At 43.4% G+C, this 109,942-nt stretch overlaps 6 protein-coding genes across 19 annotated transcripts; 5 read left to right on the forward strand and 1 right to left on the reverse strand.

Annotated features, from left to right (window-relative positions):
• The first annotated feature begins 2,937 nt into the window (after positions 1-2,937).
• Positions 2,938-52,805, forward strand: kaznb (kazrin, periplakin interacting protein b). 4 transcript variants are annotated; one of them, XM_037251684.1, is made up of 11 exons: positions 2,938-3,083; positions 3,162-3,248; positions 12,399-12,562; positions 23,009-23,222; positions 40,201-40,308; positions 48,112-48,306; positions 49,209-49,345; positions 49,532-49,702; positions 49,982-50,177; positions 50,570-50,703; positions 51,449-52,805. In XM_037251684.1, exons 2-11 carry the CDS (start codon positions 3,167-3,169, stop codon positions 51,617-51,619), a joined length of 1,572 nt encoding a protein of 523 aa, XP_037107579.1. In that variant the 5' UTR covers positions 2,938-3,083; positions 3,162-3,166; the 3' UTR covers positions 51,620-52,805. The 4 variants fall into 4 exon arrangements, with proteins under 4 accessions (XP_037107579.1, XP_037107582.1, XP_037107581.1 ...); XM_037251687.1 differs by lacking the exon at positions 50,570-50,703 and having other exon boundaries at positions 2,939-3,083; XM_037251686.1 differs by lacking the exons at positions 2,938-3,083; positions 3,162-3,248; positions 12,399-12,562; positions 23,009-23,222 and adding an exon at positions 34,750-34,846.
• Positions 52,806-54,639: 1,834 nt separating this feature from the next.
• tmem51b (transmembrane protein 51b) lies at positions 54,640-57,517 on the forward strand. The gene is made up of 3 exons (XM_037253016.1): positions 54,640-54,874; positions 55,857-56,283; positions 56,393-57,517. The coding sequence occupies exons 2-3, from the start codon at positions 55,871-55,873 to the stop codon at positions 56,823-56,825; spliced, it is 846 nt and encodes a 281-aa protein (XP_037108911.1). The 5' UTR covers positions 54,640-54,874; positions 55,857-55,870; the 3' UTR covers positions 56,826-57,517.
• Positions 57,518-59,638: 2,121 nt separating this feature from the next.
• Positions 59,639-89,674, forward strand: skib (v-ski avian sarcoma viral oncogene homolog b). Its single transcript, XM_037253014.1, has 7 exons — positions 59,639-61,015; positions 87,817-87,924; positions 88,137-88,228; positions 88,375-88,559; positions 88,748-89,028; positions 89,095-89,325; positions 89,455-89,674. Exons 1-7 carry the CDS (start codon positions 60,074-60,076, stop codon positions 89,620-89,622), a joined length of 2,007 nt encoding a protein of 668 aa, XP_037108909.1. The 5' UTR covers positions 59,639-60,073; the 3' UTR covers positions 89,623-89,674.
• Positions 89,675-91,505: 1,831 nt separating this feature from the next.
• Positions 91,506-97,323, forward strand: plch2b (phospholipase C, eta 2b). Its single transcript, XM_037253017.1, has 20 exons — positions 91,506-91,962; positions 92,426-92,572; positions 92,633-92,876; positions 93,022-93,151; positions 93,217-93,387; positions 93,445-93,538; positions 93,597-93,800; positions 93,886-94,006; positions 94,074-94,245; positions 94,305-94,415; positions 94,473-94,556; positions 94,631-94,731; positions 94,840-94,928; positions 95,004-95,189; positions 95,258-95,365; positions 95,435-95,559; positions 95,623-95,707; positions 95,800-95,946; positions 96,009-96,082; positions 96,148-97,323. Exons 1-20 carry the CDS (start codon positions 91,677-91,679, stop codon positions 97,129-97,131), a joined length of 3,663 nt encoding a protein of 1,220 aa, XP_037108912.1. The 5' UTR covers positions 91,506-91,676; the 3' UTR covers positions 97,132-97,323.
• Positions 97,324-97,332: 9 nt separating this feature from the next.
• On the reverse strand, positions 97,333-100,733 carry si:dkey-183j2.10 (glutamate receptor U1). The gene is made up of 10 exons (XM_037253015.1): positions 100,629-100,733; positions 100,469-100,553; positions 99,474-99,505; positions 99,216-99,395; positions 98,925-99,148; positions 98,708-98,805; positions 98,348-98,565; positions 98,035-98,254; positions 97,682-97,926; positions 97,333-97,591 (listed from the first exon to the last, which is right to left on the reverse strand). Exons 2-10 carry the CDS (start codon positions 100,527-100,529, stop codon positions 97,478-97,480), a joined length of 1,392 nt encoding a protein of 463 aa, XP_037108910.1. The 5' UTR covers positions 100,530-100,553; positions 100,629-100,733; the 3' UTR covers positions 97,333-97,477.
• A 536-nt stretch (positions 100,734-101,269) lies between these two features.
• brpf3a (bromodomain and PHD finger containing, 3a) lies at positions 101,270-108,723 on the forward strand. Of its 11 annotated transcripts, none has more exons than XM_037253013.1 (14): positions 101,563-101,636; positions 101,788-101,819; positions 102,748-102,790; positions 102,915-104,240; positions 104,359-104,515; positions 104,601-104,936; positions 105,004-105,316; positions 105,398-105,667; positions 105,882-106,388; positions 106,539-106,593; positions 106,675-106,763; positions 106,930-107,027; positions 107,116-107,270; positions 107,437-108,723. In XM_037253013.1, coding segments are annotated over exons 3-14 (3,495 nt in total). In that variant the 5' UTR covers positions 101,563-101,636; positions 101,788-101,819; positions 102,748-102,788; the 3' UTR covers positions 107,624-108,723. The 11 variants fall into 11 exon arrangements, with proteins under 11 accessions (XP_037108906.1, XP_037108897.1, XP_037108901.1 ...); XM_037253012.1 differs by having other exon boundaries at positions 101,564-101,636; positions 102,744-102,790; XM_037253011.1 differs by lacking the exon at positions 101,788-101,819 and having other exon boundaries at positions 101,270-101,636.
• Positions 108,724-109,942: the final 1,219 nt, after the last annotated feature.

Consider the following 109,942-nt stretch of genomic DNA (forward strand, 5'->3'; position numbering starts at 1 on the left):
GTGAGCCTCAAGCCGACTTAACATGCAATGATATTGATCCTTGTATTAAAAAAAAAAAGCATTTAACATCCCTCGCACGTCCCTGCAGCACTTTAGAATCAACTGCCAAAATGTGTAAAAGATCGGTTTCCTGAATTCAACAATGGAATGTATTCATCGGTTATACTTACTTTTTTTTCCCTGTAACTTATGTTCAGAATGCATGATTGAAACATTTTTGAACAAATAAGTGTAACAACAGTATCTTGTTCCCACATTCTTTGTGCATTTTTTTTTAAATGTAACTTGTTTGAAAGCCATGCCAACCGTAATGTAACAAAATGGATGCCGATGTCCTTCCTGACACGTTTTTATGAATACTTCTCCGTGAGTCGAGCACAGACTATGCAGATGCTGCTCGAAACATTTGTAGCATGTATTAAATTGAACACTATGCTAATTTATATTTCCACAATGAATCAAAATAAGTGTTTTGCCCTGCAGCGTTAATGGAAAAATGGTGTTAAAGGATGAACAAACATCTGGAATGACCAAGTAAAACATTGCTATAATTGACCCAACAAAAGTGATGTTTCTTAACAGTGGCTATGTCCTTGAATTACTTTTGTTACATTCGTACTGAAAACTGCTGTCAAATGAGATGTTACTTTGATTTTGATTTTTTTTTTTACTCAAAAATGCCTGCCTTTCCAAAGATGAAATACTCAGTCTTAATTGATACTAGACAACACAATGTACAGTTGTGCAGTTCTGTAATAAACCGACTGTTGTCAAATTGAATGTTGTCTTTGCAAAGGCAGATTTTTGCTTTTTACTAATATCATGATGTTTTTGGAAGTTGCTGGTGTAAACATTTTTCTTTTTAACTCCACACCACAGGTAAGAGCCAAAAATATTTGACCTTCAAACTGCAATATTTACATTTTTCATACTTAAGTCTTAATGATCGTCCTAAAACTACTACAGTCCACCTGACGGACATTGGAGACGAAAAAGACGCCAGCAGAGCTACACTGTCACCTACTGGCAATAGATATATCTGGCTTTTTCTGCGCTCGTAACAATTCTGGTACAAGAAGTTCCATGTCCTGTTTTGCGGTTATGACGCTATTTGAGTCCGCCATCAAGGCCCGTTGTGTACCTGGGTGCAAACTTGCACTTGACGTCAACCATGACTTCACTTCATTAGAACGTAGTCGTCCATGGTGTTGCTGTACAGGGCGTGCTGGATCGACGAGCTACTTGGTTGACAGAATCAAATTAAAATGCACGATAAACTTTACAGGTAAAACATTTGAATGCGCCTCTCGAACTGTTGGTTAGTCACTCATGTTCCATAACTTTTACCACTCGCTGTTCTCTAACAAGGCACCAAACATCAAATTTCACGATGCAAGAAAATTCCGAAGGGCAACAATTATGATCAAACCACCTTGTGTGAGTTTGGCTCATCGCTGGCATAGATAGATGATTATTGATATTTTCAGACCAGTTAAGTGAGTTTGGCCACGATGATGCTCTCAAACACTAAATGTGGCAGACACAGTCGTCGTCACAGTATGATGGTGCACTTTTATGTTGCATCAGGTGTGTGAGCCTGTCAGATGGTGAAATACTTCTCCTTGCGGCATGCTGCTATGCTCTCACACTATTCATAAAAATGCAATTCCGTTCAGCTTTGACTCCACGATATTGCAATTGGAATTTGGATAAGGTTGAGTATCAGGGTCCCCCCTCCACTGCAACTGCAAAGGGGAATGTGGTGATTTTGTCTGAGGTCGCCATGCCAACCGCATCCCATTTTCACGGTGCCTCTGAGCCCTGAGAGTATTTTATATTTATGTAATTTGACGCCAGCCAGCATGTGCTCTTTGATCTCCTGTGGCTGCACACTGCGTGGGATTTGTTTTGACTCCTTACCCAATTTTCTGCACATACTAAAAGTAATTCATTAATTTCTTCTCAAACCTGTTCTCCATTTCCTCATCTTCCCAGCCCTCAACACAGGGCGGAGATTAACCTCTCGAGGTGCTTGGCGGACTGAGCCTTGAGATGGATGGAGAGGATTTGCATGAAGTGGAATTCAAGGGAGAGAAAGTGAGATGAAGGTGTCTCGATGAAGTGGAGGCATAGGGTGGAAACGATGTACAGTAGATCAAAAGAATTGGCCAGATTTTTTTTTTCCCCCACAGCATCTCTGCATGAAATATAAAACAGACTCCACTAGGAGGAAATTAACATTCCCAGCTGCGAGGTCGTCCTTAAAAATGACATCAAACGCAACATTGCAAGAAATTCAAATGGAATAACCGCTCTCTACAAAATGCATTTTTAAACATGTCCGTTGTGTTGTTTAGAATTATTACGACCCTTCAGCTGAATGCAACCACCTCCTTTTCAGATCGGTGACCCCTTCCGTGGACTTCAGGGAAAATGCAAGTTAAATAAACCCTTACAGATTTCAATTGAATATATAACTAACCACATGAATAATTGAGCTTACAAAAAGCCTCTCGACACATATTGTGTTTGGGTATTTTGGTGACTTGGGAAAGAAAACAGACAGATGTGACAGAAATGGCACGTTAGCTGCAGGAAGGCTGCCTGTGTCTTGCTCTTTTGCGTGGAAAAGCGAAACCTTTTATTTGATTTTCAGAGGTTGAGTACATTTTGATTATAAGTGATGTCTGGACAAATTATCTGACCCTCTGTGACTCCAAGACATGAGAGGAGGGGGCGTGGCCATACGTCTTATTAAAAGTGGGCGTTTCTGAAGGCATTAGTTATTCCATTATTTCTCTAAAATGAATGGATAAAATAGAACATGATGATTTTTTCCATTTGATGAAAATGTATAAATTGAGCTTGTTAGTGAAAAAAAAAACTTTTGGGTCCCTTTTAAGCACGCTGCCTGCAGCCTCAGGACGCACTTTTCCACTGACACCACCTTCCTCCCCCCCCCCCCCCCCTTCCATTCCCATCTTCCGCACAGCGAGCAAATCTCGCTGACATCGCTGCGAGCTAGCAGGGCTGCGTCTGCTCCCTCAACGGCATCGATTAGGAAGCGGACGTTGTTTTTGAAGGTAATCCCTCTTTCCTTCCATTTTCCTGCTCTACTCTTTTCGTGACACGCCTCTTCTCATCTCGTGTGCCCACCGCAGCCGCCATGGAGGACACGCTCACCTGCTGCAGCCAGGACGCCACCTTCTCTCAGGTGTTCGGGCGCCAGGGACAGCTGATGCAAGCCAGTGAGTTGAAGCTCCTTTTCTGTGCAGGCTTTGACGCGGCCAGCCGCGCAATGGCCAAAAAAACGTTAGACTTCCTAACGCTCATAATGTTCGATCATATTTTCTTCATAAATATTGCACGACTTTATAAATGGTTCCCCATCGGTGCTAGAGTGCTGTTTAATTGTGTGTTTGTGATGGTACAAACGCTGCATGTTTTCTTCTTATTGAATGTCAAAATGGCACACTTGTTACGTCCTTTTAGCAGCATTCTTCAGGACGTAAACGAGCCACTGCTCACTTTGGTTGAACAATTAATCCAATTCAAATCAACACCATGATGTAGTCTTTTATATGCAATATTCAAATGACAAAACGTGATTTCAATTCACCTTCAGTTTTGCCCGAATCTGTATCTCACCGAGGTCATCGTCAGGGTTCCTAAAAGGTTGCAAACTGTTTTTATTGAAATTTTGAACAAAATTGGTTTGCGACAAGCACTGTATTAAAACTGTTGGCGAATGTCTTTTTGACTGTTTGCGACACTCTAACAAACCCTGAAAAATTAACATTCAGGCTTAACCCAGAAGACATGTGCAATTAAATAATGTGGTTAATATTTCTTTTCTTTATATTGCTCACCGTGCCACATTTACTGGAAGGGAATGCGAATGAGAGCACAGTTTTTTTTCTAGCAATAATGACAACTTAGTGTAAATATTGACAGAAACAACAAGGTTAAGTTAAGCTGTAAGTTATGTATTTGCGCTTCATCTTGTATGTTTGCATATTGGCAAATAGAGGAGCAGTTGCTGTTAGAAATTGTAGCAGGTGTGTGAACATTGCACTACGGAGAAAAATGAAGTTGGTCGTAACTTTTATTGTGATTGTTTGGAGCAGGAGGATTGCCTTGAGGTGTGAGATCACATTTTGGTTCATTTTATTAAACCACAAAAAACATAGTGTGATGGTCAAGGAAGAAGCAGGTTGCTAGAAAGAGAGGTTGGCTTCACATAAGATGCTAAGATGAAATAGCATATTTTTTTCCCCCCGCAAGTAGTATATTTGATTGACAGTCTGCACTGAGCACGATGTAGTTTCAACGCATTCATCCACCACTGTGACATCACAGTCTCCATTTATTTAAAAGATTCATTGCTGCTTGCAAAAAATCTAATTGGCTTTTTAATTTCCCACTTGATAGAGGGGAAGGGAATTAAGAGCCCTTCCGATTTGTTCGCTAGCAAAAGTCAATTTTCCATGTTATGCATCACTCGGATCCTCTCGCCCTGTTTGCTCCCCACATCAGCAGTTTGATGAGGAGTCCACGTCCCACGGGCGCGTCATATTCATAATGCAGATATATGTGGCGGTACACCGGGAAATGCTGCAGAGGCTGAATTATTGACAAGTGGAGGTTGTCAAGGATTTTTTGGTAGCAACCTTGAAAGGCTTCACTTGAGAGACGTGATTGCAATGTCACGGCCAAAAAGCATGGTGTGGGCGACCCAGAGGAGGAATTGCCTCTTGAGTGAAATTCTCAGCTGTTGCATCCGTTACATATGAAGACTTTCTGACGCATCTGTTAATGCTAAAAGAGGCGTCCGCGTGGAGGTTCAAAGCTAGCGCATCGGCACTATTTTTAGATTTTATATGCTGTACACTCCCTGGACACTTCATTAGGCACACCTACGGAATGACGCATTACTTTTAAAATTCCAGGAATATAATCATTGTAACCATAATGCATTTCAACATTGTGATGGACCAGATATATATTTGAACACTGAGGATTCTAAATTGATGGGTCTGAATGTGAAAGTGTCTATTTGGATTCTGCAGTTGATGGAAAGGTGTAAGCCGCATCTTGTCCAAAATCCGCTGGGATAGGGACATGTAAAAAAATGGATGGCTGGAAATAAAAACACTCTTTAAGTCCATGTCGCAGTAAAGAAGTCCAGCTGGTGGTGGTCCTGTCCAAATATCTTAATGGTGAAAGCTTGTGTCCACAAGCTGCTCAGCTTTATTTACTGCCCAATCCAATCAACCTCACCGAGTTTGTGTCATTTGTTCTCCTGGTGTACGAACGTGTTGACTTATGAGGTGTTTAAAGACTCCCATTTGCATAAGCTCCTCGACTTCCTTGCTTGCGGCAAGACACACATGCATCTTCATTAGCTCCCCGCCGCCAACTCCATCAGCGCGGTCAATAAAGCAGCACGAGTTGGCTGACAGCGCTAGTGCAGTGTTTGTGCTCGCTGACACTACACACTTTTGCTGTAATTCGTCTGATTAAGTTATTTCGTCTAATATTTAGTAGCTAACTAATAGGTCGCTAACTCCTCGGTTTTATAAATAACTAAGCTGCGTTTTTTTTTCTCATCCAACTATTTGTCTACCAAACTGACTAAACGGATTAGGGTTGGTGTAATATTGCTAACTAGTGAGGTAACCAACCACCCAACAATGATTCATTGAGTCATTCATTGTCATCGCCATCCGCTCACTTCATATTTAAAGCGCCTAATGTTTAGAAACGGTTTTAAATTGAAACTGTGTAGGTGAGCGTCAGCGCGCACATTTGAAGTATTTCCATATTAGCTGGATATACTCATACGTTGGCCTCCATGTTCCCTCAGATTTAACGCCCTCACATCTCCAGCACTTAAAAGCAATCAAATGTCCTCATGGCAGCGACCTCAGCACACGCTGCTTTTAAGCTTTTGAGAGGGTGCAGCTTTCGCAGAATCACTCAACATGTTCGACATGAATCTAGTCCTGGACAACGACCCAGAAGACATTGAACAACTATTAATAAAATATCTGGAGGGAATTTATACATCAGGGCGGCTGTTTCCGTATTTGCTGTCACAGCTGCGTTTTCTGCATCATTGAGTCGTGTGCCGAAATGTCTGCTGACTTCACATATTGGCCTCCTAGTGCCCACTTTCCTCGTTTACTCCCTCTTCCCCGTATCTGCTGACATATAGCCAACCAGCGCCGTCTCACCACAATTAATTCAACAATAAATATGAAATATATTGCAGTATTATGAGATACCTTGTGGTTTTTAGCAATAATAATGTCACATTATAATATTTGTATAGACTCGGTTTAGACTCTAAAGGGGTGTCAAACTCATTTTTTTCGCGGACCGCATTGTAGTCATAGCTTCTTTCGGAAGGCCATTACGACTGTCAATCCAAATAAATGTATGAGCACCTCATATTATATACAGTAAAAGTTACAAAACAAACTGACAAATAACTCGTCTTCACATCAGACGAGTAAAAACTGGCCAAATATTTAAAAGAAACAAAGACATTAAAAGTGAAGACAATTTGCAATTCTCGTAATGACACACGAATTTGATGCACAATTCGTCTTCGCGGGCCACATAAAATGATGTGGCGGGCCGTATCTGGCCCCCGGGCCTTGAGTTTCACACCTATGGTTTAGAGACATTATGACAGTATTTTTGTAACTAAATTACTGACATTTCTCTCTAAATGATCATCGCACATCCCAATTGTTGTGTGATGCGAGCGAGCGCGTTCCTGCGGAGAAGTCTATCGGCTCCCTCCCCGCCGTCCGTATAAATATGCATCAGTCTCCCCTGTGGTGATGAAACGTCGCTCATTCACTTGGGTGCTGCTTTTTAACATGCGAGGCGCACCCGCTTGCATGTTGAACGCTTCAATGTTCTCATCACAAAGTTTGCATCTTTGACACTAAGTATGTCGTGTGTATAGATAGGGTTTGAAACGTGTACGTGTCACTGTGCATGTGTGTGTGTGTATCTGTGTGCATATTTGTGTGGGCGTGAAGTTTTCAGACAAGAAGTTGACGTAATTGAAGTGGCTGGATGAGCAGCGCGTTGAATCCGACTAAGCCGCACTTGAAAGTAGAGCGCTCGTTGCGGACCTGACGAAAAGATTTCATCATAACCATGGCAATTGTGTGTACTTCTCACCTTGTGTGCTGTTTGACCTTGCGTTGTGTTTCTGGACTTGGTGTGGTGTCTGTCACATCACCTCAGGGGTCAGAGGGGTGGAGGATATGGGCTCCAAATAAAATTTCAAAGAGAAAATATTTCCAATTTTAATCGTTATTTCCCTCATTGAAATGCAAACAGTAGAGATTTTTCAAAACAAAGTTTGTTGTCTTCTGGGATTTGCTTTATTCCTCCTGATGCAGAAAAAAAGATCTGAAGCAGTTTTCCCTTCCTCCGTGCAATTCATCGAAATCCAGCAGTACCTTGACATTTCAGAAAACTCATCAATTTCCCCATTGAAATGTTTTGAATTGTTTTTCATCCGTTCCAGCCTTTCAAAAAACAACAAACACTACTTTAATGTGTTTTTTTATAAGAACTCTAGCACTCTCGAGTGTTTACGCAGTTTTGCTCCGTCTGTGTGCATCTTGTCCACAAGGGGCAGCATAGTACATACATAAACACACAAATAAGACAATTACAACAGCTCAGCCAGCTATTGGTGTCTCATATATGTCTGTGAGCGCTGCTGTATTGTTTGTCTACATTTGCTGCTGCACCGTTTATGTTCAAATATTTACTGCAACCTCAATACTGTTTTTTTTTTACTCTACTTATTCAGATGTTTAGAACTTTAACATTAAGCTGGCAAACTATTCAATGCTTCTCTTAGAAAGTGTTTTGTAAAAATATTTGTGGATTAGAAGTCCATACTTTAGGTCTAAAATGTTCTTCGTCACTTTTTTCAATAATTGCAGGAAATAATTGTTGGAAAAGTTTCTAAACAAAGCAAGCAAATTTCTAAATTGCCATCACTAGGCTTTTGTACGGTAGCTCTTTTGTGTTGGAGCCATGTTGTTAGTGGAAGCGGTGCATGTCATTGGAGACGCGCTTTGAACTACAGACGCAGCTTCAAGCTCCTTGTAAGTCTCAACAGGAAATGTGCAATCAAAAATAGATGGAGGTCATGCGACAACGCTGACAGAAACGATGAGGGGCTCGTAGCATTTGATGTGAGCGGCACAAAAGTTTTGTCGAGCAAAAGCGTCTTTGAACTCACTGCACACTAGCGTACGTGTTAATAAGCGATGGCGCAACCTCTACTCTGAACTCGGGCTGGATTGTCTACTGATAAAACAGTTGTGCGCAGAAAAGAAGGGTGCTTTTTTGTAAAATGGACTTGAATTGCAATCTTTGAAGTAAGTCTTTACTGAGCTAAGTGTTCAGAATGTTGCTTTATTTTGATGTAGGAATGTTGCTAATTGTGTGAAAAACATCCGATTTGCATAACTCCCCCCCCACTGAGTTTCTGCTCCCATGAGTTGGCAGCAAGGCTGAGGAAAAATTCACAGAAGCATTTTCAAGCCACGTACAGATTATGCAGGAACATTATAGTTAAAAGCTCAGTGCCGAAACCGTATTTGTGTTTACGGTCGAAATTAGGAAGCCGGCACCTCAGGCCAGACCAAGTTCCAAGTTCGGCCTATTTACAAGCCTCAGGCTACCAATCGAATATCCATCCACCCATTCATTTCTCTCCTGCTTTATCCGATTTAGGGTCTTGGTTAGCTCAGCTGACTTCAGGCGAAAGGCAAAGGCCTAGACTGATCAGATGTCAATCACGAGGCCTGCAGAAAGACGACCATTTTCTCTCACTGTCACTAAGTTGGAACTAAAGCCAAGCTGCCTGCAGCCTACTCAGGCTAATAAACCGTCAGTTTGAGGCTGTAATAAAACCATTCTTGGCAAAATCAGAGAAAAAAAAATGACGTCATGTGAAAGTGTCTGTAAAAGACCAGATGGGGGCAGCGTTGCCCCTCTTGCCAAACCAGAGCTGCTTGGGACTTATTCCCCCAAAGACTCAATCCTACTTATTTTTTTGTGGCTGATCACACCTAAAATGCTGCACAAGAAAAGTTATCATCTACTGCAGAGAAGATTTCACACGTGGGAATACACTCTCTGTGAATGTTTATATCTGCAAGCAATTAGCTGCTGTTTCAGTGAAACAGCAAAACCTTGCAGAAATGATTTGGCTTCATTATCACAGTGCAAGGGAGCTGTGTCTTATTTAAAATTCACATTTGTTATTCATCCATATGGAGATTCTAGTCAAGTTATCCACTCCAGGACCCCCACCCTGATGCAGTTTCTGACTTGGCTTGCACGTATTACATTTAATGAGCAGCACACAACTGACCACAAGTTTTGAGTGTCAAAGTATGCACATAAATAATGAGACATGGGGCAGTTACAGTAACTGAAAATGGAAGAAAATGTACACACAATTTTTCTTTTGTTGTTTTTCTATACATTGCTGCTTGTGAACATCAGCAGAAATTTCTAGCAACATCGATTACGGTGATGAATCAGATCCCAGTAGAGATATTTGAAAGTTTTCAAAATAAACTGCTCGTAGGAGACACACCCCTGTTTTTGAATCTACACACTGAATTGGACAGAATTTTTGGCAACTATCCGTTCAAGAAAGAAAAACCTACAATGATTACCGGAATAACTTGAAACTGACAAAAGTGACATATCCAATTACTCAAGAGGATTAGTTCAATTGGACCCACATGCTGCTGTCGCAAAAAGCCAACATTGCCCAGCCCAAAATTGATGCATTCAACCTCCCCACATTAAAAGTTCCCAAAAGTCCGTCTTTTAGCGGTGTGACGGTTCAAGGTGGCGTTATGCTCTGGATGCGCTCCAATGCGGACTTTTTTGGCCTCGCTGAAATTGCGCGGGGTATTTATTTTGGCACCGTCAGCTTGGAAATGAAGCCCAGTGCTCTGGTGCGCGATTGCCTCATATTGTTCATTCTCACTCTTGTGGACCTTTTGGCTCCAAAATTGAGCTCTTGGAGCCTCGTCAAATTGCCTTGGCAGAGGCTGTTTGACACACAACTGATGGTGCCTCAAGCATACTGAGACAAAACCAGACTTTTTGAATGCAGACAACCTAATAGTGGCTATTCAGATCTTGCACTTCTCTGATTATACTTTTTTTCATCCATACATTCCGTTGCCTCTTCCTGAAAACGATATGGGTTCACATGCCTCATTAAGGCTCATTGTTTATGTAGCTTTGCTCCCGTGGGCGTCTACAAAGAATGTAATGGGCTGCCCAGATTTCACATCAAATGGCACGCCTGGCCAAACGTACTGGATCTGTACCTTTTTGTTCCTGGAATTGTTTTTTTTTTGTGGTACATTTTGAGTAGTTTTTACCTCAATTGACAGAAAAGAATAGGTCTTAATTAGGAGCCCTGTGGCATCCCTTAGGATTTAGATATTTGTCCTTATAGTGACTTACAGTAAACTAGTTATAGCTGGTTATATTATATACATTACAGTTATGTTATAGCCCAAGTACTGTTCAGTTATTGATTTGATTGATATTTTTTGTTCTGTTTATATTCAAGTGTAGTTTTTGTCCCTCTAGCTATCAGTCCATGTAGTAAGTGATTCCCCTCTTCTCTGTGGACCTAAATCCTAACTATATTATTTCATTTCATTCACTTAGAAGTGTGACAGTTTTGATTGTAAGATGATAAGTTGAATCACAAGTGGAAGAGAAGAGGGAGTGTCCACTTTCGCAACTTGACAGCATGTCGTTTTTTCCGTGGGGTCGGGAATTATTTTTCAGTCCTATCCGCGACCCGTCCTCGCGTCAACGGGGTCAGATGTGCGCACCTTGTAATCGTTGAAGGCGAGATTGGAATTCAGTTGTCAGTCTCTTGTCATAAACATTTTATCCGCATTTATCCTTGGCTGATTTGATGCCCGCTAGCTGCAGGGCCGCCGCGCCCTCGTAAAAAGTCTTTGCTGGAATACAAGAGAAGGCTGGAGAGGAGTGATCATAAATCTGCTGAAAAGTTAACCTTGACTGCTGTGTTCTGCGAGTCTATAGCCGCTAATATATTGTGTACCCTTTTAATCTTGTTTTTTATTTCACAACCTGACAAAATAGCGATTTGAAAGTATCGCTAAGAAACTGTTTTCTTTCATTTGTAAGCCATAAGAGGTCCTTGTTTTTCACCATACTCATTTGTCCCTCATGGCAGGAATTGAAACGACTTCAATAATATGTATGAGTATTTGTTTTCCAGTTTAAATTAATGATTGTTTTTAACCTACTCCAGCCTGAAATATATACATTTCAAATATTAGTTTAGAGTTGGGACAGAACGTACATTTTTAAGAGAAAGTGCTTAAAACTTATTGAAATATTCGAATTAATAAAAAAAATTACAAAAAATCACAATTGTGTACCATTGGTCAGTTGTCAGATGTAAATAAGATATTTATTTATTTATTTGTTTATTTATTTATTTGTGCGGTGTTTACTTGTTTATGGATCATACTGCAAGATGCTTCTTATGACTCTCATACAACTTAATTAGAAACCTAAATATTTTAAATAACTGATGAATGATCAAAAGCGCTCACGAGTCTGCTTGTAGCTTATGCCTTAATTATTCTGTTCATTGCCATGCAATGCACGCCTCCCTGCAGTGAAAACATTGTTCCAATCATGTTTCACACGTTTTAGGATTACAACATGACTTCTTTCATGTGCAGACACCACTTGTGTATTTGCTGCCGATTCATCCGGCAAATCCTTCACTGCCTCTTTGTTTCTTTTTAATACTGTGAAACTTGACTTTTTGCATCACTAAAACACACACTGGTTCATTTTAATGAAGTAATTGATTGAAGAGGAGATAAGTTATGTTGAAGTGCAGCGCGTTGACTTTGTGCACGCGTCTCTGCAGTGGAATGTGACTTTGCATTGTAAAGACAATTCTTCCACAAAGTCTGACAGCAGGAAAAGGCCAACTTTGCACTAAGCCAGAGAGACAAAGCGGTCCGAACGGTGCCGAAACGACCGTTAACTGCAACAAGACTTAATGGCATTATCACGGCGGCGGACCCCGGGAAGAATCATATCACATAATTGAGCAAATGTGGGTTTCTGTGTCTCTCTAATAATGGATTCATCCTAATGGGTCCCTTGTTGTCCAAAAGGAGAGTTTCATTCACTGAGGAAGGATCACAACGACTTCGGGGGGTGGATTCTAATTAGCGGGCAAATAAAGCAAAAGCTGGCCGTGCGGAGAAGGAGATAAGACGTTTGTGCGGGAAATGACTCGTGTGTTTTCTCACACGCAGCCGTCCAGTCTCTCAACAACCTCAACGACCAGATCGCTCAGTTCATGGTGAGCCGGCCGTGGAGCCTGAGTCGGGAAGAGAGCGTCTTCCTGACAGGGGAGCAGGAGGGCGACCCCGTCACCAAGTCCATGACCCTCATGAGACACCTGCTCATGGATGCACAGGTGAATATTTGTATTATTTATTTCATTTCTCATATTTTTATTTAGATTTGATTAGTTTCAGTGTGTTCATTTCAATCAGTCCATTTTCTGAAAACAAAAGCCAAACTTGACCAAGACAAACGTTAAGACAAAACATGAACGTAAACAAAATTTCAATTATCTTAAGGAGCAACACTAAATTAATATAATAATAAATGCACTTTTGTTTTAAACAGGAATTTAGGCAGTGAACCACATATTTTCTATTATTTTCTAATATGTCAAATTGAAGCCTTCGACACAGACACGTCTGTTTTGTAGTTATCTTGTTGTTTTAAAAAAAAAAAAAACGTTTCACTGTGGCAGTTAAACTGGGTATTTCATTTATTAAACAATTGTATTAAAAATAGTTATATTGAATAAATAAATAAAATAAAAGAACATATCAATATGACCCTTTCTCCTCTGGAATGATAAGTCATGCTTATCGTTTGCTCCCATCTTTCTTCTTTTTTCCATCGCATTCCCGTGTACTCTCTGATGAATGTTAGCGGCGCGTCATTCTCCTACGCATTTATCCTCGGAGTCGTTGACTCTCACCTACGAGCTGAGGTCAAATGCTGTTAGCCGCCACTTTGTTACGCTGCTATTGAGGACTCGGCGGCTGATGGATGACGAGGAACTTTGGTGGCTGATGGAGTGTTGAATTGTGTGTGCGTGCGTGCGTGCGTGTCTGTGTGTGTGTGTGTGTGTGTGTGTCTCTGTGCGTGTGTGTTTTGTGTGTGTGCACGTGTGTGTGTGTTTAGGTTTCAACTCTTCCAGTGAAAGTGGACATGTTAGATGGCTCTGTCAGAAAGATTTAAATAGTCTGCACACGACAAAAGATGTTGTTGACGGGGAGGCTGGCTGTTGCTATGACAGCAGCCAACAAAGCTTGTTTAAATTCACTTCCAAAAGAAAAAAAGTCTCACACTGATACTAGCTCCACAAAGTGAAAGTCATTCTGCGTAACTCTCACACCGGAAAGTGAACATTATGTTGAATAGCGAGCGTGGCAGGCCCCACTATGTTTGCCACTATTTGAGTGGCACTAGAAAATGATTGGTTTTATTTCCATGGGTTGCATGAGGTGAGTGAGGCAAGGCATGTGAAGTGAATTCAGGATTTCGAAATACACATTTGAAGATCGTTCCTGAAAAGACGTCCTAAAATGTCGGCAGAAGTGAAAGAGGGAGGTCTGCGCCGCTGTGAGTGTTTTTTCTTTAAACATAGATCACAAATGTATGACTTCCACAATGCCACTCACACAAGCACAAGCTAAATTTTACAAAGTGATGTCTGAAGCTGCGATGACTGAGGCTTAACCTTAACATTGTAGTCATTTCAATTAAGAACCTGATAGAGCCAGTTTAATGCATTATTGATCATGAAACAATTAAAGTTGGAGTATGAGTCTGAGCCAAAAGAAAAACAAAATAGATTGGGGAGACTAATGATCCCGGGAGCTTTGAGCCGTCTGCAGGCTATTTTTTATTCTCTTCACTTCTGAAATGACAAAATTAGGAAGGGGATCAAGAGAGAGTGGGAGAAGTGGAAAGAAAACGTGCTGGATTTATTAACGAAAATTTTCCCCCGCTGCTGTTGAATCAAACCCATATTACTTTTTCCAGTCAATCGAACGTTGAACGTGGCTTTTAATTGGAATGCGTCCTGTGATGCCAAACTCTGACACTATCAACATCATCTGGGCGTGTCGACTTTCCACGGTGTAGCCACGGAAACCACTTTGCGTGTCACAAGATGGATCGGGATGATCTCTTGGTCTTCTTTTAGATAGAACAAGAGGATGAGTATTGACGTTTGTATACTCCGAAAATAGTGTTGTGTTGAGTCTGACACATTGCGGCTCTCTTTTGTGTACTGAGTCAAGGCAGAAAAAACATACGCCTCCTGTTGAGCTTTCACATTTGATGCATACTTCAGGGACTCGTGCAGAGAGCACGCCGCGCCAAGCGGTCCACTTTTTATTGTGCTGGCCGCCGCCTCCACACGACAGAATTCTAAATAATTCACAAGATGGCTCATCCGCTGTGTTGGCGACGGCCGTGAGAGGCGACATTAAATGAGACACAGTGGCGCGGCTTATCAGCCCCGCGTGAAAACCTTCTCGGCTTCTCGTTTGGTTCTCTAAGAGGCAATGTTCAGACGAGCGCGCGATCAAAGATGGGGATTGTTGTTATCGGAGGCTGAGCCCCTTCAGTTCCCCGCTGACCACTGATTTGAATGTCTCCACAGCTTGCGAGGGAGTGCAGCAAATAGAAAGGACTTTTATCTGAAAGCAATCACTGCCGGGAAAGCATCGAGCTGCCCCACTCGCCAGCTTCAGTTTGACCTTGTGCAGCCCCGTCTGCGAGCTTGAGCAGACCGTGGACTCGTGCTAAAGAATGTGGCCTTTGGTTTGATTTCTCCCTGATTGGCAAAGACTGAGAGACCCTTTAGCAAGTCAAGATCTTCTTCTCTAAAGTCGTTCATTGTTATTCCACTTGTAACCTCAACAACTTGATGTTTTCGTAAACCCAGGATGGTTATTGATATTTGGATCGATGGTTGTTTTTCTCCATACAGTCCAGTTCTCCAAAAATGAGAAGAAAAAAATAGACGGTTCAAATCATAACTTATTTTTCTTTATTCAAGACGCTCTAGTCAGAGATTTGATTTCTTTCTAGGTTGTCCTTAATTTTTTTTAATGATTCAGTGAAGCGCCTTTGCTACATCACGAATTGCGCCTTCACTTCATTAGTTAAGAACTTTAGGGTTGTTAAATCTTTTTAGATTAGATTATCTTTACTCTGGTCTTTTTTTTTTCTTCCAGCCAAACCACCTTGGTTTCCATCAATGGCTACAATGTGCATGCTAACATCTTATAAATTGATTGTCTTTTTGGATAGTCCGCTGGAGTTGCCATTTTAGAGCGCCTTGTTGTCTGCTGTGAGTGTGCGCATGATATGTCTGCGATTATTCTCCCGATATGTTCCTAGATTCCTCGCCAATCTCCTTCGAGGTGATTACAATAACTCTGCCCCTATTAACCGCGTTTGTCGGTGGCGGCCGGATGCTCGCCTCGTTAGCGACGTCTTCCCAGGAATTATGCTACGGCCCTGTGCGTAATCGTGCATCGACTAGCCCTGAAGGATTGCCCCAACAAAAACTATGCTCTGTCATGAATCTCGTGGAGATGGTTAGAGGGCAGAAGCAGCAGATGGTGGGATTTTTTTTTTTTATTAAATTAACTCCTTTTGCATGTCCTTTTGCAAAATTTGTATGGAGATTCAGGCAGGTGTTGTGAATTGTGAGTCAAACGGCAAGTTTTGTAAAGATGACTGAAAGTAGGAATGGGGAAGTTTTGTAAAGATCACTGGAAGGAGAAATGGGAAGAGTCGACCATCCGTCCACATAGTCTGTCGTGGTAGTTTTGACAAATGTGCAAAAATTTGACGGCATTCACTGATTAGCAATGATTAGTATATAAATAATAAAGCTATATTTTAATATAATATTTTATAAAATCATAATTTGACAAGTCAGAATAGTTTAACAATGGTAAATTGTCTGTAAAAAAATACATAAATAAATAATCCAGTCAACATGTATCGTTGACAGAATCACTTTCAGATGAGAAATGTCATTATGTTCCTTTCTCCAGCTTCTACTATTACGAGACTAAAGTCTGATTGTTACAAGCAAATATTTTGCAATGTCACCATGTGCACAAAGAAAAATTGTTCTTGTTTTGATTACACTGTGTCCTCTTTGAGCAGGGTTGCAATTCAAAGCTTTTTTCAGTCTTCCCATTTTCCTACCTTGCTCCCTCGTTACCTCTTGTATAACAACACACCCAATTTGTCAGACAACATGACCGCATCAAACATACGCTATGTAAGGGATCATTTTTGCAAGGTTACTGGAGAGGGTGCTGAATTATTCATGGTGACTGCCAAAATGTCTTATGCTAATTAGTTTGCCCACATGCAAACTGTGTTAAAAAAAAAACTGTATATTATTTTGTTTCGCATGGTGCTTATTATAAACGCTGCCTCCTAATCCCTCGCAACTCCCCGGGCCAGACGCGGTTGGGACTAATTTGGCATGCAGATGAATTCAATCCCCAGTCTTTATTATTTAACACTTTTAAGTCGTTTACAATACAAATAAATTGGAGCCATTAGATTCAAAACACACACACAATAGAAAATCTGCTCATCGGCGCAGCAGGCATTTGCATAACGGTTCCGCTATGTGCGAATATTTAAAGAGGCGCTGCCCTCCAACTTGAGGCTGAAACTTCCAGTACAACTTCAATTACATTGGTGCACCGAGCAGCCATATTGCTCTAATTAAAATAATCAAAGTCCTGCTGTCAGGTTGGCACTTCTTCAGCGCTGTTGTGGCTCGGGCTTAATTGCTTTTGCATTTTAATGCACTGGTTATCTGACTCTGGGTGTGTGTGTGTGTGTGTGTGCGTGCGTGTGTGTGTGTGTGTGTGTGTGCATGCGCGTGTGTGTGTTGTGGATATGAAGCAAAAAGTGCAGCTTTTTTTCCTCTTTTTTTTTTTTTGCTGAGTGTGGTCATCGGTGCTGCTTTTATTGCACACTTGAATGTCTTTTAATTTGGTCCTCCCGATAAGTCGACAATTTTGGACACGCTCAAAGGTTGCGCTTGTGTCGTTCGTTACGCAACCAAGTACATTTTCCTTTCACAATTTATACCGCCATCACTCTGAGGTTCTCCACCTCAAACTTGCTAGTTACCTGGTGGGAGAGCTGACATTTTGTTTTCATATTGTCGAAGCCAAAAGCCAAACGGGCCGAAATCAGAGCGGATTCATTTGCATTTATGATGGTAAATGCGCCTGCTGCTGCTGGCAAACGTGTTTGTGTTTGTGCCAAGCGACGTCCACTTCACGCTTTATAAACACCTTTTAATAGGTGTGGAAGGAACAGGATGCCAAAAATGCTTTGGTTCAAAGCTTGGCTGGACAAAAAAAATGGCCGCCCACTCAACGAAACACATAACCTGATAAGGGGACGCAACTTTTGTGAACATGGCTGTTTGGGCAAGTAATAAGTGTGCTGTGATTCTTAATCCTTGGGGTGTTTTAACCAAAGAAAATCACACTCATTGAATAAGAAAGCTGGGAATGACATACCGTAATTTTCGGACTATAAGTCGCACCGGAGTATAAGTCGCACCAGCCATAAAATGCCCAAAAAAGTGAAAAAAAACATATATATGTATACAAGTCGCTCCTGAGTATAAGTCGCCCCCCCACCCAAACTATGAAAAAAACCGCGACTTATAGTCCGAAAATTACGGTAATATGTCTCTTTTAATGTTCATTTGTCAGCAAAGACCAATCAATGGTCCCGATGAGTGTACTGAGGATGTTACAGAGAAGCCTCAGAGGAGCCGCTGACTGTGGTTTGATCATCGATACAATTCACTTAAATTGATCATCTAAAAAAAAATAATTGCAGAAAGAGGCTGCCTCTGCTAACATTCCAAAGTTAATCCATTTTTTTTGTGTTCTCCAGAAAAGACTGCAGTCATTTCTGGTATGTGTTTACTTGTGTTTTAAGTTCCTAGCAACTTGTGAGAGGTAATTGGGCAGACCCTTGGCTCGCCAGAAGAAGACATTAGGATGCCGTCCAGTGTCCTCTGTGCTAATTAAACAGTTTGGCCAATCTTCAAGGTCACTCAATTTGCGTAATGAATGCAACGTTGTAGTCTGACATTTCAGTAAATGTGCCTCCCTGGATTTATGTCGGCGACTTGGTCGAGGAGTTTAATATAATTTCCATTTTTCATGTGCTAATCAAGAACAACTGGCTACCCTTGGGGCTTATTAACTCCATTTTGCATATCGCTAACAAAAACTTAAATATTAGCCTGATTTTGATCAACATTCATCAATAATTAAAATTTTATTAATAATGGATTCATCGGGTGCGGAAAATATAGCTTAAAAAGCATTTTTGCATTTGAAAATAAAGTTTGGGTGACCCGTTGTGGTTCGAGGGTATGGGCAAGGAGTTTAAGGTAAGAACTATCGATTTGGAGCTACCCTCAATGGAAAGTGAGAAAATGATTACGCTCACCAAAAAAAAAAAAAAAGAAGCAGATTGCAAGTAGGAATGATGCCCCATTATTACCTCTGGCAAGGATTGGCAAGTTCAGCACTCTGACTTGCTGATGTGCACGTTTAAAACTGCAACTCTTGTATTGACTGATGTGCTTTTTTTGTGATTCGCTTAGTGCTTATAAATAACACAAACTGACAAAATTCTGGAAAAAAAAGCTCAGTCTAGAAAAGAATAATAAAAGAAAAAAATACTGAATGATTATTTATGAATAAAAGATTTTCGAATATTTGCTTTATATATGCTTAAAAGAAATATAGAACGTCATAAGAAACAAACTTGCAATATCAGAAGGAAAAATACATCCTTGATTGGAGAATACATTCAGCTTTTATAGATGAAAAAAAGAGAATAAATGAGCATTTTCTTTTATATAAAACTCATTTTGTTGGGGCAATAAAGATAGTCACAAAAAAAGTCATATATTATTTGTTGGATATTATAATATCAAACTGTTCTACGGCTCAGCCAGCAGGGGCCACAAGTGAGAACGGTGTGAAATGAGGCAGGAAAAATGAGCCCATCTCCTCCAGGAGGTCCTTAGTGCAGTCTAGCCCCCCTTGCCAGCCCCCCGCCCCCTCCTTGTCTCGAGCTTGTCTTCCATTCCGTCCCCCAGGCCTGCAGTCAGACCTTTATCTTGCGCCTCATCGTGTTTCATCGCAAAGCACCTCGGACTGTTATCTCCAAGCGTAGCGGCAGCCGTCTAAGTGTTTGTTGTGACCGGGCGATTTGAGATGGGCCAGGCCGGGCATCACAACACATGCCAGCTTTGGAAAGGGAAATTGGGTGCGAGTCGCTGCTGCGTGTTTGACAGCTGATGATTGCGTCTGTGACTTATCTCGCAGCCGCCACAGGGATTGTCTGCTACACTTTAAAATGGGAAGACTTTCGCATTTCATTTACACTTTGGAACATCGTCTTAATCCACCGACTGGTTTAAAGAACCACAACCACATAAGCCTTCTCAACAGTTTTGATAATACTGTAGGCTTAGATGCAGTGGATATAAAAAGTCTACACACCCCTGTTCTGATGCCGCGTTCTTGTGATACAAAAATTGAGACCAACAAGTCATTTAAAACGTCTTCCAAAATCTAGTAAAAAATATACACATCTAAAAGAATGTGGTTGCAGAAATGTACACACCCTCCTATAACAGGGGTTTGGCTATGTTTGGAATGAACCAATGACATTCCTAGAAATGAGAGTCACTGATAAATGAACTAAAGATGTTCGAGTATGATTTTTCTGATTTCTGAAGTGTAAATCCTTCCTTTTTGGAAGGCCTCAATGACATCTCTGCTCAGTTGAGCGTGATATCACTTTTTGCTATTGGTTTAAAAATGGAAAGAGTCCCATTGCTTTGGAGGATTAGTCAATATTCAATTAAGCCAAACGGACGTCCATAGTGACTGTTTATCAATAGCTCTTGTGAACACCCCCCTACACACACACTTAATTAAACTTAAGCCGTTAACAAAGTGCCAACACGTGCAGAGAAAGTGAAAGTGAGTGGCACTGTCAGAGTAAACAATGGCTGATGCACCGTAATGACGCATCCTTAAAAGTGCCTGTCCGCTTATTGATGTGTATCTGGGACACGTCGCGACCTTTCACCCGCTCCGATCGTTCATTTCCGAACATTGCGTAAGGGTTGGGGGGGTTCTCACTGAACTTGTTTGCTCTGAAATAACAATATCAGGGTTTGAAGCGGGACAGCGGGGGCCGTCGTTGTGTCCTGCATCACTCATAGGCCACTAACCAGGAACAGTCTAGACTTTGATAATGATTTGTTGACATGGGATGAGATCAGACATGCAAACGCTGCAGTAGATCTGATACAAATGTGCTTTGTTTTCCTTTTGGTGCTTTGGCGAAATAAACTCAAAATAAAATTAGAGTGCCATTGTAATGAACATAACAACATGAAGTTCATCTTAAGTCAGTTTATAATGATCCAAATTTCTATACAGTATCTTTACATGATCTGAATGTTATCAATAAATGCCGGCCAACAAATCTTTACAAAATTTTAATGCAAGTAAATTTTTCAATTTTTTTTTTTTTTAGCTAATTCCGAATCTGCTCTTGTTTTGTCTCGCACATCAGGTTTTGATCATTATCAACAATATAAATAACAATAATATTTATACTAAAGACTACTCTACGAGCTCAATGTGAGCTGACATTGCCGATTTCCCTTGAGGACAGGCATGATAGAAAATAAGATGGAAAATCAATAATGTGATATTTTAAATATCGTACTCAATACAAAGTAAACACTTATTTATTTTCTTTTTCATTCAAATTATCTTCAATTGAGAGAGCTGAACTGACACGCATAATTCATTTTACTTTGAATTTACATTTTTGACTCAACAACATTAATCAGCAGCTTATTTTTCAAGTCACGCCACACTTGATCGGCCACTTGTTGAGGGGCAGAATCAGTCAAACTCAACTACTATTAGACCCTCAAGCCCCTTTAAAAACAACAACAACAAAAAACTGAGTCATGCTCACCTGGCTGCAGAACAATTTGATACTTGGCTCAGTAGCATATCTAAAATTGATTTTGTTATAAAAGATGCCAACGGGAGAGCAGAAGATTGCCACACAGAAATCTTTCGTGAAGTTATGCAATGAATTACAAATAGATTTTGGCAATTTATAAAAGCCCAAATAAGACTTTAGATTAATATCCTAGTCAAGTGCTAGACATCCCATTTCCCATCCCATTTAACACACCGTCAAATCTCATCACTTCATGTTTTCTTTCCGAAAGATCTTCTAACATCCAGAAGACTTTGATTCATTGACATCCTTGATAACCGTTGACACATAAAGTAGGTGATGAAACCTTGGGGAGACTCAGCTACCTGAGTGATGCTTTCTTCCTTCTTAGGAAGGAACATAAATGCTGGAATCCTGGCCGATTTTTGTTACGACAACATTTACACATTTCGAGACAGTCTGCTATTAAGCTCCAAATTGACATAATTATCATGATGTGCGTTTAGCCCGCCTCAGCGATGCATCCCGGCCTGGGCATTGTCGTGCATTGTAAATGAAGTGTCAGATTACTGCGTCTCAGCAAAACGTCTTTCCATCCATCCATCCATCCATCAGTGTGTTTGTTTGCTTGTTTGATGGAACTTTACGTCCACGCACAAGACCGATGCTGACACTTTCTCTTTGCTGGCTGTAATGTAATCTGTCTGACTGGTCTCCATTGCGCTTCAATGGGCCTCATTCAGTCTATCTCACTCACAGTTGAAAAGTTTCCCCCTTGGGTGCCTTCAGCTCCCTCCCATCTCCTCCCTTTCCTCTCCCACCGACATGGGGAGGGAGGGCTTTTTCCCAGAACAAAAGAGATGAATATATAATGGGATGAACTGGACGTGGGTGGATGTGGGTGGGGGCGTGAGAGACCCAAAGACAGCGGGGTGGTGGTGTGCTCCTCAAAGGGGGCTCTGAAAAGAGTAGGACCGAGCGAGGAGAAACTTTTTTTTCCTCTTTTCTTTTCCTTTCCATAGAGAACTGGCTAACTGGTAACAGACGCCACACGGCTGTGGGAGACGCAGCGCGCTCGAGTTCCACACAGTGAATGCATCATAGCCCACTGAAAAAAAAAAAGGCTTTCTTAAAATAATGACAAGAGGAATGTAGCAGTTCAGCAAAATTAGCGGTCAATAAATTCTGGAGAATCTGACTTGGCGAGCTTTCTTAAAACAAATGATGTATTTATACTAGCAATACTTAGATAGAATTTTGCAATGTTATTTTAAGATAAATTATTTCACAGAAAAACTGACTGGTGAAAAGAAATATTTTGGCAAAGAACAAGCATATTTTGTCTTGATTGGAGATAACCTTGGTTAATTTTAGTTTTTGCAGCGGACCCATCATCCCGCCTCTCTCTCTCTCTCTCTCTCTCTCTCTCTCTCTCTCTCTCTCTCGCTACCTCCCTCCCCCCGGTCCTGCAGCACATGGTACAGTCCGCTCAAAGGCTGCATGTCATCTCACTCCCTCCTTCTCTGAGAGCAGCTGCTCACAGCACGGTCTCCTTCTTCTCCGTCTCCTTCTTTTCTTTGCCCTCACGTGCCAATGATGCAGTAGCGCGTCGACGTCATCCCCCGACGCGCAGCGACTTTTCTTTCTATTAAGTTACATCGGCAGAGAGGTGGAGGCACAGGTGGAGGAGTTGCCACCGGTATCCTCTTATCAACTTTAACAACATGCCGCTCCTCTGTGTGGATCCGCTCCTCAGGGAAAAATCCTCAAAATGATGGAGGACAACAAGCAGCTGGCCCGCCGCATCGACGGGGCCATCCGCTCGGCCGGCCAAGAAGTCAGCAACCTGCGCTCGGAGCTGACGGCCACCAACTGCAGGCTGGCCGGCCTGGGAGCCGGCGGCACGGCCGCTTTGGAGAACCATCACCACCGGCAGCACAAGCACCACGCCGACAGTCTCCGCTACCGGGGTGAGTGTGAGCTCCTCCTCCAGCTTGTGTCACACTCAGAACATGTGTCCGTCTTTAGAGAGACGTGGGAAACATTTGGGGAATGCTGCTAGTATCATTCCACTGCATGCAAGGCTAAAGGGGAGCACATTTCTTTGGGAGGGGGATGACTTGGACCACAGCCGATTTTAGGGGTTGGCTTTTGCAGGCCACTGCTGGGCTTGCATCCCTTTGGAATCTCAAGCAGCTTTGAGAAGTTGAGCCAAAGTTGTACATTTTGTCTACGGAATAGTTTTCATTGCGTCACTCTATATTTTTGTCATACAGCCATTCTTATTCAGAAGCAGTTCAGATTAATGCCAAAATGAGACGTGAGCGTCAGGATGAAGCAGATCAAGGCTCTCTATTGGTCATGCTAGCGAGACAAATTTCATCCAAGGAATGAGTGAGGGCAACAGGTTAATAAGCTGCTGCAGCAACAAAGTGAAGAGTGTAGTGCCGCATTCAGGTGATGACTAATTTCACCTGAATCTGACCAATGAGTGACAAGCAGTGGATTCAACATAATGTCTGCTCGCTCCCTTTGCCAATGGAAAAGCACCGAAATTGAATCGACTGTGCTGAGCCAGGAATGCTACTTCTCCACGACAAGCACCGATTGAACTCATCTTGGTTTGGAGGCACTTCAAACCAATGTTAAAAGTACAAAAACCACAGCGCAGTGAACGCATCGCTCAAATGACTGATATTGAGGGCCGCTGCGGCAAAAAACAGATTAATTTATACTTATATATAACATATACAATTCATAACACTCCATTTAGGCAATGATGAGTTTTCAGCAGTAGTTCAGATATTGCCCTGACATGCTTGAAATGAGAGGTGTCTACATTAATCGATTAACCAATTATGAAATGAGTCGACAATTACTTCAATAATCGAGTAATCGTTTAGAGCTGTTGTTGAATGATAATGTATGTTTAATGTTTAAGTAATGATTTTCTGGCTTCTGTAGTGCCGAATGTTTTTCAAAATGAGATATTTGGAAACATCTGCTTTAACTTTGGAAATCGAAAACCAAACCGCTAACGGAATCAGTTTCAAAAAGATTGCTTAGTACATCATCAATCCCTTTCGTATGGAATAGCTTGATTGTTATTTAGTTAAGTTTGTTATTTTTAATACTAAAAGGGTTTTTTATTGCTGCGTTTCCAATTTCCACGGTATGATATCGGCTCTAAAATAGCATCAATACTTCAAAAGTCACGCTGCACTAAATTCATCGATTGAAACAAGACATGCTTTAGACACGCTGGCAGCATATATCCTGATTATCATTTCGACATTGATTACACGTTTTGTCAAGACATAGTGTCGCGATATTCAATCCATCTCCCCGCCTGTCGCCATCCGTGTAAAAGTCCCGTTGAGGCTTGCGCGTGTCATGTGAGACAATAAAGCGGCTTGCCATTGCTGACTCATCTCGTCGCGTTCTGAGGTGTTGCCCCCGAGTTCAGCGCCGATTACACGTATAAACGATGACTTCATTTGCACAGCAGGTAAACACAACTTTGTCATGTTTGTGTGCGTAGGAATAATCACAAAGGATAAAAACAGAAACAAGTCACTCCATGTTTGATCCCAGACGAGCCTCTCGGTGGTGTCCGCCCCACTGTTGGCGTTCCTCCGCTCTCTCGCTGTTGTGAGAGTCTGACATTCCCACATTCCTGAATGTCAGGGCGGTGATGTCACACTTCCTGTTCCCAGGCGCGAGAGCCAGTGGTCAGGTGACGGAGCCAAACAAATCCTCTTGTACTCTTCTGATGATCATAGTGAGCAAGGGCGTAGTAGGCTACACATTTTAGTAACCTTAATGCCACGTTCATAAAAAAATAATTTTGTTTTATTACAGTACTGACGGATGCACAATTTTGTTGTTTAACTTATATGAGGTTCTAAAATGAGAATTTATGTTTATCAAGGTTTAGCTAACAGATCAGCTTAGATACTTTAGGGCATGGGTGTCAAACTCGAGGCTCAGGGGCCAGATACGGCCTGCCATATCATTTTCATTGGTATGAGTCCACCGGTTTAGGGAGATCATACGCGTCTTTGTGATTCCAAAGCACATTTGTTAGTCCATTTGTTATCTCTCATCAAACAATCCCTTGATTGCATGAGCCGATTGCCTGAAAGTGTGTTCTGAACACCTTTGCCAAAAATGACAGGCTTTTGAGCCACGTTTCGACTTGCCGCAACATCCCCGACAGATGCCCAGAAGAGGCTCTGACCCGCCATTGCCTTCAGCCTCCTCACTAAACTCATCACGAGGGATGGCGGATTAAATTGCTTCCCCCAATTTTCACCCTTCATCTGGATTAACTATAGTGCCACTTTTTACACGTTTTTATTCCTCTCCTCCTCCTCTGACTGACTCTTCCTCTATAAGCAGCAGCTTCAGTGAGTTCTCACAAGATTTCATCTAATTTCTATTTCTTTTTTTAATGCTACCACCATAGAAGGGGAATTGAGATGTTGACCACAATACAGGAAATGTATAGATCACAATATAGCGGTAGCAAAAAGGGTGACAAGAATAAAAGGAAACAATTGGAATGTATTGTTCCAACTAAAAAGCAAAATTGTTTTCTTGGAATGTTTTATTTCTACTGCAGGCGGCATAGGTGTCAGATGTCAGTACAAGCGCTGAAAAAATGCTCTTGCCTGACAGCTATGAATGTCCATAATTGTGACACTTCCATGAATTCCTCTAGGGAGACGTCTACACACAAACAAATCAGGTTTCAAGGGATTGGTTTGGACCTTGGGGATTCCACTGTTCAATGCACAGTCACAACAAACACTCACATAGCTCATAGGACTAATTATTAAACTGCACGGTAACCGCTTGTAACTTTCCCCCCGGGCGTAAAACGTATAGGTATATCTCCCGAGCTGTAGTGAAATGTCAAGGGTATAAAAGCAGAACCTTTGAGTCGAGCAGCTCTGTGACAAGCTAATTTATAAGGTGGATTTTATAGGTGAGCGTATTCAGTAATGAATTCACCTCTCATCTTCTCCATTGGCTCCTCACTGTGAATCCATCATAGCCATGTCAAGGCCTTGTTTAATATTCCTAAATGACTCAGATGTGCTTCACTGGCGAGTGGAGCGCATAGCTGCCATACCTAATGAGTATCCGAAGTGCGTGTGAAAGCATGTGAGGTAACCCGATGGGATATTGCTAGATAAGTGCTCTGCTGTTTGGATGCTGAGGCAGTGACTCGTATGAGTCATGGCAAAGATTGATCTGTTTGTGACCGACACGGAGCGTGTGGATGAGAGATCATACAGAGATGCTTTTATCGGAACAATACGGACAAACCATTTGACTGCTAAGTGATTTAATATGCTATTTGTAGGTCAAAAAAGTGTATGGATTGTCCTCTGCGGGCTACCGTAGGACACGGTGGTGTGTCAGGAAGACTGAGGTCATAGGTCAAGGAAAAATTGAAAATGGTTATATCTAAAAAAAAAAAAAAAAAAAACTGACATTTTAAAAGAGATCCAAGTTACACGTTAAAGTTAAAATTAATTATTTGGAGAATGGTAGGTGCTATTCCCAAACGTCCACGCAATTGTGCTGATTGGCATTACTGCTAGATAGCTAAACTGCGCATTGGGAGGGAAGTTGTGATTACGAGGTAGGTGTGTCGGCGTTGTTTAGTACCTTGCTAGTTTGCCACTTCAACTTAATAGCCGCTGTATGGCCAGAGCTACTGAGGGAGCTAAGCGGATGATGAAGCGTGAGCATTTAAAAGGCGGTGCAGTAAAAGAGTGTTGATGAAACACCCTCTAAAGTTGGGATAGTCTCTGCAGTCAACACGCCAAAGTGCCTCTAATGCAAAGTCGTTGCGGTGACCAATCTTCTCTGAGTTTTGCAGGAGGCCCAACATCATTGTACACAAGCTGGAAAGCGGACGATTGCATTGCAGACCCGCTCCATCGCTGCTCCCCCAGCTTCATTGTCACTCTTTCTATTTTTTTGGATGGGAGCACCTGCGCAAATGCAAAGAAGGCATGCGATGCTTGAAACTCCCCTACGGGCGCGCCGCCTACTGATACTTTAGCGTCCACGCCCTCAGTCGTTGTGTTCCCTGTGTGGCCTCTGCTATCCATGCCCCTCGTTTGGTCAACACCGCGTGAGAGTAACTGTGCCCAAACAATAGCCATGAGTGAGGCGGCCCCTCACTTTCCCCCAACTCTTCCTCGCTCTTCCTCTTCCTTGCCACATTTCTTCCATTCATAGGAGAGGCCGGTTGATCACAACTGGCTTATTGACACTCAGGTGGTTCCCAAGCAAACTTATTACTCTCAATCACTGTCTTTCTAATGTTTTGCATTATTTGATTATCAAGTGTTTAGTTTTCCTGCAATTGAAAAACGTGTTTCAAAGTACTTACGGGAACACCGGTCATTTCACTACTGATTAATGGCTAATGAATAACTGATGAGCGGCTATTCGTTGTTGCTGTAATGGAACACAAGGCCTGTGCTGACCTGGCAGACTGTCTGTCAGAGGGATTCTGTGTGTGTGTCCGTGCGCGCATGCACTAGCGTTTGATTTCTTCATTTTGCCCATCCGGGTGTTGGGGGGATGAAGGACAGCTGAGCACGGCAAATGCACTTTCATGTGCTCACAGGAAGCGTTTGGCCATTGTTTGCATGGCTGGAAAGTCTGCGGTGCAGAAGGGATTTGAATGTTTCAGCATAGGTTCTGCTACATAGTAGGTAGGTAAATAACTAAGTAGGTAGGACGGTAGGTAGGTAGGTAGGTTACTTAGTATGTACGTATGTAAGGAGGCAGTTAGGTAGTAGTTTAGTTGGTGTGTTAATAATTTATTGGTTGGTAGAGAAGTAGTAGCAATCCCACGGGATTCCAGAAAAAATGCCAGCCTCGGGTTGGTAACTCGACAGGTAGTTCACTAATTAGGTAGGTCGGCCAGTGTGGAAAGGATTGGGAAAAAGGCTTGCGAGTCCAGATTGCCGAGAACGCCTGCTCTAGACAGTAGACGCTCCCTCGAGAGGCAAACAGGGAATGGAGCGGCGCTGTTTCTCTGTGGACTTGTTCCTCTTGCTAACTAGTTTGTGTGCCCTAAAGTTTGTTCAACCACAGAGGGAGTGGAGGAAATGAGGCAAGTGTGAATGTCATCTTGTTTTGATCACCACCGCGTGTCTGTCTGTTATAAGCGAGGAATTCATTCATGCTTTGTTTGTGGGGATTCGCTTCCTTTCCTTGTTGTTCATCAGCCGGCGGAACGTTCTAGATAGCTATCTGCTACGCTTCAGATGCTGTCAACACGAATATGACAAATACGTGCTGAAAACATGGCATTGGATGGGCTGGATTTTTTGGGGGGACTACGATTCAGCCAAACTGTTGTTGCCTTAATTTGAAAGCCTGACACTTGCTTGAATCCATACCTTGCGTCATTTGAAAGGGAAGCTTTGAACCCTAATTTCTTTTGGGTGGGTGTTTTAGTGTGGCCCCCTATTGGCGATTTTCACCTGGAACCATCCAAATCCCCTTTGAGTCCAAACTTGAAACGGCGCTAAAGGCAACATCCATTTCAAACGCTTCATTGCTTTAAGAATGATGAGAACCTCAGCCGCCACCGTTACAGCAGGTAGTGTTTTCGCCCGGGCCACTCGTTTCAATCCTCCCCAGAGCGCAAAATGGAGTCGGCGTGGAGGGAAATGACTTTTGAAGAAGCGCAGAGCTCCGACAGCCAAAGCATGACGGTCCCGCACGGTCGAGAAGAAGCAGAACACTTGTGACGCTTCCGTGATGGATGTTACGTTCAGTGTTTCCACAGTCTCACGTGCGTCTCAGATTAAGAAATTCAACAAAAATTTGTTGACCAGTGGTGTAATGTAAGACAATTTGTTGTGGCTTAGATTTTATGTACCGTATTTTTTGGACCATAAGGTGCACTTGAAATCATTTAATAATAGCGTGAAATCTATCAAATAAACACATGGTGTGTTTTCAATAAACAATTTAAAATGCAATGCGTCATAAAGATAATGTGCCTTATAATGTGTATGTAGAGTCGTGTATTAAAAGTTTATTGATATTGTGCCTAATAATACAGTGTGGCTAATGGTCCAAAAGTAAAAATTCTCCCAAAAAAATCTATAAAAAAAATATATTGATTTGAAGTAATATTGTTGTGTAAAATTTAAAATTCCACGGCCCTATTTGTCATTCATCTGCTGTTTCGGAAAAAAAAAAAATCATTCAGTTAACCACCAGTTAGTCAGTGCTTTAGTTTTCGCTAAATATTTACTTAGCCTAACTCAAATAACAATTTAGAGGACTACTTCTTTGCTTTACTGGAGTCATATTATTCTAAAGTAACTGGAGGCACAAATTTTTGATGCCTCTCCTCACATATGGTGTCCATGTTTATATTTCATGGAACTGCACCAATTGCGAATCCCGCCCATCCGCCTCCCACGTGAATATTAGTCTTTATTTTTTAGGCTTTTCCCATGTTAGTGTCCTGTAAATAGTGTCCATGTGGTCACGCGCTTGCCTTCATTTGCACCTCCCAATGTTTGTGCTTGTGCATCCTCACGTCCCCATGCATGAAATGTTGCCATTTGGAATGATTGTTTTTGCTGTGCAGCCTGTCTGCATTAGCGCTAAAAGCCTGCCTACCTCTTTTCGCTTCCACCGGGAGAGGGTTTTACACAAATATTTATCAGGTCGCCAATTAGAGTGGCTGTGCTGTGCTTGGACAACACACTCACACGTAGTGTGAGCATTGTGTATATGCATTCCTGGAGACTTATGTCACGTTTGGGTTACATTTGTCCTGGAAGCAGATGTTCCGCACGAGTTGCGTGCACGTGTTGCTTAATGTGGTACAAGCTACAGCGGTGCCTTGAGATATGAGCTGACTTTGTTGCGTGACCACGCTTGTTACTCAAATCCTTCAATATTTGTTTTGTCAATATTATTTTTTTTCATGAATTTGTTTTTCTTGCGGAAATGCAACATTTTTTCCTGTTGTATGACTTAAGAATGATGATTTTTTGCCTTTAGAAATTAAGATATGTATTTGAGTCTCAACTTGACTTTTTTTCTCGCAGTACTTTATATTACAACTTTAAGCTTCATTTATTCTCGTAATATGTCAGCTTTATTTTGGTAACGTAGTGAGTCTTTTTCCTCATTCGACTTTCCTCATAATATTTCAACTTTATATTTCAATTTTATGCTTGTAAGATTAGAAATTGGAGTGAGTTTTTTTAAGACTCAGTATTGCAACTGTTCTACCGCAAAGTAATTTTTCTTTTGCTCTTTATGCTCCTTCATTTTCTTTTTTTTATGTCTTTAAATTTAGTCGAAGCTGTTTCTGGGTCTTGCTTTAAAGTTCACAAAGGCTTTCTTTTCAACATTAGCCGTGGAATCTTCCATCCTGGCTGCTGAACAATGACTTCCATTCAAACATGGCCACCAAAAACTTCCAAGCTGAAGTACAGCCCTTTTCTTTCTGGGGTTTCACATTCGGGGGGCTTTCCCCTCCGCCTGCGAGATGGGCGACTTGCTCCTTTCTGTTGGAGAATGTGCTCCCAAACCGCTAATGAATCCTCCGAGCCATCCCACCATCATGCTCTCTTTCTTCCAACAACACTCTAAGCCTTTAGTGCTGCAGTGGCCTGCCTGGTGCTTGCAGAGATTGCGATGATACTTTTTCTTCTTTTTTTTTTCTTTTTTTTATGGCCGCTGTGCGTCAGCAGCTTACGATGACTCTATTACCTCGCCGTTATGGAGACTGTGTGTTTGCGTGCGTGCCATGCAACTGCACGACATCCATTGCGAGGTCCTGCAGGAGCTCCAGTGGCTGTTTTGGCGTATGTGAGAAGATGAGAATGTCCATTAATAGACTCGGCATGCTGCTGAATTGATTCTGGGGTCAGTCCATAAAGCACGGTGCCTCGGTGCTATCCTAACAGTAGCATCATTAAGGTGTTATTAGAGCGCCGGAAAAGAGGAGGAAGGGGCGGTGGGAATAATTTACACTTGCCTTTCCAGCATGTGCGAGATCTCAACTCTCGCTGCTGCTTTTAGACCTAATGAGAGCCTTGGTAGCACACTTAGCGGTGTTTTGACTTTATTTGCACCATGCATGTCATCTGTAGTTTATAAGCCAACTGTCATGGTGGACACTGAACAGTATGAAGATAGCACGTGAAACCCCCTTGTTATATTCACAGTTGACTGTTAATATTTGTAGAAGCTGAAAAAACTCATTTACTGTATTTGTTTATTCCGTGCTCTTTCTGAAAAAGCCTTACGAGGCCACAAAATGTACACCCTTAAAATTGCTGAGTGAAAAATTCGACCGACCCAGGGTCAATTTCACCCAATTTGTTGGGTTGTTTTCTACAAAAATTGGTTTTGCGCCAAACAACCCAGAAAATGGATGATGAAATCCATCAAATGAAAGTTAAGCTCTACTGGTGTATGCAGCAATGAAGTTCTTTCGGAGTCACCCAAGCTGAAAAACACTGAAGTGGTGGAAATGGAACCAATAATATTAAAGAAAAAATTGTTTTGTAGCTAGACAGAGTTCATGACTAGCCATTAGCCAAGCGACGGGTCTGACCTCCATCCTTAATGAGGATATGTGCTATTGAAAATGGATGGATCCAACTGCTCTTTGTTAAATACAAAGTGCCTGACCTTTTCCAAGCAGCTCCTATCTGTTACGGATTCTCATTGCGCCTAATTGGCTCTAAGCAAGGAGTTTGTCTGTTTGTTCCAGTAGGCCCCATTTTCCTTACTGGAGTCACGGGGGCCGCTCCATCTGGACTCAATTAACGCTCCCTCGAGTCACTGTGTGACTGGCTTCAGTCAAACCCTAATTCCTGTCAATCCAAGCATCTTCCCCTAATTAGCCCACATTTTGACCTTTTAACACGAGCCCTGCGAGGGATTAGCCCGCATTGTGAACACTTTATGAATAAATAAAAAGGTGTGCAAGCACCTGCCGATGCAACTTGTTCTCTTCTACCGATGCCCGCGTGGAGGCGTCTTTTGAGTTTGCAACTAGAATAATCTGTCATTCAAAGCCTCAAATGCCATCCCCTCAATACTGCTAAGGAATTCTGATGATCATGCAAAAAAATATATACATGCATCAATTTTCTATAGGGCTTGAAGATGGGCGCATCAGTCAATGTCCAGTCACATTTGTTTATGTAATGTGGAAAAAAATATCAGATTTAATGGAAAAACAAAATAGCCATAGACAAAGAATTATTCAGACTCACATTCACAGCTTTGGAGTGTTTACTGATTAATCATTCGATTAACTGTTGACCGATTAATCGGCCAGCCGATTTAATCGGGCAATATTACAACATCATATAAGGATGACATTTCTCCATAACATATTTTTTTAATTAATTGTCCAAATAATTGGTTATTGGAATTTTGCCAAATCAAAGAATCGGCACTAGCTTTAAGAACTCCATATCGGTCATGATCTATAATTTGCAGTCTTTATTGGACCTAACATGCATATACCCGGACAAAATATGAAAGCTTCATGTCGCAAACATGCTAACCACGCCGCTACGGTGCTACCTTAGATCAAAAACGATCTAAATTAACGCTCGTCTTTTACAAGTGATGACATGGGAATTGGGGGCGATCCAGTGTAGCTTTCTTCATCTCATGCAGAAAAACAGTTTGGACATTTTGAAAGCCGCTCCGTGCATGCTTATTGTAGGTGACATAAGCTTGAGCGCTTTTTGTTATTCCGTGCGGCTACAGAGCAAAATAAAAGAAGAAAGAAAATATGGAGGCTTTTCTAAGGGTTGTGATGTTGCTTCTTCTCCTGTAATGCATTCTGTCTCTTTTGTGTTAAACTGCAGCATACATCCACAATGATTTTGAATGCTTAATGCAGCTGTTGAAGAGAGAATATATTTTGGGCCAAATGGAAGCGACGGCCAGACAGATGATGTGGAATAGGTCAATAGCTGAAAGGCTAAAAAAAACACATAAAACAACCTGGTGATTTTTAGCGGCCCAATGCGCCGCGATCCAGCCGTAATGAGGATGCTGTGATGCATCTCCAAGGATTCATTGAGATGAGCAGTTGCCTGCAGGCTGCACGTAAGGTCCGGGTGGCGAGGTCTGGCAGTCACATCATTAGGCACACCTGCTCAGTCTAATGGATTTTTAATGAATTCTGCCTTTGCAAAGTTGATCACGCTCACTTTCAAATTGGAGTGTTTGTCATTTGCATTACATCATACCAAGAACCGTTTCTAATATTGTTTGCCTTTAAGCATGATTTACAATTTTTTTTTTTTGCAGCACCTCAAAAATAATTCAAATACTGCCGTAATGACCAATATTAAAATAAAGTAGTGTTGTATAGCCTTGATCAAAAACAAAATTCAACATTGCACTAAATAATGATGTCATTAAATGTATTAAACACAGTTAAATCAAAATGTAATTGAAAAGCAAACTGTACCTAAAATAGAACAAAAAGTTCAAATAAAAGTTAAATACAACTGAACTGCACATAGTTATTCCACATCTTGAGAAACACCCGGTCCACAGAATTTCTGTTCAAAGTCAGCTTTTCAGCATTCGCATGCAATTTATAATTAAACTTGTTGCGCTTCTCTAGAGCAGGAGTCACCAACCTTTCTTAAACCGAGAGCTACTTCCTGGGTACTGATTTAGGCAAGGGCTACCAGTTTGACACACACTTCTGAAATAGCCAATTTGCTCAATTTAGCTTTCACTTTGTGTTATTATTGTCATTTCCAGATCACATGTAAGTGTGATTTTAACAAGAATAGCAAAAAATACAGTCAAACCTCGGTTTTCGACGACAATCCGTTCCAGAAGGCGGTTCGAGAAGCGAATCGGTCGAATTCCGAAACTATTTTTCCCATTACAAATAATAGAAAACATTTTAGTCTGTTCCAAGACAAAAAAAAACCAACGCCTTTTTTAAAAGCATTTTTTCATTTGCGCATTTTTGTCCGATCGCGCAACTGCAGCGCACCGCCAAACGCGCAACCGTAGCGCGTTGCCCACCGCGCAACCGTGACGTTCGGAAACCGAGGTTTGACTGTAAAATAAATAGATGCAGCTCACTGACGAGTGCCGCTATTTGAGCTAATTTTAGAACAGTCCTGCGGGCGACTTGGTGCCCGCGGGCACCGTGTTGGTGACCCCTGCTCTAGAGCAATCCAGAACTGTGAGCAACTTGAAACGTGTACATCGTCTACCCTGTGCGTGAGCAACCAGCAGAGGGAGCCTGAGGGTCCGAGCAGAGGCTAAAAGCTTTAGCGGGCTTTGTGAGAAAAGTAGAGAGTGGGGATGAAAGTGATGCCGAGGGCTTGCTCCGGTGCTAAGCTGTGGCACATCTGGGCACAAGTAAGCTTAAGCTCCGCCCTCCGCACCCCTCATGAGAGGGTTACGAGTGAACATCAGTCAGTGCACATGACAGGAAGGGCTGACATGGAATTTGTCTCACGGGGCCAGAAGATGCCGCGGCCGAGTTGTATACCATGGAACCTGTGTGCTTCGGAGAAGCGTAGAGGTAAAGAAATGTGTGCATCTGGGTGCGGGTGTGATTGATTGATTGATTGATTGATTGATTGATTGATTGATTGATTGATTGATTGACATTCATTCATTACTCCTGCATGGAGAAATTTTAGTATACAGCAGCCAACGGGATTAGGAAAAATAAACCCGTTACAAAAATGTTTAACATAATGCAAACATGACAACTATCCCTCCATTTGCAAAGTAACTGTAATCCGATTACTCTACTGAGAGATGTAACGCGTCAATCGTTACCTTATAACGTTATTCGGCATCACTGCATGTGCGTACGTGCGTGTGCTGTGTGGAGTGTGCTGACCTCTGTTTTCACGAGGTTGTCTGTTTTCCGTGGCCTTGCGTTCAGATATTCATGCACGATCACGTACGCTGCTGCAAATTAACCTTGTGATCTCCTCCTATATGTGGACCTCAGACGTTTGTGTCTGAGTGTTCGTGTGTGTGTGTGGTGTAGATGAGACATCATTTGTGACTGAGATAGCACTCTTGCATTCTAAAAGGAGATGTGGTTGTGATGTTTTCTTATATCATTAAAGCTCGTGCTGCTTCATTGTACACTGAAAAATGTATATGACGGTATATTGAATAGAGAGCAGGGACTTTAATACAAAAGTGAGTCTGGTTTCATAATCCTGATATTGCTGTCGCCGGCATCTTTGTTTTTTTTTTCATAAACAATGATGTCGACTACGTGGTCGTTTCAAGTGATATTTCCCCTGACAAAACCAACAAAAAAAACTCCAACAAAAACAGTCAGAAAGTTTGACGATTGAAATATTGAAATTTCTCTGACTGTTTTTAATCAATTTGTTTTGCTGCACTACTTTGTACAGCCAATTTATTTTTCACGGTTTTGTTTTCAAAGAGTGGACTTGTAAGTGTACAAAGTGTAAGCAAAATGATGTCAAAAGCTTAGACTGACTTTTTTTTATCACGGGAGAAATCAATATTTGAAAGCAACAAAAGGAGATGTCAATTAAAATGTTGTTAGTCATCTTCCTTCCTTGGTCACTGGGTTAGTTTTGCATCCACATAAATGGGAAGCAGTCTGTATGTCAAATTAATCTCTTGCATTCAACTCTTTGACTTTTCAATAAGAAAAATATATTCTGTCTTGCAGAGGTGCTCATTCAGAATGTTTATGAAGGCGAAATGCACCGAGCTCATTTATAAAAGCTGCCGAGCGTCCCCAGCTGCCTCAGACGTGCTTCTGGAAGTTACGTTGCCTCTGGGTTGAAACCAGAAGTTCAAAAATGTAATTATTGTTTAAAAATGTCATCGCTAACAGCCAGGAAATATGCAAGTCATACTGATAAGGGAATGGACTTTTGGACAGGTTGTCATGATAGACATGCATACCAAATGTCTTTTTTGCTGGCTTCATGGGCTGAATTTCCCCTTTTTATTGGGTGCCGCCAAATTTTATGAACTTGGTAGAGCTTTCATAAGGGAGATTTATTCAGTCTAAAAATAATAGTGCAGATGCAATTTCAAGAGCTTTGCTCCACCTGCCTAATACAAGTACTAGAGCGTGATATTCTGGCATACAGAAGCTGACCTTGAGGTATGGTCACAATCAGGATTCACAGGCAGATCGATTGTAAAGGCCGGTCACACCGACATGGAATTTCTCAGCGAGGTGACGAAGCAATTTCTGTTGTTATTACAAAAAAAAGTCCAAAAATCCATCTTTGCCGTCCTCTCCACCTGTACTTTATTTTCTTTGCTGGTTGCTGGTCTCTTCTGCCGATGGCGGATCGAAATGATGTTGATCGGAAGGAGGCGGCGGCGGGGGCGTTTGGTGGTGGGGCCATTGGAGACGGCGTGACAGTGCCAGGGTGGAGAGCATCTATCAGCAGCAGGAGTTAGAGCAGTGGGGATTGAAGGGGAATCTTAATAGTCACCAAGAAAAGAAGAGCAAATCCCAAAGAGAGGGGACACGCTAGATGAGCTGAGGGATTTGGGGGTTTTAATCCAAGGAGAAGTGCTGATTGATGGAGGATGAGGCTGAGGAAGGAAGAAGGCTGGGGAGGGAATGCACCGACATCCACTCGCTACTTCTTCAGCTAATGAGATGACATCAATCACTCAGTGGAGCACTAAAGTCAGTGGGCTGTTGTGCGTGTGATGGGGGGGGTTTGGAGATTTTTGGAGGGTGTCCATCTCCTGTTTGTAGTCCCAGTGTGATGTGGCTGCTGTGACAACTAACTGGCATTGTTACTATGAATGCAGGCTGAAGATGAATAATGGCGGCTGTTATCAGCACACTGTGATCAGCGCTGGAAATGATGAGCAAAGTTTTGGATCGTGCCGTCGCTACAAATGAGTTTTGTTTTGTGAAGCATCATTACACATTTATTTCCGTATTTTGAATAGGCTTGGAGAAAACGTGGATAATGCGTTTTTGTGGGCGAGCACAGTGCTGCCGTGGTTAGCGTGGCTGCTTCACAGTCGAGAGGTTCTGGGTTCCAGTCTTGACTTCCTTGCACATTCAAAAAAAATCATGCAGGGTAGGCTCATTGAAGGCTCTGAATTTTTGACCATCCATCCATCCATCCATCCATCCATCCATCCATCCATCCATCCATCCATCCATCCATCCATCCATCCATTACAAGGCAGATGTGCGACCTACTTTGAGCCCCGAAATAATAGCGATAATGTTTTCCCACAGCTGAACATTTTGAAACTGATATTTTTTTTCCATCAAATAAACAGCAACACGGAAAATACACCAAGGCTTTAACAACAGCTGCAGTATTTGTAAAATGCATGAAGATGAGTAGCGGCAGCAGCAACCTGGCGTGTTTATGGAGTGTATAAAATGCTGCTCGCTAATTTACAATTCCTCACATAGGCTCGGAAGACATTACGGCCCATGCTATATTGCAAAGTGCTTCTCCGCTACACTCGAAGTCATTGGTCCTGAAGAGGAGTAAGTGATGATCTCCACCCCATGCTGAGACATTGCAGAGTAAAACGCTGAGTCAGCGGGACAGTATGACCTTCAAGATTTAACACTTATTGTCGCGCTGGCTGCGAACGCAAGTCATCACGTAGCCGACAAGGTCATCGCCGCCGGTTTATTTGTGGTAACACATTTTCTCAAGTGACATCCAAGCGACAATCTGTACTATGGACACTTCATCTTAAAGAAGAATAGAGTACTTAGATGCAATTCTTCCAATTTATTTTTTTAGGGGGCGCATACTTTTGCAGCGCCAGCACAGTGTATTCTAGTGGTTGGCTAAGGCGGGAGGGTTGTGATTCAAATTTCAGCTCGGGCCTAGAATTACGTTTTTTTTTTCCAACAAACGCCTTCCCAAAAAAAAAATCCAGAAACACCAAATTTGTTTTGTGGCATAGAAAGGCTTAACTCATTCTTCATTTTCTTTCAGTGGGTCACTTAGTACAATTTATTATTTCACCAAAAGTAGGCCAAAGTTGCCTATCCCGTTCAATATAAAGTAGTTTTAACAGAATTACAGGCTCTTTGATTTGAGCCATCAAGGAACATGTTGCCTCATATCTTTATGTTAAAAAACATTGACCATTCACTTTGAATAGTGTGCAGGTTCCACCGTCCTTTCTATCTGTCGTCTCATCTCGAGTTGCTAAAAAGGTAGTTTTAGTTCTATTATTGATAGAATGGTGTACGGCTAGCAGAGCATAAAAGGTGGCAGAGGAAGAATAGTCCAATGGAAGTGTAAAATGCAGCTTGTTGAGGAGTTTTATTTGTTGGAGCCCTTCAATCTTTTGCTCAGCTAGTTATTCCCTCTAACGTTTTGCACACGCTTGATCTCGCCGGGATACGGAACAATGCAGGACAAGGTCAACTTTGGCACAATCAATTGCAAGGCTGAATGATTTAGCCCATGGTCTTTTTCTTTTTAATATATTTAAGTTTTTATTTTTTTAATTTATCTATTTATTTTGACCAATGGCAGCTTTTGGCACAAAAAGGTGCAGGAGATTTTTCTGCTCGAGTCATTTCAGAGACAGCTTTCCTTGCTTAATCCTCCTCCCCCCCCTCCACACACACACACACACACTTTTTTTTTTTTTTTTTTTTAAAGCCAACCTCATCTAGCTGTGGTCCAGTAAGGCTCATATGGGTTCCTGCCAGGACGTCCAGTACCAGCTGTGACCCGCAGTATTAAGCAGATGAGCTGTAATGCGTGTGTGGATGTGTGTGCACACACTCATACTTTTGCTCGTGTTTGGCCTGACATTAAAAACTGTTGGGCAAACACAATCTGCACTTGCTCTTTTGACATCATTTTAATGTTTATGGAAATAAAGCAATGGTAGTAAAATAACACTAAAATACTTGAGTGTGTTTTTCTACCCCTCAATAATTAAAAACAGTTACCAGGTCTCCTAATATGTTGATGTTCCTGCATAAAAAAAAAAGGTCAAGAACCACAAAAAATACTATTTGTGCCTCAGTCTCAAGCAAGCAGAGCAGTTTTGTGACACAAACAACTTGCGTCAAAGGGAAGAAACTTCCCAAGGACTTGAAGTCAATGAGGCATGCAAGTGCACGCTACACTAATGAACAAGTAAAAGGACTTTCAGCATCTTCCTCCTACATCGTGGAGGGTTTCAAATTGTTACTTCCGAGCGGGTCGCATCATCTCCCTCATCTTCTTCCCTCGGGTGTCTCTCCGGAGGGGCTTTTTGTCTCCACGGGGGAGTCAATGGTGGGAGGGGGGGGGTCTCACGTGGCCCTTGAGCAGCCCTGCAGAATCTGATTGATCGCAAGGACATGTTGATACGCTCGTATAGATAAAAAGTTGTTCAGCTGAGAGCTAGTATAAATGTCTGTGCTGTTTTGATTTAGGTGTCTTGTTTGTCTGCTGGAAAGAGAAATATGACGTGCGGCTTCACTTTCCGTGTGTCCCCTGGGGGACATAAGAAAGTCACTTGGTCTGGGTGTTATAAAAGTCTTCTGCAAGTTTGAGGTTATTTCACGGCTGTGGAGAAAATGTTGTTTGACCATTTTACAGATGCTTTTTGGTTGATTCTGTCTCTTTGTTGTTCATAAAGGAGATTTACTGTCTGAGTGGGCGGGATGTTTTTATGTTGCCCAAACCTTATAAAAAACATTTGGTGTGAAAAAATGAAGGATTTTTTTTCATTTTATTTTGGATCATTTATTTAATACTTTTTAATAAATTCATTCTACATTCTGAAATTGAAAAATTGGTTCCACATACAAAACCATGTTTTTATTTGGGTTCTGCTTTTCTCTGATCGTTGGGATTTTCCTTTAAAATTTGACGTCAATTTCCAGCTCATTGCCGCATTGATTTTCCTCCTTTGCAGATCCAGCCGTGCATCACAGGCAGAAGACGATGGTGACTGACATGTGCTACCCGGCAGAGATTTCCAGCCTGATGGACTTCGGCTCTCCCGACTGCTCGCTGGGCAAAGGTACACGCTCGCCTCCGGTATAGAACGAGTGAGCCAGAGAGGCGTTGCCTTGGTGACCATGTGTGCGGGGATTTATCAGGGTAGTTAAAAGAGACAGGAGGGAGGTTAAATCAGGGAGCAAAGGTGTGTGCTGACCACCTTGACACAACACTGCAGGCTTTGGATGTTGTGAGAAAAATCTTTGCAGTTTGAAAAAAGGTAATTGCGCTGGAGTTGCATCATTGAAGCTGCTTATTCTTTTCATATTCATAATGATTTTTTTTTTTGCACCAAAGGCTGTGTGATAATTACATTGACAAGCCTGTTATTACACTATGTATGCTCTCCAAGGAGAAAGCATCTTGAAGAGCTATTGAGCACGTATCCATAAAGCTTTTGTGTTAATTTCTTTTTACACCTCGTGATTCTGCTATTAGGCTCCGTCGTTCTGGATACAACAGTACAGCTGCGCTAACATATGTTTTATAATACTAAAGTATATACCATATTTAGCTGTAACTTTATACATACATATTTGGATATATTTTCCTCTGCAATTCTAGTGAGAATAAGCAGCTCAGAAAATAGATGGATGGGTATTGTGATTGAAATCTAGTTTTAGAAAATTACAAGAATGTTGTCGTTTGTTAGGATGAGGCGTGTATATAATTTTGAATTGTAAATAAAAAATTGTAATATAATAATTTATTTTGTAATCGATCTATTGTGGCCATAGGAAGCCTACATGATCTAGTTGAGTGCTTTACTAAGTTGATGGACCAGCCAGGACACTTTTCGTGTGGTGTTAGCACTAGCCTTAGTGCTAATGGCACTGTTCGGACCTGATCGCCATGTTGTTGTGGGGGGTTTTCTTTTCAACAAACAAACAATATGGAATCATGTGACTCAAACAGAGCAGCTTCAAGTTAATTTAAATGCTACACTGCCTGGCATTACGGCGATTAGCATCCTCTGTCGTTGCCATGGCAACCCTGCATTACCTTACGTCATGGTGAAGCATCCTTTGATCCATTTATCCATTTTCCACACCGTTTACTGCCCTTCATTTGCTTTTGAAGTTTTTTTCAAGTCTCTCCAGTTCCATTTCTCAGCTGCAGGGGACGCTTGAGAGCTGAAAGAAATCAGATTCCCCCCCCCCCACACATCAAAAGTCAGGCCTGTGTTCTGCGTGATTATAGCAAATATTTCAGTTTGTCTCTTCTGTGGCTCTCTCGCTATAATCTCTGTTAAAAATGCAGACTGGCAGTTAAAGGACGAGGTCTTCTTTGACGACTTCTGCAGGCTTTTAAAAGCGAGCGGTAGCCAATGAACGTCACGCCAGTGCAAGGTGTTAAGTCCAAGTGAAGAAAAGGCAGCGAGAAAATGGAAATGTTGCAGCTGAAGAAGTGTCCAAATGAAAGCAATGAGTGCAGATGAGATCGAGTGCTGGAAGGGGATGTTCACTTCTTCTCATTTTGACAAGTGTAGCTATTAAGACAAAAAGAAATTCTGTCTGCTTTTAATGGATTTGGATGGAGTTATTGCAGCAATTTTTACTGTGTATTAAAAAGCCCTAAGGGGACTTATTATTGAAAATGGACTTTTTATAGGCCTGTAATAGTTGGATCTCTGCACTGCATGCCCACCCATTAGACAAAAAATTTGTTGGTGGCATGTTGATTCACCACACAATATGTAGTGCTGCCTCAAGTGAAAATAAATCCCCAAAAAGGTTGTCAGATTTAAAATGTGATGCCATAGTCCACATTTTAATTGTAATTGATGGCCCGGTACCACTGCCTGGGGACTGGTGGACAAGTTGTTCAACCCCTAGAACAATAAAATAAGTTGTTCTGACAGGAAATTGCTGCCTCTGTGATCGAAATGTGACACGCATGTTTTCTTAGTGTGAAAGGTTCCTTTGTTCCATCCGTTCCATGCCGTTTTAGCTGTCGGCCATCAGATGGCATTAGTGTGCCTCTGACTCACCTGGCTTGTTGTCACCTGAGTCTTCAGGCGCAGTTTCAGCTACCCCGCCTCCTCCTTCTTCTTCTTGCAGGAGGGGGGAGGACAATTTTCTGGGTGTGTCCCTCCAAACACACGTAGAACGAGAAAGACGCTCTCAAGGGAGCACTTCCTGTTCTGGGGCGGGGCCTGAGCGGTCGAGCACTCTCACACAGGTGGCATATGTTGTGTATGTTGAGCGTGTTGTCAGTGTGCGTTTGCTGTTTGCTCCCACTTGCTATGAGAGCTCACAACGACGGGCCTGACAGTGGAGCCGAGCCGAACCAAGGCCGACAAGGCCATGAGGTCTGACAGGGAGGAGGGCAAGGCCGGTGAGTGACCCACAAGCACACGTCCGGGATTTTTAGTGCGTATGCGTGCATTTGTGTGTGTGTGTGTGTGTGCGCCGAGACTGGAGTAGCTTCAAGTTCACAGTGTCATTGTGAGAATACTGCAGTCTCAGTAGTGGTCAGTAGTGAGGTGGAACTTTTGCACTACTTTGGTTTTCCAGAAAATGATCATGTATGGATGATGTCACTGTGACGATGTCATTGAAACATGTATGACCTTAAGAATAACATGTTCGTAATAATTATAAAATAACAACTAGCATAAAATATACCCACACCTCACCCTGTTCCTCGAGGGCCGGTGTGCTGCATGTTTTATGTCTCCCTGCAACAACATCCCCTGATTCAAATGATCAGATTATCAGCAAGGTCTGCAGAAGCTGGATAGCGATCCCGGCTTTTCATCATCACGAGAAGGCGAATATCATAGATTGGTTTGGGCCAGGAGACATCTGCACCACCTTGTTGTCATCATGCGCCGACCTAGATAGTACCTATGGACGACGTGCTTATCTGTTAATCTGTCGCAGTAGAATGTAAGCATAGTACGCACGAACGTGGCGGTATGTGGATATGTTGATATGAGCAGGCATAAGCACGCTCGCATAGTTTATGTTGGATCACGTGGGATTTAAACTTTAATAGACAACGTAACAGATATATAATAGTATATACGTATGTGTATACAGTAAGCCCTCGCTACATCACGGTTTGTTTATATTAAATTATTGTTATTTTTAAAAATTGTGTTTATTTGTTAGAGTGTACATTTTGTACAAAAAGTCGATATTCCATTTGTGTGTTTCTGCGGCCTTGTTGTTGTAGTCACAACCTCAAATTCCAGATGAATATCAGTAGGACAGATTGTACAGAAAGAAAAGCAAAGAAGAAAAAAAGAAAAGAAGCAGATTGTATCATTACACTCAGTGTACCTGTGAAAGTGATGCCGGTGGCGGCTCCAAATATACATGACCACATCATTGTTTAATTTGCACTTTTTTTAAAATATTTGTATTATATTTAGTCTCTGTGATATGACTGAAGGACTAGTTTTCTGCATAGTAATGAAATGGCATGAACTGCCATGTTGAAATCCTCTCATTCAAATCACATAGCAATAACCTTGATGTCCCTCCCTGACTTGCTGATCACTGTGCTCATTATCCTGTTTGGACCACTCTCTAGTTAATATTTAAAGCCATGTATTGTATACTATGCGGCTTTTATCAGTCTCCGCCGCGCTTATCTCTGTCATAGTTTTATTAATTCTCTGAACGCATAATAATCCTCCACTGCCAGTATTAAAAAGAGACTTCACTTCAAACACATGAAAAACACGTTGTGAACACGTCATTTGATACATGTCAAATTTTCATGTCGTAAATGAATTGTATTTTTTTTTCTATCTCTACTGTGTTGTTTAGCTAGTCAGTTAGTTAGTTGGATTATCGGCATTGTAGTCGGTTGGTTTACTGTTGGATTACAGGCATACTAGTTGGTTGATTGTCTAGCTAGACAATTGGATTACAGAATTACTGTACACGGTCTTTCCAGTATTTTGAACACGAGTGTTTTTGTATCATCCCCTCATGCGTCACCGTGTAGCATTTTGTAAAGCAGCCTGAAATCTGTGCATCATCTCCACGTCTGGCACGGTGACAGGGAACAGCGCTTTCCAGATGAAGCCTGATCAATGCCATGAGCGCAGCGGTTTAGACCTAACGATTAGCCAATCAGCTCAGAGAAGCGCGACGGATTCCTCTGCCAAACTTTGCCGAGTACATTTGCGCAACAGCTTCAGATATGACCGTTGGAAAGAAACCATATGTCCTTACATGTAAACACTTTGTGGCAATCATTGGCCACATTTTCGAATATGTTCAAACGTACTCGAAGGGCCGTGCCGAGCAAACTTTTCTGAGTTATTCCAGTTCACGCAGGCTCCAATCATCCAAGACTCATCTTTTACCTGGGTGATTCATTTAATCAAGAGTCTATGAGTCTGATCTTGACACTGTAATTAGATGGAGGGCAAAGCTCACTGGACCAGTCATCCTTTTATAATGGAGCACAGAAATAGCCAGCTGCACACACCAGTGCACTCATAAGGTAATGCTGGGGACACCGTGCACACTTAGTGATTCTTAGCAGCCACCAGTTTTTGAATTTCAGACAAAAATGGGCAAGTGCAGCTTAACTGCTCTTATAGTGTGTTATGTACTCATGATGGTCAACACAACGTATAATGCACACAAATTATCGCCACAGATGACTTTGAAGGTACCAAGATTGACCTAGAATAATCTGTGTGAGACAGTTGGCTAGAAAATAGCCTATAGGCTAGCTGTCATCTTATTTGGTACTTACATTTCATATTTACAGCGGCAAATAACAAATAATGCTCCTCATTGGCAAAATCGCAAAGTAAAAGCTTCAGGTGGCTTTCTAATCGACAATCGTCTTGTTTCACGTCTCAATCGGAGACCCCGAGGCTCGGCCTAACTTATTCTACTATTGACATATGTTTTTGTCGTTATAAATATTAAACAGGTTCAACATACACCATTGTCCAGGCCGATAAATCACACCGCAGCATAATTGTGCTGCTTTTAGAAACATCCAATAATTGGCCTTTGCGGACTTGGTAAAAATGATTCTGCCCATTTATTACTATACTCATAGTTTAAAGTGGGATAGTTTTCCGAGCAGATCCAAGAGAAACAAAATCACTCTTAGCACAGCCCACAGCAAATGCTAATCACTCAGAATGATTTATGATCAGTAAGGGTGAAAAGGGTTAAATTCATTCCAATTATGGATATCTGTTCATCCCACTTTATGTAACACTTTCTCAGAGGAGGGAAAAAGAGGAGTCTGTTGCTGTGCTCCATCCTTGTGACGAGTCCTCTTATCAACGCAATTTCAAGACTTTTCCCCGTTTGTTTGACGAAACGTCTGCTCTTATCAGCTAATTGCTGCTTTAGTGCTTTTCAGCAGTCTACACCCGAGCAGAACATTTGGCTTATTATTGCTTGTTGCGGTTTGGAGTCGACTCTGCGTCCATATGTTGGCGGATTATGATTAGTTATTTTTAACCGTGCTATAATTTATAAGAAAAGTGTGTAATGGATTGATGTTCGCGCGGGAAGTCTAGCTGTGAAAAAAAAATCTCCCTCAGGTTGTCTTTCCGGATCTGACAAAAGAAGACTAATCCCAGCAATTATAACTGCTTTAACTATTAATTCTCTGCAATATTGTAATTCGTTGTTCCCCTGATGCCTTGCGTACTTGTATAGACGGCTCCGTTTTTATTTTTCTTTGCAAAGGAACGAAAACTGTTATCGCTCTCGTTGCTTTGAAAGCTTGTGCGTTTAATTCAGGCAGGCTGAAGCCATTAAACCGTCAAAGCGTAGGGAAAAAATATATATATATTTTTTTTTATTTTTTTATTTTTTTATTTATTTCCCCTACGCTTTTTTTTTTTTTTTTAAAGTCCCAATGATCGTCACACACACATCTGGGTGTGGTGAAATTTGTCCTCTGCATTTAACCCATCCCCGTGTGATTTTAATCCATCCCCTGGGGGAGAGGGGAGCAGTGAGCAGCAGCGGTGCCGCGCTCGGGAATCAGTTGGTGATCTAACCCCCCAATTCCAACCCTTAATGCTGAGTGCCAAGCAGGGAGGCAATGGGTCCCATTTTTATAGTCTTTGGTATGACCCGGCCGTATGACGTATATATAAATAAAACATCTTTTCCAAGCACAATCATATGATGCAAGCCTATTATAACATTTATTTTAGTGATGACACTGAAGTAGGAAAATGTGCATTTTAACACATCAGCATCAATTTGATTAAGTGCTTCAATACTTCACCGGGAATAAAAATAATACCCCCTAGCTTTTCTTGAAGCCAATCACTTTGCCACTTGCTCTCCTTTAAGAGTGTGTGTATCTGTGTGTGTGTTTGTGTGATCTTATCACAAGGCAAAGCAGCGAAGAGCTGCTCCCGGCCAGTTTGATGGACACTTTAATAAGAAGCAAGGCTGAGAGGTTAATTGAACGGGCGGGCTAACGAGTAAAGGGAGGCAGAGCGACCTGGTGTTCTGCGGTAGGAGGATCTTCACGGCCTGACGGAGGATCAGAGGCTTTGCTCTGTTTCAATTGCTCTTGAACAAAGAGGCTGCAGTGAATGAAATGACTCTTTTCAAATCTCACTCAGTACAACTTGTGACATGTTGACGTCATGCGCTGTCCACTGAGCCTCATTGTAAAATCTGCCTCTCATGGATAATGTTTTTATTCACACCAGTACTGGAAGTCGAATTGATATTGTGCGGCCTCTTCTGGGGTCTGGGCCTTGGCCACCGGGGGCAGTATAGTAAAGACATAAAGTAGTTGTTCGCCGCAGCGAATAAAGCAAGATTCTGTATATATCTCTCGTTAGTTGGTTTGCTCTCATGGCCCAACTGTATGTGTAATATTTGTGATTTTTTTCAAATTTCTATTGTAATCTACTATCATATGGGAGCAGATATAAGTTATTGCAAGATGCCCAGTGTGATTATTGTATTTTATATTCCATTGTTTGTGTGTAATTATTTCATTTTATTCCTTTTCATTTTATCCACTCAACTTTAAACACTGTAAAGTTGCACAAGGGTATTAAAAGCAGCCTCTGGGCTCCCCTCAGCAAGTAAAGGCTATCCTGTAGGTAAACAAATCAGGAAGTGGATTTAGCCTTCGGGGCTACATGGGACTCCTGCATCTGCGGAGGACCTCTGTGGTCATACTGCAGGCCCCTCTAACTTGGACAAACACTGACTTCCTGCTTGCAGTTTTTTTTTTGTGGTCGAGTGTTCCCAAACCAACTGAGAGCTTTTACAAGTCTTTTTGAGCATCTGCAGCTGCACTTGGAAAAGAGCCCACTGTATATCCTGCCATCATTCCAACTTTGTCCTCTGGCAGTCTAAATGGTTCCAGGGGAACTTTGGATTTCAGGAGCAAACCAGCACAATACTGTAGTTTATTGGAATACTCTTGTCACATATAAAGTACAAATAGTTGTCAGTCTTTTTGTTTTTCTATGGCTTGTCAAACGTGCCCACCAGGTCCTGTGTCCTGTCATTCCTGTTTGTTTGACTGTTTTCCCTGAGGCCTGGCATGGTGTTATATTACTAAGGAAAGCATTCAGCACTCTGGGATGAGCCTATCTGTCTGTCTGTCCTCATGTATCTTTCCCTCCATCCGTCCTATAAAACTCTTGAAGAGCTCATTATCCAAAAAGCATGCGACATCATGTGACAACCGGCACACGAGATTCTGCATTATGTGTAACACCCCATTTTCTTTGGCCAGTCAATAAAATCATAAAAGACTTACCAGACATACTCATGCGCAGAATCAGTTGATTCTGGACCACTTCAACTCCAAAGTTGACTCAGTCCTTTTCCGTCTTGTTTGCCCCCAGTGTTGTTGCACGAGGAGGTGGCCCAGCTTCAGGAGGAGGTACACCTACTACGGCAAATGAAGGACATGCTGGGCAAAGACCTGCAGGAGGAGTCCCAGGGAGGAGGAACCGCAGGCCTGCTCTCCACAGCCGAGCTCCACGTCCAGCTGGGTGACAAGGAGCAGGAGCTGGACCACGCCAAGGAGGCCTTACAAGGTCAGATACCCTATTTCCAGTTGAGCTTGTTTTTTGTGTTGTGCAGGGTGATCCTGATCATGAGTAACTTGCAAAAGAAAGATCGCATTATGATCAGGACACATACTGACTCAGCATCTGCTGGATATTTTTAGTTGTATTCATTTCTGTTGTGCAAGTTGATGTTGAGCACTAACATTGGTAAATAATTCAGTAAAAATTAATAAAGCGGTCCAATCCCATTTATGATATGGCATGAACATTGCCCACTGTTGTAGTTATTTTAATAAGAGGATAGCGAGGAGATTGTTATTATTTATTTATGACTTTTTTTGGTCGTTGTTTGACATAGTGTCCTTGCTTGGAAATATGAATGCGGTGTTAATGCAAACTGTTGTATGATGCACCAATTATCCTGCATTGTTTTCTAAGATGATGCATTATGTGACACGGCAGCTGCTACCCGTTTTTAGCTGAGTTTCAATTTAATGAAGCAACCGCGTTTATCTCATTCTTGATGATGATCTGTCAGATGTGTTGTGTAACAATCACTGAGCAGGTTTGGAATCCCGAGTGTGTGAAATATGAATGGGACGCGAGCGTTGACAGCTCGGAATGCTGGGCGGGTGCAAGTCTGCGACACGTGCGTTGAAGGTTGTTTCCTCGTAAGACAAGTGCAAGGGGATACAGTTCATGTCCAAATCCTTGTTTACTGAATCTTCTCAGATGTTCACATCTGATACCAACGTAGCAGCTTGTTTACAGTGCCCTCTAGTGGCTTTCAGCTAAATTTTCTGGGGGTGATTTGTGAGCAGTATCAAAAAATCATCATAATAATGCTCACATTTGATTTCAGAGCGTTTAATTTAAAGATAAATGTGTTATCGTGCATGTAGAATGACTCATTGAATGTTGCATTACAGCCATGAAAGCCGACCGTAAACGTCTAAAAGGGGAGAAAAGCGATTTGGTGAGTCAGATGCAGCAGCTGTACACGACACTGGAGAGCCGAGAAGACCAGCTCCGAGAATTCATACGCAACTACGACCAGCATCGAAAGGTTTGCTCGACTCGAAAATTCTGCAGAATGGAATGAAACAAACAATATTTACAATATTCTGTTGATAAGGTGCATTTTTTTTCCCTGCAGTTTTCAAGTAATATTCATTTAGCTGCCTGGCTGAGTAGGAGCAGCATCACGCCATTGACGCATCAAAGTGACCATTGGCTGCGTTTGTTGTTGCAGGAGAGTGAGGATGCAGTGAGAGTGCTCGCCAAGGAGAAGGATGTGCTGGAGAGGGAGAAGTGGGACCTGAGGCGACAGACCAAAGAGGCCACGGAGCAGGCTAACCTCCTGCGCTCTCAGTTGGACATGAAGGAGAATAGGATCAAGGAACTGGAGGCCGAGCTCACTATGGTGAGTGAACTCTGCCAAATGTCATTTTACTTGCTGCTCTTGTTTTTATAGAGATCCGATACAAGAGTTGTATCAAAAAAACGGTCTTTGAAAAAATGAAACCCAATTAAAATGAGCTAATTTTAATAGACTAACGTCAAAACAAAATAAAAACTAATGACAATGAAAAATCCCATAAAATAATAAAGTCCAAACAAAATAAAAACTAATGAAGAATCCAGTAAAATAATATAATATAAAATAATAATAATAGTAAAATTCTTTTCCACCTTTGACCAGGCCAAGCAGTCTCTAGCCACGCTGACAAAAGACGTTCCCAAGCGCCACTCGTTAGCCTCCACCACCAACGCCGGCTCCACCGAGCCCGTGGTAAACGGCAGTCAGGAGTGGGTGATGCAGGCTGACCTGCCGCTGACCGCCGCCATCCGGCAGAGCCAGCAGACCCTCTACCACGGACACAACGCCGACAGACAAGGTAGCATCTCCCTCCCTCCCTCACTCGACAGACGCTTCATTAGGTATCACTCATGTTCGAGTTCAGACGTGGGAAAAGTGGTCACACAGATACTTGTGTTAAAAAAAGGGTCAAAGTTCACAGACCACACTACCAAAATAACACTTTTCCCTATGAAAAAAATGCTACATCTAGTTTGACAAAGTAACGAGTAGAAAGTATTTCTATGTCTTTACGTCCCACCACTGTCAAAGATGCTTGTGTACCTAATGAAATGGCTTTTGGAGTGTGACTCGGTGTTACTAATAACGGGTGTCCTTGAGGTTTCTCAGACTAACAGTGGGATTATTTCAATTCTGGGACGACGTATGTGTGTGCGCTTGTGTGTGTTTGTGGCATCCAACCACCGCTAGCTGTGGTCAGGATCAGTCCCTGCCACTCGCGCCAGCCGTCTGTCATCTCTGACGCCTCGGCCGCCGAAGGGGACCGCTCGTCCACGCCCAGCGACATCAACTCCCCCCGTCACCGGACGCACTCCCTCTGCAATGTAAGAGCTGCCCGTAACTTGTGTGTGCGTCCATGTGCGTGTGTGTGATGTGGGTGCTAGCCTGCTTTCTTGGTAGTGGTGGTGGTGGTCTTGTTTCATTCCAATTAAACCAGTTCGGAGTCAGAATGTCCAAGAAAGGCTAATTGATCATTCACATGTCACAGCACATCACAGCATAAAGTTTCAACAAGCCTCAAATTACGGGTGTAAGGTATTTATTAAGAGGAGGTCTTTATCATTACAAATATATATTTTTTCAATATTATTTTGGGAGGGCCAAGGGGATCTAGGTAGTATGTCCTTGCTTAGAAGAACAATTTGGTGAGTTAATTGTTTTGATCAATGCAATTCGATGTCCTTCAGTTAGTATTTGTGGAGTTTCAATTGTAATGTTATTTTTAAACGTTTGTTTTCATTTTTCCTCAAAGTGAGCAGTGAATTTCTCTCAATTTGTCATTGTAGAAAATAAAGGCCTCACCCTCAATAAACACTACATTGGGTAAACTGACACCCTTGGAAAAGTACGATTAATAAAATAACATTTATTGCAGTAGATTTTATTACTAATATTTTCTTTACTTTTAATTGTAAATTTAAATTCCTCCCTTCACTTCAACACATTAGAAATAAAATAAAATACCATACATAGGATCTCTCTTATTTTTCCATCCTTGTTTCTTCACTCTAAGGTAATGCATATATAGTATTCTTCTACTAACTGAGGCACTCTCTGTGTGCGCTTTAGTCCATGGAGGACCTGGAGGAGCAGAAGCGTAAGAAGAAAAAGGAGAAGATGACGTTGGGCTCCTTGTCACGCGTCTTCGCCCGAGGGAAACAGCGCAAGTCCCTGGACCCGGGGCTTTTTGATGGTACAGCCACACCTGACTATTATATAGAGGAGGATGCTGACTGGTGATATTGCGTGTGTGCGCTTGCCTGTGTGTCGGTGTGTGTGCGTGTGTATGAGATGAGCGTATTTAGGGGGGAGGTATCCAATTTTAAAAACAAAAAATGCCTAAAAGAGACTGCTATCCCACCAAATGTATAGTATATTGTATGCTTAAAATTGTATGTATGTAAAAAATATATATATTTATAGATGTACATGTATGCATATGTATATATGTGTACTTGCATATAAATATATACATGGGGCTATTATCACGTGTATTTGTAGAAATGATGTATTATCTCGTCTTGATGTTCTATTTTTTGTTTGTTTGTTCTTTTTTTCAACTGGAGACTTGAAGGACTGCTGTTTGTGTAAATAGAGCAAATCTGTGTTTTTACCGATTTTTCAATTTTTATTTGATCACGCTTGACAAAGCAGCTTTATATCCAACAAAGGCCATTTGGGAGGATGGACGGAAACAGGCATATGCTTCACTTGGATGCCCCAAAATTGTTATTTATGCACTTGTGTGTTGTCATATCATATCACAAAGGGGCAGATGGAATTGATAAATTACTGACCATAACTCTCATCCTTGGAAAAATGCTGTATTTCCTCAAATATCATAAGAAACAGTTATAGTTCATGATACTGGTAAATGATCATATTGTTCTGGTATAATAACAGTTAATAAAAATATACGATGTTAGTGTAGGCTTTTCATAAAGATCAATATTTATTTATAGTGGTAGGAAAATATCAAAAAATACATTTTAATAAATACTATTTAATTTGTTTAAATAAAGACCTCTGCTCAGATAAACAGTGATTAATAATTGTATCTGACCACCACAAGCAAAATGAACATCAATATTTTTTCATAACTGTTATTATATTACTACATGCAACTCATATTTGAAATGCTAAAATATATTTAGTATTTTTCCCCTCCATTTTCATTCATTCATTGCTATACATCATTCATAACAGTTTGTTTTGCTCATGTTACTTTGCTATCCAGTTTGTAAAACTCTCCTAATATGTCTCTGTTTAATACTTTGTAATTTAGGCAACGTGGAATAAAAGATGAAATCTATGGAAGTATTTTATTTAAAAAAAATAAAAGAAGTATTTATCTGCTGCAGATAAAGAGGAAGTTTTGGACATGAAATCTTATTTTCTAAAATAAAACCACAACATGTTCCATGGAGTAAGTGTTTTTTTTCCAATGTATTGTTTAACTCGCCATTTTAAACCACTCTCACGGTAGATATGGTGGATATAAAAAAATCGACACGCCCCTGTTCCATTGGTAGGTATTTAGGATATTAGGTACAAGTATAATTAAAACAATAAAAAAAAAAAGCCTTACTATACTACTGTATCGTCATAGAGTCTATGTAAATGTAGCCCCATCTAGTGGTCGTGGTCAAGACAACAATTAAAAACAGGAGGTGAGATCCTGTCATTTACATGAACATGAACATGAGGTACGCTTGAGCCAAAAAAGCTATTTAGTATTCATGTCTTTTTTAATTCTCATATTTTTCCTTTATAGGGAAGTCGTTGAAAGACTTCAGAATGAAGAAATTTATTAAGAGAATAATAATAAGTCACTATGGGACCTTCAGAAAATTTTCTATGATATCCCTTATATATTTGTTATTATAATATGATACTACATTTATTACTCCTGATTACTGCCATATTAAGTTAATAAGTACATTTCCCCGCTGTGGGAGAAAACAACACCAGCTATAATACAACACCGACACTCCTTTAAAAACTACGTGCAATAACTATTTACTATTTATTATTTACTTTCTGTACAAACCTCATTCATGTTAATACATATACCCACATTGAACATACTATAAATAAGATTTTTTTAACCTTCATTCTTCTAATAGCTATACTCTAAATAAGATCTTTCACTTTTATTCTCAGACTTCCTTTTATACTTTTTTAAATTGTGTATGTTTGCACTAGGAGCTATCTGAATTTCGTTGTACAACTAAGTTGTAAAATGACATTAAAGGGCATTCTATTCTATGAATAAAGTTCTATCATCATTATATTTACAAATTAAGCAAAAATAATACTTCACTTGTATGCTGTTTTGTGTTAAAACACACTTCAGGTGGGTAAAAGCCAGAAAACAGGTTCGTCCGCCACTTTGTGGGCGTTTCCACGCATGTTTTTGAGGGAAGGCAAGTTCAAACATGCAAAAAGACACCAAACACTTGAAGGAATTTGCTTTTAATGTTCACGTAGCTTTTTTTTTCCAGCATGAAGATCGTTTTGCTTTCATTTCAAGGTATTCTCGAGGGCTCCCCCAACAGGCCCAAGGTGTGAATTACAAAATCTTTACAATAATATGTACTTTGTACTCCCACTAGTTGAAGTGTTCTGTTCTGATTCATATTCTGTTTGTGGAATATGAATAAAGCAGGTAAATCCACCATTTCTATACATCTCTTTTGACTTGTACTGCCATGTGATGTGATGCAACTACTGCAAGTGCATAAAACATTGTCAAGAAAGTTATTTGACATAACTTTCTCTTTAAGGTCATTGACATACCCAGTGCAAACGGTTCTAATTATAGTATTAGCACTAATAAAACCTAATAATAATAGCACCTGAGTAACTGAGGAAATGTTTTTGTCTTATTTTTGTGCATATTTTGATTGTATTTTATTTAAACTGGTTAACGCTTTTTTCCTAAATGCTTTAAATCAAAGATGCAAGTAAACCTTTGTAGATTTATTTTGTGCTGATTCTGGATTTGACCTAATTTGTCTTGAGGAAATCAAGTTTTCATAATAGTTTTAATAATATTAATAGTCTTAATTTTCATAATAGTCTTAATAATATTATCACCTTTCAACTTGGACGTGAGCTATATACCATAGTAGCCCACACCATGTTTAAATGTTTTCAGGAAAAGAAATGCGTATATTTTAGTACGTTATTTTCTTTTTGTTTTTTTATTCATTTTGAAGTTTGGGCGGCGCTAGGACCAAGCAGGTCATTGCACTTACTGAGCCGCGCTCCACCAGCCACCCAGGTAGGCAGGAAAAGGAAGGAGGTATCCCTCAAGCGAAAGCGGTGGTAGTTTGGACCAAAGTTCTACTCAACTCATAAAAAGTCCAGGAATACCACACTTTCGTGGCTTTTGAATAGTTCATCTGTAGTCTAGCCGTCTTTATTTTTTTAACTTGCATTTTTGTTCGTTTTCATGTGTGCGTGAGCTAGACGAACACACCTGTGACTCAGGTAAGCCACCCATTAAGGAAGTCTTCGGCTTTGCTCAATTTACCCAGGCCCAAGAAACGTGAAATCACACGCGTTAATTTTGTGTCACCATGATTTTTTTTTATATAGAAAGCAAAAGGGGCTTAAAAGTTTCAACTATTAAAAGAAGGTTCTACCTTCTAAGTGTGCCGTGCGTGAAAGCTGGGCTGAAGGACACTCAAGTTGTGCTTTGCTCACTATTGGGCAGGAAGCTGCGGCACCAATAGCAAGAACTGCAGCCCACTATGTGGCAGAGGTTAATGATTGACACTACTTTTATTGTAATACGTAATGAGCAAAAAAAGGATCACGTATCTCGTGTTATTGCGATATTGACAAGAAGTCATTCAGGGGTTTCCTCATGGCCGTGGCACAGTTCTATGAGAGCCAATGCAAAAAATACTTCCAGAAATATTCTTAAAATGCAATCATCTGACTTTATTTTGCTAGCAAAAATAAAATGTTAGTCAAAATTAAAAAAGTATTACACAAAATATGTTACCAATATGTATCACATAAAAATATGTTTACAATATGTATGTTAAGGGGTTAATATTACAGAAATGCAAAAAAACAGTACAAAAGCGAAGTACAAGAATTTAGAGTGGAACAAATATAGATGCATATATACTGAAATATTGGCAAAAAATTAAATATGATAACCTGACCCATTAGAAAAATTAAAGCATATTAGTTGAAGAAATATGAAAAATACACAGACACTAAAAGAACATAGACAAATATTTAAAAACACTTTTGTAATTTTACACAAGTAACTATTACAGAAATATTAGAAAATGCTGCACTATTTCCCATAGACAGCAGGAGGCGACATTATGGTCTGTTATCTGAAGGCTAATGGAATTATACTCATAACACTTGACCTCAAAATGGATGTATTCCCTGAGTTCAGTTGGTCTGAAGCACCTAACCTGTGTCGTCGTAACCTTGGTGTGTGTTGCAGCGCATCCTGCAGGGATGTGTTCCAGTCGGGGTCTTTGCAACCGCGGCGAGCAACCCGCCAACCGGTCTTCCCGCTCCGAGAGCACCGGTTCAGGAGCTCACTATGCTCTGTGCGCCCTGGGAGTGGGCCTGATTGCGCTGGGGGTGGTCATGATCGTGTGGACGGTGATCCCCATGGACGACGAGGCGTCGGGTGGCTCTACCAACTCGTCCAGCAACTTCACAGTAGAGACTAATGATGAAGACGGCAAAGAAGGGGAGCTCTCCAAGTCGTCCTCGGTCGCCATGGTGCTGGTGGGCGTCGGCCTGGCCTTGCTGCTCCTGTCCATTTGCCTCGGCGTTCGGAGCAAGCGTAGAGCGAATGACAGCGGTGAGCAAGCGGAGGCGCCGGCAGCATCAGCCTTCATGGACCATGTGACCGGCGAAGAGTGAGTATGGTGCTCCAACTTTAACAAAGTGTTTGGAAATTAGAGAAAGCTTTTTTTTTTTTTCATGGAAAGTAGTGGTTTGCGATAATATTTTGTTATTGATCCTCAGAGTTCCAGATCCATCCGCATTCAACGTGCCGACCTACGAGGAGGTAGTCGGCAGCAGCGACTACCCGGTGCGTCAGAGCAACCTCCGCCAGAGCAACACCCACCTGCCGTCCTACGAGGACATTATCGCAGCCGTGGAGAACGAGGGCAGGGACGAGACCACCGAGGACTCCCCTCTCAATGACCCCGTGACACCCCCGCAGCCGGCGGAGGCCGCCGAGCCACAGGCCGACAGGCAGCCCAGCCTCCCGACGCGCAGCACCAGCCGGGCCAGTCGCCTGTTGCGCCCCCTACGGGTGAGGCGGATCAAGTCGGATAAACTCCACCTGAAGGACTTCCGAATCCAAATCCGCACTCCCACGCACAACCCGGTGACCATCGAGCCCATCACGCCGCCACCGCAGTACGATAATAAGCCGCCAGAATTGGGTTGAACGCCGCCATCCGGATTGATGACACTCCTGAGACAATCAAAAGACCATCTTCCCCGATGAGGAACTGTGTTCTGTTACAACCCATCTCTGGGCCTGTGCAAATGACACCAATACTGCTTTAATTTAAGTCCAATGTGTATTATTTACTTTGAGGGCCTAAGTGTGAAGTTTCAAGGGCAAAGGGGGGTTCAAGTTGACGGGCATCACTTGAATGAACTTTTCAGATTGTGGTCTCAACGAAGAAGATGGACTGAGATTGAGGAGTCTTTTGTGAATGTGCTTTTAAACTCGTCTTAAAGTGGCTCAAGTTGAACATTTTCAAGTGAAATATTGTCTTAAGGGTGTTTCACAACACTGGAACATCAAATAGTAGATGTGGGTGCTGTAATAAGGTAAGTTTTGCAGTCTATATAGCATTTTTGTAATATTAAAGTAAATCTTTTGGTTTCATTGTGATTTTAGTCTATTTTAAGCAGCTATTTCAATACAACGTTATTGTTGACTCGTCTTTTTTTTTTTACTGCACTGGAATCGTCGCTTCTGTTAGGTTGACCTATATTTATTCTTTATTCTCTGGCTTGCTGTCTAATTAGTTGCAATCCAGGTTGAAAAAAAAAAGAGGCTGCAAGTGTTTTTATGTTCAGAATATACCACTCTCTTATTGGTCTCATAATAAAATATACAGTATCTGTCAGAGATGGGGACTCGAGTCACTGTGACTTGGACTCGAGTCGACTCGAGTCGCTGTTTTGATGACTTGTGACTTGACTTGACAAAAATAAAAAAACTTGAGACTCGACTTGACTTGACTTGAGACACGATGACTTGAATGACTTCCGTGTTATTTGGTTTATGTTTTCAGTTTGAATATAAAATTAATAATACATTTAAAAAAGTAATATCGATAACACGGTAGGAGCGCGGGCTGAGAATGGCGTTGTCATGATTGGATCGCTACCCTGTCAATCAATCAGTCGTACCCTCTCTACCTACCTAACGTGTTTATTGGAGAATCACGCCCCTTTATATCATCCATCCATCCATTTTCTGTACCGCTTAGTCCCCACGGGGGCCGCGGGCGTGCTGGAGTCTATCCCAGCCGTCATCGGGCAGTAGGCGGGGGACACCCTGAACCGGTTGCCAGCCAATCGCAGGGCACACAGAGACACACAACCATACGCACTCGCACTCACACCTAGGGACAATTTGGAGTGCTCAATCGGCCTACCAAGCATGTTTTTGGGATGTGGGAGGAAACCGGAGTGCCCGGAGAAACCCCACGCGGGCCCGGGGAGAACATGCAAACTCCACACAGGGAGGGCCGGAGGTGGAATAGAACCCGCACCCTCCCAACTGTGAGGCGGACGTGCTACCCAGTGCCCCACCGAGCGCAGGCCCCTTTATATCAGACATGCACAAACATGTCAGCGGGTGTGGTACCTTCGGCTATCGTAATTACCTTTATGACGGCAAAAGACGGACAGCAGAATGCAAGATATGCAACAGAAACATTTCAGAAAGCCAGACGACTTTGTCCGTTTGAAGTTTATAGAGCTCTGGTGTCTCCAGATGTTACAGATGAAACATAAAATGTTTCTAATGCTCTTTAATGTGTTTCTTCTTTCAGATTTTTTTCAGATTATTTTTTCATATTTGCAACTCAAATGTGTCAGACACTGTCGGCAGACGTTCATTTGTTTAGATTGAGCTGTCAATCATTGTGTGAGGTAATTTCTTTTTTGTTTGATTCCATGGTGTATTTTACTGAATATCAGTAATAACAGTGCAAATCCAAATTGTTGTCATATTTTTTAAACAGGTTAGACACATTGGACAATGATGGTTACTTAAAGTTACTTATATCTTGTCTTTTCACGTTACTAAGATCAGATTCTGCGGGTAAAATTGCAATAATGTGACTTGACTTGACCTATTATAGACTTGACTTGGACTTGACCTATTTAAGGACTTGACTTGACTTGCCCAAGAAAAAAATGACTTTGGACTTACTTGAGACTTGAAGGTTAAGACTTGAGACTCACTTGAGACTTGCACATGTGTGACTTGGTCCCATCTCTGGTATCTGTACTGTAGTTGCATCGCACTATTCCTCAAAAACTACTTGCACTGTCGTCTACGTGCATTATGGCTCAGAGAGCATTTGTTGATTTATAGCGCCCTCCAGTGGTTACATGAAGTAAACGTCCAGGCTGTACAGGAGCAAGAATAAATACAATAATTTCAATTATGTGCATTTATTTAAAGAACCGTTTTAGTACGAGAATAGGGTTGTATCTTTTCAAGATAAACAAATAACATAACTGGTAATCTGTTTAAAGGTGCTTTATTTTAGTACGATAGAGTTTTGGAGGTGAAAAAAACTCACTCTGTCTTACTAAAAGAAAGTATCTTTAAATAATTTGCCAAATTGAAGACAGTATGAACATCACCAAAGATAACGGTCATCCTTTTTCAATATTTTCTTCCAAAGTATACATAAAAAATATTTTAAAATGAAAGGAAATAAAACAAGTTGTAATTTTTTTCAATGGGATTTTTTTTTTTTACATTTAGATATTAGTGGCGCGAATCTGTGCTATCAACATTTTGAATCATTTTTTTTTCCGCCCTTATGCAACATATTTCCCTTCTACGCTCCACCCCGCGCCTCACTTCGGAAGGATTCTTTTTTTTTTCTTTCCTTTTCTTTTCTTTTTTTTGTGCAGCTGCCATGTAGCAGTGGGAGGCACAGCTGTCTGCGGGAAGAGCCAAAGCCCGGGGAGTCAGTCACATTCCTGGCTGGGATTCAATGACTGAAGCAGACACAAACAAACAGAGTGAGAGAGAGAGGGAGGGAGGAGAGAGAGAGAGGTAGACGCGAGAGAGGGAGGAGAGAGAGTTAGAGACATTTGAAGCGCACATAGAAGTGCGTAAAACGGCTGTGGAGCGCGTAAGGAACAACACTCGTGATTGTATGCTGAGTTTTCTTTTGCGGATTTTTCCGCCTGTGGAGGTTTTTTATTAGAGGGAGAGAGAGAGAGAGAGAGAGAGAGAGGACACGCTTGTGTGGATCTTTTTTTCCTGAATGGGCCGCACCGGGAAGGGAAGCTGCTCCTTGTCCGGGGGAAGCTGTCTGACTGGCGGCGTGGAAATGCTCAGCTCAGACGCAGAGTGAACGAGACGCCTCGAAATAAGTAAAGCGATTCTTTCCCCGAGTTTTTTCTTCTTGTTTTTCGTCTAAATAAAAGATGGAGGTGAACAGCTTCCAGCCTCACCCTGGACTTCAGCAAACTCTGAAGCAGTTCCATCTGAGCTCCATGCGCTCCCTCAGCGGACCAGCGGCGTTCTCCGCCCGCTGGCCCCACCAGGAGTGCCTGTTCAAGGACGCTAAAGCCGAGATGATGCTCAGTCTGCCGGCCCACACTCCACCGGTAATGTCCGGACCGCTCTTCATCCCGTCGGACCGCTCCACGGAGCGGTGCGAGACGCTCCTGGAGCGCGAACCCATCTCTTGCTTCGTGGTGGGCGGCGAGAAGCGCCTGTGCCTGCCGCAGATTCTCAACAGCGTGCTGCGGGACTTTTCCCTGCAGCAGATCAACTCGGTGTGCGACGATTTGCACATTTACTGCTCGCGTTGCACGGCCGACCAGCTGGAGATCCTCAAGGTGGTGGGCATCCTGCCCTTCTCGGCGCCCTCCTGCGGCCTCATCACGCAGACGGACGCCGAGCGCTTGTGCAACGCGCTCATCTATGGAGGCTCGTACCCGCCGCGCCGCGGGGAAGGAGGCAAGGAGCGAGGCGGTGGCGGAGGTGTCAACGGCGTCGGGGGCGGCAACGGCGTCCACTTGGAGCTGGAGTGCACCGAGGGCAGCTTCCGGGTTTACCATGAGTGCTTTGGCCGGTGCAAGGGCTTGTTTGTGCCGGAGCTCTACTCTGGCCCCGGAGCCGCCTGCGTGCAGTGCCTGGATTGCAGGCTGATGTTTCCGCCGCGAAAGTTCGTGGTGCACAGCCACAAGCGACTGGAGAACCGGACCGTGCACTGGGGCTTCGACTCGGCCAACTGGAGGGCCTACGTGCTCCTGGACCCGGACTACAGCGGCAAAGAGGAGAAGGCAAGCCTGGAGCGTCTGCTCAGAGACTTGAAGGGGAAATATGACGTGAGCGGCAAGTTGGCCAGGAAGTCGTGCAGAGTAAGTGGATGATTGATTTGCTTTTGAGGAATGGCTGGTGAACTTGTCAACTTGTGCACATCATATGACTCCTGCATTGCTTGGTAACATGTCATCGATACTGCTGTGGTTTACAAACTTTTAAAAAGTCTATATCTAATATCAGCCACTGACAACTTCGCTTAAAATGCTCTTAATGATTCAATCAAAATCCACAGATTTTTATTCTGAGGTCATTGATAGTAGTGGTGCAATCACCGAGTCCTGTGAGTGATTGACAGCCAGTTCAGGTGGAGTTTCCATGTTCCCGTAGTGCGTGCGTGGTCTTCTTGCATTCCAAAAGACACGTACGGTACAACTAACATGCAAAATTTAAAGACCCCAGATTATTTTCTATATGGCCCTGTAATTGCTTTGCAACCAATTCTGGGTGATTGATTGCTTATGATTCAGTTGTATCTCACTTCTCTTACCACAAAGTCAACTTGGGTAGGCTCCAGTTCACAATTGCAACTCTAATCAGGGCAAGCGCTATAGAAAATGGATGGATGGAAGGAAGGTGGGCTTTTTATAACAGTTCCTCTGAGGTTTTATTTTTAGAATTATAGGTGCTGGCGGGACATCCCTGCTCTCATGCAGGTATTTTATTGTGTGAATGTGACAAGTATGTTCTTCCTTTTACGAACTTTTCATTATTCCACATCATTCTATGTCTATGTCAATATCCTTCCATAACTTTCCATTATTCCATTTTGACGCTCAATTCCTCCAGAAATTGCATTTTATAGTTTACTTTGAAATCGTGACTGTTCCTATTAACAAAAGACTCAAAATATAAGAGACATTTTAATTCGTACACACCTGGAGGTCACGCGTATAGTTTCCTACGATTGTGCACGTTTGGGTTTAGAAATGTACCAAATGTACCAAACGCCCCCTCTACATTAAGATAAATGGAGATCTGATTTTTTATTTTTTTTTTAGGTAGGATGAGGAGGAGGGGGTAGATGAAGGCTATTTTAAGGTGGTGATGGGGTTAAGAGTTTAATGAGGTTTGGGATATGGATATATGTGTGTGTATGTGTGCACGTGGGTGGGTGTGGGTGTCACTGTGATGGCGTCCTGCGTGGGTCATTCTGGACAAAAGAGCATAGAAGATGGGAGGGGGGGTTGAGGGGGTGGTGCTGGCTGACTGGCTGCATGGCTCGGTCACACAGCAGCTGCTGTGTGGGACACTCACAAATGAGTGGACAGCTCTGTGGGCATTGCCATACTCTGAGTGCCAGCCTGGAGATGTGTCATCAGAGGGCAATCTAAGTCATGAAAAGTGAGCAAAGTTGCTAAACAGAGAAGAAACAATGGAACATGAGTGATCTTAGATGTTGCATAACAAGTCTCGCCTCAGGCAGGGCATGACCCCACAACCTTGAGATTAAGACGCTTGTATTCTCCCAACCGAGCTACTCAGGTAGGTGTTAAAGCACGTGTAATTTTCCATGGGCATTGCAAGGCAAAACGTCTGGCAAGCAACTGTAGTTGGGCACCAGATCTCCAGAAAGTAAAAAAACCTTATCGCAGTTTAGCTTTATCTTCCTTGTGCTTCACGGTAGGACGGTGAGGTTTGTTTACCCCCTGTTTGAATTTGCATGAAAACGAGTCAGGCTTGATTTGAGTCAATGAGTTAGCTGCTGCTTGCTATTGAGCACCAAATTCAAAATGTGTTAATTCAGCACAAAGCAATAATATATTTATGACATTCTCAACTGTAGTTTTTGGGGGGGTAGAACGGATTAATGGCACTCCCATTTATTTCAATGGCTAAAGATGATTTGTGCTTTGCGAATGAATTCATCTTGTATTTGACAAGAAAAAGTGTCCCCAACCAGATGCTGATTTATCACCTGTATTGTTTGTCATCTAAAAAAAACTGAATGCTTTGCAGGCAACCTTTGACAGTGTGTGTGTTTTACACATGATGGAGGGATGGATAGGGGAGGGGGGGAGGGGGTGTTAGGGCAGTGCATTTTGGCCGCGGTTTACTGTCAGTTGTGTCCCACTTAGCAGACAGGCCACGCTCCTCGGGGAGCCGCACACCAGCACTGCTGCCATACATCAACCTGACAGGCCAAGCTGCTCAAAGGCCAGACGGCGGCTCGCACACCAAGCTTAAGCCGGCCAAACACAAAAAGAGTCCACGTTATCGGCCGGCCTCAGACACCCTTGCACGTCATGCGGCTTTATTTATAAGAGGCACAACTCGCCTGTCTGCACTTAAGATTGGGGATTCCGGGAAGTGCCTTCATTCATTCATTCATTCATTCATTCATTCATTCATTCATTCATTCATTCATTCATTCATTCATTCATTCATTCATTCATACTTTTACTACTTGACAGGAAGCAGCAGTGGGAGACCTAATTAATTTAAAAATTAAGGCCTGATGATGTTTTTTCTGCCTAAATGGCAAGTTGTAAAAATTTACTATGACTCTTCCATGAAGTATTACAAACAAGATGGATTTTATGACTTGGCAGCAAATGGTAGTGTGTGGCAATAATTATAGCCCGAATAGTTTGTTGTCTAAATGGCTTACTTTAGAAATCGGAGCAACCCACAATAGAGTGCAGTTTGATTGGACCATTCTGAGCTACATATAACAAGCTTGCGTGTAAATAGTACAGTTACATTAATGCCTGACCAACTTGAGTTTGCGGCCTAAATGGACTGTTGTATAAATCCATGGGTCAGAAACCACAAGAGAAATAAATAAATAATTAAACCACTTTGCTATGTTGTCGCTTCATCTTAACGCAATGGATTTTTGATACTTGGTAAGAACCAGATGAATTCAGGCACCGGTTAATTTTTGCTGCCAAATGTTCTACCACAGAAATTGGACGAGAAAGTCAACATTATGTCATCTCTACATCTTGAAGGGATGAAAATGAATTGGCAACTAGGCACCACTCATTCAGGCCCAACTTGTTTGCTGCTTAAACGGTCTGCTGTAGATTCCACATAGTAAGTCCTCCAATTAAACTGAGTGTAATTATGATCGAAGGGGAGGGAGGGGTTCATCATTGTGTTCGTTGCCGAATGCTCCGGCGAGAGCGGCGGCTGCAGGCCGGGCAGGCCTTGAGATGTGTTGTCAAAGGGCCATGACCTTTTGACCTTTCCCAAAGACACCGACACAGTCAACCACTCCACCCCACCCCCACTTTAACCGACCAATCAGATCTCATCCACTGGCCAGATGGTTGTGTGATAAAGGATGCAAAAGAGATCCAGTGAACCGACGAGAGGACTTTATGATTTTTAATTGGCAAACTTTGACATAAGTTTAAGAAAAAAATAAAAGGTCGCTCCAATGGGTCAACACTGTATGTAATTCTTCTGAATGCTAACTTGTTCTCATTTGCATTAAAAGCTCTAAAAACTGGAAATTGGATTTGGATGCTTCCTGGAGCAGTTTTGTGACCAAAATCATTAACGTTTCCACGGATGGGCATAAGTTAGTCCCTTTTTTTTTTAATGACACAACTATTAAAGTCATTCAACTGAGGCCAATTTATGCCATTTTTCATCCCATTGTTCCTCTCACTGTGAGAAATTAACCTCAAACATGGCATGAACCAATCAAGTGAGCGTCAAGGGCTTGTGCTTCTACTTAGCCGGCATGATTAAAGTATTAAATTTGTGAAAAAATAGCATCTACTACTACTTCTACAAATTCCATGTTTGCCGAGGTTTAACTAACAAAATACAATCCAGTGGAACCAGTTGATGAATTACATATAGTGTTTCCAACCCAAAATAATTAAAAAAGATAATGCAACTAATGTACTATTTCTTGAAGGGTTAGTTTTTTTCAATAACCACATAAAACCGCATTTTTTTATTTTTATTTTTTTAAAGAAAATATATAAAATTCCTAAAAATGAAAACTAAGAAAAAAAATTGAAATTAAATAGTTAAAAAACGATTACTGATTTGCCAGTGCCGATGCTCTCTGTAAACATCAGCGTGCTAAATAAAGAAATGAATAAAAATGAAAACCAAGAATCAACTTGGAACAAACTATTATAAACTTACAGTTGTGCCTTATGTCTTTGCTAGAGTGGGTTTGTTATGTTTTGGCCCTCCAGCGCGCTAGCATATAAACAAGAGTACATAATGACAGGATCATCCGTTGGCAGGCAGATTAAAATGAGCTCCCAGGGCCGGCTCATTTCCATTCCCATCTGTCTGCTGACCTCTAGGAAGCCGCAACATGACATCCTTGACGGGCCCGCCTGCCCGCCATACCCCGAGTGGGCTTATTCTTGTATGTTCCTTAGACTTTGGCTTCCATTGTGGCCTTCGGTCTTTTCTCTCGTCTTCATCTGACCCTCCCCTCCCTCTCGCCCACTCTTCCTCTTGTCCTTTGAGCACCCCCCGCCCCCAAGGGAAACCATCACCTTGTCGCCGCGGTGCATGCGGGCCAGCGCTTGGCCGCTGCGTGGACGGCGTGTCAGGAGCTCCCAGGGGTTGTGGCCTCCATTCTCCCAGGGGTGACCCCATGTTAAAAGAGTGTCAGCTGGGGTTCTGTCATGGCTGATGCGGGCTAAAGATCTGCCGCCTCCTTTGTTTGAGGGCCGGCCTTTCACAGGCTGTGAAGTGCGGCCCCTTTTCTCTTTTTGTTACAAGGGTCTTGTCTCTTTTGGGTGCAGCACGGAGGGCTTCGTAACCTCCAGCCTCTTCCCGGGTGGGAAATCCGAGCGTGCAGGTTTGACCAGCGTCACTGCCGTCTTCCTCTTGGTTGTTATTGGAGCTAAGAATGGGGTCTGCATGTCTGATGACCAGATGATGACTACCATAGCCATATGCAAGGATACTGATTCGGACCAGCACAAATTGCAATACATCAGAAAAATCTGAAATCTCTTGTAAGACGACATAAAAAACATCCAAGTCTCTTGTAAGACAACATAAAACATTTCCAAGTGACTTGCTGTGCGTGTGTAGTAAGGGAATCAAGTGATTAGCGCTGATCAGTGTCGCCTGCTCCGTCAGCCACAGAACAGATGCCTGTATTGGGTTAGTCATCATCAATTTCTCCCCGATCACCGCCCGATTTCCAGCCCTGTGATTAAGAATCAATCCCATCTGCTGCAGAGACAGGAAATCTTGGTCCGCATCTGCTGCTGGTTGAGACACTAAGCCACTGCAGTCGAGGGGTGCGGTGAGGCGGCTAGGAGTTGGAACTCCCATAATCCCGCCCGCCTAACTCTTGGAATGCAGGAATGCTGAAGCGTTACACATCCAGACCTGTGCCATCTCTCAGTAACAAGAGACGGTATTCAGATGGGCTTCACATCATCATCAAGCTTGTGGGGGCCTATAAGGATCCCCTATGGAACACGCTAATTAGAGCGTGCATCGGATGTAGCACGGCAGCTCAGCACGTACAGTGCGAAAGAGATGTTCCAGAGATACTTTGAGATACTTTGCCCCGCCTACATTTTAGCCCAAACTCAATTGGAAGACCGAAAAATTGCAAGATGTATAGAAACTGCATGTAATATTTTTGTAGAGGATAAAGAAGTGCTGTCTGTCTAACTGTGTTGCTCCATTCCCTGTTAGGAGCCAACCAATATAGTTTGTTATTGAGGTTGATGCCAATTTTGATAATTGAATTGAATTCCGATAATCGAATCATCGGACAATTATCGGTAAACCTATTTTAAAAAATGAATATTTTTTTATAGTCTCTCTATATTGTGTATTTTCTCCAAGTTGTGGTCTAGAGCGTATCCCCCTGCAGGGATGAAATTAGCCATATCCTGAGTATAACGCTGGAGGTTAAAACCCCCAACAAGAGTAGCTGTGTGCATATGCGTTACATTCAAACGCTGCACCCTCCTCAAGCTCCACCGGTGTTGGACCACATCGGAGCAGAAGCGGGCCCTGCTGGTGCCATATGACAAATCGGCATGCCGCTTCTGCCTCCAATCCGCCCACCGACCACCTCCAAAGCTGCGCTAGCGAGGAGGATTAGCTCACGCGGCTAAAAGCAAACAGACTGCTCTGTGTTGAGACAGCTTTTGGTCCAAATCTTGTTTGTGCCTCCTGTTTTGATGGCTCCCATCACCAGCGGGGTCGCGCTGCACTTCACAACCGGTGCCAAGCACTGTGTGTGTGCTTTGTGTCTGTGGCTTTTGTGGCTTTGCATTGCACAGCTCCCATGTTATTTAAGATATGCATAATTAGTTTGGGGATTACCACGTCCTTCAGTGACTATTAAGACCCCCCCCCCCCCAGTTAAGGGGATGTGCATCAAGTAACGTAATAATAAAACTAAAGCCACTTTTCCACCAGTTGGTCCGGATCAGTTTGCTTTACTGCGGTACCGATTGGAACACTATGAAACCAGACTTCCACTGTCTTGTAGTTTCTCTGTGCTTAAGTAATATGTATTTTAAATTTAATAGTCGGGACTCCAATATTGAGAACACGGGAGTGGTTATGTGTATGTCTAAATTTCTGTACAGAAAAGGTTCATGAGCAAGAAATTGGCACAAAAAAAAATTTCACAATTTGACCGATTGGGCTTTGGAATAGAAATGATTATGCACACAAATTCTGCCTAGCAACAATAAGCCACAACTCTTAACTTGGATGCATTGACTACATTTCAGAACAGAATTCATGATCATAACTTTTAAAACTCAAATTGTATTTTTTTAGATTGTGCTCATTAAATCTACCAGACAATTTAATGCAAAATTCAGAAATGCAGTGCCTCAATGCCAAATCAACACACATAAAATAAAATAGTTATTATGGATGCCCCCCAATGTGAAATACATTGAGGTTATCTACTTCGGTGCATTTCTAGTGCATTAGCACAATCACACAAAATAAATTGTGTAAATCTTGGTAGAAGCTGTGCTTAAAGCAGCACAGTGTCTGGAGAAATAGTTTGATGCGCAAACTGCCTGTGCGTGTCTATGTGGGTTTGTACGTGTGGGCAGGTGAGCGTTGTCGGACTGAAGTCACGGTGGTTTGCAGTCGGCTGGTAGTGATTGGAGGGCGGCTGTGGTTGCTAAGCAGAGCTGTGCTAAATAAGAACTTGCTGGCTCTTGCCGGCTCTGAGGAAAGCGCAGCGAAGCGCACGGTGCCACATATGTACTGTACCGTACTGTACGTTAGTATGCACACATAGACCGACCTCACACTGCACGGACCTCTCGCAGTTGAGAGACCTCAGAGCTCTCCTCCTTCTGCTGCTCCTCCACGCCGTCTCACGCACTCTTTTCCCTGCGGCACGGCTCTGCGTAAAGCTGGCCTTTCCGTCAGCGAGACCGTTCACCTCCTCCGTTTGACACGGGGGTCGACCCTGGAGGACATACACTCAAACGCCCGCCCGCCCGTATAGCCGACCTGCATGGGCTCGCCTCCAATTGCGCCTCGCCGCCGCCGCACTCCCCCTCACACTGCTTTCTACTACTCACACTGGCCTACATACAGAGGATGGACGGATGGAAAGCTGGAAAACATTTACAAGGAACCATACACTTAATTAATCCTGCCACTTTATATGTGGTTAATTGCATGTTGTAATGTTCTAACATCAAATAACGTTTCTTCAATTCATCCCTCTATTATGTCAACATTAGAGCAGAAATGCGGTAGGCTGTATGTAAATTGTAGCGAGTTAGTCAGATCATTAGCAACCTCGCTAATTGATGCTAAAATGTTGAGACTTTTTTTATTGTCAACAAAAGAGGAATATGATTCAAAATTTACACGACTAGTTACTTTGCAATCTTCTGAATTGCATTGATCATACTATATTTATTATTATGATACATTTTCCCAATTGAAACAGAATTTCTTTTCAAACAGTCGCCGTCATCTACTAAATTAGCCCAACTATATTTTAAGTAGGCACAGAAGATAAGTGCTTACATGTCGGCCTCTCAATTCTGAGGCTCTAATCATGGTTGCGGCCTTCTTGTGTGGACTTTGTATGTTCTCGGCCGCGTTTGCGTGGGTTTCCTCTGGGGCCCTGGCTTCCTCCCACATTCCAAAAACATGCATGTTATGTTCACTGAAGAATCATCCATCCATCTATTTTCAACAGCGCTTATCCTGTTCGGGGTCACGGTGGGTGCTGGAGCCTATCCCGGCCAAAGGCAGACTACACCCTGAACTGGTCGCCGTCCAATCACAGAGCACGAACATCCACATTTTCAGCTGTGGCGTTTTCTGCGAGATGGAGCCATGCGGCATTGTCAGCAGGTTGCCCGTATCAAATGCATTCAGCACGCTCTGCTGGAGTGACGCTTTGGGTATAAAACTGTCACTCCGGGGATCTGCCATGCTCTTTATCACAGCATCATGGGGTTACCTGGCTTTTTTTCCAGCCTGACTTGCGCTAAATGGACTTTGCGGCTACTCGTGACAAGTGGCAATTTGCACAACGGTAATAAATACAAAGTACAGCAACTCGAAAATAACTACCAATTGTGTCGTGGAGTTTTGCTGTAAAAAGTAGATGGGGAAAATGGCAGCAGCTTGGTAGTTATAGGATGAGTATGTCACTTCGTAATGATAGCCACCTTGCGTAATTGAAGTAAGCAGAAGTATTGCGCTAGCAATAATCCACAGTCAGCAAAATTGGAGTGATCCAACTTTGCATAATGGAAAGTGAAGGCACAATTATGACGGAGCCATGTTGTCACAGTTCCTCACTCTCATCATCATGATTCCAGAGGTGACAAAAGGGCATTGTTGGCTGCATCATCCTCACAAAGATACCCCCGCCCGTCCCCCCGCGCTCTCCATCTCCCTTCCAGCTGCCGCACTGTACGCGCCGCTGCGACATAATGAGTGGCTCCAAAAAGATTAGCCGCCCCATCGTCAACACCGCTCCCTAATTTCTCCGCCTTTTGTTGCCGTAACCGAAAATCGGGATCAGCGGGTGGAAGTTGCTTTTGTGGCCACAGCAGGTGTGGGGACTCCCCCTCCTAGCTCCCCCCGACCCTCCATGAGGTGCTGCTGAGATATTCCAGCAACCTTCTGGAGCTCAACTTGAACCCTCAGTCACCGCTGGAGAAATTCTTCAGGCGAATGGTTTTCTCCCCCTCTGCAAACACATCTGGTGAACAGCACAAGCACCCCTGTCATCTTTTACAGCGTTGAGGTCATTTCCACCCTATCAGTAAAATGGAAACACATGGTGTGCAGGCTTGGCTCTTAATGGGGTGGGGCTGGCATGAAGCAGCTCTGACACACGGCTTCTTACAGGCTGCCAAAAAAGCCATACGGGCTCTGTCACGTCAAAAGGCAAGACGCGGAACCGACGCTCCGCATACGTTTTGTCTGCCGCCTTCGACTAGGCCGTCGGAGACTTGGCCGAGCTGCGGCGTTTTGGCTTCCGCGAGGACTCTTGGGAGAAAGGGTGTGTCGGTAGTTTTAATTAGGATTCTCCTTCCGCAATAAATCGTGTACATTTCCACTAGTCTGCGCCACGGTTCCTCTCACATCACCAACTTGGCGCCATTATTGTCTTCTGTTGTCGCTATGTTATTGTAAAAGCACATTGGTGACCAAGGAGGCACGGTGGACTAGTGGATAGAAGGTGTGCCTCACAGTTTGCTTATTTGGGGTTTGAATCTTTGGCCGTGCATGGCTTCCTTCCACAGGTATGCTGAAATTATCCATAGGTGTGAAATTGACCATAACGTTTAGAGTCTGGCACAATTTGACTTTCGCCAAAGATGCTTCTAATCAATGAGATTGTTTACCTGTGGCGCAAATGTGGCTAAAGGTTTTCACTTTCTGGACCCGGATTTCCATTTTCAGACTCCAGCTCACACTCCTAATGAGGACAAGCCATAAAAATTGAATGGATGGTGGTTTTCATTCTTTTTCGTTCCCCCTCACAAAAAAGCCCAAAGAAAAAAAGCTTGCGTTAAGATCAAGTCTTGCCAGATATCTCGACAATTTATGTCCATTTTCATACTGAACGTCACATTTGGCTTAGTCGGCGTAGTCAAAGATTTCCAGTAGTTTGCGTCACTCATCAGAACTCATTCTGGCTGATTTCTTGACTACATTATTAGCATCGGCTTCTTCATTGTTTTTCTATGCAGGAGCTCTGCGAGCCATTAGAATGCAACGTCGAACTTTTCCGGTCTTGCACATGTACATTCCAGCCACTCTGTGGTTTCCATTTGGCGGGAGATAGAAAGAAGGAAGGAGAAGGAGGGAGGTGGGGGTCAGAGTGCATGAGGCATCCTCGGGGCGAAAGGACCCGACTGCGGCGCGGCCCGCTGCAGATATGGAAGGGCGCACGCTCCTGCGAGGCGCGCCTCCGTCCTCATTACCTCTGCGGCAGCTTCGCTCATACGCCTTTGTTCTCGCTCGTCTTGGCTTGAAACTGGAGAGTATGGAGGGAAGTGCTGAGGCTGCACTTTTGCTCGGCTGCCCACAACTACTTGTGTGCCGTGCGGGAGGAAACGTAGCGCAGACAAGCACCCCCTCAGGCCCCCCTCCCTCTCCCTCTTGTCTACATAGTTCCATAAAATCAGTGCTATGGTTTAATTTGTTGTTCTGACGCCGTTTGTAATCTAGAAAACCGTCGAGTTCTTGTAGTGCACTTCAATTATTCGATAAATGCATCAGAAAATCGCTGGGTGGGTCTCACTAGTTAAAAACGATTTGATCTCGATACGAGAGATGCGGTACGGGTGATTGAAAGTTTTCCAAATATATTCACATTCAGAAAGTGAAGCAAGTCTGCTTCTTTTATTTGTTTTTTAAACAACAAGGCGAAGATGTGTCCTTTTAACCCCGTTCCCACCCAACTCCGCGTGGACCTTGGCCTTGGTCCGAACCCGCCGGCAAAAGGCCGCGACTCCTACACAAGTGACAAGCGAGTGAAAATATTTGAGGCCGGTTTGCTCAGAGTGAAGAAGTTGAAGAGAGAGGAGACGATTTGTTCGCTTTGCTCTCCGCGCTCTTGAGAGTGTTTGCGTAAGGTGAAGTAGGAAAACGCAGGAGCCGAGAGCCAGACGGCGGCGGCGCGGTCCGAACTTGGACGGGAATGCAGACGGCGCTTGTTTGTTTGGGGAGAAATTGTAGACTCTGCCAAAGTCCCGCGCTCACGCCCAAGTCAGGCAAATAAAACCTATTCACACAGAAGGAGGAGGGAAGTGTGTGGGGGGGGGGGTGTACCTGGGTGGAGGCGCGCTACATCTGGACAGCGCCGCCTGGTCGCAGAGATGCGCCTTCGATTGTTTGTATGTTGTTTCCAGCCTTTTCATAAATAACTCCACTAAGGTCAACTCGTTTTACTAGACTAGAGAGAGGCAAGTCCAGAGGCAAGAAGGCCTCCCCGCCATCTGGCAGCCATAAAAATGGGGGAGCGAGAGTTTTTTTTTTTTTTTTTACAGGCGGTTTATGGGATGGCAGGGTGAGGAGAGCCAGAGTGGATGGTGGACTCTGGTTGCCCCCGAGCTGCAAAGCTTCCTCTGCAATCTGAATGACAGGTCAGAAGTTCATTGCCTCTACGCCTACAGCACCCCTCCTGCCGGCATCTGCCTTGTAAGGTGAAGGAAGGGACGGCGAGGTCAAAGTTCCAGGGCAAGGGAGAAGCCTTGGAATAAGAATGGCTATGACGCTCTCTAGAGAAAACCTACATCCAAGTGCATTCGTTTTTCTAAACCATTGTATCCTGTTCAAGGTCGTTGCAGTCGCTCCGACAACTCCGCTTTCCCAGCTTTGTCAACCCATTTTCTACCGATTATCCTCAAAGACTTGAGCGTGTGCTTACGTATGTTTGTGAATTATTTTCCAAGGACTGCACTGTGTTTTCTAGGAGTTGCTATAGAAGAATAATGGTGTTCCAAATAATTTCAATGGGGCTTTTTACATTTATTTATTTATTTATTTATTTTGCGGTTGAACACGGGAAACAAAACACAAATTTCACACACATTTGTTAGGGATGTGCATAGACCAATGAAGAACACATTTTGGCGAGGCTACACATTTTAGTTTTGTGCCACCATGACTCACTATGACATCAATTAAACGTCGTTACGATATTTGTTTCCCGGGACAAGATTTTGCTAAAAAGCCTTGATGACGCCGTATCATACCATGAAAAGCAATCAAAAAAACTGGTCCGATCCGGGACTTTCCAATGTAACAATGCCCCTTGGCCTCAGCTGAATTTTTTTGAATCTTTTTTTTTTTTTCCTTGTATAAAACCAAAGCTTGTGAACATTTCTGGAAATATGTGGAAGATTCAACTTTTCTGCTTCTCGTGTAATGCTGCTCTGACGACGAGCGGTGCAGATGGTGCTGAATTATGTGACTGCGTAAACAGTGACGATGATTCAATGGCTTGGTGTTACTTGGCTATGCGTCACGCTCTTCAAAGCAACCCGGCACACCACAGGCTCGCGAACACTCATTTGTTTTGTTTTTTTTGTACCACAAGCCCTCATATCCAGCCTGATTAGTCAGGTGGCTTCATGTTTGCACCAAAGTGGCATTAGAAGAAAGCCATAAAAATGCCAGACTTTGAAGGACCCATCTTCATCTCCACTGCTGAGAGTCTTACTCATCTCCTGCTGGAATATTTCTCATCCGGGTTTGAAGAGGCTGATGGAGTGGGTCGGTGCTTGTGAAACTGGATGTGAGTGGGTTTCTAGGTTTTCCATAATGAAGTCCGCTTTGCTGACTCTGGCAGGGATACCTCCCGGAGAGATTTCATCTTTTGTTCTGCTGCAGCTGAGACATGTTAACCCCGTTTGCGACGACGTGGATTCGTGAAGGTTCTGGAGCCGTGTCAATCATTCTAACCTTGTTACTGTACGGCAAACATATGGTCGCTGCCGTGCACCTCCCAAACTGTTATTTTTCCAGCAAAGAGACTCATTTGAAAACATTATCCTTGGCCCCAAAATTGCTCTGCTGTGTGCGTCACACAAATTAAAGCCACAGCAAGAAATATAGAGCAGATTCCGATTGCAGACAATGGCAGAAATGCAATTTGTTTGTCTTTTGATCATTATTTTTGACTCAGGAAGTCATGTAAATTGGATCAGTTCATGCTAGAGTCACACGGTCTCCATCAAAAACATTAACTGTACAGTTAAGGTGAGGAGCCGTTTCGACTGGCCAGGAATCAAGTCGGTTGTGTTCACGCCCACAACAACACAAACGCCCATTTGTCAACCTTATTACCAGAAGACTTCAGTTTTTAAAATGAGTAAATATTCTTTAAGTGTGCCAAACTGCAGTTTTCTGGGCCATTTCCATTCGTCACACTTTAACAAACGAGTGGCGTCCTGACTGGTCCACCTTATTGCCAGCCAGTGGACCATCAACGTGACTTCGAAGACTTTGGTGAAATTACCAAATGTTCTTGAAGTATGCCAATGTGACATTTCCACCCACAAACTTATCTTGGGGGTTTCATTTGATTGTCACCAAATTTGATTTGTGGCAAAACAGAATTGTACAATTGTAAAACGTGTTGAGATGATTAATCCAACTCTAATTTATTTTGATGGTTCACAGACAGAATAATTATTTCAGCTAGTATTGATGCGGCCGTGACTAAAATGGCGACCACTCCCTTCACTTTTACAAGGTCTCCTTTCAAATTCCACTCTCGATTTTTTAGAACACCCACGTTGACGTTAAAAGGGCGACCTCAGGTATTGATTTATGAGTCAAAGGAGAGAACGGGGACATCGCTTCGGGCTTTAAAGCATTAATGAGTAATAAAAAGATGGTGTTTGTGGTATGAATGAGTCACATAAGCGTTGTCCTTTGGCCGCCGGCGCTAGTTTGGGCTTTGCGAGACCCTCCGCAGCTCATGTGTGGGGAGAAGAAAAAATGCTGACAGCAGAAAAATGAGAGCGTGTTTGGCAGGCACGCCCTTGTAGGTTTCTGTGTCATTCAACTCGGTTCAATTTTTAATGTTTCCTCAGCGTGCCACGGGGCTCCATGTGCTCATCAAATTCATAGAGGGGTGCAAAAGTAGGTCCGGTAATTACGCAAGACGTACATTATAAAATGAACATACAGCCAACGCTTTCTGTAGGCTTAAAAAGCAGGATCAAAAAGGCAAAGAAGCAGGACTGCTAACATGGAACCTGCAATACGGGATCTACTATGGGCCACAAATCGCAAAAATCTGTGTTTGATTTACACCAATTATAAATGCATTGAAAAAAGTATTATTTTTTCTAAACCCCCAAATTAAGCACAGATTTACAGCCAATAAACAATTTCCAAGAAAAACTGAATTGGCTGCCTAAAAATAGGTGACTGCACGGGTGCCAAAGAGTAAATTGAGTTCCAAGCTTGATCTCAAAACAAATTGAATTTTCAAGTCACAATTTTCAATCCTTTTCACTCACACGGGACTTTTTTTGCCAGCTCTTTACACATAGGGAGCAAGCGTTTGGCTTCATGGGTTGCTGCGAATTAACCCAGCAGGAGTTGCCGCCGGCCTATAACGGACGTCTCAATGTCGCGTGCACAATGTGACCTACAGCCAGGCAGCATGTGCACATATGTGCTACATTCTTATGCTGGGGATTTACGGGAATTAAAGCAGACCTCCTCCGTGGCAAAGACCACCGCTCGCACTTGACATTGTTACGTCTTTGAAACGAAAAGCATCAAAAGGTGCCAGCGTCCACTGAGATGCCTGTTTATTCGCTTACATTTGGAGAAAATGAGGTGAAGTTTGAAAAAGGAAAAAAAAAAAAAGGGGCCCTTCCTCTGAGAGGGCCTCGCCGGTGCTCCGCGGTTCCTTCCACTGCATTGAATCAGAGCATAAAAATGTGGGCCTGTGTCTCTTTAAAAGCCTGTCTGCAGAATGCATCAGTCTTGTGGAGCAGACACAGGCCAGGGCGGGGGAGGAAGGGGGAGATTACGGGGTTGGGAGGAGCGTTGGGGCTGAGCGGTGGGAGGGAGGCGGGCAGGAGGGAACAGCCGCAGTCTGGGCTTCGAGCCTCCTGGCTAGACTGCTGAAAGTTATTATTGAGTTCCTGTGTAGGGCCTCCCCTCCCTGTGGCATACTCCTCTGCTACGAGGAAGAAAGTGAGGGAAAAGCCTCGGCCGGTTGTGCTATGCGGCCATCTTGCAGGGGGCGGCAAATGTTGCCAAGCATTCGGTGTGCCCCCGCGCTCACAGCTGCTGGGCCCGGCCGGCAGCTGAAACGTGGACACGAGCACGTTGTTGTCTTGAGTTTCACTTGAGTGCCCCCTTGTTTTCTTTTTTAGCACCATAACTAGTCAGGACAAGAAGGCTGTCAGCGAGCCAATGAGGAGGCAGCAAGCTAAATCCTCTGCTCTTATGCTAAGTGATTAGTATGATTCAAGGGCAGGTGGTGATGGTGGGAGCGCATTGAAGTTCTGCGTGCGTGCATGCGTGTGTGGCATGAATTTGAAAAGCCCATTTGTGTTAAAAGCACGAATATTGGTTGGTTTAAAAAGTGCCAAAGATTAGCAAGGGAGAAAATGAATTTTTTGTAACATTACTGTGCAGCCAAGCCCAGCCTATTCACGCGTCGCGCTGTTTATATTTTTTTCGAGAATTCAAGCTGCAGGCGTTTTTTTTTTGCCACTCCCAGTTGAAGCTTACCGTAAAATAGAAAGCAAACCTCAACTTTGCCGTACATAATCCTACTATGTTAATAGTAGCACAAATGCCATAAACATGCTAAAACAAGCACTGATTTTGCAGTAGCTATGAACTTCTGAGCAAATGGTATTCATACACCACATGCAGACTGGGTATATACGGAAATAATCACAAGCATATATTCTTTATCCTCTTTGACACTGTTTTTTATTAAATCATCATTTTTGTTTTTTATTCCTAAAAAGCATATCTTGTATTATTAAAACTTTTGTTTTTAAGATGTTACACCAGTAGTAAGAAATGATTACAAAAAACTGGGATGTCCCAATAATAATAATAATAAAATAAAAGTTAAATAGTGGTTGACTTACTCGCACTTTTCATTTGTTTGGTAAAAAAAAGTACATGTTGTAGCCCTGTGTTTTATACTGCCCCCTGGCGGCCGATGCATTAAAACGTCACTAAAATACCGGATCCCCATTTGCGACGGTCCGACCGAGCATGTGGCATTTCAGTTATGAACGTCACGCTGCGTAAAACCTTGTGGTCACAAGGCAGAACATGGTATACACATTTGCTGCAGCACTTTGTTTTTCATTTGATTGCTTCAAATTTACGACCAAGAAGTGTTTTTCATGCCAATATTTGCTGTTTTCATGACATTTCGAGACATCAACCAGTGCGCAATGAAATAGTTTGCACAGCGGCGTAAGTACAGTATACGTGGTCATGCTCAATTACCCCTCTACGTACTGTTTTTGTACGATGCTGTTTGATATTTACGGTCTAGAGATGTTTCATACAAATATGAACTATAGCTCAGAAAACCTTCAAATTTAATATAGTTGATATTGGATTCCGTGAGAAGTGTATAAATCTGTTTTTCTGCTGCCTGTGACTGATAGTTTCCAATAATTTCCTGGCATGTGGAAAGACACTCTCCACACAGTGTGCACGCCTTTGTAGTGCATATTAGTGGATCTTTTATTAATAATTCACTTGGTGGCCAAAGTTAGTTTTCATCAAGTGAAAGGCAATGGAATAAAAACACGGCCAAGATGAACAGTAACACACAACATGACTGGATTATTTGTACTTTGTTGCTGTCCACCACTGGGAGTTTTCGATATTGTGGCTTTAAATGCATTTATGCGAGGGTCAGGCCTCAAGGACGAGCGATGCGGGATTGAGAGACCTTCCCCGTCCGTCATGGCGTTGATACTAATCCCCGCTCTGCTTTCACCTTTTGCTGGCCTGCGTCATGACAGCTCAGCCCGGCGAGACCGCAAGTGGCAGACTTTTACATAACTGTCCGGTCTATTTATTCAAAACCTGCTGTCGTTTTGAACGCGCCCATCTCTTCGACCGGGCTCGCATGCCGCCTGTCCAACTGCTGTCAGGGTGAACCCACGCAGCACCTGAGCAACGAGTCTTTCCAATGCCCTTTGTCGGTGATTCACAAAAAGTGTGCTCCATGAAAGAATCACCGATTTGATTTGACATGGAAGTTCAACTTGATCACAAGCAGCAATTTGGCAGAATTTTGATGTAAAAACTAAACAAAAACAAAGTGAATTACACTTTGCGTATCCAAAACGACAACCTAGCTAACTCCTCATTGTCTCTCTAGTTTTTGATGAACCCTTAGGCCCACTACGCGTCACATTGGTCATGGTATTATTTTCAAATCCAACTTTTTTATGTAAGCGCTACTTTTTTGCATAATGTCGGAGATCCACTGCTTTATATCGCAGACCGCACATACTGTACGTGCCCCCAAATCCATCAACATTCCCAAGCGGTGGCGTCACCGTCGCCACCTTTTTTTCCGAGACGTCCTTTCGGACGTACGTTACGGGGCTGAGTGAGAAAACCCTGGCGCTGAAATGGGTATTTTGTGGAGCTCTGTTTGTTGAGTCAGAGCTGAGTTGGGCTCTGCTGTTATGCGGTTGCCATGGAGAGAAAAACACTGGCGCTGGAGCAATAAAAGCATCCAGGAAAGGAAAAGACATTTGCAAGCTCAAGGAAAGGACAGCCGAGTTGACCCAATTTGCCAGCTTTTTACTTATGTTTATTTATTTAATACATGTAGCACTTTTTCATCGCAATGGAAGATGCGAGGCTCTGGGCCCTCTCACCTCATTACTTGTGTAAGCAGATATGTTTTTCTACAGCTGGAGGAAAGAAGCAAAAGCAGTGTTTAAGGCTGGAATGTGTGATCTTAGGAACGGATGTTGTGTGTGTTTAATCCCCCCATTTTGCCGTCGCAGACAAATCCTCGGACAAGTGGAAACAAGCCAAATCCTATTTGATCTTCGGCAAATGTTGCTGTACGCCAGTCTCGTGTTTTAAAACACATCTCACATGACTTTTGGCAGGAGATCCACCCGGGATTGGTCACCAGTCAATTGTAGGCTACGGAACCATTTAAGTCACAGTTACCACATCCAACCATGAAAATATTTAATATATACATTTTGAGCAAGTTGATATTTTGTGAAAAAAAAATGTGTTCTTGCACCAGATGTTGGTTTGTTGTTGTTCAGCAGTTTTGTGCCGCCCTTGATTGGTTATTTTTATGCAAGAGAGCCTTTGGCATTGGAAAAAAATAGCGCTTATGGTTAGTATGCGGTTATTTTGTTGTTTGCTTCGAAGTCTTTGTTGCTGAACAGTGGATCTTTTTTACGCTGAGAAAGGTGTTGTGAAAAATGGAAAACTGTGAAAATTGTAAATGGCATTTTGCAAAAATCATCGGAGATGAGTCCAAAACATCTCACGTCTCACCATCCAAGTCCAAGACGTGTACATTATTTCTTCATAAACCTTATTCATTTTCTTTTACAAGTAAATTAATACATGAGAACCAAAAAAATAATTATTCAACCTAAGAGGGGCGCGATGTTCGGCAAAATCATTATCAGTTGCAGACATGCCATATTTTTTTTTAACATATTTGAAAGTATATGATAGAAAATAAGACTCATATTGAAGACATAAAATGATCCTGAGTGATAAAGTAATGTGATTGCTTTTTTGTCTAAATATGATTGACTGGCGGCCAGTAAACATTGTGTCACATCTCCTGGATCTTCTCCAGAGTCAAAGAAAAGAAGTGTAATGGTGCGTCGTTAAATAAAAGTACACACATAAATAAATAATTCCTCATCATAAAGCTAATATCTCGGGCCCTAAAATGAAGTGAAGGTCAAAGCCAGTTGAACAAAAGCCCTTGTCTTTGATGGTCACAAGGGGCGTTTTGATGACCAGCTGACCAAGAAGGCCGCATTCAGCAGAAAAGACGTCCATAAATTTCAACAGGATTTATGACTCGGGTTGAACCAATTAGCTCTGAAGCCGTTCTCATGACAGTCACTGCGGCGATGAAACGACCTCAGATGGGACCCTGAGCGAGAGGTGACCCTAAGCTCACCTCTGAAAGATTTTACGCACCCCCGGGCATGACCCCTCCTCCCAGGCCAATCCTGTCCGCTTGCATCTCCTGACCTTTGGTATTCATTCATTCCATTTTCATCTTTCCAAATCAACCTGCCACCTGCCCTCCCTTTCCACTGGTTTTGAGGAGCGTGTTGGTGATTCACTAGGGGGGATGAGACTTGGCGGTTTCAATGCGGTCATCCGACTCAGTTTACCAGAAGCAACGTCGCAAAACCGCAGCTCAGCTGACTTCTGATCTGCTTTTTGTGTTTTGATATTTTTAAATATAAAAAATCCGGTCGGTCCTCGATGTCCGTTTGGCTCGCCAAAATGTCTGCGTGTTGGTACAATCAAACCACTTGTTTGCATTTATATAACTGGCCACAGACGAGACATTTTGGAAGCAGCTTTAGGGAAAATAAAACAACCGTTTAGTTATGTTACAAAACAAAGGGCACAGCAAATTGTTGTTGGCTTATGTCTGTACATACATACATATATTTTGTGGTGCTATAAAAATCGATATTAAAATGCAACTATGAAGTTTAGACTGTCACTGCATGGTGCCTTTATTTTAATGTTATGTGTAAAATAGCCATCTATCATTTTTGTTGCGATGTTTGTCCCCATTAAATAATTCAAACAAACACAAAAAAATCCCAGATTTATTTTCAAAGCATGGTAATATAATTCCAGACAAACTTTTATTTTCCAAGCTGTTTCACGGAGCTAAATTACCATCAGGACTCTCATTAAGGGGATTCGTTTTGCCCCCAGTGGTGAACGATGGTACGCACTTGTGTCCGTCAAAGTCCCAGACTGAGAAATCTCAATCCTCCCAGGGATAAACTGGACATGTCGAGGTGTGAACCAGTACCTGCTAGTGCCACTGATACCGTGTGTGTGTGTGTGTGTGTGTTCCGAGCTGTTTCTGTTTGGGTTACTGAGAGGTTATCCAGTGACATTTTAATCGTCTTTGGGCCTCCTTTGCTACGGCTTTAGAATTGCTCTGTGGGATTAAAAACTCAGCCAGTCAGACGGCGATGTGGAGCAGACTGTGTTTTGTTTTTGTTAGTGGGGGCTTGCACGCACCAACCAATGTTTTGTAGTCTACAAAACAGACATATGAGAGGAGGACCATTGTGGTTTTGAGGGAAGAGGGTGAGAAACCACTATGTTGTTCCGGTCTTCTTTTATTGTGTCGTAAAACACATACGTTAGTCATTCTTGACTCAGACGGAATGAATCATTTCTATTTAGTATCTAATTGAAAACGAAGGGATCTATAATCATGTCTTGATTTGGAGTGTTTTGAATTATGAGTGTGGTCAGGGAATGGGTTGAACTCATATCTAAAGGCGCAATTAACATGGGGTCCTCTATATCAAGAATTATTGAGCTGTTATTTCTATATTATGATCGTAGGCAAAATATGAAACTGGCACAGCGTCCAAATTATAATAACGAGCCACAGAGCTGTTTAAACTGCATAAATGATCAGTTATGGCTGGACTGCGGCGAACGCGAGCCGTGCACCGCCATCCCCAGCACCAGATGAGGGTCAGCGTAATGCCAAGGGATTAAGCTCGCATAGCCAAGATAGCGTTGGCATTGGTGCGCTGCTGAGATCAAGTTCTGTGGAGGCACGCACATGCATACGCGTACATGAATGCATCGCAGTCTGCATGCGCCTGTGTCGAATGTCAAGTTCGCAAATGAAATAATGACGGGGAACGTAGCATCTGCTTGACTGAATCTACGTGTCTTCAAAAAATAATCAATAAGATACGCCGAATGCAGAATAAGTAATAATGCAATAAAGTTGTGATGTAAGTGTAGGTCAACTCTTTCTCACTAACCTTCAGCCCCTGCGGCCTCTTCCTTAACATGGCAGCTGCTCGTGCATTGCAAGTGTGCTAAATGTGAAAAGAAGCAGAAAAGCAAGTGTGGGAGCGTGTGTGTATGTGCGCACAATGGGGGTGTTTTAGTAAAGGCTCATAAATAAATCTCTTAGTTATCGCCCCTCATAATTCAATTGAATCACAGTATGGGTTCACCTCAAAGACTATGTGCTTAAAATAATCATGAAAATAATGGGAAAAAAATGAAAATAGGAATTAAATTAGTTATATCCAGAATAAATAAAGGGATTTCAATGACATTAATATTCAATTGAATGAAATTTCACTATGCAGTACCATTTTGTTTCGACCAGATGATGCAAGCTGTGTGATTGACAGGTGATTGGAAATGTTTTCTAAAATTTTAAAATCAACTTTAAAAATAAATGTACTAACATTGCATTCAAATCAATTTGACTTCTACGATAAAGTCCCTTTTAGGCGATTTGATGGGATTGGCAGGTCTCTGCTGGGGTTTACTGTCAATCTGGATAAGTGCCACGAGCATATTCATCAGCATAATATGGATACTGTCAACATAGTCACAGGAAGCTCTAAAGAAGTCAAGCTGCTGACATGGAAGCCTCTTTAAAACAGTCCAAAAAATCTGACAGTATTCATCAAAAACAAGATGTACAGGAAAAATCAGAACTTGCTGCGCTAATTAAAATAAGATTATTTCATTCAAAGAAATAAGAAATCATCAGCAACATCGAACTGATTTCCACCAGGTGTGCATCTCAAACGACGATTCGAGTGCAATACGATCCTGGAACGATCATTTTCAAACCCCTTTGGTGAATTTGCATCATTTTAAAGGGCACAGTGGTTGGAAATCCCTTGCATTTGACAGTCCTGGCGTGCCTAATGTAGTGTCCTCTATAAGTAGTGCTTCGCTCTTTGCCAAATTAGCCACTCCCTAAATACTCGCCGCACGTTCTCTCCTCCAAAAATAACTTTGGCTAAGATGCCGGCGCTAATAATGTTATACCGGACGTCTTTGTTGAGGCTCTGCCGCCTCGATTGAAACGACTTATTGTGGGGGTCACGCTTGTGAGTGACACACGACACCCTTGTCAACAGACAGGTGGGCACGTCCTGTTGTTATGGTTGCCGTGTTTGCACCTGAATTACAATTTGTCACTTTTGATTTTCGTTTTCCCAGCCAAATGGGACGGCGAGCATTTCTACAAATAAGAGAATTATTGATTTCCATCCATCCATCCATTTTCTGAACCGCTTAGTCCCCACGGGGGTCGCGGGAGTGCTGGAGCCTATCCCAGCCGTCAACGGGCAGTAGGCGGGGGACACCCTGAACCGGTTGCCAGCCGATCCATTATTGATTTCATTATGATAATATAAAAATAAATACAGAGCGCTTCATTGAGTACTGATGAGTGTCACTACAAGAACCCTTTCTATTATTATGCTCACATTTTTTGACTCTTGTCAAAGAGGGAACGGCTTGTCATGGGCTGTTCTTAAATGTTTAGTCCACAGGGGGTCTGAATCCAAATGCGTGTCAAATATATCAATATTTTATCATGGCCGCCCACTTCTGTTCAAATTGTCAGTAAATATTATTCATGTGAAAGATGTGTTTTTCTCTGTTTATTTCTGCACTTAAATTTAAAATAAAAAATGTAAGACATTGCAGGATTAAGACGCTTCTCTCGTCCAAATTTATCTGGGATGCATGTAAAGGTTACTAAAGTGGTTCTAAGAAGCAGAGTGGACTAAACCAATTTGTCTTTCCCAGAAGAGTCATTTGAACTATTAGAGCTGATGTCCAATGGCTGTCACAAAAACCTGAGTGCAGTCGTGGTCCAAGTCCAAAAATGCAATTTTTTCTTTTTTGTTAGCAATCAGATTGGTATATTTGAATGGACGATACACACAGTGAAATATTTCATGATTTTTTTTATCGCTACCAAGTCTTGCGTCCACATACAGACAAGAGGACTGCTTGCATGTGGGAGCGTTGCTTCCCGGCCCAGCACAGCATCTCATCTAGTCTCAAGCCCAAAGACAATTAGGACAATCCAATAAGCGTGGCTGTAATGCCGACCTCATGTCAAGTCCCCGAGGCAGATCTGTCACGGCTGGGTGCAGCTACATAAACACCACGGCCCTAAAAGTAGAAGCGCTGGCTGGTGAATAAGCTTAAGAGAGGAGAAATTGGAGCATGACGTTAGGGTCGGAGTTGGGATGGAGTTTCATAGTTATGGTGGTTGGACACCCCAGACCAGCTGTTGCAAGGTGACCACAGAGGGCTTTATATAAAGCAATTGATAGAGAGCACACATCCGGCAAACCGCGGGGGGGGATCCGATGACGGCAGCCAGACGTTTCCTGAGTGAGCGCTGCCAGTTGGTGTGCCCTTGAGGGAGACAGCGCCCCACTAAGCACGCGTGGAGCTGGGGATTACACCAGGGGGGAAGGAAGCCGTCATCTGAAACTGTTGTGTCTTGTCCGTTGTTAAAGCAGAAGCAAACGACACGGTCGCCCCAGGAAGTTCAGCTGCGGGAGACTATTTCCGTTTCGCCAGATGAGATGTTGGTCTCCTCGAATAGCTTCGTTTTTTTTTTTCAAGCGCCGCAACAGATGCTGGATGTTTCCATTCAAGCCTCCCCTCGTTGGTGTCTACACGCCAAAGTCGGAAGGTCAAAGGCATTTCCTCGAAAGGATACATTTTGAGAGGTTTTCTCGTTTGCTTTCAGTTTGAGAATTGCGATTGTTTACACTGGGTCAAACATAATCCAGTTTGGGGTCAATAAGGGGCGCTGAGATGACCTTCGTATTGATTTCCACAATTTGCCGTGTGTTGTCTCTCTGTGCGGCAATCGTCACACTATCAACAAGCAACATTACTCCTCAACGATGGCGGTGAAGCAACACGTTTGCAATGCGAAGAAGCCTAACCCTGAAATTGCAGAGCGCCTCTAATTAAAAAATAAAGCATGTCTGCTCTCGCCCGGGCGGCTATTAGAGCCTGTTTAGCCTGCGGATTTGCTTTGAAAGGCAGCTTCATTACAGCACCTCAAAGCCATATCATACAATGGCTGGTTGAAAAGGCCAATGCTTGAATGGAGTCTTAAAGAAGTGAAGGGGTGGGGGGATGGACTTGGCCTTCAAGTAAACATTCCTGCAGCTCACTGTTTCCTCTGTGTTCCCGCTCCCTTGGCCCACCTCCCTCCCACTCCCGATTCCCACAGGGGACTCGCTCGGCCACAGGAAGTCCGAGGAAAGAGCAGCGGTGTGAAATGTGTGTATGCTACATTCTGGCTCATGAGGGTGATGAAAAATGAAAGGAGTCTAGCATTTGCTGAGGGCGCCATTGTTATTTTTATGTATTTATTTGAGGTCAACGTGCTTCGTTCTACTTCATGACGGGAATGTACCATTTTTAATTCGAGGCTTTTATTGTGACATTGATAGCCATCTTTTTGTTTGTTTGTTTGCATGCTACTTCCTGTTTCTCAGATGGGGGGGGGGCAGTTTTTGACCACTGACACATGAAGTGCAAGACATGTTATGACTCTCCCAGGCCGTGCTATGTCTATGAAGCCTGTGAAGTCAGCATCGCATTTAGCCATGCGGGTCCCTTGTGGTGTCTGGGGAGTGTCTGCTTTCAGACACTATTATGTCTAGCGAACCTTCCTGCAGATGTAAAAAAAAAAAAAACTGAGTAGAAATAACCCGTGACACTCGCAACATTTTTTTTCCCTGCAGGTGAGAGAACCATTGCTGAGGACGTGCAGTCTAGGTTCAATGAATGACCTTGCAAAAGAGAAGCCAAACTGTGTGTGTGTGTGTGTGTGTGTGTGTGTGTGTGTGTGTGTGTGTGTGTGTGTGTGTGTGTGTGTGTGTGTGTGTGTGTGTGTGTGTGTGTGTGTGTGTGTGTGTGTGTGTGTGTGTGTGTGTGTGTGTGTGTGTGTGTATCCTGTATGTGCAAAGTGGTGACTGGTTAGACAGGTAGCGGAGACGTGCGTATGAGTCAGGCAGACAGAAGGGGAGTGTCCAGACAAACATTTCTTGTGCAACAATTCAAGTGGAGCATGAATAGGCAGACTAACAATGCAAAGTGTGTTAAAAATGTAGGCTGGTTTTGATTCACAGTTTTGAGGTTCCTGGTTTGAATCTCACATCGAAACTGGTTGTCGACCAGTCATCGGATGCACGGTTGGATTTTAGTCGACCTCTCGGAGCTGGAAAAAGATGTCGAGATCACTTGAACTTTTTCATCCAGACACACAAAAGTGGAACTGATGGAAATAAAACTGTCTTCTCCATACAAACAAGTACAAGTGAATCTATAGTCCCGTCCAGGTTTGGGGTACAATTACTAAAACAAGATCTTGCACATTGACTGTTGGGACTTGCCTGCCTTATGGCAAATCCTTGTGAGGAATAGCATCTGAAGGTGTGGACTCTTTTGAAGGCTAAGGCAAGGTTAGTGTTAAAGTAGTGCTTTGGAGTTGCAAGATGCCTTCAGGAAATGAAGGTCAGTCAAGGTAATATACTTTGAAAAGAGTGGAAGATGTGCGTGTTAGGTTTGGACAGCAGCCAGCGTGACTTTCACCACTCCCAGTTGAGGCGGCAAACCACCAAATTCTTAAACGTGGAGTCGCGAGCCAATTAAACTAATTGCCTTTAAACGCTTGCGCAACGCGGCCCATAAAGCAAACGCAGCGTTACGGGGCGGCTGCCGAATGAGATGTTGGACGGCGGGAATGACCTGTGCGACGGCACATGTTGAGATACGGAGAACTTCCTCGAACCGCAGGTCTTTACTTGTCACACGAGAGGATGTGTTTACCTAGGCGGGGTGTGGAGGCCCGCACAGGCCTGCTGCTGGCTTACTCACTCCCATGACATTCCGCCTCCAGCTCGCGTCAAGCACTCCCATCGCCTCAACCAGCAACCCCATATTTTTCTTTCTTTTTTTGCGCCAGTTTTGGACCAGTTTGAAGTCATGCAATAATTAAATTAATTTATTAATTATTATTATAAAATATTAAATTATATTATTAAATTAGAAATATATAAATTAAATTATTAAATTAGAAAATATCACTTATTAAATGATATTATTAAATTGAATTATAAATATATCAATTATTAAATTATTCATTAAATAATTTCGAAATGTCTTCCTCTACGAATGCAAACTTCTCTTGCATATCACTAAAATACAAAACAGGAGGAAAAATTAAGGAGGATCTCATTCTCTGTGTGTGGCCTAAATGATTCTCAGACCTGCGCCAGTCTGCAAAGCGGTGGTTCGGAAATCCTCAACGGGGAGCATTTCTGCTCCTGCTCGTTTTCTTGTAACTGTGTGCCAATGCAAATGAGCGACAAACCTCATTTAGCAATAAGCGAGACGCTCAGCTCGCCATGAATAGAGTCTCACAGCTTTTACACACCAAGCTTGGTGAGATTCGCTTGGTCGGCGTGAGTGTCGACATGCATATGTGCGCGTGGGAGTGTGTGTAGGAGTGTGTGTGCGTGCGTATGCCTGTGTGTGTCTGGTACCGTGCGCTTAAGAGTGGGAGGTGTTAAGTCAGGTCTGGCACTGCATACCTGAACTCGCGATGATACACGTGGCCTCATGCTTTTCATTTACGAGTCATTTGAGGTTGAGTGTTAAGCACACCTGCCTCGTACTTCTGAGGTTTGAGCTTGGAAACTTGCCTCCGGCCTTTCTGCGCGGAGTTTGCATGTACAAAATGTTTCCCTTAAAAAAAACAGCCAGGTTGACTGGTGACCGGTCCAGATTGAATGTTCTTGATATGGCATTTAAAAGTATTTCTTCTCTCGCCCCGCAGTCGCCGAGTCCCGTCACATCCAAGCGGCCCAAACTGGAAAAATTGCCATCAGCTGACGGTGAACGTAAAGCCGAGTGGCTGCAGTCATTGTCCAAGTCCAGACACAAGGTTGGTAAACATGCTGTGAAACATGCATTTAGCATTAGCATTGAATGCAAACTGATGACGCACAAGCTCCTTTTGAAGTGTTGACATGATTGTCAGTGGTCAGTTCATGGTCATTATAAAGGACTGTTCAATTAAGTGTGTCAGTCACGGCTATTTGAATGCTTGGATGGTGATTCTTCATTGTGACTCATGCTTGCCGTTTTGGGTTCCAGGACCACAAACAAGTCCAGCTCAAGCAGAGACCTTCGGCGTTTCGGCCTTGGTCTCCAAAAGGGTCGGATCGGGAGAAAGCAGGAGCTCAGAGGTGAGTCGGTGGGATTTTCTTATTTAAATCAGGGGTGTAAATTTTCTATCCCCAATAAATATTACAACACTGTTCAGAATCTGAAGGCTCGGTGGGTCGTATTAAAGACCGCGGCGGCTCATACAGCTCTTTACTTGCCCTTGCAGGTCCACTTTAAAGAATCAGGAGCCTTTGGCACAAACTCCTTCAACCCCTCTGGTGCATCCCGGGGACTGCCGTGGTCTTGGAAGAGCGAGCCCAAACATCCAAGAAGTGCAGAATGGCCAAGCAGCGCCACAACCCAACGACATGGACACGGACGGAGAGATTGATGTGGATGACTGTGACAGTCGTGAGTACTTTCTATCATCTGAAATATAACAAAAGACAGACCAAAGTCAGTCTGGTAAAATTATTGGAAGACTTGAAAGGAGCCACACAGGAAATGGTTGATATGATCACTGTGCAGTGGCGCCATCTAGTGTTTAATAGTAGAATTTACCCTCCAAGTAGCTTAAGTGTAATTGTTTTTCTGTGCAGGTCCACTGCCGGCATCCTCCCTAGCTTCACCCCCCTCAGCCTGCAGCAACGCCCCTCAAAGTCAGACCCCCCAGACTCGAGGGACCACTCCGCCTCATGAAGCGCCAACCTGGCTGTGTGGGCCCGTCTCCCCCGAGGTGGACGCTCTGAGACAGACGCTTTATGCTGGCGTGGACACAAAAGAGGCTCGAGAGAAATTCCTGCAGGAGGTGGTCAAGATGAGGCTAAAGCAAGAAGAAAAGCTGGCGGCCGCCGTACAGGCTAAACGCAACCTTCAGCAGGTATTTCAAATGATGACAATGGCTGCAGTGGAAATTATGATACCAAAATGGCAAACGTTGTCACAGGAGTTGGAGTTTGTGAAGGTGGCCAAGAAAGGCCGCCTCCGCGAGGCCGTGGAAGCCAAGAGGAACCTGCGGAAGGAGATTGAGCGCCTCCGTGTGGACTGGGAGAGGAAGACCAGGGAGGCGGAGGAGGCGTGCGGCCGGCTCAAGAGGGAACTTGAACACGAGCGGCAGCAACGAGGCTGCGACAAAGGATGCGAGGCAGAGCGACTCCGTGTCAAGTACTCCGCACAGGTGACATGCTCAAAGACGGCAAAAGCGGCCAATCAAAGCGTAGACGTCCGCCGAGGCAGCTCAACACAATGTATTGTAAAGCAGGTGATGAGTTGTTTTTTTCTCCGCTCTCTTTGACCTTGTCGCCAGATCGACACGCTGCACTCTCAGCTCCAGCAAGCCGAGGCGGACCGCGAGCAGCTGCGACAGGAGCTGCAGCAGGAACGGGAGGCGCGGCAGAGCCTGGAGAACGCCGTCCGAGACCTGCAGTCCCAGTTGGCAGCGCAGAAAACAACGCCACACGGCACTCTGTCCTAAAGTGGAGCCAAAAAAAAAAAGACATTCAGAAAAAAATGAGAGTGAATACTTTTACGGTGTATGTCGAATCATAGGATGGTGAGTTTTTAGTAAATGAAAACTGGATGAGGAAGCATGATGTTCACGACTCATCGGTGACTATTTTTGCTATAAGCTAATTGGAGAGAGGCCACATCTCACTTACTTGAATATGAAGGGAATGGTCACACCATCAGCAATGGTGCCACAAAAGTATTGGTACACTCCAAGGTGCAGACCACTGGACCCAAGAGACACCTGTTTACCACTATTCACTTTTATATATGCACACTTAACTGTGTAAAGGATTTACTGTTAAAGATATATTGCTTGTTTATTCCATAGTCGAGAAAAGCATACCACATACCATTTAAAACTGAAGTATTGGACGCTTTAATATCTTCATGTACATTTTTATTTTTCAAAATATGCTCACCCTTCAGCAATTAACGTTCTCCTGAAAGGCACGCAAAAACTGAGAAATATCATTATTTTTGTTGCTTTTGTTGGAATGCGGTACCTCTGTTTTTTTTGTATGTAGTACTGAAATGACCTTTATATGGCTCATTTGAAAGCATTTGTTTTTAGGGCTCTTAAAATAACAAATGGCGTTTATATGGACAGCATTTCTACATATATAAAATGCAAAAGGAGCATATATATTTTTTTACTTTAGGGGGAAAAAAGGAATTGCACTTTTTAGACAACTTTGCATGTTATGAAATGATCCAGACAAGTTCAACGAAAACACTCATTCCCTCAGTACGCTCTGATGTAAATACAACAATATTGTAAATAAGATTTTGTTGCCTGCTCCTGAATTTTCTTCTGTTTTGCTCTTACTTGAAACCAAAAAAAGAGACTATATTTGGATTTTCAAAGCAGCCTAGTATGACACAAACAGGGCATTTAACAGACTTTTGGATGGAAACCCATGACAATAATTTCCCTTTGATTGTTTATTTGAGACAAATAGAGTATATAAAAGATATATATTGATGCCACTGACCAAAAAAACTGAAAACACAATTGAAATGTCTGTATACCTACCGCTCAGTTTTCGAGTGGAAAGCAGGCCTTCTTTTGGTGTTCTCGTCTAGTTTAGACAAAAAACGTGTAAATCTGACCAACTTCAGCATCATCATGTTACCCTGGCTCAGTATTTGTTGGCTACAGTGTCATATAGCACTCGCAGTTTTCTGACTCTTGCAGTTTTCTTACTCTAGCTCATGCTCTTGTAGTTTTGGTTTGGATGTAGGCTTTCACTTGTTTTCTTCTTTTTTTCCGTTTTGGAAAATGTGTATAATACCAATTAAAAATCTAAGTCAAAGTGCGCGAAAAAGAGTTTTCTTTTATATGTTTGAATTCTAAAAAAAAATAGAATAGAATAGAATAGAATACGTTCTAATTGTTTTAAACACTCACAGGCACATATTCTATATCCACTAAGAAAAAAACTGAAATTGATGCAGTTTAAAGAAAAGATGCGATGTCTCTATAAATATTTGTCTGCCTGTTTTACACTGCCCCCAGGTGGCCAAGGAGTATACATACATCAGAAGGAGCAGCATAGAAATGTGTCAAAAGCTGTTTCATTCTTTACATTTTTTTAATTGCATCATTAAAATACATATTTTTTTTACAGCTTTTATAAAGAGTAGTATTAAAGATTAGCCAAACTCAGACAGAAAAAGTTACACTAAATTCCTGTATGCAATTTTAACATTATGTACAAGTTCAACCATGTCTTCATAATTGACAGGACACAATGGAGTGATTATTTATTTGCTCCTCCTTTCTAATGGTCGTGTGAAAATCCCTCCATGAAAGCAAGACCGGAGCCTCACTTCGGGATTAGTGCTTGAGAGAGATTTACAGGCGGCGGGTCGGTCACATGCAGCACTCCTCGTCCCTACGAGCAACAATGCACGGGCAACCTGAGGTTGCCTTTTACCTCGGAGGATGACAAAGAACCCATGTGATGAGGACATGCATGTAGGACGTCAACTTTGCAGAGAAGAGTGGCGGCGGATCTCATGGGACAGAAAAGTTGGACACAAATATCCACTTCAGGGATGAACGCCTCTCCGGGGATGGCACCTCCGTCACCTGGGATGAGTAGCAGCCCGTCACCAAGAATTAGCACCTTCCAGTCTGGGGGTTCTCCCAAGCTACCCCCCAACCCTCCGAATTCACCAGTCATGTCCATCATGAGCTCCCCCAGACTGTGGCAGAAGACCTCGATCTCCAGACTGGCTGAGGAGTTTTTCTGGATTGGTGGGAGTGTGGTTGCTCAACCCAAATGGAGACTGGGACAATTTGGTAAGACTCACTTTTTTAAAAACTTTTGTGCAGATTTGGTTGAAATAATTAGAATGACTTGCTATAGAAAAGAAGCATTTGTGATTTTAGCACAGATCGGACATTTGCAGTAGAATAGACGAGGCCTTTGAGTCAATAATGGGCATATGGACTGGAGACAATCCTTTGGGATTAGCTGCAGGATGCGTCACATGTAGTTTTCAGATTACAAACAAGTAGGGTCACCTGATCTTGGCGTGCGCACACACACTGTTGACACGGCATTTGTGCAGACAATTATGGAGGCAGGTGCAAATATGGCCAAAAGTCTACACACCCCTGTCCAAAGAGAGACCAATAGTTTACTGAAGATCAGATAACTAGTTTTTAAAATCGGAATCCAGGAAAATTTATTTGTGCACGTTGATGCATTATTATTTTAATGGATGTAGGTTTTTTTTCTTGTGCGGGGGCTCCTCTATAGTGGAAAGGTGCATGTGCACGATGCAAACCGGGACACAGATGACCAAAATGAAAGGAAAGAAGAAAGGACATGTGCGCTTCTACTACTTGGATGAGCACCGCTCATGCATCCGCTGGCGTCCCTCCAGGAAACAAAACAAAGCCAAAAGTAAGATTTCATGATTTTTCATCGGTTTAGCAATTAGAAATATTTCTCATCTTGTTTCAGTTACAATCGACTCCATCCACGAAATCCGCGAGGGGAAAAAGTCAGAGGTTTTCCGCAGGTACGCCGACAACCGCTTTGATCCAAATTGCTGCTTCAGTATTTATTACGGCGAGCGCGTCAAGTCCCTGGACTTGGTTAGCTCCAATGGCGAGGAGGCCCGTACCTGGATTACCGGACTCAAATACCTCATGGCCGGTATCAGAGACGAAGACAGCTTTGCACGGAGGCAGCGCACCCGTGATCAATATCCTTTGAGTAGGCAAAAATCAAAAATAGAAGACACAATTCAAGTAAACATTTTTAAAAAAAATTACAATATCAAAGTATTTTGTCACTTCCCTCTACTCAATAACTTCTTGCTAGTCAGCTTCCTTAACTTCAGTTCTCACGTGGCTTCAGCAGACTTTCTCGGAAGCGGACAAAAACGGAGACGGCACTCTGAGCATCGGAGAAGTCCACCAGCTGCTTCACAGGCTCAACGTGAATCTACCCAAGCAGAAAGTCCGTGAGATGTTTCAGGTAATGGGAACCATCACACCTTATGATGACATCGTCACAACTTAGAGCTCCATCTCATTTTGCAGGAGGCGGACACAGACGAGAACCAAGGCTCTTTGGGATTCGAGGAGTTCTGCTCCTTCTACAAGATGATCTCCACACGGCGAGATCTCTACCTCATTATGATTTCTTACAGCAACCAAAAAGAAGTCATGGACTTGCACGACCTTGCCCGCTTCCTGGAGAACGAGCAGAAGGTACGATGATGTTTGGAAAAGTTTGCACGCATCATCAAACCGATGTTTGGTCGACAGATGCGAGGTTTTGCCAGGGAGCACCTGACGGAAATTGTGACCAAGTTTGAGCCATGCCCTAACAACCTCCAACGCCTGGTTCTTGGAATTGACGGTACGAGCATGACAACCGTTGGAGAAAAGCATCCGATGAATTCTTCTCCCCCGTCCAGGTTTCACCAACTACATGCGAAGTCCCGGCGGCGACATCTTCAATCCGGAGCACAACCAAGTGAATCAGGACATGACGCAGCCGTTGTGCAACTACTTCATCGCCACGTCGCACAACACCTACCTAACTGGAGACCAGCTGCTCTCTCAATCCAGCGTGGAGATGTACGCTTATGTTCTTCAGGCCGGCTGTCGTTGCGTGGAAGGTGTGCTTATTTACGAGACTTGAATCTTTACTTATCAAAGTACAAACAGGGTGTGAGTACTTTTGCCACCTCTGTTCTTCTTCAGTGGACTGCTGGGACGGACCTGATGGCGAGCCCATTATTCACCACGGCTACACTTTGACATCCAAAATCCTTTTCAAAGATGTCATCGAAACCATCAACAAATACGCCTTCACCAAATCACAGTATGTGCTCATTCGTTTAAATTAGCCAGTCCAGGGAACAAATATTTCTCTTCCTCCCTGATGGCAGGTACCCGGTGATTTTGTCCATCGAGAACCACTGCACTGTGCCTCAGCAGAAAAAAATGGCAGAATATCTGAAAGAGGTGCTTCAGGAGAAGCTGGACCTGTCCAATGTCAACACGCATGAATGCAAAAAGTTGCCCTCTCCTGAAATCCTCAAGGGAAAAATATTAGTCAAGGTGAGTAACTAATTCACAACAATCTATTTACTTAGCTACTTAGCTTTGTGGTGTTTCAGGGAAAGAAGCTGCCAGCAAACCTGGACCCGAATTCAGAAGAAGGAGATGTGTCGGATGAAGACACCGGAGATGAAGAAGAAGAGGAGGACGATGTGGAGGAAGATTCCCAGGTAAATTCATCTGTGACATTTTGATTGCGTCCGGTTTTTACCATCCACCTCTTTTAGGAGGAAAACAGCGGCCTAGCTGATCAACAGCCCAAGAAGAAGAAGCGCTTCGGCAGATCCATCATGAGGAGCTTTAAACGCAAGGTCTTCTTCTTGGCTCTAAGGGCTTGGCCGTGTTTGGAAAAAATAATTTAGTGTAATAATTAATATTGTTACAGAGGAAAAAGAGAATGCGAATGAGGAGTAAGGTCAGATCTGATGGCGAGTCAGACTACAGCAGCACCAGCAGGGACAGGACACAAATTGTTTATCACCCTAAGTAAGGATCTTACAATTGAGAGTTCAAATTATTCATGGACAAGTACTTCAAGTTAATTATCCGTAATATGTAAGCATCACTGGTTTATTTTTGTATCATTGTCTTCAGGAAGAGGAAGACAATGAGGCTGTCCCGTGCTCTATCCGACCTTGTCAAGTACACGAAATCAGTCCGAGTGCACGACATAGAAACGCAAGGTAACGTTTGTTTGACTTGACGATCTGGGAATAGGAAAGGATATTTGTAATGTTTTTGTTTGGTTTGTCTGGCAGCCTTTACAAACAGTTGGCAAGTGTCCTCGCTCAACGAAACGGTCATGAACCAGATCGTGCTCCTGAAACCAGGTCATCTGGTGCGCTTCAACCAGCGTCAACTACTGAGGGTCTACCCTTCCAACTATCGGGTGGATTCCAGTAACTTCAACCCGCAACCCTACTGGAACGCAGGATGTCACATGGGTAAAATTAGATCATAAATAAATGTGATGATACATAGATGGTTTCTTATTGGATACGTTGTTTTCCAGTTGCTATGAACTATCAAACAGAGGGTCGCATGCTTGAACTGAACCAAGCCAAGTTCTCAAGCAACGCAAACTGCGGGTACATTCTGAAGCCGAAAATCATGCGGAAAGGTATGCAAACGTTCGTAACAAGTTGGTGAGGTTTTCTTTTCGATCAGACTGGTTTTTTTTCCCCCTCAGGTGCCTTTAATCCCAATGTGGAGGATCCACTACCTGGACAGAAGAAGATTCAGTTAATACTGAAGATTATTAGCGGACAGCAGCTTCCCAAACCCAAAGACTCCATGTTTGGGGACAGAGGAGAGGTCAGTATCAAATAGTCCATAGCATACTTCTTTTCAGCCTTGATTTGTCTATGCCATTTCCAGATCATTGATCCTTTTGTGGAGGTTGAGATCATCGGACTACCCGTTGACTGTTCAAAGCAGCAGACCAGGGTGGTTAATGATAACGGTATACTTAGACCTGATCTTTGACCTGATCACAATGGGTATTCATGTAGTATTGGCAAATTTCAAAAGTATGAATGATGGATTGTCCGTTAGGTTTCAACCCGATGTGGGAGGAGACTCTTGTCTTCCACGTTCTAATGCCCCAGATTGCTTTGGTGCGCTTCCAAGTCTGGGATCATGATCCAATTGGAAGAGATTTCATTGGCCAGAGGACAATAGCCTTCACCAGCATAATGCCAGGTAAGACTGGCTGTAAGTGCTGACTCGCAGTGAATAGTAAACAACCCTCTCTCAACTTGTAGGGTATCGACATGTGTACTTGGAAGGGATGGCGGAGTCTTCCATCTTTGTTCACGTTGCTATCATTGATGGCAAGGTAGGTTCTTTGGGAATATTTAACGCATATTTAACTTTAAAGTGATGCAATATTTTGTGTCATAGGTAAGGCCAGCAAATGCTGTGCAAGTAGCCAGAAAGCAAATCCAAAAAGCCGCCCAGAAGCACATGAAGGGACCCAATAAGCAGGCATCCGTCGACTCGTCCGTGCAGTCCTCGGAAGACTGGCCCCCTCCGTACCTCCGTAAGGATGTCGACTCCTTTTCCCAAGACAGCAGGAATGGAGAAATGTCCCCGCTGGTGCAAGGGCCCGCTACCAGGGCCGCCATGCACAAAGGGATCATGAGTGAACCAGTCAGACGTGCCCACCGTGTCAAAATTCATGATCCAAGAAGAGGGATCTTCAGCAAGATGTCCTCCACGGAGTCAAACCCGGTGCCCGCGTTGATGCCTCAATACAGCTTTGACCTGGACAGCCCAGATAACAGTGAGCATCAGTCTTTGTCTGAAGTTGCTGAGCTACAGACACTTCCCACAATTGGACCAGAGGAGTCTGAGCTTCCTGTGGTGGTCCAAGCAGAAGCACAGACTAACCCGAAACCATCGGAGGAACCGCCATCAATAACGCAAGATCCGTTGAATTCTGAAGCCAAACTTGCATCTCTAATCCCCCCGCCGTCCCCAGCTCGAGTCAGAAGGACTTTGGAGGCCCCGGCCACCCCCAGACCCTCCATCCCAATACGAACAAAAGTCCGCTCATGCAGCTGCCCCCGAAAACCCAACACCTCCCCCGTCACACCCATGGTGAACCGCAAACCCGCTTCCCAATGGCAGACTTGGCGAGTCCAGAGCACCTGCAAGGACATGGGCCGACAGGTGAGGACCGTACCAAACGGTCTGTGCTTGTCTGACAGCTCATCCAGCAGCGGGGGCAGCTCGGACAGCCTGGACTTCACTGTTGCCCCCGCTGCGGTGGGTTCGGAGGAGTGCGTCGGCACCCTGCAGAGAGAGATGAAGGCGCTTTTTGACGAAAAGATGAGAGCGATCCGATGTAAATCACCGCTTATGTTTGATAGTCACGATTTGTGAAAATCGTTAGGACTAGAAGAGCTTTGTCACAACAGGTTGTTGATGTGTGCCTTGAAGGGGGTGTGGCCTAGTGAGTGATGTCATCGAATGCTCACAACACATTTTCATTTTTGTACCAATAACATCCTTTTTCTAAGCGTGTAAGAAAGAAAAAACAACAAAAATATGAGACAGAATTTATTTTACTTCAAATTCATTCTATTTAGTTTTTACTTTTATGCAAAGTGTTATTTCAGCTCACAATTAGTTGTTAATTATTTGTGTATTTGGATGAATTATTACTGAGCTATTATTGTTAGAGGTTTTTATAAGTTATAGGCCATTTGTCAGTAGGTGACGAATGATTCTATGCTTTTTCTGTTTCTTTATCAGCGAGCTCTTCAGCTCGCTTTGTCGCACTGTTGCTTTTGTTCCTGAAACGCAAGCCGAGCTCTTCAGTCAGCACCCGGCAGAAGGATTTCTGTGGACACAATGAAAACTTAATGAATTTTTTTTTTTCGTATCTATGACTATCCTTGCATCGTTCCATTTTTCCGAGACGTGACCGTACCTTCTGCTCCACTGCACTGCTGCGACTCCTGGAGGCGAGCTCCAGGATGGCCAGCAGCATTCCAAGCGTGAGGCCCAACGCAAGGACCACAAACATTCCCTTGAGACTATGCGGTTGCACAGCTGCCGCCTTAGCCTTGTCCACCATGCAGCTGCTGGCCCACCATTTGCTCTGCAGATAAGCCAGCTCGCCCGCCTCGCTCAGCTGCAGGATGGCTACACTCAGATTCTTTATGATCGGAGATTCTTGGAGAAGAAAAAGTTAGTCAGATGACAAAAATGATCCTGTCATGTAAATTCAGAAACGTGTTATTAAGTCCAAATAAATGTAGCACGTTGAATACGAGGGCTCACCCAGCCTGGCGGCGATGCTGTATCCTCTCATGCCGACCACCTCGTGAGCTCTGACCAGGTCGCAGTGGCGTGCCACCGCCAAGTCCAGAGACACCGACTCCCCGATGAAGGCAAAGTTGCCTTCCTTTGCACGCCGGATGCCTTCATCCATGGACGATACAAGACTTTGACTTCTCTCCATGTGCTCGTAGATCCTGCGATACACCGGGTTGTCGGAATTCTGGCCGACAAAGGAAAAGTCCAGACAGAGATGAAATGAAGGCCACTATTAAGTGAGAAACCGGAAGAGAAACAAACAGTCCATCACGCGCACCTTGAAGAAGGCCAGCGTGGACGAGGCGCTCAAACATCCGTATTCAATCACATCTTGATTAGCCAAGTCCTCGAAGCCTTTCACGCTCAGCTGAGTGGACTCTGAGCTTTTGGATGAGCTGAGGTTGGAGAAATAACAAGCCAGAATGACCACAGCAAAGAGCCACCAGCTGCAGCAGACCACACGTCCTGACAGCGCGTTGGGATGCGGGCCAGCACCTAGCAACACACCACAACATCATTGAAAAATAAGAATAAATCGACGGAAGGATAGGCAGTCTTTGGAGGCTACCACATTAAGGTTATTGGCTCACAAGAAAGCAATGTAGTGGGTCGCATGATGTCATCCTGTGCTCGTTACCTTGTAGCGTTAGCGCCCCGGCGGCGTACCACAGACTGTGTGCAAGGTTGAACATGCTCCGCTCACTCTCAGGTTGACTCCACTCACTCGGGCTGACCCTGCAGGGAAGAAAAAAAAAATAGATAACTGTCTGCCTGTGTGAGCGAGTGTTTTGCCCAGTCTAGCTGACTGGTCATGGACATTGTGATATTATGCAAATTATGCTTGTACTACCAACCTGGCCACAATAGAGATGCAGGCAGCAGTTCCCAGGTAGGCGATGATAATACCAGCCCAAGTCTCGGCTGAAAAGGGAGTGAGGAAGTCAAAGAAGCCCGTCCCCTCAGAGATGTCCTTCCTCAGCAGGATGCTTATTCCTGTCTGCATGAAGGGTTTGGTCATGCCTACCGCCTTCTCCCGAGCCGCGGTGAGGGTCAGCGGTGCGATTGCCAAATCGGCCTCCTGCGGAAAGCCTTACAATCAAGCTCATCCGTGTCACATGATAACACCCTTTAGGTCATTTTCTTACCCCTCGCACCACTTCGCCAACCATCCCGTTCCATTGTCCGTTGTCATCCTGTCTGCCATACGAGGCGTCCTTCACCAGGTGCACTTTGTACCTGAAGTCCAGCTTTTTGGCTACTTCAGACAACAGGTCCATGCAGAAGCCTTCCAGTTGGGAGCCTTTGGACATTGTGTAAGGCTCTTGCTAAAGTTTGTTTAAAGGTTAGCACGTCAACACCTAAGTCGTAAAGAACGTTATGAATGGAAGAAATAAGAGCGTTACCAGGATTGTTGTAATTCTCAGATCAGATTGCCCTGGGGAAGACAATAGAAATTACAAAATGGATGGATTTTTTTTTTTTTTAAAGATCACCCATGACAGTAATGAAAACAAGTATTCCAGAAAATAGATGTAGCTAAATCAAAGCTTCCTTTGTGCATTTGAGGTGAACACACAAATGTCTCCTTCCTGCGTCATGGTGAGCTGACAACTCTGGCTCCTTGATAAGGCCGCACTTTTCAGTCCTCAGCGGCGTGTCCATTCAAAGCATGTCAGTGTCATGGCACAAGGACATGAGAGGCCAGTCAAAAGAGTATCAAAAGCGCCAGTCCGGGCCAAAGCCCTCGCGGATTGTCCTTTTCAAAAAGTTGACACTTATACAGGCACTTCCAACCCCATGTCACTGAGACACACAAGCCCTTTGTTTATGGAAACCCCCACCCACCCTCACGCTTTCTAAATTGATGATTTATGACTATTTTTGCATGAAAAGTCAACAGCTTTTCTTCTTTCTCAGCAGTCCAACAGGATGCAGAGTTGACGAATATTTAACACTTTGGGGAGTTTGATGATGGGCCAGAGGAAGTTGCCACATGCTGTGTGTCGCATATGCTTGAAACCCCCCCGAACATATTTCAGATATTTTCCCATCTGGTTAAAATCTATGCACAGTGCACTATTAATAATATTTCTTTTTTCAAACAGAATATAAAAATAATTACCCATTTTCTACACTGTACCATCTTCATTTGGAGTACACGCTAGACAAGTCACGAGCTAATCACAACGCAACATTCCCATTCACACTCAAATATAGACAATTCAGAGCCTTAAAACTAGCATGCATGTTTTGTGTGAGGCAGATATGCTCAAACTTAGTCCACTGAGATAAATAAATGTATTATTGTATAATATTAACATTTCTGGGATTTTGAACTAAATTCAGACTTAGCCAAATTAATGCATGCTATGTAGTGCTATCTATGCATATTCCTTACCTGCAGTGCTTGTCCCAATGTTGAAGAGGAACCAAACAGATGATAAAAAAACAAACAGCATCCTGAAGATTTGATGTTGCTATCCCTATAATTAGTAAAAAGTACAGTCACCATCACATACACCCAATTTTCAATAATACATAAGCAAAGTATAGCCTACTTTTAATTTTAACACGGCACCTGACCGCTGGTCTGGGACGTCGACAAACTGAATTGAGCCACAGAGTGATGTGAGGATTGCCAAATTGGTGATCATCAGCAGTGACGCTTGGTTGGTGGGAGGAGTTTGTGAAAGAGATTTGCAGTGGTGAGAGAAATATTAATGGGGACCGACTATGTGAACGATGACTATGAAATCAAACATCCAGGTAAATAGTTACAATAGTTGGGCCTTGTTCTGAAAATGTGTCTGCAAGACAGCTGTTTATTGTACGTGTGCCACTGTTACAAAATATGTTTTTGGGACCATATACTGTAGTATTAGTATTCAGGGTGTAAAATTCTAAATGTTTTAGAAGGGGAGATAGACTTTAGACGCAAAATGGTAATATTCAAGAAGGGGAGAGAGACTTTAGACGCTAAATGGTAATATTCACTTTGGAATTAGTGGCAATAGTGTTCACTGCAATGTAGTGTAAACACGTTGAGGACACGGCCAAAAGGCGCGAGAGAGACGCGCTGTTGTTATTCTCATCGCTTTTCCACGTTACTTATTCCCCGATCGAGTGCGGTGAACTCGATTTGCCAAATGGACCAATCACAAGATGGTGCGCGTTGTCCGCGAAGCAAAGCGGCGGCCCCTGATTGGTTGGCTACGTTGAAGGGTCGTACTTTTCGAGCCATCCTAACTGAAAATGTAGCCATATCCTAGGTACATTAATTTGATATCTTTGCGGTTACGCGACCGTATGGCCGTGGACCGGCACCGCTGGGGAGGTTTAAGTCACAGCCATGTGAGCGTCCGGGTTTGGGTGCTTCATCGTAACCAGAGCGGTTGAAACGAAGATGACGCCGCGTCGCTCCCGAAATGACCGGCTAGCTAGGGTAACAGCTAGCATGTCCGCCGCGGTGGTTCAAGCCTGAGCTGACATTTAGCGAGGTCCTTTTTTTTCCCTTCTCCACCCTCCCTCCTGTTTGACATTCGCACCGCTGAGAGCCACTTTTCACGGTAAGTAAGGCAGACATATTCGATGTTTGGTGTCTTGCTCGGAAAATAGCCATTTTGTTCTACGAGTCTGTGTGTATGTATGTTTGGTGCTTTGCCCGACAGAGAAACGCTACCGTAGACATATTTTCCTCTTTTTTTTTTTTATTTGCAGCAAACGATCGCAACGCACTAACGTTCCAAACGGTTAATATACCCATGTCATGTCGTCTAATTTATGCATACATCCTAATGCCGCGTGTCAGCTCGGTATGCAATTATTAATATTATTATTATTGCTGCTGTTGCCATAATGTAACTGTGTCGCTTGTTGCTGTTCAGAGCTCAAAATGGCTGACGGACGTCGAGCTACTCGGGTTGGTATTTAGCGCTCCTCAACCGAACTATACACAGCAAGAAGGTTGGGGAAAAAAACATTGTACGGAAATTTGATTGGACGTTAAGGAACGTGACAGCTTTACTGGCTCCCGATTGGACCAATAGGGACAGGGACGGGGCGTCTCCTTACAGGCAGAGACGTCATACCGACCAAAATATTAGGAGCCCCTGGACAGCTCCAACAAGCGCCAAATACTTCAAGTTACTGCAACAAATCAGCCTTTGAAAAAACATTAATACTCCTTTCACCATACCAAAATAGTATTTTCGGACTAGTATAGTTCCCTTATTTTGCGACACAAGAATCAAACTAGAAGAAACAGTAATCATTTTAACATATCGTTAAAAAGCTCCTTTGCATTACATTTGACCAGATGTAGACACCTGGATGAGGATATTCTGTATTTGGCCATCAATTAAGCAATTTGTTTGTTCTTTTAAAGTATTGTGCATTTTTCCATGTTTTCAACAAATTACCAAAACAATCACAAACTACAGTACACTTTAAACACCCTACCTCATGTCTTGTGGAAATGAGCCTGTTTTGAGAGGGCCTCAAGTAAGTGAGCATGTACAAAGACGCAATCTCTAACTGCCCCTACCTGGACAACTTCACAGAGCGATCAAGTATGCGCTATTTTTCACAAGCCAGCCCTTTTAGCTGCTGCTAATTTGTAAATCCAACAAACCTAATGTCTCTAAAAAAAAATGTTTCCTTTGCTTGTGTTTAAGGTAGCCGGTGTAAGCCCCTCCCATGCAGAAGGCGAGGAGGTGGGAATGTAAGACCGCTGTAATCGCACTCAACATGGGCCGCGCCCGAGGCAGAGGGCGAGGCAGGGGTAGAGGCTCAGCGGGCCAGTTGCGCTCGCCCTCACCCTACAAATTGCAGCTCTCTCCTTCTAGGGAGACGCTGACGTACGCCCAGGCGCAGAAGATCGTGGAGGTGGACCTGGAGGGCAGGCTCCACCGCATCAACATCAGCGATCCCCTGCCGGTGATCACGGAGGATGAGATGATGGCCCAGGACATTGTGGAGTGCAACAGCAACAAGGAGAACAGTGTGCAGACGCAGAGGAGGAAGCCCTCCAACAACAAAGGAAGGAAGAATTGCAAAAATGTGTCACAGCAGAACAAGCGACTTGGCTCCCAGCAGCAAACGGCATCCACCAATTCCCTCCAGTTGCAGAGTCCGCTCCCAGAGCCCACCTTCCGTACATTTAGCTCCGTTAGCCCCCTGGAAGCCTCTCCTTTGCCCACCGCCTACTACCGCTTCATTGAGAAGTCCGGTGAGGAGCTGGACAGAGTCGCAGAGTACGACATGGACGAGGAAGACCTGGCCTGGCTGGAGATGGTGAATCAGAAACGAGTATGCGACGGCCACGCGTCCGTGTCCGCTGACACTTTCGAGCTTCTGATTGACCGTCTGGAAAGAGAGTCCATCTTAGAATCTCGCAGCCTGGCACTGTCGCAGTGCGCCGTGGACGAGGACGCGTTCTGCTGCGTGTGCCTGGACGACGAGTGCCTGAACAGCAACGTCATCCTCTTCTGCGACATCTGCAACCTGGCCGTGCACCAGGAGTGCTACGGCGTGCCGTATGTACCCGAGGGCCAGTGGCTGTGCCGCTGCTGCCTGCAGTCGCCTTCCCGCCCTGTAGATTGCGTGTTGTGTCCCAATCAAGGAGGTGCCTTCAAGCAGACCAGCGACGGACGCTGGGCCCACGTGGTGTGTGCCATCTGGATCCCGGAAGTGTGCTTTGCCAACACGGTCTTCCTGGAGCCTGTGGAAGGCGTGACGAACATCCCTACCGCCCGCTGGAAGCTCACCTGTTACCTGTGCAAGCAGAAGGGCTGCGGCGCGTCCATCCAGTGCCACAAAGCCAACTGCTACCGCGCCTTTCATGTCACCTGCGCCCAGAAAGCCGGACTCTACATGAAGATAGACCCTGTACGGGAGACGGGCGTCAACGGGACCACTTTCTCGGTGAAGAAGACCGCCTACTGCGAGCACCACTCCCCGGAGGGGTCTCGACGGGACGGGTCTGGAGACGAGTCGGTGGAAGGGAGACTGGTTGGAGGAAGGGGAAACAGGGCGCAGCGCTCTTACACTCAGAGCTCCCCAACGCCACCAGCAAAGAAGGCGTCCAAGGGCCTGAAGAAGAAGAGCACGAAAGGGCCCACGCGTCGTTCCAATGTGCCTGTGCTGCTTGTGCCTCAAATTCCCTCTCACAGGTGAGCCCATCATCATGCATCAACCCACCAAATTAAATGAACATTTGAACTAGCTATGCTTACCTTATGGTATTTGGCGTGATGAGTCCTTGTGGCAATTCATTTGTCTCCTCTACAGGCTGAACAAGATCTGCACAGGAGTAGAAGTCCAGCGGAAGAATCAGTTCATGCAAAGGCTTCACAGTTTCTGGCTACTGAAGCGGCAGTCGCGAAATGGGATGCCTCTAATACGGCGACTTCACTCCCACATGCAGGCCCACCGGACTACCGAACAGGTGAGGAACGGTGGAAAAATATGAAATAATAGCCCCCCCCCCCCACCCCACCTTGACATTTAGGTCGACGTGTGTTCACCGTGAGTGTGTTCAGAAGGAGCCGGATGAGAAACTGTGCGCTGCCCGAGAGGAGCTGCGTTACTGGCAGAAGTTGAGGCAAGACCTGGAAAGAGCCAGACTACTGGTGGAACTCATTCGCAAGAGAGAGCGGCTAAAGAGGGAACACGTGGGTCATGATTTTGCCAATTCTCACCGAAACCCAAATAATCAAACGATGGACTATGCTTTTCAGATGAAAGTCCAGCAGGCTGCCACGGAGCTGAAGCTAACACCGGCGTTGGTGCTCCTGCGGACGACTTTGGAGCAGCTGCAAGAGAAGGACACTGCCAAAATCTTTTCTCAACCTGTCAATCTAGCAGAGGTTAGTGTCATTAGCTGCAGCCATGTTTCACAGTCGTGGTAGTAACGGCATTCGAATCATTCACGAGGTCCCAGACTACCTGGAGTTTGTATCCCGGCCCATGGACTTGTCCACCATGCGGACCAAGCTGGAGGGTCACGCCTACTGCTCTGTCGCCGACTTGGAGGAGGACTTTGAGCTCATGATCTCCAACTGCCTCAAGTACAACTCCAAAGACACCATGTTCCATAAAACGGCCTTGCAGCAGCGCGAGGTGGGCAGGGCCATCCTTCGCCACGCCCACAGGCAGTCGCAGAGCATCGGCCTGGACCCGAGCACCGGTATGCACCTGCCCGATTCTCCCAACAAGCACGGCTTTCAGCAGTGTACCTGGGATGACGGTGAGGCACCATCTAGTAAGGTTTGCTTGGGCGGACACAACCAAAATCCACACTTACGCATTTATTTTCCCTCTCAACCAGTTGACTCCCTCTTGGACCCCGATAACAGGCTTCACCTGAGCACAGATGAGCAGCTCAAGGCCTTGCTGGATAAACTGGACGTGGTGACGTCCATGCGGACAAGCGGTGGACGCACCAAGCGCATTCGACTACTGCGGCGAGAAATCAACATGCTGAGGCAGAAGCTGAACCAGCAGCAGACTCTTAACGCCAAGGGGGAAGAGGAGGAGGAGGAGACAAAAGAAAAGAAGTCAAAAAGGAAGATTGTGGATAACGGAATTGTGTCTGCAGGTAAAATATAAAAGCTTCTATGACACCGAAATTTTGCAGAATAGCTGAATCATTGCTGTCGCTTAAGAGCTGCGAGTGAATTTTCCACAGTAAATATCTGTGTAAAAAATATGCGTTTACTTTGTAAAACAGGGATCAACATCCAAAGTCACCCATTAGACACCACTGATCTACTTGATTTTTCATGCTATCCAACGTTATTTTCTACTTACAGATGACTCCCCTCCTGTGTTAGAACTTACATGTCCGGCGTCATCGCCGCTTCCTGGCGACGCTCCGCTGGAACCGCCCGTCCTGGGCATCGTAACGGGAGGCCGACGCTCTCCCGGGCGCTCCTACAAGCGGCAGAGAACATCACGAAGCGGCAACAAAAGCCAGGGCGAGGACGAGGCCGAAGTGGGCGAAACGCCGTTTTCCCAACCGGAGGCCGTTCATGAGGGCACGCCCTTGGGGACGCCGCCAGCCTCACCCGCGCTGGGCGTCGGCCGGCGCACGTCCGTCTTGTTTAAGAAAGCCAAAAACGGCGCGAGAGCTGGTAAAAAGAAATCTCCGTCGCAGCACAACGGCAAAGCGGCAGAGGATCCGACCAACGGCGTCCCCGCCAGTCCGCATTCACCCCGTGCCAACATCACCGTCCTGCCACCCACTCCTCCCTCGCCTCACTCACGCCACCTGAGATCTCAAGGCCACAGCTCAGACAGCGAGGCGGACAAACACTCTGGTGAGGAAGATGAGCTTGTTTTTGGGTCTTGTATTTATTTCGTTCAGCAAGATAGAATTTTGCTTGGTATGTCATAACGAAGTCTATAAGAGCTAATGTGGCTGGAGCATGGCGTCTAGAAATGCCAAATGTCTTTGTTTTTCTATTTAGACCTAACAAATGGAAAACACATCTCGGAGGAACACGACGAAGACCAAAAACTCAAGTAAGTGGCTTGCAAATTAACTTCTGGCGGCAGACGCTGACGTGGCATTATAGTGTTCTTTCTGTCTCCATTTGTGTCCAGCTGCATGGCGTCACCTCCAAAACGCAGCCGAGGGAAACCCGCGCTGGCCAAGGATCTCATCAACGACATTGGAGATATCTCAGAATCGGGTTTGTACTAGACCACACACACCTTTTACAACTTGCAACTTGAATTTTCCAAAATGAGTGTTTCAGCCTATATGTTGGAAAATCACATTTTTGGGTCATGTCAAATTCTGTAGTTGTTCTCTTTGTATATTATAAATTCTGATTTGTTATTTCATGTTTTCCACAGGCAAGCTTACACTTCTTTGTCCAGACAGCAAGACGGAATTGGCCCCTCTTGATCTGGTGTGGGCCAAATGCAGAGGATATCCATCATACCCTGCCATGGTGAGAAAGAGCCCACGGCGCACGAGAGCCTCGCTTCCGCCGAGTCGCTGAAAGAGCGATTGTTCATATATCCCCCTCCCCGTGGCAGATCGTTGACCCAGACATGCCCCAGGAAGGACTCCTCCATAACGGCATCCCCATCCCAGTGCCTCCTGTGGAGGTGCTCAAGCTGGGCGAGTGGAGGCGGACTGAGACTGGACAAAAGCTCTTCCTGGTGCTCTTCTTTGACACCAAACGGACCTGGTAAGATCTGGAATGGCCGACCCAACCTGCTGGTTTCTGACACCATGTAACTCAATACATGGCCAACTCTTGCAAATGTCTTGCTTGCACGCACTCCAGATGACCAACTATGTGTGTACATGTAATTCAAGTTAATTGTCCATAATAGTTCCCCCATAATTTTCAGGCAGTGGCTCCCTCGGGATAAACTGCTGCCCATGGGAATGGATGACACGGTGGACAAACTTCGCCTGATGGAAGGCAAGAAGCCGAGCGTTCGCAAGTCGGTGCACACGGCGTACGACCGAGCCATGATGCACTTGAACCGCATCCGAGGCAACCTTAACTTCACCCCCACCTCCAACTTTATATGACTTTATTTATGGGGTTAGGGAGTTGAACCTCAAACAAAATACAAACTTCTCCGGGTGCTCTAAAGATGAAGGGTAAGTAGTGGAGGGTTAACACTGAGTTTATATGAAATGAGTTTTATTTTGACTTTTTGGCCAAAGTTATTCAAGACTTGTAAATACTGAACTCTGAAAAGGGAAACGTGTATTTAGATTGTATTTTGTGAAAGTCTCACTTGACACTCGCCTTATGGCTGGACTTAGACACAGCATTATCAATAGTAGACCTGAGAGAACATTACAGTGGAACCTCCTAAAATCAGCTGTGGATGACTTCCAAGTTGTTCTAGATTTAAATATTTTTTTTCAAATAGGAAATTATTGAGTCTGTTTCTGTAATAAAATCATTACTAATCATACAAGGCAAACCACACAATTCACTTTACAGGATCTTTAATTGTACTGTTCATATTATATGGAGCATCACATTATAGAAAAGGCACAGAAAAAGCTCATTTTGGAGGTTGCACTGTATTTTCTTTTATTTTTTGCACTTAATATATTGTGGTCCAGCCATGATGTGATATATAGTATGTGGGACTTGTAGTCTGTACCTATGTTTTTCCATATTGTGAAAGTGACATTGTATGTGTGGAGTACCTGCTAAGTGCATACAAAGACTACTGCGGTCGAGCGACTCGAATCGACTTAAAAAGCACAAACTGGCTCCAGTGTGTGCGTGTGCAAGAGTGCATGTGGCACATATTATGCGACTGATTACTAAGCTTAGTAAAAAGTGTAGTTTTTGTGTAGTTTTGTACATATGTAAATGTTTGTTTATACCAGCTAACAGGAAGTAATTTAAAAGGAATGCAATTTTAGAATTTTAATTTATAAAAACAAAAAAAAAAACTGCTATTTTAAAGCAATGAGTCAAATACGGGAAAAGACTTTTGTGTGTACGATGCTTCGTAGCTCTTTGTAACCGTGACGACATGTCAGGAGGTTTTCTTTAAGAAAAATAAAAAGTCAAACGGCACAAGACCATTCGCCTTTCCGAGGCAGATCTCATCTGCAAGAGGCCATATTTTCTCAAACAATAAAAGCTGTTTCAATCAACTGAATACTTGTCTCTTTTTTTTTTTTTAATTGAGGTGGAAGACTATATATATATACACCATTTAAAGCACAAGGGAAAAATGTGTACCATAAAAGATATTCACCAAATCAACCATGAGATGGAAACATTTTCAGGATTACTTTAACAATATGTTTATTAGTGTGATTGATGTTGACCTGTACATAGCTACAAGAAAACCACTATGCACACTTAACACTTATGTACTAGTGCAACCTGGGAGAGTTTTTATTTAACACTATTATAGTCATAGAATCTTAAGACTATTTCAAGTGACAACATCAACACATGATGAGGCTGCTGTACAAAGAGCACCTTTCCAAAACATAACAGAAAAGGGATCGGTAATTTTCTATGCAAACAAACACATTGCAATGATGACAGATAATTGGAGTCCTGCTGTTGAAAAAAACTAACAGCACATATTGTGGGTCAGGGGTCACCAACACGGTGCCCGCGGGCACCAGGTCGCCCGTGAGGACCGCATGAGTCGCCCGCAGGACTGTTCGAAAATTAGCTCAAATAACGGCACTTGTCAGTGAGCTGCATCTATTTAATTTACAGTCAAACCCCGGTTTCCGAACGTCCCGGTTCTCGAACAAATCGGAATTTGAACGAAAAATTCGAGATTTGTTTGCTTCGGTTGTTGAACAAAATTCGGAGGTCGAACCTCGCGAGATGAGCCCGGAGGACCCGAGAAAACCCGACCGCGCGGCCCGGTTGCCGACTGACTCCGTAGTTATTGTATTTTCGTTACTTTGAGGATTGTATTAACCCCTAATCATGCCTCCAAAGAAAACAAGTGGGAGCATTAAAGCCATCCTAAAACACAAAGACGCTCTTAAAGCAATGCGACACTGAGCGCCCGGCGCGCTGCCGTTGCGCGATCGGACCAAATTAAGCTCCCTGCGCAGTGCGCACTGAGGTCCACTTAAAATTTGGAAAGTACATCAGGACTTTACAAATATTTTCTAAATTTCTTTAACTTTAAAAAAAGGCGTTTTTCTTTTTTTTTTTGTCTCGGAACGGACTAAAATGTTTTCTATTATTTGTAATGGGAAAAATAGTTTCGGAATTCGACCGATTCGCTTCTCGAACCGCCTTCTGGAACGGATTGTGGTCGAAAACCGAGGTTTGACTGTATTTTTGCTATTCTTGTTAAAATCACAATTACATGTGAACTGGAAATGAAAATAATAACACAT

Source organism: Syngnathus acus, chromosome 5, assembly GCF_901709675.1.
Source record: "Syngnathus acus chromosome 5, fSynAcu1.2, whole genome shotgun sequence".
NCBI lineage: Eukaryota > Metazoa > Chordata > Actinopteri > Syngnathiformes > Syngnathidae > Syngnathus > Syngnathus acus.

Coding starts and splice junctions, on each gene's coding strand:
- kaznb (XM_037251684.1), top strand. CDS start 3,167: ATGGAGGACACGCTCACCTGCTGCAGCCAGGACGCCACCTTCTCTCAG. Junction 3,249..12,398: donor GGGACAGCTGATGCAAGCCA/GTGAGTTGAAGC, acceptor TCTCACACGCAG/CCGTCCAGTCTCTCAACAAC. Junction 12,563..23,008: donor ACCTGCTCATGGATGCACAG/GTGAATATTTGT, acceptor TCCGCTCCTCAG/GGAAAAATCCTCAAAATGAT.
- tmem51b (XM_037253016.1), top strand. CDS start 55,871: ATGTGTTCCAGTCGGGGTCTTTGCAACCGCGGCGAGCAACCCGCCAAC. Junction 56,284..56,392: donor GACCATGTGACCGGCGAAGA/GTGAGTATGGTG, acceptor ATTGATCCTCAG/AGTTCCAGATCCATCCGCAT.
- skib (XM_037253014.1), top strand. CDS start 60,074: ATGGAGGTGAACAGCTTCCAGCCTCACCCTGGACTTCAGCAAACTCTG. Junction 61,016..87,816: donor TGGCCAGGAAGTCGTGCAGA/GTAAGTGGATGA, acceptor CTCGCCCCGCAG/TCGCCGAGTCCCGTCACATC. Junction 88,229..88,374: donor GAGAAAGCAGGAGCTCAGAG/GTGAGTCGGTGG, acceptor TTGCCCTTGCAG/GTCCACTTTAAAGAATCAGG.
- plch2b (XM_037253017.1), top strand. CDS start 91,677: ATGGGACAGAAAAGTTGGACACAAATATCCACTTCAGGGATGAACGCC. Junction 94,416..94,472: donor ATGTGGAGGAAGATTCCCAG/GTAAATTCATCT, acceptor CACCTCTTTTAG/GAGGAAAACAGCGGCCTAGC. Junction 94,557..94,630: donor TGAGGAGCTTTAAACGCAAG/GTCTTCTTCTTG, acceptor ATATTGTTACAG/AGGAAAAAGAGAATGCGAAT.
- si:dkey-183j2.10 (XM_037253015.1), bottom strand. CDS start 100,529: ATGCTGTTTGTTTTTTTATCATCTGTTTGGTTCCTCTTCAACATTGGG. Junction 98,566..98,707: donor CGGGGCGCTAACGCTACAAG/GTAACGAGCACA, acceptor GTGTGTTGCTAG/GTGCTGGCCCGCATCCCAAC. Junction 98,255..98,347: donor CCACGCTGGCCTTCTTCAAG/GTGCGCGTGATG, acceptor TTTGTCGGCCAG/AATTCCGACAACCCGGTGTA.
- brpf3a (XM_037253002.1), top strand. CDS start 102,766: ATGCAGAAGGCGAGGAGGTGGGAATGTAAGACCGCTGTAATCGCACTC. Junction 104,937..105,003: donor AACCTGTCAATCTAGCAGAG/GTTAGTGTCATT, acceptor ATCATTCACGAG/GTCCCAGACTACCTGGAGTT. Junction 106,389..106,538: donor CGAGGCGGACAAACACTCTG/GTGAGGAAGATG, acceptor TTTTCTATTTAG/ACCTAACAAATGGAAAACAC.